The sequence below is a fragment of the Eucyclogobius newberryi genome, unplaced genomic scaffold (genome assembly GCF_026437365.1).
Source record: "Eucyclogobius newberryi isolate DKJ021-1_F unplaced genomic scaffold, fEucNew1.0.hap1 SCAF_7, whole genome shotgun sequence".
In the NCBI taxonomy this organism is placed as follows: Eukaryota; Metazoa; Chordata; class Actinopteri; order Gobiiformes; family Gobiidae; genus Eucyclogobius; species Eucyclogobius newberryi.
This window is the reverse complement of record NW_027316389.1, coordinates 6846678-6961442: the sequence shown is the minus strand read 5'-3', so window position 1 is coordinate 6961442 and position 114765 is coordinate 6846678. Positions and strand designations below refer to the sequence as shown.

The 114765-nt window shown below is 43.2% G+C and overlaps 3 protein-coding genes and 1 pseudogene across 5 annotated transcripts; all 4 read left to right on the top strand.

The window, feature by feature from the left end:
- The first annotated feature begins 2716 nt into the window (after positions 1-2716).
- On the top strand, positions 2717-15523 carry snupn (snurportin 1). The gene is made up of 9 exons (XM_072434794.1): positions 2717-2792; positions 3455-3636; positions 3722-3902; positions 7386-7490; positions 9976-10072; positions 12614-12711; positions 12824-12901; positions 13061-13141; positions 13594-15523. Exons 2-9 carry the CDS (start codon positions 3461-3463, stop codon positions 13912-13914), a joined length of 1137 nt encoding a protein of 378 aa, XP_072290895.1. The 5' UTR covers positions 2717-2792; positions 3455-3460; the 3' UTR covers positions 13915-15523.
- A 5353-nt stretch (positions 15524-20876) lies between these two features.
- On the top strand, positions 20877-70351 carry ptpn9a (protein tyrosine phosphatase non-receptor type 9a). Of its 2 annotated transcripts, none has more exons than XM_072434793.1 (13): positions 20877-21171; positions 41244-41387; positions 45991-46080; positions 50014-50138; positions 52673-52778; positions 54036-54146; positions 63144-63460; positions 64506-64593; positions 64674-64743; positions 66725-66810; positions 67907-68050; positions 68789-68996; positions 70113-70351. In XM_072434793.1, exons 1-13 carry the CDS (start codon positions 21139-21141, stop codon positions 70301-70303), a joined length of 1713 nt encoding a protein of 570 aa, XP_072290894.1. In that variant the 5' UTR covers positions 20877-21138; the 3' UTR covers positions 70304-70351. The 2 variants fall into 2 exon arrangements, with proteins under 2 accessions (XP_072290894.1, XP_072290893.1); XM_072434792.1 differs by having other exon boundaries at positions 20879-21171; positions 66725-66803; positions 67900-68050; positions 70113-70350.
- On the top strand, positions 55332-58297 carry LOC140348731 (pre-mRNA-processing factor 6 pseudogene; annotated as a pseudogene).
- Positions 70352-76514: 6163 nt separating the features above from the next.
- sin3aa (SIN3 transcription regulator family member Aa) lies at positions 76515-107395 on the top strand. Of its 2 annotated transcripts, none has more exons than XM_072434623.1 (21): positions 76515-76535; positions 82551-82770; positions 83739-83924; positions 84081-84187; positions 84733-85063; positions 86165-86428; positions 87682-87834; positions 88397-88552; positions 89501-89590; positions 91081-91199; positions 92181-92391; positions 93804-93920; positions 95387-95625; positions 97064-97247; positions 97971-98553; positions 99902-100071; positions 101694-101867; positions 102157-102249; positions 102358-102452; positions 104387-104579; positions 105843-107395. In XM_072434623.1, the coding sequence occupies exons 2-21, from the start codon at positions 82582-82584 to the stop codon at positions 106074-106076; spliced, it is 3888 nt and encodes a 1295-aa protein (XP_072290724.1). In that variant the 5' UTR covers positions 76515-76535; positions 82551-82581; the 3' UTR covers positions 106077-107395. The 2 variants fall into 2 exon arrangements, with proteins under 2 accessions (XP_072290724.1, XP_072290722.1); XM_072434621.1 differs by lacking the exon at positions 76515-76535 and adding an exon at positions 80058-80080.
- The last annotated feature ends 7370 nt before the right edge of the window (positions 107396-114765 follow it).

Below are 114765 nucleotides of genomic sequence, written 5' to 3'. Positions count from 1 at the left end.
TTAGAAGCAAAATTTAGTATTTTTAGGTCGAATTATCGTCCCAAAAAAAATAGACCTGAATAAAAATAACTTTATTATCTATAAGAGCACGGTTTTTGTATTTAACTTTGTAACTCTTAAAAAAAAAGATATATATATATATATATATATATATATATATATATATATATATTTCGACTCATTTTCAGCAATAATACACTTGATTTGTTAGTATTCTCTATCTAGACCATATTTCATCCTTTATTATGGTTGAAAATGCACTCAAAATGTCTCAGTACGCAATAATATTGTTTGACTAGTCGACTACTTAAATAAAGTCGGTTGCTGCGGACCTTCTATAGATGTTAGAAAAAATATATATATATATATATATATATATATATATATATATATATATTTTTTTTTAGTATACAAACTTCATTAACATGAACCACTCCTTAAAAGGCGCAATGGACGATTTTTTCGGCGATTTGAGAACTCAGGCGGAAGTGCACATGCGCACTCCCCCGTGCGGACTGATACAACACACACGTGCGTTTGTTTATTAGCGCGATGGATCGTATCGCTCGTCTCCCGTAGATTTCAGTCCACTTCTGCGTCAGCTCGAACTGTCTTTCTCCATCTTCATTTTGCCCCGTACACTGAGGGAACTATATTATGATAGATCCATGCGCTTAGACACGCGGAAATGTGGAACGATCCGCACGCGGCTGCAGGTGAGCAGTAGGTGCGTTTTATGATTGATACGTGGCAGGACTAATCGGCCGTCCACGCCACGAGGAAATATGACTCAGATTTATGCCAAAAAAATCGTCCATTCAACCTTTAACTGAGGTCAAATTGCCATTTTACCGCCAGATTTAGCAGAAAATGATGCTTATCCATTATGTTCTCGTCTGCATTTGACGTTGTTTGCTTTTCTGAATTTAAACTTCCTCTTAATACAAACAAAACCATGTTCTGTAAAAGTAAGAGCAAGCAAGAACATTCCTCCGGTTAATGAAGTTGTTAATGCTTTTAAATACATGTGGTGGTCATAACGGGTGATTTTAATCTCCATATTCACGACCTTGTCAAAACGTTTCGCCTTAAATCGAGTTTTTACTTCAGAATAAGTTGTCTGTTTCTCTCAATGCCGGGAAGCGACTTGTATCTGCAACGTTCCTTCCTGTGCTGGACTCCGGGGGCCTCTTATATAAGCACGCCCCGGCCCGAGCACGTTTCGGTCCCTATAATGAGCTGTAGTGCACGGAGCCACATCTGTGATCTGTACTCCCGTGTGGAATGGGCTGCTTTAGGGACTCAGGCTGTGTGCGTCTTTCACACCGACCGTCCCATGTGTCGGAACAGAGAGGACAAATGTCCTTTCAGTATCGTGCTCCAGCGACTAAAAACAGGTTTTTACTATTTTCTAATTTTGACTTTATTTGTTTTGCTGTATTTGTCTCTGTTGTACAAGTAAATTACAGTTTTACACCAATCGAGCAGGTATTTGTGGAGAAATCTTGCAAAAAATCTGTAGAAAATGACAGGAAGTGACATCACTCATGCAGAATTTAAACAAAGAAACACATTTTTTGATCCTCTAAACATGAATTCAACAAAATAAAGTCTCTCTTAGATTTTTATTTGTTGCTCATTTTCACGTCCTTCTGAAAGACCCGGAAATGCGACCTTTGACCTGTCACTGCTTCTGTTACGTGTCTGTGGTTTGTGTTGTTAAGTTTTAGACACAAACACATACTTTTATAAACACGTAGGTTTTTGAGCCCAGTTTAAGCCCAGTTAGAGCCCAGTTTAAACCCAGTTAGAGCCCAGTTTAAACCCAGTTAGAGCCCAGTTAGAGCCCAGTTTAAACCCAGTTAGAGCCCAGTTTAAACCCAGTTAGAGCCCAGTTTAAACCCAGTTAGAGCCCAGTTTAAACCCAGTTAGAGCCCAGTTTAAACCCAGTTAGAGCCCAGTTAGAGCCCAGTTTAAACCCAGTTTAAACCCAGTTAGAGCCCAGTTAGAGCCCAGTTTAAACCCAGTTAGAGCCCAGTTAGAGCCCAGTTCAAGCCCAGTTAGAGCCCAGTTTAAACCCAGTTTGAGCCCAGTTAGAGCCCACTTTGAGCCCACTTTGAGTCCAGTTTGAGCTCAGTTAGTTAGAGCCCAGTTTAAGCCCACTTTGAGCCCAGTTAGAGCCCAGTTTGAGCCCAATTTGAGCCCAGTTAGAGCCCAGTTCAAGCCCAGTTAGAACCCAGTTTTAACCCAGTTAGAGCCCAGCCAGTTTGGGCCCACTTTGAGCCCACTTTGAGCTCAGTTAGAGCCCAGTTTGAGTCCAGTAAAAGCCCAGTTTGAGCCCAGCTAGAGCCCAGTTTAAGGCCTGTTCAAGCCCAGTTAGAGCCCAGCTAGAGCCCAGTGGTGTCACATCTCTTTTAATTTTGATTTATTTGAAGATGCAGTTAATTCCCACAGAGAAAGAATGGAACGAGTGAAGATACGCACTTTTAACCTTATGAAAACTGTAACTAGCCGATCCTATCAGTAAAAGAGCCTATCAATAAAAGAGCCTATCACTAAAAGAGCCTATCACTAAAAGAGCCTATCACTAAAAGAGCCTATCACTAAAAGAGTCTGTAAACTGCTGCCAGGTTTGGTCAAATCTGTGTTTGAACTGTGCAAAGAAACGCTGCACTCAGTACCACCGCTTGTCTCCAGCAGAGGGCGCGCTGCTCTGACGTGGCTCCTCCGGCCCCGAAGAAGAGTCCAACATGGCGGCGTGACTTCTCCATCTGCGCCAGCTTCACACCACGGTCTGTCTTTTACGGCTTTTCCACCATTTGTCCCACATATTTAACACATTTTAACACGTTTAACACATTTAACACGTTGAAACGCACGCGGCCCGCTCCACGTGGCACTGTGTGAGGATCCGTGTGTCGTCATGACGTAAAGGCGACGTTGCGGATCGTAACAATGTTAAAATGCCGCCAAAAATAAAATGGAATAAATAAATACCGCGAGAGATAATGAATATAGATACGCACGTTCACAACACGCGCATGCAAAAAAGATAATATTGTGAATGAATTAGTTTTGTTAGATTTAATGTGAGCAAATGTATGTCATGGTTTAGATGTGTCTATCACGTGTATTCATGGCAGTAATAACAGTGTAAAATGTGTACAAACCCTTCTATAACTTCTAAATACCTTATTACTTATGTTTGCTGTTTTTTAGATTAATTAGCTCTATATTTTCATAGTTAAAATGCATATAATATTGGGACTTCGCAACAGACTATAAAACAAATAATAAATTGGCTTGTGGGGACCGGTAATAACTGGCCCGCGGCCCGGTTTTGGGCCCCGGCCTTGTGGTTTGGGACCCCTGGTTTAAACAACTAAAGGTCTCTCCAGCTCTAGTGACTGTTAAAGGACTAAAGGTCATTTCACAGCGGCTTGTCTCCACTCAGAGCCTCATGGACGACCTGACCCTGGCCCTGTCGGCCAGTTTCGCCTTGTCCAAAGAGCCGAACAGCACCGCGGCCCCTCACCCTCGACTGGCCCCTCACCCTCGGCTGGCACAATACAAGAGCAAGTACAGCGTGTTGGAGCAGAGTGAGCGACGCCGCCGGTTCCTGGAGCTTCAGAAAATGTATTTACACTTGTCTGTGACGTGTTTTTCAGTCGTTATGGCGTGTTTTATTGTTGATTTTGCATAAATAATCCCATAAATCCAGTAAGCGGTTGAACTACGTGAACCATGCGCGGCGTTTGGCGGACGGGGACTGGACCGGGGCCGACAGCGACGAAGAGGAGCAGAAAGACCAGCCCCAGGTCGACCCAAAGAAGGAGGACGAGGAGGACGAGGAGGACATGGAGGTGGAGAAGAGGAAACTGCCCAAACATTACGCCAACCAGGTCAGATCACGAGATGTACTGTGTCTGTGGTGTGAAAACTGTCAATAAGCTGCACAAAGGGTTGGTCAGAAACACAAATGTTCTGTAGCGGCGGGCGATGTTGGAGCTGGAGTCGCACGTCGCTGTGATTGGTTGAATCCGCCTGTCACTCACTCTGAGCCGTGAGCAGCAGGAGAAACGGGAGGGCCGGAGCGAGAGTTGGAGCAGACAAACGGCATTAGATGGAGAAACGGTGGATCATGATTATCTCCACGTCGCCGCGTAGAGAGGCTGTCAAATCCATGGCTTGCGTCTCCACAAACCTGACTCGTACTCGGGCCGGAGGAGGCTCTTCCTGCTTTTTCTCCATGTAAAAATGAAGTTCTTTTGGCTCTAATATTCCACAGTAAGAATATAAAATGTATATCTCTGTGGAGAATGTTCCGACCTGTGGTTTCAACCAGTAGTGGGCGCTCAAGTCTGCTTTCAAATATTTTTTACTTAAGTAGAAGTACAAAGTGGTGATCCAAGAAGTTCGAGTCAGAGCAAAGTATTACTCAAGTGGGAGTAACTTTTAAGAGTAACATCCCATTTATTATTTGAAGTTTATGTATGGTATTTTCCGGTCTATACTTTTTTCATAGTTTTGGCCGGGGTGCGACTTATACTCCAGAGCGACTTATACATATTATTTGTTATTTTCACACTGACAACCACAAGAGGGCGCTCTAGGCTTTAAGCGACGCAGAAGAAAAATCTGCACTTACTCTACCTCTGGAGTTTGTGGAGTTGTTTAGAAGTGACACAGAGAAAGAAGAATTCAGTGGATTTAGTGATTTGGGGTAAAACTGATGCTTTGGTAAACTTGTTAGCATGTTCTTTATGCTATAGTTATCTGAATAACTGTTCATATGTTAAGTTAACATACCAGACACTTACCACAGTTCTGTCTGTGCCTCATGTAGCTGAAGGTGTTAGCGTTAGCATACGTCATGTAGCTGAAGGTGTTAGCGTTAGCATACGTCATGTAGCTGAATGTGTTAGCGTTAGCGTACGTCATGTAGCTGAAGGTGTTAGCGTTAGCATACGTCATGTAGCTGAAGGTGTTAGCGTTAGCATACGTCATGTAGCTGAAGGTGTTAGCGTTAGCATACGTCATGTAGCTGAATGTGTTAGCGTTAGCGTACGTCATGTAGCTGAAGGTGTTAGCGTTAGCATACGTCATGTAGCTGAAGGTGTTAGCGTTAGCATACGTACACCTATTCACCATGTTCTCTCATCTGTTTATGCATTTTTTTGGCTGGTGCGACTTATACTCCGGAAAATACGGTCATTTTAAGAGTAACATCTGATTTATAATTTGAAGTTTATGTAAGTGGAGCTATAAAGCATTAAATTAAATCTGAATTAGCAGTACAAGAAACACAAATGTGCAAATCTTTTTTGACAAAGTCAATATAAAGCTTTTGTCACAGATTTATTCACAGCAAGAAGAGAAACGACACTTTTACTCAAGTTAGTTTAAACGTTTTAACTTTCTATTTCCATGGCATTATCTCCAGAAAGTCACACACTGTCACTTTAAAATATGTGAATTAGTCTTGAGCTGTGTGAATCTGGACCAGCAGTTTATCTGAGCGGTCACATGTTTGTCCAGCAGATGGCGCTGTGGTTCTTAAAATACAAGAACGTGATGCGATTTCACTGGAGAAACTGACATTAACCCCAGAACATTGTGAGAATGAATGAACTATTAATGAACTATGAGAATCAATTCTCATAGTTTAGAACAGGCATGTCCAAACTACGGCCCGGGGGCCAAATGCGGCCCTTAGACACATTTTTGTTGGCCCTCCTGTTTCCTGCTAAGTTGATCCAAACAACAAGAAGCAGTAGGTTTTACTGTAAAATTGGAAAGATTAAGCATTTTGATGTTATACCAACCTAATATTAATGTTCCAAGTCTTATAAAGGTGTGGAGGCTCATCCAAACTATGTCAAATGCAAAATTTTGAATGAATCACTTCAACAAATTTGATATTGTCAGGTTGTTTGTGGCCCTTTGCCCCTTATAAGTTTCAAAATGCGGCCCTCAGTGAAAAAAGTTTGGACACCCCTGGTTTAGAACATCGACTCTTTCACTCGCCAGCACACGATTGTAGACACGGGCAGAACATGCAAACTCCACACGGAAAAGACCCACGACATATGAAAGCTCAAGGTCACATCAGAGGTAGAGAACATGCATTTTACATTATGTTTTATGCTTGACTGGACAAATACTTGACCTCGCAGTAGTTTGTCATCTTGACTACAGATATATGACATGTGTTACCATCAGAGCTGGGTTGAATAATCGATTTTCCGATTTTTAATCGATTCACATATTAATGATCGATTCGTAAGTCCAAAGATCGTTTTTTTTTTTTTTTTTTTTTAATTTAAATTCTTTTCTATATTTCCCCCAGTGAACTTCAATCTACCTTCAAGAAAGATAATTCAGGACTCCTGGATTCTCTTTCTTGAAGGTAGATTGACCCTTAACCTTTTCATTAGTCTTCCATCAGTAACTACCAATACTTGTAAGATTTGCTGTTTTATTGATATAATACTAGTTTTAATATGTTGCTTCTCTACACAGTCATGAAGTGAAGGAATCGGTTCAAATACATTTTTCATTTTTAATAACATTAACCCCCGGATCGAATCGGAAATCAGATCGAAATCGGAGCGAATCGGATGGGATCTGAGAAATTGGAAAAAATCAATTTTGATTTTTTAAAAATCGGAATCGAATCGATTCTTGAAATTTGAATCAAAACCCAGCTCTAGTTACCATGGATACTGCAGTTTGTTGTAGCTCGTTTTGTGTTTATTTATGCTCTTTGACCTCTTTTAAAGGTCCACATGAAGGTTCTCCTGTTTTTTCTAATTATGAATTAGTTTGGTGGGATAGAAACTGTGTATTTATAAGTATTTAATCATAGTTTTACGTCTGTTAAGTTGCAGTTTGTGAAGAAATTTTGAAAAATAAAACAGAATCCCCTCTGTGATGTCATCAGCGTGCGACACAGAGACACTTTTCTGACAGTTTAAACCATCGTTGGGCTAAACAAAGGTGTTTTATGGTATTATTGTGTGTCAGATCAGAACTACTGTGTCATGTATGTGGATGTTGGCTCTTGTTTACAGTCTGGTTGCTAGGTAACAGCTGTGGAATGACCTTTACCTATGTCATGTTTGCTGCTCGTGTCCAACCAGGAAGTACAATTATAAACTTTACACGAACAGTCAAACTGGGGACAAAACGTTTAGTCAAATCTGAAATCTGAGCATGTGGACTACGTTTCAGTGACACATGTGCCCCGCCCCTGTCATGTGCCCCGCCCCCGTCATGTGCTCTTAAATCTTTGCGTCACATTCTTCTTCGTTTGGCCTCCAGGCTCTTCTCAAACCTCCTGACCACCAAAGGGTCACCACGCATTCTATTTGTGTCTCGTGCAGCTGATGCTGTCCGAGTGGCTGGTGGACGTCCCGTCAGAGCTGGCCTGTGATTGGCTGCTCGTGGTTTGTCCCGTGGGGAAAAGATCCCTCATCGTCGCCTCCAAGGTAAGACTCGTCACTTTGGCTGTTTTCATTTTACGTTTGGCAACAAGAGTCTGTTCTCTGACAGTGTAGTTTCAGCAGGGACCTGCAGGGGGAGCTCTATGGCCAGAGTTACTTAGTTCTGCCCTAAACTGTAACTTAAATCTTGCCTTATTTTTTCTATTAAAAATATACCTCTAGGCAGATGGATGCGTCTAATGTCATTCTGTGGAATATGCCAGAGGAAACAATAACATCTCCATGGAGACGACCGGGTGGCTGACCTGCGCGCAAAATTACATGCTGTACCTTTTAATAAAACATGAGACAAAAACTAAATAAAAGTAAAATACTGTAATATTCAACCTTTTTGGTGTTTTCTAGTCAACAAATGCAAATATTGTCTCAGTTAAAGGCGCTGCACCGGATTTGTACAGTTTTGTAACGTGAAAAATAGAACTAACTCATGTTAAACTCTTCACGGCTCCACACGTGTCGCTCACTAACATTACCGTATGTTTCAGACTATAAGTCGCACCAGCCAAGAAATGCATAATAGAATAAAAAAAACCTATATAAGTTGCACTGCAGTATGAAATGCTGTTGCAAGTGTGAAAATAACAAATAATATCACATGTAAGTCGCTCCGGAGTATAAGTATATAAGTATAAATATAAGTATAAGTCGCACCCCGGCCAAAACTATGAAAAAAGGTGCGACTTATAGTCCGGAAAATACGGTAATGCATTCTGAACATCCTAAATATTCACCACGATTAGTTTAAAAGTACTTTTCAGGAGCCTCCGAGTAAGTTTTGTCATCCCGGGTAAAGCTAACCAACATTAGCATGCAAACGGTGCACTTCCTGCTTCTCAGAGAATAAAACTCTTTACATTTAGACTTACAGAAAGCGTCTGTGGTCTCATTTTCACCTGGAGATATCTGTGCTGATGCCTTGTTAATATGAAAATGTGAACATCGTTGCACTTTAAAATATCGGCGTGTGCTAAAATATTGACACGTGCTAATAAATTTGCTGACACATTAATTTTGTGCGCTGTTGTATCAATACATATTTTTTGCTTGACACATTCACAGTTTTTAACAAAGAAACACTGTTGTTAAAGTGTATTTGGCTCTTAATAAGTCGTGGTTCATCAACAAATATCAGTATTGGTGTAAAATCTTGACATTTGCGATGATTCTGGACCGTCTTTTATAACGGCCGCTTTGGTTTCTGGTGTTTTTGTGTATTTTTCCAGTGTGAAATCTTGTTTTCCACACAAAAGACATAAAAAGGATTGTTCTCTAATAGCGCTGCGTGAACTGACGCCGCGCCCTCTAACAACAACTTCCTCTGTTTAGTTATTGACCCAATTCTCATCAGAAAAACACAAGCTGAGGAGAAAAAAAAACGACATTTTAAAGAGAATGAAAAAGAACCATGAGCCTCTAAAATATTATAAAATGGCACGAAAGCAAATGAATGATTAATAAACACGACGTCAACAATACATGGATTATTTTAGTGACTTTAGTTGGAACGTTGGGAAGTAAAATTGAGCCAATCACTATTATTTTGGGGGGAAAATTGCTAGATAAAAAGAAAAAGAAAAAAACATTTTGGGCAAGGTTTAAGACATTTACACACAAAAAAATTTACGCTAATGGCAATAATTTATCTGATTAATTTAAACAATGGACGGCTGTAGTAAATAGTTAATGTTTGATAATCATAACATTGGCATTATTAATAGGAATTAATACATTTTAATCAATAATACACTATTTGTAAACATTCTGTTCATAAACAAGTCTTCATTCAACATATTTCATCTTTTGTTTGGTTAAAATGTATTCAAAAAGTCAATATTTACGATAGAAATACTAAAATAATCATTAGTTTCAGCTCTATTTCAGCGAGATTCAGTCATTGATATCTTCTTTTTCATAGATTAATAATAGTAATAGATTTTTATGTTTTATTTTTAAGTAATAATGATTCTCAGTAATGATTTCAAGATCATAAACAAGTTTTAGCACAAACTAATTCAAATTTCTACCTCCAAACCACACGCTTCCACTGACGGGATTTAAAAAATAATGAAAATTAGACTTCAAACTTGATTAAAATCTGAGTAATCGCTCTGTTGATCTTATGTCAGTAAAAGCAGACTTTGGAGGAAGAAATGCAACTCATTTTAAGTACAGAATTATTAAAAATCTGTCAGAAAATGCACTCTGAAAGCCATTTTTATGTTTTTTATCAGACTAAATTAAAGCAAATCCTGACTCATTTTCTGCCGGCTTTAACGCTAAACCACTGAATAAAAGTCACATCCCACTGGTTTGTGCACTAAACGGGCGTGTCCAAACCTCGTCCGTCCAGCTCCGTCCAGCACACGTGACCGCTGCGCCGCTTGGCTCCGCCCTCGTCACGCTCGCGGCCTGTTGGAGCCCGTTAAAGAACATTGTGCATTGTTTGTTTGTGGTTTGTGCTTTTGTTCAGGGTTCGACGGCGGCTTACACCAAGAGCGGCTACTGCGTGAGCCGCTTCCCCTCGCTGCTGCCCGGTGGCAACAGGCACAACTCTGCCGTGGGGAAAGGTGCGAGTGCCGTTTTTTGTGGTTTTAACGACACTTAATTTTGCAAATATGTGAAGAATAAAGATCTCGGGACGTCAGGAAAAAAGGCCTTTTAGCGTCTTTGCTATGACTGAGGAACAAAACACGGAATATTCAAAGTCCATGTGACACGTTATACAACACTTTTCAGTAAAACAATGGTATAACCGTATTTTCCGGAGTATAAGTTAAAAAAAAGCCAAAAAATGCATAATAGAGAATAAACAAAATATATAAGTCACGCTGGAGTATGAAATGCGGTTGCAAGTGTGAAAATAACAAATAATATCACATAAGTCGCTCTGGAGTATATGAGTATAAGTAGCACCCCGGCCAAAACTATGAAAAAAGGTGCGACTTATAGTCCGGAAAATCCGGTACATTGACGATTTGACCAGACATTCTGCTTTGTTTTTCTCCAATTTGTCCATTTCTGTGATGTTTATAATTTCACCTTCTGGTTTGACACGTCCAACAAATATGACATAGGCAGAGGTCATTCCACAACTGTTACTTAGCAACCACACAGTAAACAAGGGCCAAAATGCATTTACATTGTACAGTACAGTACAGGCTAGCCCAAATTAATTGTCTGTTTGCTGTAACCCGAGTCAACATTTTTTAAGTGGGTTGGACGGTAGGCAAATTTTTTTTTTACTTTGAAGGCAAAAAAAAAAGATCCAAATTTTGTCATTTTTTGAGTCGGAGTGACCACCAGTCGGAGTGACCCCCAGGCTTCAACAGTCAATGACGGAAAACGTCTCTATCAACCCGATCGGGAGACTAAATCTCACGATTTTAAGACATTTCAATCGACCTTTTGTATGCCACTATCCTTTATTTTGGTAGCGAAGGCGAGCGGGGGAAACATGCGGGGGACTCGGGCGCCGCCATGTTTGTTGTGATGACGCTACTGGGCGTGTTTCAATCCCAGAATGCATTTGCTGTAATGTCACCCTGACAGAGGGTGACAATACTATGGACATGTCAGTGGCGCCGACAGAGGCAAACCAACTTGTAAAAGGCTATATGACGACTCCTACGCGCGGTCTGTTTTATTATAGACCCATGTGGAGGACTGAAAATGAAGACGCGCATGCGGTGCGCAGTGCATTATCAGTCCTTTGAGATGAAAGACAGGTTTCCCAGCGTGATAAAAATATTTGACACAGCGGTTAAGGAAAGACCGGTCGTTGAGTCGGCGAAATAATTGAAAAATAAAAGATTTTGACGTTTTTTCAACAAAATGCTGATATTTTTTTCCCTGTCGGCTAGTTTCATAGCGGGTCGGTCGGGTTACGGCAAACAGACATATTATTTTGCCTAGCCTTATGATTTGACAAATAATTACACCATTGTTGCAAATTTCCTCTGCGTTTTTGACGGAGCAGCGCTTTTTGATTTGAGGGATTGTGGCTCTACTTCCTATAATTTTCCACTTTTATTTGTCAAATTTCCTTCACAAACTGCGACTCGACTGATGTAAAACTATGATAATTAAATACTACAGGGACAAAACTACCAAACAATGTCATAATTGGAGAAACATGAGAACCTGTCACATGGACTTTAAATTAGATAATCTCGTGCCTTTTAATTAATTCTGAGCGCTTATGTATCGTTATTAATTTATTCCATTGTGTATGTCTAAGTGTGCGTTCATAAATAGTTTTTTGTTTCATTGTTGACGTTTTGGCTATAGATATAGATGGATCTAGATATTCCCCGTTACCGTTTGTTCCATGCGTTTGCTTTTGACACGGCGCTCGCGTAAAAGAGTTTAGCTTCGTTAGCGCTCGTGTCGTTGATCTCGTTCGCGAGTCTTCTCTTCGACTTCTGAGCCTCACAAAATAGCCACGTTTGTGACGTCAGACGCAGAGATCCGGAGGTCTGTTTTTTTAAGTCCATAAATCTGATCTTACAGCGGCGCGCTCATATTGGCATGTCGAGTCACGTCGCTTAAATGGTTATCTTTATTCTTATTTTTCCACTGTGAACTTACACCAAATCAAGAGGAAGGATTGTAGGAACTGATGCAACAATGTGTATTTTTATACTTAGGCACAAGGATGTCAAGATTATTTGGTTCATCGTGATTTTTCGGGTCACATTTTAATCATAAGAACCCAAAAAATAATAATATTGACAATTTTTGATGAAGAATTAAGTTTTTTTGTTCGATCTATTGCCCAAAAAATACATCTAAGTGTCAAAAACTTTATTTTATCTGGCTGTTTTTTTTTTCACATTTTACTTTTTGTCTTTTAGAAAGTTCAGTTTCATAAAGTCGGTCACAAACTTGAGGAACAGTCACATGTCAGAGCACGAAAACGAAAGAAAATGAAAGATTTCACTGTCGTTCGGTCACAGTCTCAATAATCGTGAATCATCGTTAAACTTGATATTGTGACATTCCTACTTGGGGCATTATTTTAAGTTCTAAACCGTGACAATGCAATGCCACAAGCGCGAGTTTAAAAGAACAGAATGAATCGTGTGTGACGTGTGGTTTCACCGTTCCAGACTACACCATCCTGGACTGCATCTACAGCGAGCTCGACCGCACTTATTACATTCTGGACGTGATGTGCTGGAGAGGACATCCCGTCTACGACTGCCCGGTAAGGTTTGAACCAGGAAGTGTCAACGTTACAATGACGAGCACATGTGCTTCACGTTGAGCCCGGTTTGGCCCGAATCGCCCAAAAGCTCCTGGTTTTCTCTCGTCCACAGACGGAGTTCAGGTTCTACTGGCTCCAGTCCAAAGTCCAGGAGACGGAGGGTCTGTCGGAGATCGCCAAACGAAACCCCGTGAGTATGAGACCCCCGCGCGAGCGAAACCCTGTGAGTATGAGACCCCCGCGCGAGCGAAACCCCGTGAGTATGATACCCCCGCGCGAGCTTAAACGAAACCCCGCGAGTAAGAGACCCCCGCGCGTCGTGTTTCATTTGGTTCTCGTCTCTCCACAGTTCCGGTTCGTGAGCCTCCAAAGCGCAGACTGCTCCGCCCAGTCCATCCACAAATCTCTAGCGGCCGACTACTGCTTCAACGTAAGAACCGTCTCTGTTTTGTTCACCGGCTTAACCTTCGGAACGATTTCGAAATGTTCTTTTTCTCTCCGTCTTCTGCTTTTTCCCGACAAACGTGTTGACCCAATTTGAACTGTGGACATCGATTTGCAATATCGGCTCATGTCAAATCGGTTGTGAAATGGGTGGATTCTGCAATATCTGCTTTTGTGACGCGTTCGAAGCAGCAGTTTAGCTTTATCGGGAAATAAAAGGTCAATAGTTCAAGCTAACGCACTCATCAGCTTAAAAAATGTTTATGTCCAGGAAATGTTTGAGTGAATTTTGGGTTTGACGCACAAAACGTAGAGCTTTTTAGCATTTTAAATACATAGTCGCTCTGGAGTATAAGTCGCACCCTGGGTCAAAACTATGTAAAAATGTGCAATTTATAATCCGGAAAATACGTTAATACAGAACGTTGCGTCTTTCAGGTGGACGGGCTCCTGTTCTACCACAAACAGACGCACTACACGCCGGGCAGCACGCCCCTGGTGGGCTGGCTGCGCCCGTACATGGTCGGCGACATCCTGGGCGTCGAGGTCCCCGAGGTCCCGCTGACGGCGAAGCCGGACTACGCCGGGCACCAGCTGCAACAGATCCTGGAGCACAAGAAGACGTCGGGCGAAGTCCGGCCCATGGCGCGCGACGGCGGCTACGAGCTGGAGCACCTGTCCACGCCCAGCCAGAACGGCACCGACGAGACCAAGTTTTTAAACCAGAGGCCGATCAAAGAGGCGCAGATGGAGGTCTAGACGCGGCGGGGAAAACGCAAAAACGTTTTTTCGACTCAAAACACGCTGTACTTGATATTTTTACCGTCTTCAAAAGCACGCAAAACGTCTCTCTCACTTTACGAGCGCATTCCTAGCGTCCGAAATGTGCGCCGCATCGAGTTTGTGCGCGCTAACGGTAACTTTAACTATCATGAAAAGTGTAAGTTGCAAATTTCCTCTGCGTTTTTTACTGAATGACGCTTTTTGATGACATCAGAGGGATTGTGGACCCGGCGCTACTTCTTGTAATTTTCCACTTTTATTTGTCGAATTTGCTTCACAAACTGCGACTCGACTGACGTACAACGGCGCGCAAAACGTCTCTCTTACTTTACGAGTGCGTTCCTAGCGTCCGAATTGCGTCGAGTTTGCGCGTGCTAACGGCGCACTTCCTAGTTTGCAGACGATCAAAACGCTTCGTAATTGGACGCGGACGAAGCGCGGCGGTCTCATTTTGACCCGAAAATCCTCTTTTCACAATATGTCCGCCTAAGAACGCAATGACGGCCGGGATATCGTGACATCGCATCGTCGGAAGTCTCGCAGTAACATCGTCGGCCGTCACAGGTACAAGCCCCCGTTGCGTGAATGCGTTGTTTTGTTGCGGCGGCTACGTAGACCATGATCCTTTGCTCCGTTTCAGTGCAGAAATAATCGCTGTCAAGCACTTTCATATCTTAGTTCTTTGGTTTGCGACGCCGATGATTCACCAAAGTCTTGCCAAAGACGTTTTAAAAGGAAAAAGTAACATTTGTACAAGTCGGTCGGCCTAATATCACAGTAAATATTGTAGCGTGAAATGAAAAATGTCGTAACACATTGTAGATAAACTGGTTAAAGCTCCTTAAAATACAAGTATCCATTTCTCTCGTGGTGTCGTCATTGGTCAAATAAAACTTCACTTTGTTAAAAAATTGTCGTGCGATTGTGTCCGACTGAAGAGAAAAGAGGCCGTTTTCAATCATTGTTTTCTCTTTTGTGGTCACTAGTCACAGCTACGTACAAAATCAAGTCTGAGGTTTAGTCGAAGCCAATCCTGACTTCATTAGATTGTTCTTTTCACGACATTTCCCGGTCGTCTCACTCGCCCGAGGTCCATCGCGAGTGTCGTGACATGGTAGAAAAGTGGTCACTGTCGAGCACGTGGAAAACTAAAAATGTACCGCGCAAACGCCGTATAAGTCGTAAAAAACACGACACAAACATGTTTTTCGAGGGTTTAAACGTTGAGAAATACGCCAGCATTTACAAGTCTGATGAAACAAACGCGTCACAGGTTCCACGATATTCTAGTTTGTTGACCTGCGTTTGTCGTCTTAATCGGCTTTTATTCATTTCTGCAAATAGTCTTTCAATCGGGCGTTTTTTTGAACACACTTTTGGTGTGTTCAACCAAATCAAAGGAATCCTCGTTCGAACAAGACAAATGTCGCTTTTATTTCACTGTCAAAAGAATAAAAACATTTGATGCAGTTATAATAATCGGGTTTTTCAGGTGGTATTTGACTCTTACTGTGGTTGTTTTGCATTGTCCACGTGTTTTTTTAAATGTATCGTGCTAATTAAAACTGTTTTTATGCCTTTTGTCCAGTAAAAACATTCTGGTGAACGTAAGAAATGTGTCTGTTTTTTCATTGACGGTCTTTATGTGTTTGTTTATTGTTTGTGGAAGAAGGAACTGGAGGATAGCTCTTTGAATGTTCAGTTAAATCTTCTGTCGCAGCGATCACATGGTTTGGACAGAGTCCTCTGTCCTTCGACCTTCTCGGCCAGGAAAAACCTCAAAACCTCTGTGGGAAAAAGTATAAACCTGGAGGAGTTCCAGAGTGAAGGAGAGATCTGACCCCTACAGACGGACGAGAGAGACAGTGGAGCTGGAGCCACTCAGGAGGAGAACCAGTTCTTCAGGAGGAGAACCAGCTCTTCAGGAGGAGAACCTTCTTTAGGAGCATCTGGGTCCACAGGTCATCGATGTGCCTGTCCTACCCCCCTGTAGGAAATGGGGAAAAGAAAAGGCAATGAACAGTTTGCAAGTGAAATTAAATATTAAATATTGTTGCTCCTTGGACAGCGCAGCTGAAACTAGGTTTATATTTCTGTTCTTAACTGGCCTGACCATGAGCCATTTCAAAGAGGAACGTTTTAAGCCTGAACTTAAATGAAGAGACTGTCGGCCTCTTTAACATGGACAGGAGCTGATTCCATCACACAGGAGCTCTACCTCCTACTCTGCTTTTAGAGACCCCTGGGACCACCACAATTATAGATATTGTATACATATATAATATACCTTTCTATTACTTATTTATTCACATTTTGGATGAGTGAACAGTCTGTAGATTTCCAGTAAAGTGTGACTGTGTGATTCTTGGTAAAAGTCGTTCACAAAAGCAGTGGAAAAACGTGATTGTTCTGTCTGTATTTGTCATGGCTCCGCCCACACGGGGAAAAGGTAACGCTTCACTTCACACTTCTGGTGCTGCGAGTCATTCTGAAATGTGTGAAGTCGGTGACAAATACACAGATCACACACGGAGACCAAACTGTTCTCAAAACACCAAGAAACGCAAAACATTTTCACATTTAGTATTAAACAGTGACATTAATGTTATGGATCGTGGTTTTACATTTAGTTTTATTGGGATCTAAAACAGATTCGTGTGCAGATCTCACATGTTTTTATTGTTGAAATTTGCGCCGTGACATTTTTAGACATGTTTGAGTGAATGCAGAGAAGTGGGCGGGGATAGGAAGTGGGCGGGGATAGGGGGGATTCAGAAATATAGATTAAATCCATGTTTTGTCATCTGAATCAACATTCACAGACATATTGAAGATAAAAGCTTAATAGCATTTTAAAAGGTGTACAGTGTAACTTTCTGTAATTTTTCTGGTGAAGTGGTCACCGTGGCGATAATGTAATACTGCGAAACAATCTGGTCATTACAGATCAGCCACCAGAACAGTTACATAATGCACCTTTAATGTTATGAGATTTCATCATTTTTCGGCTAATAACGGCTTTTATTTCTTTTTACTTTAATGTTTTTATTATTATTATTCATTTATTTTATGTATTTATATATATTTTTTATGTATTTATATTTTTAATTTATTTTTTGTATTATTTTGTATTACTTTAAAAAAAAAGTTGATTATTAGGCCCGAGTGCCACAAGCTGGCGACAGGCCTATTAATCTCGTAAGGCCGCGCGAAGCACGCCTGCGAAAGTGCGCACATAGTGCACACGAAATCGAGCGCGAAGCGCTCGCCCACTTCCAAACACTCACTAACGCACTCCTTCACTCACGCACGCCCCGTGCATACTAATTAGTAGTAGGAAAATGGAACATTACCGTTGCAAACGGGCGAAGCCCGTGCAAAAGTGCGCACTAAACGAGCACTTTACATTGGGTCGTCATCCCCATATAAAGCACTCATTTGCGCTAAGTAGCTCATGAATACGTTCCCCATCTCTTGCATGTTCCGTGCATATAAGCATGTAATGCAAAAATTGAACATTATTACTGTATAGAGGGCCAAAAACACAAAGTGGGCGGAGCCCACTCAAAATTAACGAAAGTACCCGTCAGTGACCAGGGACCCACACCATGAGGTAGGAAAGCGCGAGCGCTTTCCGAAAATGTATAGTTTATGATATTTGAAAAATGGGAAACATTGTTTTCGCATCGGAATATTATTCTTTCTTTCTTTCTTCTCGGGACCAACCCCCCTATTTTTCACCCAGTGAACATTGACGAAAAGTCACAAAAATTTGCACACCTCTAAAAATCGTGCCTCTCTACATTCTGGCTATTTCCCTTTTCTAAAATAAAAAAAAATTGGCGCGTCAGCGCCCCCAAATGTACCAAAAATGCATTGAGAAATAGGAAATGACCCAAAAAAAATCTGATCGTAGAATCATGAAATTTGGCGCAGAGGTAGATGGTGACAAGAGAAGTAAAAAATATTATTGCGGCAACGCCGTCCACCCAACCAAATGTCGGCCATATTGGTTCAAAAATGGCTAAGCATGACTCGGGAGTTTTTCCAAACGTCGTACTTTTACGAACTCCTCCCAGGGCGTTGGCCCTAAAAAGCTGAAATTTGGTGAAAATGCTACTGAGGAGTGGGACATCAAAAGTTATTCAAATTACATTGATACCTGTCACGGTCTCTGTGCGGCGAAGCCACAAACTGTAGCAAGAATTTCAGAAATCTCCCAAATTTAACATTTCTGCCGTTTGCGCAGATAAAGTCCGAATTGCGTCAAATTAGAATCAGTTGTTAAACTCTTTGCCCTAAACGTACTTGAAGTGAAATTAATTAATTTGGAGCCACAGCGCCCCCTACAGATTTTATATGGAGGTTAAATGTTTAGTTTTGCGAAATTATATGAAATTTGACACACAACTCAATTTTAGCATCCCCATCAAAAAAGTCAATGAGACCCATGTCATAATTGTTATGGCTTTGCCGTAACGATGACCGAAACCTTCCATGTTATTCCAATGGGGAAATCGCCAGAACATGTTTACACTTTAGACTTTCACAAACTCCTCCCAGGGCGTCAGCCCTATTAACCTGAAATTTGGTGAGACTCATCTTCAGGGGTGGACCATCAAAAGTTATCCACATTTTTATTCAAAGAGTCACGGTCTCTGTGCGGCAAAGCCGCACATTTTGCCAAGAATTCAAAATAAAATTGCTTTTTGATGGTAAAACAAAGGGGAGAAGATGTGACAGCGTCACAGATTCAGCAGTAGGCGTAATAAAAGGACAATTGGGGCGCGTTAGCGCCCCCTCCTCTTGCGGCGTGACGGTGGCGTGGCGAGGGCCGATCATTGCCGCTTGCGGCTATATTTTTCTTTATTTTTGTTATTTAATTTACATTTTTTGAATTTTATATTTCCTTTCTTTACTGTTTTACTTTTACTTTACTGTTTTAATTATTATTATTCATTTATTTTTATTGATTTGACTGATTGATATATATATTTTTAATGTATTTATATTTTTTATTTAATTATTTTTTTCTTTTATTTTTTCTTTATGTTTTGTATTATTTTGTATTATTATTATTTTTTAAAAATGTTATTCTTTATTTTTTTTAATTCCTTTTTTTTATTGTATTGTTAAATTCCTGCCTTCTCCAGTTAAAAGCCTTTCAGCGCTGCATAAATCAGATTGACCTGCTGTGAATAGTTCAACCATAATTCAAACCGTTACCGATGACGACGACGATAATATAAGAGCGCAAACACAAACTGTAGTATTTGGCTTTCGAGCTGAGCTGTCAGAGTTTCACAGTTTCTTTCTCGGGTGGTTTTGGTTCAGGCCGTGGTGGTTTTACTCTACAGGTTCAGGTATTAGTCAGCACCGCCGTCGCTTTCCAGGAACTAGACACGGGCCCGGCTCACGTCAGCTCTGGCCCACTTCAATCGACCTTTTACTGGAAACTGAAGAAAAGAATCTCTCGAAAACACAAATATCTGCAACGTTTACTTTGACTTTAGCCCAGACTCAACAGCGCTCCGTATAAAACGCTTAAACACACATTTGAAGTGCTCGATCGGCTGATTATTCACTGAAATCAAAATGTGAGCGATACAAATCAGAATCGACAACTTTGTTATTTTGTTTTTGTGTAATTTTGTCTGAAAAGCTGTTTGTTTTTCTTTTTTTTGGAGGGATTTGGGTTCGAAACGGAAAAAGAACGAACCACACACGAAAATCTCTTCTCTTCTTTAATAAATAAATACATTTTCTGGAGTATAAGTCGCACCAGCCAAAAAATGCATAATAGAGAAGAAAAAAAAGATATATAAGTCGCACTGGAGTATAAATATATAAGTATAAATATAAGTATAAGTCGCACCCCGGCCAAAACTATGAAAAAAGATGCAACTTATAGTCCGGAAAATACGGTACATAAGTGTGTTTGTGTTTTCACTGCGGTCAGTCCTTGGTCAGTTTGTGTTCTCGCTGCGGTCGGAAGAATGTTCCAGAATGATCCATCTGTCGTGTCCGTGGCAGGGGTTTTGAGGCCCAGATACATAGTTCTGAGATGGAGCGGGACACGTGGTAACGGTGGGTCTCCTGGCAAATAGACTTTGACATGGACATGTGACTTTAGGGTCCTCCACGGAGATGAACACATATTTTCCCGCTCTTTGTCTGCCAGATTAGAAATGCAGTTATATAATTTAGATATTATTCACCTTCAAGATGGAGGGATGATGGACAGATAGATGGATGATGTTTAGATGGATGATTTAAATAATAATAATTCTAATTCTAATAATAGCCTAATCATTTAAAACAGGAGTCAAACATTTGTATAAAATAATAATACATAAAAATAAATAATAAGTGCCTAATCATTTAAAACAGGAGTTAAACATTTGTATAAAATAATAAAAAATGTATTTAATTTAAATATATATGAATAATCATCATCATCGTAATAATAATAAGTGCCTAATGATTTAACACAGGAGTTAAACATGTGCCAACCCCACGTGACCCCCGTGGCCCCGCCCCTGTCCAAATGACTCTCAAAATGGCGCATTATTTCCTCCTGTTCCTATTTTTATGAATGAAGGCGTTGATCGCGTGCCCCGCCGCGTCCGCCCTCACCGCCAGGGGGCGCAGCGGCCCCGCGGGCGCCCTCTCACACACACACACGGACCCGACGCTGCCATTCCGCGCGCGGTCGTAACGCGGCGTGCGTGACGGAGCTCTCTGCCGCTCGCATCACGCGTTTAAAGCGTCTTCTCCGCGCTCCATCTTTCACCACGTCGTGTTTCTCCGCCGCGCCGCGACACGACACGCACGCGACACGACGTCTTCTTCTTCTTCTTTCCTCGGTTTTTGAAATTCGACACAACATCCGCACGCGCTCCGCTTCTTCTCGCCCTCTCTCACGCGCGCGCTGCCCGTTCGGATGCGGACGATTACCGGGGTGAATTCGGGCCGTTTTCGCCCGCGGTAACTTCTCGCGCTGTGGCGGACGAGTTGCGGCGTCTGCGTGAGGGAGGAAAAGCGCCGAAACGTCCCGCTTTTGCGCGAGGAACACGCAACAGAAGAAGAAGAAGAAGAGGACGCATCACAAACAAACACATTTTTTTTTCCGCTTCGCACTCGATGAAAACGACGCGTCTCTTTCTCCGCAGCGGCACGAGCTGAGTCCAGACGTGAACCATGGCAGCTACTTTGACGCTGGAGGAGGAGCAGGTAGGCCACGAGTACATTTATTATTATTAGTATAATTTTGATGTTATTTTTAATTTTGACGTTTAAATGTTCGGGACTTTTCACGCCGCCCCCGCTCCGCGTCCGGTGCGAATTGGCCGCGGAGCTGTTGCGAAATGTTGGAGGAGGAAAGAAAAAACGCGAAAACGCAAACGTTGTATCGATTTGTGGCGCATTATTGCTCCGATTGCGTCAGCTCGCTTCCTCTTCCGAATCAACAACACGAGCTCACGAACAAAACGGTTTTTTTTTTTCAATTTTTGCGCATTTTTAAAAAAATTTCCCGTCCGCAGATGTTTGGATGAATGTTGTTTGCGCAGGAAAAGTAGCTTATGGAAACTTTCCCAGCGGCCAATAAAACCGTGCACGCGTCACGAGAAGGAAATCCATGTTATTTACACGTTTGAATCCGCATTTTCAGCCACTTTTTGACCGTATATTTTGTGTAAAGAGGCTGAAAATGATCAAAATTAGCTGCAATTGGAAGAACTTTAACTGCATTTGACCCATAATTGCTCAAACAGAACAAGAAATCTCTGGCAGTTTTGGTTTTCCACGATAATACCCACTTATTGTTCAATAAATTAAAGATTAAACCATATTTTTAGGGTTTAATGTTGATCGTAACTACTTTTTTATGCACTGGCAGCAACTTTTCTCCTGCTGTGGTTTACTGTAAATATTGGAGAATGTGGGGAGGTTTGTAACTCTTTTACCTCAGTATTTGGAGCTACAACTTTCTAACATTGACACAAAATGCCTTTATTTATTGGCTACAAAATGCACCCGTTTAGATTTGGTAAAAATAATCATGAGCTGATGTTTAGTGCAAGAATTTCCTCTGTTACGACCTTGTCCACGGCGGCTCGTAACACGCTGTGAGGGTTGTAACACTTTGCCTCAGCGTTTGGAGACACAGCTTTCAAACCTTTACACAAAATGCCTAGAGCTGGGTTGATCTTTTTTTTTTTTTTTTTTTTTTTTTTTTATTAAATACATTTTAAATTATTTTCTACATTTCCCTCAGTGAACTTCAATCTACCTTCAAGAAAGATAATTCAGGACTCCTGGATTCTCTTTCTTGAAGGTAGATTGACCCTTAACCTTTTCATCAGTCTTCCAGCAGTAACTACCAATACTTGTAAGATTTGCTGTTTAATATTGATATAATACTAGTTTTAATATGTTGCTTCTCTACACAGTCATGAAGTGAAGGAAACGGTTCAAATACATTTTTAATTTTTAATAACATTAACCCCCGGATCGAATCGGAATCGGAAAACAGATCGAAATCGGAGCGAATCGGATGGAATCTGAGAAATCGGGAAAAAATCGATTTTGAAACGTAAAAATCGGAAACGAATCGATTCTTGAAATTTGAATCAAAACCCAGCTCTAAAAATGCCTTTTTTTATTGGCTACACAATGCACACGTTTAGATTTCTTGAAAATAATCATGAGCTGATGTTACATCCTTCTCCACGGCGGCTCGTAACACGCTGGGAGGGTTGTAACACCTTGCACCTCAGTATTTGGAGTTACAGCTCTCTAACGTTTACACAAAATGCCTGTATTTATTGGCTACACGGCGAGTTGTAACACTTTTTGCCTCAGCGTTTGAAAACTGTAGCTCCAAACGCTACAAAAGGCACGTCCGGTTAGAGTTTGTGAAAATAATCATGAGCTGATCCACTTGTTCCTAAGTATTTGGAGTTACAGCTCTCTAACGTTTACACAAAATGCCTGTATTTATTGGCTACAAAATGCACCCGTTTAGATTTGGTGGAAATAATCATGAGCTGATGTCGAGTGTTTCCTCTGTAACTCGCTGGGAGGTTTGTCGCCGGGAAACGAAAGGCCGTAAATAGAACATCTTTTATAATTGCGCGTTTGACTTTTCCCAGGTGCCGACACAAACCTGTCATTTAGTCTGGATGTGAAGTCCGGCCTGTTATTACTGCGGACCAATCCAAATAAACTGCACCATTTACACGTGGCCAGTGCCCCGAGAAGTACTCCACTTTGTCAGGAAAAGTTCAGATACACGTGCAAAAAATAAACGTTTTGAAGTACCTGTTAAAAAGTATTTCAGACAGATTTTGAGAACTGTTAAATGAAGCAATTTTTTTTTTTTTTTTTTTTTTTTTTTTTAATTATTATTATTTATTTTTTTTAAGAATTTTGCAGATTTTAGAATTTTCACCATAACATTTTTTAAATAGTACTGATAAAATGATATTAATAAAATAGTAATGATAAAATAATAATAATAATAAAATGGTAATAATAATTAAATAATAATAATTTTAAAAAGAGAGAAAATTATGTTTAAAAAATAATTACAAAAACAACATGATAATAAATTAAAAAAAAATAACAATAATAAAAAAAAAACCTGCACTGTAAAAACTACTTGAGTACAGTACATTTATTCATTTCAGAAAGTCCGGTTTTGATTTGACGCACATTTTAACTGTGGAAACGATTCCAAAAAGTTGAAATGTTTATGGTTGGTTCTTGCGTCAGTATTTTCAGTTCAAATGCACAGTCCACATGTTATATATGTTTTGACAACTTAAAAAGGAAGTTGAGTTTCCAGTACAAATACTTTATATTTTGTGCTACGTTTTGGTTAGAACTGTTTGAAATGGCAAAAATAAAAAAAAAGGTCACAATTGTGGGGGTTTTTTTGTCCCAATTTTGTTTTCCATCGGTCGATATTGACAAAAATGAATATCTCAATATATTTTTGCAGTATCTCGACAACAATATTCAGTCAATTCAACAGGAATGAGGATCAGATATTTGTTTTACATGTCTTTTAAATGAATCACAAATATCACTGTTTACCTTTTTAGTTTGAAAGTCTACTACAAAACTTAAGTCATTTTTATTTGTAATCGGCTCGTTTTGCAGCATTTTTAACTGTAAATAACATAATTTGACAATTCTCATAGTCTGAACTCTGCTTTAATTCACATCCTTTTTTTAAAAAAGTTTCGAATTTCAAACGACTGGACTCTATCTTTGTTCTTACCGGCAGTTTATTGGTCAGTTTGCGCTCTTGGGCTTTCATGTGGAAACAACAATCTGCTCCAAATTTGTTCCCATTCTTTCTTTTAATCCTTTTCAAAGACGTTTCCGTAAAGTGCATTTTTCTCCCACATAGACCTTAAAATAGCTCCTACAAACGCCAAACTTTACAATCTCGAACTGAGCGAGATTACTATAAGTCGCACCAGCCAAAAAATGCATAATATAGAAGAAAAAAACATATATAAGTCGCACTGAAGTATAAGTCACATTTTTGGGGGAAATGTATTTGATAAAATCCAAGACTAAGAACAGACATTTCCTCTTGAAATACAGTTTAAAATAATAACAGATGAGAGAACATGGTGAATAGGTGTACGTATGCTAACGCTAACACCTTCAGCTACATGACGTATGCTAACGCTAACACCTTCAGCTACATGACGTATGCTAACGCTAACACCTTCAGCTACATGACGTATGCTAACGCTAACACCTTCAGCTACATGACGCACAGACAGAACTGTGGTAAGTGTCTGGTATGTTAACGTAACATATGAACAGTTATTCAGATAACTATAGCATAAAGAACATGCTAACAAGTTTACCAAAGCATCAGTTTTACCCCAAATCACTAAATCCACTGAATTCTTCTTCCTCTGTGTCACTTCTAAACAACTCCACAAACTCCAGAGGAAGAGGAAGTGCAGATTCTTCTTCTGCGTCGCTTAGAGCCTAGAGCGCCCTCTTGTGGTTGTCAGTGTGAAAATAACGAATAATATCACATATAAGTCGCTCTGGAGTATAAGTCGCACCCCGGCCAAAACTATGAAAAAAGGTGCGACTTTTCAGAAAATATGGTAATTCCGAGCCTGATTTATTAATGTTTTACAGTTTAAAAAATGAGGTGAAATTTAAATTTTTGAGGCCAATCTTCAGTCGGATCGAGTTTGCTCAAAAACGTAATAAAAAAATCCACAAACCCTTCTGTGAATATTTTTATATCCAACATGTCAACAAAACTTAACCAAGAAATTTAAACCTGCTCTGTGCATTTTTCAGATTTAAACATGCAAAACGTGCAAATTTTGGTTGTTTTTACACGTAAAAAGCCTTATTTCTATATGAAAACATGACACAATGAAAAACTTGTAATACATTTCTTTCTCACATTCACGTGCGGTAACGACGGCACAAGACCGAGGAGCGATTCGCCGGCGTTTGAACCTTTACGTTCGCCGCTGCATGTGATTCGTTAAAGAGTCTAAATGTATGCGACTTCAAACGCCGGGGCCCCGAGTGAGCACGCACTTGTGAATGAAAGGCCGTTTGTCTGCGCGCGTCCGGAGCCGAGATGAAGCGGCCTCTGTGTCGCCGCCTGAAGCCTCGCGTCGGCCCGGAATGTCGCACGATCACACGGAGCGATGAGGATGATCGATACGCGCGAGGGTGACCGAAACGGGCGAGGGCGATCGATACAGGCGAGGATAATCCTGTTGTACATATAGATGATAGTTTTACATCAATCGAGCAGGTATTAGTGGAGAAAACGTAGAAAAATCTGTATAAAATGACAGGAAGTGACATCACACCAGGAACACTCATCCCAGTCAAAGTTTATGCAGAATCTACACAAAGAAACAACTTTTTTGACTCTCTAAACATTATTTAAAAAAAAATAGTTGCTCTTGCGTAGTTTTATTTGTCAAATAATACAAACTGTGACATTTAATGAGTTTTTGGGTCATTTCCAAATGTGATGTCATCGATTATAACCAGGAAGTAAAATTACAAACATAAAGAATTTGCTATTCTGGGAGAAAATTTGTATAATTTTTAGCTAAATTTCAAATATAAGTCTTTTTTTTAATTTAAAGGCGGTATGGACGATTTTTCGGCGATTTGAGAACGCAGGTGGAAGTGCGCATGTGCACTCCCCCGTGTGGACCGATACAACACACACGTGCGTTTGTTTATTAGCGCGATGGATTGCATCGTATCGCTCGTCTCCCGTAGATTTCTGTCCACTTCTGCGTCAGCTCGAACTGTCTTTCTCAGTCTTCATTTTGCCCCGTACACTGAGGGAACTATATTATGATAGATCCATGCGCTTAGGCACGCGGAAACGTGAGGACGAACCGCACGCGGCTGCAGGTGAGCGATAGGTGCGTTTTATGATTGATACGTGGCAGGACAAATGATTTATCCACGCCACGAGGAAATATGATAAAAAATTTGCTGAAAAAAATCTTCCATACCACCTTTTAAGTATATCATGTATCTACCTAAACTGCACGGGAGTTCATGTGAAAACAACTATTTATACTAAAATGTACTAGAAAACAGTGTATTTATGTATACGTTCCGATAAAACGCCGAAATCTTCTGCTAACTCATTCCATATCTTAGTTTTATTAATTGACTCATGCTTTATTGGGATTCTAAAGATGTTCCTGAGGTTTTAGGAGTGAGTTGTGAGTTTAAGCGTCTGTTTTGTACAGCTAAATACACTGTTTATTTTGTAGTTTTTACAGTTGTATGAACTCCTGATCTTGTAGTTGCACAAGATGCATGAGAATGTCTTTGGTCGACTTTAAGATCGTCTTTTCTGAATAAAGACCATTAACAAAAGCAAGCAATTTTATTATCAAACGTATTATTCTTGAGGTGAGACACTAAAGTTTTGTGTTTATTTTAAGTGTTTTCAAAAAAGGATTTGCTGATATCTACTGTACAACCAAGTTTTTTAGGCATAATTTAGATTTTTACACCAATTTTCAGTCAGATCTACCAGGAGTTTACACTAATACTAAATAATATCCATATTTTTTTGATCAAACGGTGATAATTAAGCAAGAAATTTAACCTGGCTTTTTCTTTTTATCTTTTTTTCCAGATTTATCACCAAATGTGTGAATGTTTTTTTATTTTTTATTTCTGAAAACGCTGCTCGATGAAGGTTTATTTCCCCGTTCACCTGCTGCGTCTCAGATTAGATTCAGATTGTTGTAAAATTGAGGTTAAACGATAAAACGACCACAATCTCAACGTCTGTTTTACCTCTGAACGTTTGTCCAACTCTGAGCTTCATCTGCTCCACTTCCTGTGTGAGCCGGGCCCCTCCACCGGACGAGGCCCCCAGAGGAGAAGGGGGAGAGGAGAAGGGGGAGAGGAGAAGGGGGAGAGGAGAAGGGGGAGAGGAGAGAAGGGGGAGAGGAGAGAAGGGGGAGAGGAGAAGGGGGAGAGGAGAGAAGGGGGAGAGGAGAGAAGGGGGAGAGGAGAGAAGGGGGAGAGGAGAGAAGGGGGAGAGGAGAGAAGGGGGAGAGGAGAGAAGGGGGAGAGGAGAGAAGGGGGAGAGGAGAGAAGGAGGAGAGGGAGGAGGAGAGGAGAGGGAGGAGGAGGAGGGAGAGGGAGTGGAGAAGGCGGGAGGGAGGAAAGGGAGAGGAGATGGAGCCAGAAAGGCGGAGTGGCAAGGAGGGAGGAGAGAGAGAGGGAGAGGAGCTGGGGAGGAAAGGGAAGGAGAGACGGGGGTAGGAAAGGGGTAGTGGCAAGGAAGGAGGGAGGAGAGGGAGTGGAGAGAGGGGAAGAGAAAAAAGAGGATGGTTAAAGAAGAGAGCAATGGAGGAGGAGGAGGAAGGAAAGCTGGGTGTAAAAGAGGAAGGGCTCCGCAATTAATCGAATTCTAATCGACGTCAAGATTCAGTTGTTTCTAAAGGTCAATGACCTGAGCTTTTCACACCACGTCCGACTCTAGAGAAAGAAACTTTACTACTTTCATGTGTTAAATGTCACAGATTAAAGACTTATTGTTTATTTTTAGAAAAGTAATGTTGAAAGACACAATTTATTTGGCTTTAACGAGACGAAAATGAATGAAAAATTGCGATCGATCTGTGTGTGGAAATAAAGAAAAGTGTCATTAGTTTGTCGTTTTGAGAAAATTGTGTCGTGACAATTGTATAAAGCGGTATTTCTTCGTGTTCTCTGCACCGAAATGCAGCAAAGGATCATGGTCTTTGTAGTTCCCTCTGTTTCTTTAGCTGCTGTAGTTGCGTTTGCGGCGGGCCACAGGGTTCTTCTGCATCAGCGGGAGGAGAGGGAAGTGTCCATGTGCGGCCCTCGGGAGGAGAGGGGAGTGTTCATGTGCGGCCCTCGGGAGGCGAGGGAAGTGTTCATGTGCGACCCTCGGGAGGAGAGGGGAGTGTTCATGTGCGGCCCTCGGGAGGAGAGGGGAGTGTTCATGTGCGGCCCTCGGGAGGCGAGGGAAGTGTTCATGTGCGACCCTCGGGAGGAGAGGGGAGTGTTCATGTGCGGCCCTCGGGAGGAGAGGGGAGTGTTCATGTGCGGCCCTCGGGAGGAGAGGGGAGTGTTCATGTGCGGCCCTCGGGAGGCGAGGGGAGTGTTCATGTGCGACCCTCGGGAGGAGAGGGGAGTGTTCATGTGCGGCCCTCGGGAGGCGAGGGGAGTGTTCATGTGCGACCCTCGGGAGGAGAGGGGAGTGTTCATGTGCGGCCCTCGGGAGGAGAGGGGAGTGTTCATGTGCGGCCCTCGGGAGGAGAGGGGAGTGTTCATGTGCGGCCCTCGGGAGGAGAGGGGAGTGTTCATGTGCGGCCCTCGGGAGGAGAGGGGAGTGTTCATGTGCGGCCCTCGGGAGGAGAGGGGAGTGTTCATGTGCGGCCCTCGGGAGGAGAGGGGGAGTGTTCATGTGCGGCCCTCGGGAGGAGAGGGGAGTGTTCATGTGCGGCCCTCGGGAGGAGAGGGGAGTGTTCATGTGCGGCCCTCGGGAGGAGAGGGGAGTGTTCATGTGCGGCCCTCGGGAGGAGAGGGGAGTGTTCATGTGCGACCCTCGGGAGGAGAGGGGAGTGTTCATGTGCGGCCCTCGGGAGGAGAGGGGAGTGTTCATGTGCGGCCCTCGGGAGGAGAGGGGAGTGTTCATGTGCGGCCCTCGGGAGGAGAGGGGAGTGTTCATGTGCGACCCTCGGGAGGAGAGGGGAGTGTTCATGTGCGGCCCTCGGGAGGAGAGGGGAGTGTTCATGTGCGGCCCTCGGGAGGAGAGGGGAGTGTTCATGTGCGGCCCTCGGGAGGCGAGGGGAGTGTTCATGTGCGACCCTCGGGAGGAGAGGGGAGTGTTCATGTGCGGCCCTCGGGAGGAGAGGGGAGTGTTCATGTGCGGCCCTCGGGAGGAGAGGGGAGTGTTCATGTGCGGCCCTCGGGAGGAGAGGGGAGTGTTCATGTGCGGCCCTCGGGAGGAGAGGGGAGTGTTCATGTGCGGCCCTCGGGAGGAGAGGGGAGTGTTCATGTGCGGCCCTCGGGAGGAGAGGGGGAGTGTTCATGTGCGGCCCTCGGGAGGAGAGGGGAGTGTTCATGTGCGGCCCTCGGGAGGAGAGGGGAGTGTTCATGTGCGGCCCTCGGGAGGAGAGGGGAGTGTTCATGTGCGGCCCTCGGGAGGAGAGGGGAGTGTTCATGTGCGGCCCTCGGGAGGAGAGGGGAGTGTTCATGTGCGGCCCTCGGGAGGAGAGGGGAGTGTTCATGTGCGGCCCTCGGGAGGAGAGGGGAGTGTTCATGTGCGGCCCTCGGGAGGAGAGGGGAGTGTTCATGTGCGGCCCTCGGGAGGAGAGGGGAGTGTTCATGTGCGGCCCTCGGGAGGAGAGGGGAGTGTTCATGTGCGGCCCTCGGGAGGAGAGGGGAGTGTTCATGTGCGGCCCTCGGGAGGAGAGGGGAGTGTTCATGTGCGGCCCTCGGGAGGAGAGGGGAGTGTTCATGTGCGGCCCTCGGGAGGAGAGGGGAGTGTTCATGTGCGGCCCTCGGGAGGAGAGGGGAGTGTTCATGTGCGGCCCTCGGGAGGAGAGGGGAGTGTTCATGTGCGGCCCTCGGGAGGAGAGGGGAGTGTTCATGTGCGGCCCTCGGGAGGAGAGGGGAGTGTTCATGTGCGGCCCTCGGGAGGAGAGGGGAGTGTTCATGTGCGGCCCTCGGGAGGCAGAGTAGCAGCTGTTAAAAGCCTTTCCACAGAAGAGGTCGTTTATCTGAGAGCAGAGCGTCTCAACCCGGGGGCCCTCCACCTCCGCGTACAGAAACATTCCATCTGGTTTAAAACGTGACATTTCTGGGTTTTCAGCATCACCTAATCGTTCTCGAGCGGCAATTCATTTCCTGCCGGTGGAGGAGGGCATTAGAGGACGAGGGAGGGGCCGTTAACACAGAAACACATTCAATTTACTGGAATAGAATGTCGAAGGGTTTGGCCCCGTGGACGTGGAAGGGTTTGGCCCCGTGGACGTGGAAGGGTTTGGCCCCGTCGTCTAAGGGTTTGGCCCCGTCGTCCAAGGGTTTGGCCCCGTGGACGTGGAAGGGTTTGGCCCCGTGGACGTGGAAGGGTTTGGCACCGTGGACGTGGAAGGGTTTAGGGTTTGGCCCCGTCGACGTGGAAGGGTTTGGCCCCGACGTCGGAAGAGGCAGGGTATAGCCGATGTGCCGGTGTTTTTTGTTGTCCCTCATATGTCAGATTTGTCTTTTTGAACAAACTAATGAGTAAAAATACAAATGGAAAATAAATTGGGCATAAATATACATATATATGGTGGATTTTATGTCCAAGATCCCAGATATTTTGTTATTTTTACTAAATCAAAAGGTTAATCGAAATCCAAATTTTGGCGTCAGCAAATACAGGTTTTCTCATGAAACAGCTTTTTCTATTGATCACTTGTTTTTCCATGAGTTTAGGTTAAAGTAGAAAATGACAGGAACTGACATCACTCATGCAGAATTTACACACATTTTTACCCCTAAACAATAATTCAACGTAATGAAGATACTCTCGTATATTTTTATTCGTCAAATATTTAAAAAAAAACATACGTTTTGGCCCAGTGTTTTTCAAGCACATTTTTGCCAAATTTTAGATATATTTATCTTGACTCCAGTTTAGTTTAACGAGTAATCCAACCTGTCAGAGGCACTTTAAATGTTTTGGTTCAAATTCCAATCCAGCCTTTAAAACGCAACCTTCAAATGTGTTATGTCGTTATGGTTACGCCGTTGACCAACAGATTATTTATTCATCCGGGTGACGTTAACGTGAAGTGAAATTCTGCAGCTTCTAGAGACGTGTCAATCGCATTGTTCCTGAAGTGGATCGTTTGAAATTTTTTTTATAAATGTAGTTAAAAAGTGAGATTTAATTTCAAAACGCAAACAAATTAATAAATATTCCTCATGAAAAACATAAACACAAATTATTATAAAGTGCAAGAGCATTTATAATGGGGAGGGGCATTTAAAGTGCCCCCTACAGGTCGGACGACTCATTGAACTAAAATGCAGTTTGAATTTTGCTGAAAGTTTAATTACAGAATAGCCATTTTTTTAGCTTTATAATTTCACTTCCTGTTTGTTATTGATGACATCACACTAGGAAATTACCCAGCAAACACTGGGCCATTTTTTTAATTTGACAAAACAAAATATATGAAAGCAACTTTATTTTGTTGAATTATCGTTAGGGTCAAAAAGGTTGTTTGTTTGTGTAAATTATGCATATAATCTGGAATAAGTGTGAAGTCACTTTCTGCCATTTTCTACAGATTTTTCAACATTTTCTCCACAAATCGGGAATAAATGAAGTAAATTCAGAGCGAATCCAATCCTCTCTTGCATGTTTTTAATCGATCGATCCACAGAAAAGCAGCGTTTGGAGCAGAGTTTGGACGATTTGAACAATTAAATTGGGCTATTTTTTGTGTCAAATTGCACATATTAACAGTCTCTCAAAATCAATACTGAAAGACTTTTATAATTTGTTTTTGGCGAGACAAAATACAAACGAGATCGCTCAATTGAAGGAAAAAAATCGACCGTAATTTACTTTCTTGCCATTTCTCGCCCTGCCTTTCATTTATAATCTACGTCTTCTAACTCAATATGTAGATTTCATCAACTGGAATTCATTGCTGTCGGGCGTTAAAAGGCGTGAAAAGGTTCTCGACTTCCTGTGTCTTGTGGTCATCGACTCGCGCCAACAAAACCCAACCGCCGCCCGTCTCAGCTCTCGTAAACTGATTAGACAAAGTGTTGATCGAACGCCTGAATCACGACTCTCCGTAGAAGCGACTGGGAGCATGACGGTGCAGGTCCGCCTCCTCTGCTTCCCATAAAACCCTTGTGGCAGCAGCTCCGCCCTCCCGGCAGAGACGATAATAGCCTCCGAGATGACTCCCCCCTGGCAGGAATGTGGCCCCTGGCATGTCCGAGTGGCGTTGCCGTGGCTAATTCTGGGAAGAGACGACAACTCCCCAGCGACGGCGGAAACGAACGAGGCGGCGCGAGCTCCCGGCAGCCGATCGTAAACGCGGGCATGATGTCGTTATTGACGGCAAATGCATTTGTCGGCGAAAGTGCTTCCAGGCAAAGCGGCGTTTCCCAAGTTTTTTTTTTTGTGTCTGTAGTTGAAGGGGAACGTTTGCGAGCGTTAAGGTGATGGGAGGGTGTAACGGTTCACGATTAATCAACGAATCAATCAAACAATAATCATAGTTGGAGCATTTTGAGCGTCTATCTGAAACACAAGCCGAAAAAGTGTTTTATTTTACAACGACGACAGTGTTGCTAATCAAAATGTGGAATAAATGATTACAAATGCACTTTATTTGTATGTATTTTCAGCTTTCAATCACAATATTTCAACCATTTAATTGGTGAAAATATATTGTAAAAGTCTCAACGTACAGTAGAAATAATTGTTTGAGTAGACTAATAAAAAACATAAAATAATCACTGTTTAATTGACTTAAAATAATCTGTAGTTGCAGCAGCTTTACAACAACATGGTTTGGATCTGTACTTAAAGGACAAATATTATGCGTTATGTCTACAAGTACAAGCCTTTAAACATGCTCTTGACTACCTTTTAGATTGCCCTCTTATGTTTTAGAACAAAAAAAACAAGGTTTAAAAACAAAAGACTTCTAATGTCTCTGACCCGAGGGCTACATCTACTGGCAGCAGAGGGAATTACACATCCGAGAGCAAACGTATCGGAGGCAATCTTAAATGTGGCAATGCTCTCTGTTGTGTCCCTTTTTTAAATTAACTACTACTAATAAAATTATAATAACGTGAACAGAAAATGGTTAAAAGTTTTTGATCTGAATGTCACGAGAACATTCGAATTTCTTTCACAACCTGGGAAAAAACGTATTCCTCTTTTTGCTGTCCATAAAAATGCTATATTTCGCAGACTTGTCGTGTTGGTTTAGCCACATCCGCCGAGCTGGAATCCGAGGTCGAAGTTTGTTTTCGCGATCGTTCCCCGGAGATTCATTTGACCCAACGGACAGCCATAAATATTTACCTGACCCGGTCCAGGCTCTAAAACGGGACTCTGGTTTTCCCTCCAAAACTGTTTATTATTTACAAGCTATAGTTACAAACCGCGTTACAAAACGGGTCTGATTTTAAAACGGGGGGGAAGGAGTAATAAAATGATACGTTTTACAGCGGTTACAGATTAGTAGCTAGTTTACAACAATTTACAATTGAAAGAAAAGTGCTTAAATGTATGCAGAAAGTTCTCACCAGGTTTTTGTGACGGATTAGCTGACTTTAGTCGCGTTTACTTGAGTCACATTTGAATAAACCTGTTCCAGTCGTTTGCAGACGTCATGTTTTTACTGCTTGAGTTGAGTAATGATATATTCCGCAGAACATAACTTGAGTAAATGTTTGGCCACATTCTCCGCGCTGAGTTAAAGTGATAAAAGCTTCACGTTGACTTAGAGGTGGCAGAAATAATATGAAAAATGTATAGTAATTAGTAATAATGATAATACTGTTGCAATGTGGCTCGTTTCTGTTGATGTAAAATTACGGAGCTCCACTTCCCGTTCAACTCCTTCTTATGGGGAATTAGCCGAGTCTGCGTAGAATAAATCAATAATTAATGAAGACAAAGCGGAGCGAGAGTTCCAGAGTGATAATTCCAGTCACATGTTCAGACCTTTTTATGTGTCATGGAGACGTCTGTGTGTTTATAAAAGTAACCGCTTTAGTCGCTAAGCTAATGCTAACACACAATAAATGTAATCTATAATGTTAACCTGTTTACAAAAACACTCCACTTTGCATTCTATTCACTTTCATCAAGTTTGTGCATTTTAAATTTAAGTTGATGTATGCTAGCATGTACGTTAGCATTAGCTTTGAGACAAAAACACTTCTATAAACACAGAGGTTTCCCCCGGTGACATATTTACATCATCTGTAAAAGTCTGAACCTGCTGCAGTGATTAATCCTTCTGGAACTCGCTCTGTGTCTCTTTATTTGACTTTATTTGAGAAAGAATGAACAGAACGAGAAGTGAAGGTCTGCACTTTTACGACAATCGGAACTAGCGCCTACGATGAGATGGGCCCATCGTTGTTCTGGAGAAAAGCAAAATGTATTAAAACCGTTAATAATAAGTCGATTTAAAGTGATATTTCTGCACTTTTGTTGCTAAATTTATGGTCCATTCACGTTTTTTGTACGAAACTTTAACCTCAACCAAGACGTTCACATTTCCATATCTGACATTTGGCTTGTCGTTACTGAGATGATACAAAACATTTTTTTTCAATTTCGCCCGCTGCTCGTAAAAGTTTTTCTTCTCACTGCGAGTAAATCTGCAAGTGAAAAAACACATGTCGACAATCAATGGATTTAGTGATTTGGGGTAAAACTGATGCTTTGGTAAACTTGTTAGCATGTTCTTTATGCTATAGTTATCTGAATAACTGTTCATATGTTACGTTAACATACCAGACACTTACCACAGTTCTGTCTGTGCCTCATGTAGCTGAAGGTGTTAGCGTTAGCATACGTCATGTAGCTGAAGGTGTTAGCGTTAGCATACGTCATGTAGCTGAAGGTGTTAGTGTTAGCATATGTCATGTAGCTGAAGGTGTTAGCGTTAGCATACGTACACCTATTCACCATGTTCTCTCATCTGTTATTATTTTAAACTGCATTTCAAGATGAAATGTCTGTTCTTGGTCTTGGATTTGATCAAATACATTTCCCCCAAAAATGTGACTTATATTCCAGTGCCACTTATACTCATGTTTTTTTCTCTATTATGCATTTTTTTGCTGGTGCGATTCATACTCACGTTTTTTGTCACGTCCTTTTCTTGTCACTAACGCTCCTAAAAAGCTGCTCTTTCACTCTTTACTTGATGAATTTCTCCGTCATCAACTTCGTTCTTCTTTTTTGAGTTCAATTATTTTGAATTTATTCTTTAATCTGATGTCATTTTTTTTGCTTTTCGCCGCCGCTCCCGTCGTTTTCCGTCCCTCGTCGTCAAAGTGGCCTCTCGTAGATTTAGAAAACTGGTTTACTTTCCCTCTTTTTCTTTTTAAAACCATTCTCGCGTCGCGTTGGAAGCGCTCGCAGCCGCTCGCTCAGGTGCAGGCCACCGTCTCACTCGTCCTGAATGTTAAACGCTTTCGCAAAGACGCCGTTTGGACTCGGACAGTGGCGTCTTCTGTCTCGTCATTTTTGTATTCCGCCCCCGGAGACTCTGGACTTCCTGCGGCTGCGATCACTGCCTCCTCTGTGGGGGGCCGCGGGCTTCGGGGGAGACGCCGGCGGCAAAAAGACAGACGTGTGCGGCAAGCAGGGCGCTAATCGACGCTAAAGTTAGCATATAAAGCATTATGTGCGCGGCACTCGTTGCAAATAAAGCATTATGTGCGCGGCAAGCAGGGCGGTCAAAAACGTTGAACAAATCTGATGCTAATTGACGCTAAAGCTAGCATCGAAACTTGATTCATTCAATGCAGAAAAAATGTCAAAACGGTTATAAAAAAAGTCACATTTTGGCCCGTTTATTGGAATGAACTTGAGCTTCATCAGAACAAGAATAAGACTGATGTTTAATAAAGAAGCTGCTGTAATTTAGCCTTGAAAACAAAGCAACAAATGGAAAAAGTGACAATCAAACTTAAATTGTAAATAGACAAATTTGAACAACTCTGGACCAAATGGGACTTTTTAAAAATGTTTATTTAAGTTTGTAGTTGATGTCTATTTGTGTTATTATTTTCAATTTTGCTCTCTGGTAATGTTCTGTTTGGTTTTGTGTTGGACTGAAATTTTCTTATCTTTTTCTATTTGTCCAAAACTTCTACCTAAAAATAGCATTTTTGATTATGATTGTGGTTTTGAGAATCGAGTTTATTCCTTTAGTATCGAAAAATCTAGTTGTTTAGTATCGGTAAGTGGCGGGTCAAATGTTTAGTTATGGCAGTGGCGCAGTGTTAAGAGACATATATATGAGATTAAATGTTCTAACTACAAGCGGGAGAGGTATCGAAAAATGTCTAATATCGCACTTGTTGTTGGAAAATTTAGACTTTAGAGTTTATCGTCTGTGATAAAAGCGACGGAAACGTGTAGTGTAATCTCCCCAACAAGTAGTAACAAGGGTATAAAGCGTATAAAACTGTGCACATTTCTGAGTCATTTTAAGGTCATCCAATACATGTACTGGCACATTCTAGCACTTTCCTGATGCGTTTAATACGAAAATATCATCATCATCTGAATATTGTTATTGAGATTTTCATTTTTGTCTCTATCGCTCAGTCGTAGTTATAACATCGTTCCCATTATCGAAAACAGCTGGAGTTGTTTTTTTTTTAGCTTCTTTCACAATTATATAATTCATCCTGTTTGCGAGGTCCTCTCCCTCTGAGCCTCAGAAAACACTCTTTGTTTTTGTGTTTGTGTTGTTGTGTCAAGATAAATAAATGAATACATAATACCAAAAATAATGAATACATAATTAATACCTAAAATAATTCAATAATAAATACTAAAAACTATATAAAATATGTAAATACAAATGAATTAAATAATCAAATTGAATAATACAATACAACATTAAAACAATAACGCAAAATGATAATAATAAAAAAACTATAAAATAAATAAATACAAGATATACATTAATTAATATATATATATATATAATAATAAATAAATACCAAATTAAAAAAATGTATATAAAATAAATACAATCTGAGCCAAATTTGCACTTACAAGACCACAACCGCACTGTAGTTCATGCAAAAACAGCTATTTACATTGTTAGTACTTTGGTATATTTGTAAAAAAGACTAAACTCTTCTCTTCAGCTATAGCTCACTTTTCTTCTGTTTCCCACAAAAACGATCGAACTAAATCACTAAATGTCCAAAACTTGACAGCTCGAGAAACGATTATAACATGCCTAAAAAAAAAATCTAAAATCGTGCATGAAAAGTCACATTTGTACGTGATTAAAGTTCAGTACTCATGCTGGTATTTTAAGATCTTTATTTATAACTCGACCCGGGGGGAGGATCGTTGCATTTGGCACACGTTTCTGTCCCAAGTCGAAACCGTTGACGTCCGCGGTCGACAACATTCCTGAAAAGTTGGGAAAAAGAATCCGGCGTCGGCGATGACGAGCGGGGCTGAAGTGCGCGGGTCACGGACACTGGCCGCGCTCCAACACAGACTTCCAGGAAAAGAACTGCGAACGCGCTCGAAAAGGAAACTGGAGTCCGTCGTATTGTTCTGTGGAAAAGGCCGAAGAGAATGATGTGTTTTCAAGCTACAAGTGAGATGAGCTGCGGCGTTGCTCATAAGTTAGACCCTTGTTTACCAAAACAAAGTACTTGGGTTTTAAGATTTTAAAAGAAGGTGGAATGTAATCATTTATTGCATTTTAGGATGATTTTTAATCTCAATAACTTTAAAAGAAGGCATTAAAATGGTGTAAATTGACAATATTGACCTTCAGCTATCGATTCATTTGAGACAAAAAAATGTTGGGAACAATCGGGTCGGCGTCTGCTTTATTGTCCTCGTCGGAAAGTGTGTCCTCTACGTTTGACCCAGTGTTGAGCTCCGTCGTCGTCTCGGGCTCTGGCGCCGCCCTCCGTGTGGCGACAGAGAGGTGCATCGTGGGTTCTGACCAATCGGCGCTAGAGCGGAGGTTTAGGCTAATGCTAACTGAAGCGTTTGAGCATTTAAAACGTGAAAAGTACAGCAGGTTCATGGGAAAATAGTGAGGAATCCCTTCAAAATCCAGTCATTGTTGTAGTTGTAAGTGCTTTTATGGGAGACCAAAGCCATATTTTTATAGTACCGTATTTTCCGGACTGTAAGTCGCACCTTTTTTCACAGTTTTGGCCGGGGTGCGACTTCTATTTATACTTATACTCCGGAGCGACTTGTATGTGATATTATTTGTTGTTTTCACACTTGCAACCACATTTCATACTCCAGTGCGACTTATATACGTTTTTTTTTCTTCTCTATTATGCATTTTTTGGCTGGTGCGACTTATACTCTGGAGTTATCTGGACTATACAGACTCTAAAACTCATAACCCTAACCCTTTTTAAAATAGTCACGTTTATTAGTTTTTGGTTTAGTTTAGTATTGATTAACTGAATCATCTTTACATCCATATCTACAAAGTGTACACGTTATTTAAAACTACTTTTTTTGAGTCTTTTGGCCACGTTACAGCCGTATTTTCAATTGATTCATTTACGCTGGAGAATTCCTGCTTTGTCCTGGATTTGAGGCTCGGGTCCTCAGAAAATTGCCGTTTTCAGCTACCACCTGTCTTTGTCCATAGCTTTGAACTGCAATTGTTCAAAAATAGGCTTAAAATTGTCACATAGGAAGTTTTATCTCAATATTGATGTTTAAAATGAACAAAATGTAAAATAATGAAGTACGACTTTCTTGTCTCCATAGAGATGTTGTTGCTGCTTTGCATGGAATATTCCACAGTATGGCATTGATTGTATACATTTGGGCATCAATTACAAGTGTTTTTTGAGTTAAAAAGACATTTTAAAATCAGTTGAAATGAGGAATGGAAGTCTTTCTAGGAGAGATTTGTATTGTTTTACCAAGAACTGTTGCTATATACTGTGGAATGTCATTTTCTTGCAAGCTGTTGTGCAAGAGATTTACAGAGAATCGACTCATTTAAACGTCACTTTGGCTTTTGATTAACAATTATTTATGACTGGCTCCAGCTTATTTTCCACAGACTAAAACGAGCCCCAATTCAAACTGAAGCTGCTCCTGAACATTTAGTTTTGGCTGTTTTTTGGCTGCATTCTGACACAAAAAACACAGATTTCCTTAGTTAAATATATGAGGTTTGGACTCTAGTTTGGGCATGTTTTGTGTTTTGACAATTCCTCTTTAAAAGCTGAAGCCAATTTAACTAAAAATGTGTTTTGGTGACTTGTAATAAAGTCCAGGTGGAATCCATATAAAGGTCTATTTAAATCAGGCCCGTTCAACATCAGGCCCGCGGGCCAAATCATGCCCTCCAAGCAATTTAATCCGGCCCACTACTCAAATATTGAAAAAATAAAAATCTTGTTAACTGGTTTAATTTTTGTTTGCATTGGTTTTGACCTGGTTTGGTCTTGTTTAGTCCTAGTTTAATTCTACTTTAGACCTGTTTTGATTCTGGGTCAGTCCTGGGTCAGCCCTGGCTCCTGGGTTTTGTTTTGTTCACATGAATATCTGCTGTAAATACTAGTTTTTGTGTCGATAAAGATTTATTTACGCAAGAATTATCCAAACAAAATTTGAATCTGCACAATTGGCAAAGGCTGCTGTCATTTCCTCAACAAAAAACATCTTACTTTGCAAATAAAACAAAATAAAAAATGCCGACTCTGCAGTTTAGATCTGTACAAAACGACTTCATATTTCAGTGTTTTGGTCAACGCTGCGCGAACTTTGAACAGAATCTGATTTAGTAAAATGCGAATCGCAAATCCTATCACAGGAAAAGGGTATTGATACTTTTGACGAGTTTTTAGTTTTAGTTCCTCGTCTTCTGTCGCTCGTACATTTCACACAGAGTTCAGCCAGTTCAGATGTCGTTTCCTTCCCTCATTCGTGACCTTTCCAAAAAGAGCGTAACGTGTGCAACTTGAGCGCCATTCACAGTTTTTGGAAAGAAATGTGAGAAATTCCACACGTGTCGTAATAATGGGAGCGGGCGACAAAGACAATTGAATGTTTTTTGAGTTTGTTGCAACATAAATGTGTCAAAATGTGTCTTTAAACGTGAAGGTTGAGGTTTGATTATGAGACGAAAGTGAAAAGTCTGTCAATGAAATATCACCTTAAACCTGGAACTGGGCAATGCAGTATGTCGGAATTTAGATATGATCGTGAATGTCGGTTTGAAGAAAAAAAAATGCTACTGATTTTGAAAATAGAAATCAAGAAAGAAGAAGAGTAATATTCCTGAACTTTTGTGATAAATTTACACACATTTCACGTTTGATAATTAAAAAGCTCCACTATTGCGTTTAAAGACATGTTTTAACACGTTTCTGTTGATTTACTTAAAAAGAACGTAGGTCATTTATTGTCCTCGTAAGCAAATTGGTTTGTGGTATGTGTAGAATTATACAGAAATCAAATTTTGTTGTTAATTTTAACGCAATCTTACAATTATTGTTATTATGATATTTATTTAAAAACCTTAAACAATGAAAACAAACAAGACAAGAGAGAGAATAAATAGGGAATAAATAAAAGAATAAATAAAAAGAGGCGTAATAATGTTACAAAAACATATTTTGTAAACTGGACTGTCACTGGTGAAATAAAAAAAATTGAGAAAAAAAGAGTGAACTTGCTGTTAAAGTTTTGCCCAATGGTGTTCCTGCACAGAAAAAAATAAACATAAAACATTAGGAAGAGGAGGCATCCAGAGAAAATAATGTTAAAGCCGCAAAAAGTCCCATTTTGTAATTTTTTTGAAAAATGTGTCAAATTTTCAAATTCCGTCCAAAGGTGATTTCTTTTTTTCGTACGGTATTTATGGTCTGTCCAGTCCTTAAACCTTTGCATTCCTAATGTCTCTTCGCTCTAACTCTAGTCCTAACTTTTCTAATGTAGTTGAACCTCTATTTTAATGTGTAAATGTTCGGCTCTTTTTTCTCAGGCGACGAGGCAGTTTTTGGAGGAAATCAACAAGTGGACGAGTCAACATGGCGTGTCCCCGCTGTCCAAGGATCTGGCCGTCAAGTTCCTCATGGCGCGGAAGTTCGACGTGCTGCGAGCGATCGAGCTTTTCCACAGCTACCGGGTAAGCGGCGCTACGAGTGCTACTCTACCACGTTTCTGATGCTGCTCAATCGATCGTCAATAACGGCCTGACACATGTAGGACGCTGTGTGGACATGACGAGTCCCGCTGCTGTCTCAGACCACGAGTCGGAAAGTGGGAGGAGCCACGTGCTGTAAAATTAGCGCCACAGATACAGACTTCCGAGGTCAATAGCTCCTAAACGCAAAAGTCTTTGCAGATCATTCACAGGCCAAAATATTAATATTTACACTGCCAAGTGACACAACCTCGTTTTTAACAATCAGATGCGTATTTTGGGCGCAGCGAATTACACGGCTCCGAATGTGCAGCCGGAGCCGAGACGAGTGCTTAGGGACCGTCATCAAATGTGCAGCCGGAGCAGAAACGAGAGTACTTAGGGACTGTCATCAAATAGCAAAACGAAAAATGGAATGGAATGTCAAATAGAGCTGTACAATTTGAATAACACATAAAATACACCATGATAGACGCCACAGCAACCTTTATTTTTCCATCAGAAGCTTAATACATATTTTTTGTGAGTGTAAAGACAATTAATATGTAAATGAGACTCCTGCAAATAGTCATCTGATTGATGATGATATGGAAGAAAGTTGTAAATAAGGCCATCTGACATTGTGTTGATTAATTTGTTCAACAACTAATTTTATTTGCAAGTTTTCTGTTTTACTAGAAAAAAAAGTTTAAAAAGTGTTTAAAAGTTAATTTGTTAAGAGTATTTTTTTAAATAGAATGTTTACAAATACATTTTAAATAAATAATCGTGTTATCAATGGAGAATATTGATTGTTAGTCACTTTCATGTTTTGCTATGCAATCATCAAATTGCTATACAAATTTGAAAAAATTAACGGATTGTTTAGCAGCACCGCTATACAAGTGAAAATCCTTAATCTGAGCCCTGCATATATCTTTTTTTCTTCTCTATTATGCATTTTTTGGCTGGTGCGACTTATAGTCCGGAAAATACAGTAATAAGAAAGACTACGCCAATACTTAAAGTCCATACGAAACGTTAGACTACACTTTATAAAACAAAGTGATTATATTTAAGATTTTACCAAACATTTTGCTTGTTTTCCCCCAATTTGTCCATTTTTGTGACGTTTATAACATCACTTCCTGGTTTGAAATGTCCAAATATGACATTGGCATAACTGTTACTTAGCAACCAGATTGTAAAGAAGAGCCAAACTCCATTTAAATCACACAATATTTATGATTTGACAAATAATTACACCTGAAAACACCTTTATTTTGTCATAAAAAGGTGTAAGTCGCGCGCAAATCTCCTCTACATTTTGATGGAACGGCGCTTTTTGATGACATCACAGAGGGATCGTGAACTCTGCTCTACTTCCTGTCATTTTCAACTGTTACCCGTCAAATTTTCTTCACAAACTGCAACTCGACTGACGTAAAACTATGATAATTATTTACCACGGGGACAAACAACGTCTTAATTAGAAAAACATGAGAACCCGTCACTGGAGCTTTAATTTTTGTCCCACTTCTTAATTTCCTCTCCAGCTCTTGAAGCGGATTAACGGCAAAAAATTCTCCGTTAAAACCTGAGCGACGCGTGTTTAGTTTGGCGTTTCCGTTCCTTCCTGTTGGTTTGATGTTCGTCAGCGCTTCCTCTGGGACTTCTGGGGATTCTGGGGCTTTTTTTTTACAGCTGAACTCGAGAAACTAAAAAGTCGTTTGAGCCCTAAAGATCTGCGGCTCATGTCAATACCAGATGTCAACCGTGATTATTTTAACAGTCAAGGGCCGATTAATGGCACGGATCGATATCGAGACCAAGTAAATGTATCAAAGCGACACCGCGGTTCTACATCTGAAAACAAATCAAACAAATCTACTGTTAGTTTGTTTTTTAATAAAAATGTGTGCGTTATTTATTTTTATTTTTTTAAATGTGTGCTTTATTCATTTATTATTTTTTTAATACATTTTTTGGGCAAGTTTTATTATTTAGATTTTCTTGAATATTCAATCTATTTAATTTTGGGTTTTTATCAATGTTTTAAGCTTTTGTTTTGACGATCTGGATAATAAATTAAAGCATGCATATTTAAGTCTCAAGGTTAACTTTTAAAATAACTTTAAATGTTATGGTTTTATATTTTGAAAAAACGCAGTAATTAACAGCCGTTTCACAACATTTTCTATATCTTCTTCCCTATTTTCTAGATATTATGTACAGTATTCTTTTATTAAATCAAAATATCTATAAAAAAAGAAAAGAAAAAATGAAACGTGTATCGATATAAAACCTATAATTTTAGTCTTTATTTAACATTTATTGGCGGTTTTTGAATGAGAAGGACGAACAATAGGAATTTAAGCTCAAATTTAAGTGTTGCAATGGATTTAAAGACTTTTTCTTTGGGATTTAAAGGTTTATTGCGTCGCTTTTCTGACCAATGTCCACGGCGTTAATATTGCGTTGCCCGAAATGTCTGAAATGTTTTTATTTAATATCAGGTGTTTTTATTGCTCTAAAGTACCTTAAATACATCCACACTCGCTGAATCCTTTTTACCAGGTCCTTTATAATATTTTTGCAGTCATTCAATTACATATTATGCACATTTAGTCTTGATGTGAACTAAGATTCTTAGTTTGCGGCTGTAAAATGTGTAAAAGCAGAAGTGAAAGTGGGTAATGTACTGTTGTGGGTTCAGCGCTTCAAAGAGGAATAGAAACTTCTCTGTATTTCAGTGGTCAAATTCAGAGCGTCACAAACTGCAGATAATGGTCTTTGTGAAGGATTTGGGCACGTTTCCATTCTCCTCCTGCCGTTTGCTGAAAATTCCCCCCAAATAAAGCTTCTCTGACTGCAACGATTCATCAATTTTCAATCTGTCACTGGCAAGAGATGTCAAGATGATCCGTTTAATCGATAGTCATGATTATTTAGGTGAGAATATAATCGTAAAGACAAAAAAATTATAGTTGTGACATTTTTTTAAATTAAATTGATGTTTTTTTAATTAAATTCTGTTTTTTTAGTTTTTTTTTTTAGTTAAATTAAATGAAATGTGACAATTTTAGAAGCAAAATGAAGTCCGTTCTGCTCAGCCTTTCCTCAGAAAAGTAAAGCTAAATATAAAGTGATTTTTTTATCTTGCCGTTTATGTCAAATTCATCATTCAGAAAGTTTAATTTCATATAAATTGTGATGTATTAAGGAGCAGCAACTTGTTAAGAAAACATGAATTAAAGAAAATGTAGGATTTTATTACCGTTTTGATCGTGATGTCAATAATCGCAAACAATCGTTAAATCAGCACGAAGTAACTTTGGCGAAAGAGATCCCCCTGCAGCTCACTTGTGAAAACACATGGTCTGAAAATAGTTATGAAAGCTTTTGTTGTTTCTTTGTCTTAAACCGTATAATCACACACAAACATTTCACATTGACAAACATACAAAGGAGTCAGGGTTCCTCAGAGGAGTCTTCCTGTCGATATCAGAAAATGTTATAAGGAACGTCAAACGCCCTGAAAATACATATTTAACCGTCACAGGGGCTTATAAGGACGTCCAATAAGGGCAAAATGTTTATTAGCACTGCTTTAAATTGCAACGTTTAATTTATTTTTGATCATTGACCCTCGTCTCTCTGCGTTAGGGCACATTCTGTAACGTCGTGAAGGACTCACCCGCACAGGCTTTTCACACTCCTGTCCTCCAGGGGGCATTGCAGGAGCCTCCCAGCTGGAACCACTAACAGACGGGACTGAATTTGTACTTTATTGCACTTCATATCGTGTCAAACTGTCTCATAACCTCCTGTTTATGTAAATATTTATCTCGTACTTGCTTCTTTGCACTTCTGGTTTTGCTTAACTGGATTATGATCATTGAAATCATTATCTGGACCAAACGGACTCTAAAAAGATCTATTATAACAAAGGCCGTGGCATTATTAGATCAAAATGTTGACAATAAGAATAAAGAAAGCATTTTATTGATACAATTGAGACGTTATTTGTTTAAAAATGATCCATCCAGAGACCTTTTTATGTGATTAAAAATACTTAAAATGTTCAAAAGAAATACATTTCCCCAGTCGACTGCTAAAATAATCATTTGTTTATCTTTGTAACAAGCTCTTGGTTACGGCTGGCGTTATTTAAAAGACGGGGCACCAGCTATTTTAAATATATAAAGTATATTTTTGTAAAAGCAGCAGATTTCAGGATCTACTTCCTCCTTTCGCGGTTAGAAAATCGGGCAAAAAGTAATAATAAGTTTATAATGTTACAGTTTATACTTTATCCAGGACACTCCAAGACGCTTCACAAAACAAAACAGAACGCACTCTTCTACAGCCATTCACAAACGTTTATTTACCTTTTAACCTTTGGCATTTAAACATTATCTTTTGTGGATTAATCTCAAAGTTAGAACCGCTCTGTTTAGTTATAATCTCCAGTTCTGTCCTGAGTCTACAAACCTGAAAACGCTGTGGAATAAATCTGCAGAAACGACCGGAGTGATGGCGTTTTGTGCGTGTTGTTGTTGTTGTGGTTGTTGTTGTTGACTTGACCTGCTGTTCTCCGTTCCAGGAAACGCGCCTCAAAGAAGGAATTGTGCGACTGCAGCCACACGAGGAGCCGCTGAGGTCGGAGCTGCTCAGCGGAAAGTTCACCGTGCTGGTGAGAACGAGCTTTATCCTCCGTTCTAAGACGATCCCAGATGTTCCTCGTGTTGTGATCGAGTGAACGGGTGACAACGTTGACTCATTGCTTTAGTGTAATAAAGATTGAATAACTCGTCAAAGCAGCCAAGAGTCCTAGTCAGGTCTGTTATAACAAAGAGAAAGTGTTAGCGGTCACCTCCAGTCTCGCTCTAAAACCTACAAATCAGGTCGAAATCTGGAGGTAATAATGGACTCAGACTTAAACTTTAACAGCCACGTCACATCAATAACATCAGCAGATTTTTACTATCAAAATATTCTCAAAATCAAAGGTCTAGTGTCTGAAACTCAATTCTTATCAAAAAGAATCCCTCTTTAAACAGAAATGGAGGTTTAAGTTTCAAGATGTCAGATGTCAATCCGGTACACATCAGTGATGAGGAGCTGCAGCCGCTAACACTTCTATGGCCCATTACAGGTTGTTATGGTAACAAATAAGATTGTTTCATGGGAAATTTGAAGCAGGACAGGCTATTATCCGGATAGTGGGCGGGGCTTTGGATAAGTATCAGCGTTATAAAGACTTGAGAATGACTGTCCAGATGATGGCAACTGAATATTTTTCTACATCTATATAATTTGGATATTATTCCCCTTGAAAGTTGTGATTCATAAGCTTTGATGAACATGTCAGTCAGAGGGTTATAATGACTCATAAAATACCTAATAAACGTTGTGTTTCTCCAAGTCAAAGGATTCTTTCAACATCTCAAAGCTTTTCATGTGCTTCCCTTTTACAATCTGGTGAAACCTTTTATACTTTTCTTTCTCCAGACCTTGTATCTCTGGTCAAAAGTGTCTTCTCGTGACATTTCCCCCCGACACATTAGAATTCCCCGTAGTTTTAATCCGGCCCTCGCTCTCTCCCGCTGACGTGCTCCCGACGCTGTACATCCTCCTGCTCTGACGTCGGAGACTCCGCTCACATCCTGTGCGGGTATTTTTAGCACGGAGACGCACACGAAGACGACCGAGGTTACCAACAACGTCTCTTCTTTCTGTAGCTTTTCTTTCGTTGTTTTGTAGAGCAATACCAGGGACGTCGGAACAAATCGATTCGCTGTGAGGCCAGTGACGACGATCGATAGTCTGATACCGGTGAATCGATTTCAGTTGGTTTGGGTGTTGACGGTGGGCCAAAGAGAGTAGAAGGCCCTCGGAAAGTCAGAAAAACATTTGTCGGAGTTGAAAAATGCACATGAAGCTCACACAAGTCGGGAAAACTACTCTGGAACTTTAAAAAAAAAGCTGGTGCTCGACTTAAATATGTGAGAGCTTTGACTAAACGTTAGATTCTTGGCTTTACTCTCTGTCGTTCATACATAAGAGCAACATATTTATGCGAAAAGGCCCGACACTACTGTTTAATTAAGATGTAACGTTAGCTGCTAGCTAAAGTAAAGAATAGTAGGATGAATTCCACAACAAACGACTTGCTTAAAGAGACGCACAACACAAGTTTCTAATTTGGGCTTTATTTGTTGTATTTATACGTGTTGTACATATATATTATAGTTTTACAACAATCGAGCAGGCATTTGTGGAGAAAAAGTTGAAAGATCTGTAGAAAATGACAGGAAGTGACATCACACCAGGGACACTCATTCCAGTCAAAGTTTATGCAGAATTTACACAAAGAAAAAAACTTTTTTGACTCTTTAAACATAAATTCAACAAAATAAAGTCGCTCTCATATATTTTTATTTGTCAAATAAAATCTGTGACATTGGATGAGTTTTTTCCCAGTGTTTGCTGGGTAATTTCCTATTATGATGTCATCGATTACAAACAGGAAGTGAAATGATAACCCGGAAAAATGTGCTATTCTGGGATACATTTTTAATGCAAAATTCAAAATATATTTATCTCTGCATTTTACTGCATTTTAGTTCAATGAGTCGTCCGACCTGTAGGGGGCGCTTTAAGACCCGCTTAGATAAACCCAACAACAACAAACTTGCTGCTTATCTCCTTTAAATGCTGTGATCTATTACTGGTCCTATAAAAAATAAAAACCCTGACTTTCCGAGATAAAAAGCTTCTCGTTTCAGAATCCCGAGTTTCCGAGGAGCTCATGAACGCAGCGATAAGAGGGAGCGATTCGGGATTTATCGCCTTTGTTACCGAGCTACCAGCGCTTCCTCTCGAGAGTCGTTCGTGAACACCCGCCTCGAGTGCCTTCCACGACTCATCCGAACGGACAAACTAATTGAATTGTTTTAATGAGCGGAAGGCTTTCACGGTCGGTCGTAAAGTCAAATAAAAACGGCCATAAACCGCGCGGCGGCGGGGAAATCGGGTATTCTACTGTAGCATTCGGGTTGTGGTGCGTATCATGTCGCCAGAGCTGAGGCGACGCCCACACGCCCCTGAGCATTACTTGAGTAAAACTTTCACCGACGACCCGCGGGAAGGCCTAGAACCAGGCGGCGTGCGACTTCTGAAAACCCGGCGTCGACGAGGAGCCGGAGAGAGACATTGCAAGTCCAACCTCGAACAGGAAAAGAGAAAAAGCCGGCGCTCTCCTCCCGAAAACTCGCCTTGAGCACGTTTTAAACTATTGTAAACGACCGGGGTCAAAGCGTGGGTCTTCCGGGGGCCATGCGTGGGTCTTCCGGGTCCAAAGCGTGGGTCTTCCGGGGTCCAAAGCGTGGGTCTTCCAGGCTCCAAGCGTGGGTCTTCCAGGCTCCAAGCGTGGGTCTTCCGGGGTCCAAAGCGTGGGTCTTCCAGGCTCCAAGCGTGGGTCTTCCGGGGTCCAAAGCGTGGGTCTTCCAGGGTCCAAAGCAGGGTCTTCCAGGGTCCAAAGCATGGTCTTCTGGGTCCAAAGCGTGGGTCTTCCGGGTCCAAAGCGTGGGTCTTCCGGGGTCCAAAGCGTGGGTCTTCCAGGCTCCAAGCGTGGGTCTTCCAGGCTCCAAAGCGTGGGTCTTCCGGGGTCCAAAGCGTGGGTCTTCCGGGGTCCTAGCGTGGGTCTTCCGGGGTCCAAAGCGTGGTCTTCCGGGGTCCAAAGCGTGGTCTTCCGGGGTCCTAGCGTGGGTCTTCCGGGGTCCTAGCGTGGGTCTTCCGGGGTCCAAGCGTGGGTCTTCCGGGGTCCTAGCGTGGGTCTTCCGGGGTCCAAGCGTGGGTCTTCCGGGGTCCAAAGCATGGTCTTCCGGGGTCCTAGCGTGGGTCTTCCGGGGTCCAAGCGTGGGTCTTCCAGTGTCCAAAGCATGGTCTTCCGGGGTCCTAGCGTGGGTCTTCCGGGGTCCAAGCGTGGGTCTTCCAGGTCCTGAGGCTATGAACAGGGTGTTAAATGGTGCTTCAGAGGCAGCGTCAGACGTGAGACTGGGTGAACTCTGCTGCCCCCTTGTGGTCAACACTCCGCCACCTTTTTATTTAGGTTTTTGGATTACAACGTCAAAAGTAAATATTAAAAACAAGGCAATACTAGAAGAGTGATTATTGTTTACGGAGTCTGTAGCTAATGATCAATCAAATGCACTGATGGTTATGGATACACTGTAAAAAACACACACAATAAAACATATCTGTTTTATTAATATTGACTCAAGTTTGTTTGTACATTTTATCATTAAAAATAAAACAACAAATATGTTAAGTTACACACATACATACATACATACATACATACATACATACATACATACATACATACATTTAAAAATATAACAATAATTATAATTTGTGTTAATTTATTTGAACTGGGAAAATGCACATTATTAAAAAGTTCTGTAAATGTGCCAATATTATCTATAGTTACGCTCCCAGGCAAGGCATAAAAGCATTATATAAAACAAACATTTACATTATAAACAGTGCAGTTAGGTTTAGTTAAATGTGTATATATATATAGGTGAGATTGTGGACTGAAACGTTGACTTCTCTGTTGCAGAATGCTCGGGATCCTTCGGGAGCGTCCATCGCCTTGTACACGGCCAAACTCCACCATCCCAACAAAACGGGGAACCACGTGGTTCTCCAGGCCCTGTTCTACCTCCTGGACCGTGCCGTCGAGAGGTTCCTGCTCTTTAATGCTTCTGAGCCTGTCTTTTCATAGAAGAATCTTGTAGTTTAGACTCTGCAAACTTGTTCTGAAATGCCTGGGATTCCTGTTTTAGTTTAGCAGTTCATATTTCAGTCTTCTCTCAAATGTTAAAGCTTTTTAAACACAGAATCCTACTTTTTAGACTGCAAATGTAATCGCAATGGCAATACTTATCTAAGTTAGGCTTTATATTGTGAGAAATATATTGTATTTACCCATTTATTTTTAGTTTTTTTGGAGCTCAATGTTTATATTTATTTTAGTTTTATTTTATTTATTTTTGAGTAATAATTCTATGGCACAACAAACTAGTGAATTAAGTGTTTAATTCTGCTATTTATTTTATTTTTGTTTTATTTGTTTATTGTAACTCAAGTTTTATTTTAAATACTATGTTTTGTTGATATGTTGCTTCTCTGTCATGTATTGTGATGTTTTCTGTACTTCACACTTTTAATTGTGTTAACGTGACGGGCTTAATCATGCTCACTCTTCAGCTCCATCTGCCTTCTTCTGTCGTACTCACACGCAATAATGTCACATTCATACCACAGGCTCCTTAGGTCCTGCGCAGATGAACTGTGTGGAGTTATGGAGCATGTCTTCAACATGAGCCTGAAGCTGAGGGTGGTACCACAGGTCTGGAAGACCTCCTGTCTGGTACCTGTGCCTAAGACACCGCGCCCCAAAGACCTCAACAGCTTCAGGCCAGTGGCTCTCACGTCCCACCTGATGAAGACACTGGAGCGGCTGGTCCTGGACCACCTCCGCTCCACCGTGAGCTCAGCCATGGACCCGCTGCAGTTTGCATATCGGTCTGGCATCGGAGTGGAGGACGCCGTCATCTCCCTGCTGCACCGCTCTCTCTCTCACCTGGAAAAGCCTGGCAGCTCTGTGAGGATCCTGTTCTTCGATCTCTCCAGCGCCTTCAACCATCCAGCCGCTGCTCCTGAGGGACAAGCTGGAGACGGCTGGTGTGGAGTATGACCTGGCAGAGTGGATCCTGGACTACCTCACAGACCGACCCCAGTTTGTGAGAGCCCGGAACTGTGTGTCTGACACTCGGACCTGCAGTGTGGGGGCGCCCCAGGGCACTGTCCTCGCACCCTTTCTCTTCACCCTTTTACACTGTAGACTTCAGACACGACACGGACAGCTGTGTCCTGCAGAAGTTCTCTGATGACTCTGCCATCATCGGACTCATCACGGACGACGATGACGAGGAGTACAGAGGACTGGAGCAGGACTTTGTGGACTGGTGTCAGCGGAACCACCTCCTCATCAACGCGGGGAAGACCAAGGAGATGGTGGTGGATTTCCGCAGACGCCACCCCACTGCCCCCTCACCAGTGAACATCCAGGGACGGGACATTGAGAGAGTGGACTCATACAAGTACCTGGGTGTTCATCTGAACCACAAACTGGACTGGACTCATAACACAGACGCACTGTACAGGAAGAGCCAGAGTCGGCTCTACCTCCTGAGGAGACTCAGGTCTTTTGGAGTGACAGGGCCACTCCTGAAGACCTTCTACGACTCTGTGGTGGCATCAGCTCCTGTAGGTGTGGCCTGCTGGAGCAGCAGCATCACAGAGAGGGAGAGGAAGAGGCTGGACAGAGTCATCAAGAAGTCCAGCTCCGTCCTGGGCTGCGCTCTGGACTCGGTGCAGGAGGTGGGGGACAGGAGGGTCCTGGCTAGATTCACATCTATGCTGGACCATGAGTGTCGCCCCCTGCAGGACACTCTCTCCGCTCTGGAGAGCAGCTTCAGTGAGAGACTGATCCACCCTCGCTGTGTGAAGGAAAGGTTCCGTAGGTCTTTCCTTCCTGCTGCTGTCAGACTTTATAACAAAAACTGTTAGTACTGAACACTCGCAATACTGACCTAACCTAATACTGATGTGCAATTCTGTCGTATGTGCAATTGCTGTTGGAATTCATGTGCAATTCATGTGCAATTACTGTGAAATTCATGTGCAATCTATGTGCTGTCGTGACACATATTCATGTGCAATTACTGTCGTGATCACATGCAATGGTATTTATTTATTTGTCTATGGGAGTTTTTATTTATAGGAGATCTTCTACTGAAAGTGTTTTTCAGACTTCCTATAAGTGATCTGTTCTTCTGTATCTACCTCTGTATCTTCCTGCGTTGCACCAATGAAATTTCCCCATGTGGGACAATAAAGGAATATCTTATCTTCATGTGCATATAACTGATGTAAATGGTGTTTATTTTACCATTATTATTTTGTCTTACGCTAGCTGTTTTTATTTTATCTTATCTTTATTTTTCCCCTCCATTCCTTATTAAGAAATGAGGAGTTTATAGGAGTTTTTAAGAGTTTTGTTTAAAAGAGTTTTTCTATTAAGAGTGTTTGTTAAACTTCCTTTAAGTTATCCGTCCTTTTCCTCTGTATCTACCTGCATTGCAACAATGAAATTTCCCCACGTGTGGACAATAAAGGAATATCTTATCTTATCATATCTTCTTCTCTCTCAGTTTTGAAACGCAGAGGAACGGCCTGGTGTTCATTTACGACATGGCGGGCTCCAACTACACCAACTTTGAGCTGGACCTCAGCAAGAAAATACTCAACTTATTAAAGGTAAACGTGACTTTTAGTGACGGGAAAGTAAAGGCACAACATTACTCATTACCTTTGCTGTTGTTACAGATTAGTTGATTTGACACAAAGTAAAATGTCTTCTGATTGTAGCTCACGTTGTACTTAAAGTGACGTATGAAAGGTCTTTATGATCTTCTCAATTTGACTTTATTTGGTGTATTTATACCTGTTGTACATATAAATTAAAGTTTTACACCAATCGAGCAGGTATTTGTGGAGAAAAACGTTGAAAAATCTGTGTAAAATGTGACAGGAAGTGACATCACACCAGGGACACTCATTCCAGTCAGTTTATGCAGAATTTACACAAAAAAACTTTTTTCTCTCTCCAAACATTAATTCAACAAAATAAAGTCAATCTCATATATTTTTATTTGTCAAATTAAAAAAGTGTGACAGATGAGTTTTGGCCCAGTGTTTGCTGGGTAATTTCCTAGTGTGATGTCATCAGTTACAAACAGGAAGTGAAATTATAAATCTATTCTGGGATGAAATGTGTATAGTTTTTAGCAACATTTTAAATATATTTATCTTAACTATATTTTAGTTCAATGAGTCGTCCGACCTGTAGGGGGCAGAACTGCATCGCCCTGCATCTGAAATTATTATTTTTTAATATCTATAAAGTGACATTTCACTTTTTAGTCGCTGAATGTTCTAAATGCTTTATAAGTTTATGGTTAAAACGGGAATGGGACGAGATCAATTTGCCGTAAGATTGTGCACAAAATGAGGAAAATGATCTTTAGATCTCATTTTCCCCTAGTGCGTTTACATTTGGCTTGAATTCAGTTAAAAGCAGTGTAACCATGACTACAAAAATCATAAAAACATTGTGAACTGGATAGCGCAGATTGTTCATGTCAAACTCTCGTCTTGTTGAAATCGCGCCTCGAGTTAAAATGGACGAATGTGAATTTGTGTGGATGTCTTTCACCGTTGCCATAGCAATTAACAATTCCCTACTAAATATTATTCCATCTTTTGAATGTGCAAAAGTCCTCAATGTATCGCCGATAATCAGGAAGTTGAAACCCACAAATCTTTACGTCTTTATAAATAAAACAGTTTTCGTCATTACGTTGAAGACGCTGTAGAATTTTGTATTTATCTTTATTTTACTTTTTCAAATATATTATGATAAATGATATTCTCATTTTGTTGTTTATGGAGGGACAAGTCATGAGCGTTTGTCATCCAGTGTGGACTAAACTGTAGTTCCTGTACGTCCACCAGGGGGCGTTCCCTGCCAGGCTGAAGAAGGTGCTGATCGTCGGGGCTCCGGTTTGGTTCCGAGTGCCGTACAATCTACTCAGCCTGCTGCTCAAGGAGAAGCTCAGGGAGAGGGTAAACCTGCTTATTTATACATCTTATTGATTTGTGAAGCTTTTAGGATTTAATCTGATCATTACTAATCGCTATAATCCAAACTGTTGTGTTTTGAAACGATAAAACCACGTGATGTCACAAAGTCACGTTATGTCATAAAGTCATGTGATGTCACAGTCACATTATGTCACGAAGTCACGTGATGTCATGAAGTCGTGTGGCGATATAAAGCAGTGTGAAAAGAGTGCGCGTACATAAAACACCAAAGAAGAAGAAATAGAAGTTCCGTTCCTTTCCGCTTTGAACTCATGTGCTTTGAAGGCGTTGAAACTTAAACTTCGGCTGCCAATTGCCATAAAACGCCAAAGAAGAAGACAAAGAAGCGAGGGCCTTCGCCCGCATGAGGATTGGCCATACTGGACTCAATTGGTCACTGAGTAGGATAGGCAAACATCCGACCGGTCTGTGTGGTCACTGTCGGGTGCCAGAGACTGTCGAGCATGTGCTGATTTGCTGTGAGGCTTATGATAGAGAAAGGGCCGGGTTGGCCTTGTGGTTTCGGAATAATGGGCGGGAGTTCAATCTGCGGAACGTTCTGGCGATCCAGTCACAGGGTTTGTGTCAGGCTGTGGTTGCTTACTTATGTAGCACAGGGCTGGGTAAACGTTTATAGAGGTGGGGGGTGTTGGAGACTGAGCCGAGGATGAGGAGCAAGAGGATGTTCTAACGCGCTTGGACTTCATGGGCCTAGAAACACCAAAGTGATGGAAGAAGGACTTCTAAAGGATACAACGACAAAGACGTCCCATGACCTCATGGGCTTTGTAAAACAACAAAGACGTCCCATGACCTCATGGGCTTTGTACTTCCAAAGCAATGGAATAAGAATTTTTAAGGACTGCGACAAAGTCTGAGGGGAGGAAGAACTTCTATAGGATACAATGACAAAGGCATCTCATGACCTCTTGGGCTTTGTCAAAGCACTGGAGGTCAAAGCACTGGAAGAACAACTTTTAGGACTACGACAAAGTCTGGGGAATAACGTCTGGCGGTAATGCAACACTCGGATGCCAACCGCCATAAAACAACAACAACAACAACAACAAAGAAGCGACACAACAACAACCAAGTATGAGTCAGCACAGAAAGCAGTCTGTGTGTGACGGCCGTGCACCCGCAATTGTAAAAGTGGTCCACAGTGGCTCTGCAGGGGCCACCGGGGCGGCAGGGGCCCCTCCGGCGATGCCCCTGGCCTCGCCTCTCATGGGGAAAAAGAAGAAGCCGTTCCTGGGACTGGCTGCACCGCTCGGATACGTCCCCGGTTTGGGCAGAGGTGCTACTGGCTTCACCACCCGGTCTGATATCGGTCCCGCTCGCGATGCCAACGATCCCGTTGATGATCGACACGCTCCGCCGGGAAAGAGGACGGTGGGGGACCAAATGAAGAAAAACCAAGTGGAGGACGAAGAAGATCTCAATGATTCCAACTATGACGAGTTCAACGGGTATTCAGGCAGCTTGTTCTCCAGTGGACCCTACGAGAAAGATGATGAAGAAGCAGACATTATATATGCCGCTCTGGACAGAAGGATGGATGAAAGGCGGAAAGAAAGAAGGGAACTGAGAGAAAAAGAAGAAATTGAAAAATATCGTATGGAGCGTCCCAAAATCCAGCAGCAATTTTCCGATTTGAAGAGGAAGTTGGCAGAGGTGTCGGAGGAGGAGTGGTTGAGTATCCCTGAAGTAGGAGATGCCAGAAACAAGCGTCAGAGAAACCCTCGCCATGAGAAACTCACCCCCGTCCCAGACAGCTTCTTCTCCAAACACCTGCAGTCTGGAGAGAAGCACACATCTGTGGACCCTCTGCAGGGGCTCGGAGGACTGAACACACCGTATCCCGGGAGTATGACTGCAGGACTGATGACCCCCATGTCTGGTGATATGGACATGAGGAAGATTGGTCAGGCCAGAAATACTCTGATGGACATGAGGCTAAGCCAGGTGTCCGACTCTGTCAGTGGACAAACTGTCGTGGATCCAAAGGGTTACCTGACGGACTTGAACTCTATGATCCCGACACAAGGAGGAGACATCAGTGATATCAAAAAAGCCAGACTTCTTCTCAAATCTGTGAGAGAGACCAACCCACATCACCCTCCAGCGTGGATCGCATCTGCCCGTCTCGAGGAGGTAACGGGTAAACTTCAAGTGGCCAGAAACCTGATCATGAAGGGCACAGAGATGTGTCCAAAGAGCGTGGACGTGTGGCTGGAGGCTGCCAGGCTGCAGCCAGGCGACACGGCCAAGGCTGTGGTGGCCCAAGCTGTTCGCCATCTTCCGCAGTCAGTTCAAATCTACATCAGAGCCGCTGAGCTGGAGACGGATGTCAGAGCCAAGAAAAGAGTTCTTAGAAAAGCTCTGGAAAATATGTCCAAATCAGTGCGACTGTGGGAGACGGCTGTGGAGCTTGAGGAGCCAGAAGACGCCAGAATCATGCTTAGTCGAGCTGTGGAGTGCTGTCCTACAAGTGTGGAGCTTTGGCTCGCCCTTGCTCGGTTAGAGACGTACGAAAACGCTCGCCGTGTTCTGAACAAAGCTCGCGAGAACATCCCCACTGACCGCCACATCTGGATCACTGCCGCAAAGCTAGAGGAGGCATATGGCAACACTAAGATGGTCGAGAAGATCATTGACCGAGGGATCACCTCTCTACGAGCCAACAGGGTAGAGATCAACAGAGAACAATGGATTCAGGATGCAGAGGAGTGCGATAAAGCGGGCAGTGTGGTCACGTGCCAGGCGGTGATGAGGGCCGTCATTGGGATTGGCATTGAAGAAGAAGATTGTAAACACACCTGGATGGAGGAAGCAGACAGTTGTGTTGCCCACGGCGCGTTGGACTGTGCCAGAGCCATCTATGCTCACGCTCTGCAAGTTTTCCCCAGTAAAAAAAGTGTTTGGCTCAGAGCTGCGTACTTTGAGAAAAACCATGGCACAAGAGACTCTTTGGAGGCTCTACTGCAAGGTGCTGTTGCCCACTGTCCCAAAGCCGAGGTGTTGTGGCTGATGGGAGCCAAGTCCAAATGGCTGGCCGGAGACGTGCCGGCTGCCAGAAGTATTTTGGCTTTGGCTTTTCAGGCCAACCCCAACAGTGAAGAGATCTGGTTGGCTGCGGTCAAGCTGGAGTCGGAAAACGGCGAGTATGAACGAGCACGTCGACTGTTGGCCAGGGCCCGAAGCAATGCCCCTACAGCTCGGGTCTTCATGAAGTCGGTGAAATTAGAATGGGTTCTCGGAAAAGTTGAAGCTGCCCGTGACTTGTGCGCTGAAGCTCTCAAACACTACGAGGACTTCCCCAAACTGTGGATGATGAGAGGCCAGATAGAAGAGCAGTGCGAGGACATGGACCAGGCCAGAGAGGCGTACAACCAGGGGCTTAAAAAGTGTCCCAAGTCGATGCCGCTGTGGTCGCTGTGGTCTCGTCTCGAAGAAAGAGCGGGTCAGCTGACCAGAGCCAGGGCAATTCTTGAAAAGGCTCGTCTCAAAAACCCTCAGAGCCCCGAGCTTTGGCTGGAGTCGGTTAGACTAGAATGTCGGGGCGGATTGAAAAACATTGCAAACACAATGATGGCAAAAGCCCTGCAAGAGTGTCCAAACTCTGGTATCCTGTGGGCGGATGCTGTGTTTTTGGAGGCCCGACCGCAGAGGAAGACGAAGAGCGCCGACGCTTTGAAGAAGTGCGAGCATGACCCTCGCGTATTGCTAGCCGTGGCCAAATTGCTCTGGAGCTTGCGCAAACTCGCCAAAGCCAGAGAATGGTTCCTGAAAACGGTGAAGATTGAACCAGATCTGGGAGATGCCTGGGCTCTGTTTTACAAGTTTGAAACGCAGCACGGCACCGAGGAGCAGCAGCAGGAGGTGTGCAAGCGCTGCGAGAACGCCGAGCCTCGTCACGGGGAGCTGTGGTGCGCAGAGTCCAAACATGTCCTGAACTGGCAGAAAAACACCGGAGAGATACTTGCTCTGGTCGCCGACAAAATCAAGAACCCTTTCTGAGTAATGGATTCAAAATGGATTCACAGATCGGATGGACGACTGTTGGCAGGACCAACTTTAAAACTTCAACCAGATTACCACGTAACTACATTTTTAATTCAGTTTTGTGCCCTGGATAAAGAGGCAAAATAGTTTAGTCATCCACACATGCCCATATTTGAGTGTTTATATTACAGAAACAGCTTTAGATTTTGTCTGAATTACAAAAAAATGAAATTTGGTTTGTATAAAATGAATGAATGAATAAATCAATCAATCAATGTCCTTGTTGTTGTTTTAATTCTACATCGTTAATGTTCTTTGTCTAAAGCCATGGAATGAATAAAGTCTCAGTCAGGGCAGCAAAGTGAAAAAACAACCTTTATACTTTTATTTGCGCCGTCTTTCCCCCGCTGTGATGACCGTTTAAACTAATAAAAACATGGCTGTTCCTCGTCCGTGTTGCCTGTATCTGCTTTTGTTTAGAAGTTTTCGCTTTTATTTTGGTGACTTCCTGTGTGGCCGGAAGTCGCAGTGAAACGAAAAGCTACTAGAGTCAAAGAAGTATAGTAAGCTACGGTTAACGGTGAAAACATAAGACAAAACATGGTCTACAGTCGTCAGGGTAACAAGGAAAACAGTGTATTGAGCTAGTAACAGGACCAAATGGTTATTATTCTTTATTTGTTCTTGCCCAACTCTGACCTTGGTTGAATGACACGGAATGGAAACGAAAAAAACTCATTTAAGTTCTGCCCTTCTCAATTCGACCGGACGCTTCGCTCCGCTTTTAGAATCTAACTTCTGAACGTGGCTGCTACTGACCGGTCATGTGACCACGTAAGGTCATGTGACTACGTAAAGTCATGTGACCACGTAAAGCAGATGTGAAAAGTGTGCGCGCTTTCCATTCCGTTCCGCTTTGTTCTCATGGGCTTTGAAGACGTTGAAACTCGGGCTCTCTCTCTTTGTCTTTCTCTTTTTTCTTTACGGTAAAGCGTAAAGCGTAAAACTCGTACTCTGAAGACTAACAACTACAGTCGGTGACGGTAAATGCACCTTTTCAGTTAGCTGCCAACCGCCATTAAAAGTGACATTTCCCCCCCCCCCTCTTTTTTTTTAAATATATATATATTTTTCACGGTACAGCGTAAGACACGTACTTTGAAGATGTACAACTACAATAAGTGGCGGTAATATAACACTATGGACACAAACCTCCATAAAACACTGAAGAAGAAGATTAAGAAGACGACAAAGAAGCGCCACAACAACGAGGAGGTACGAGTCGGCTCCGCGCAAAAGCAGTCTGTGTGTGGCCCCGCAGTGGTAAAAGTGATCCACAGTGGGGCGGCAGGGGCCCCTCCAAAGAACACAGTTAATGTTCTTTGTCCAAAGCCAGGGCACCAAAGAGAAGGAAAAAAAAGAAGTTGTCGAAAAAGATTCAGTTGGAACGCTCCTGGATGAATGAGGGATTACGCCGACAAAAAACGGAAGAAAAGAAAGTGATCCACAGTGACAGAAATGACGCAAGAGTCGTCTCCTTTAAACGCCGTCTTTACAGCAGTGAAGCACCAACTCTGCGCCGCCCCCCAGAGGCTGTGGGGGGCCCCAGAGGCTGTGGGGGGCCCCAGAAAACCTTTGAGAAGCTCTGATCTAAACAAAGACCTTGTTTTTTACGACAATTTCAGTAAAATCTTGACTCTACTTGATCATTACGTTTTGTTGTTGCCTAGCCTTTCCCCAGATGCTAAACGCTTAACATGTGTCCAGGTTCAGATGCTAAACGCAGACGCTAAACATGTGTCCAGGTTCAGATGCTAAACGCAGACGCTAAACATGTGTCCAGGTTCAGATGCTAAACGCTAAACATGTGTCCAGGTTCAGATGCTAAATGCACACGCTAAACATGTGTCCAGGTTCAGATGCTAAACGCTAAACATGTGTCCAGGTTCAGATGCTAAATGCACACGCTAAACATGTGTCCAGGTTCAGAGGCTAAATGCAGACGCTAAACATGTGTCCAGGTTCAGATGCTAAACGCTAAACATGTGTCCAGGTTCAGATGCTAAATGCACACGCTAAACGTGTGTCCAGGTTCAGAGGCTAAACGCAGACGCTAAACATGTGTCCAGGTTCAGAGGCTAAACGCAGACGCTAAACATGTGTCCAGGTTCAGATGCTAAACGCAGACGCTAAACATGTGTCCAGGTTCAGATGCTGAACGCAGACGCTAAGCATGTGTCCAGGTTCAGAGGCTAAACGCAGACGCTAAACATGTGTCCAGGTTCAGATGCTAAACGCAGACGCTAAACATGTGTCCAGGTTCAGAGGCTAAACGCAGACGCTAAACATGTGTCCAGGTTCAGATGCTAAACGCTAAACATGTGTCCAGGTTCAGATGCTAAATGCAGACGCTAAACATGTGTCCAGGTTCAGATGCTAAACGCTAAACATGTGTCCAGGTTCAGATGCTAAATGCACACGCTAAACGTGTGTCCAGGTTCAGAGGCTAAACGCAGACGCTAAACATGTGTCCAGGTTCAGAGGCTAAACGCAGACGCTAAACATGTGTCCAGGTTCAGATGCTAAACGCTAAACATGTGTCCAGGTTCAGATGCTAAACGCTAAACATGTGTCCAGGTTCAGATGCTAAATGCACACGCTAAACGCAGACGCTAAACATGTGTCCAGGTTCAGAGGCTAAACGCAGACGCTAAACATGTGTCCAGGTTCAGAGGCTAAACGCAGACGCTAAACATGTGTCCAGGTTCAGATGCTAAACGCAGACGCTAAACATGTGTCCAGGTTCAGATGCTAAACGCAGACGCTAAACATGTGTCCAGGTTCAGAGGCTAAACGCAGACGCTAAACATGTGTCCAGGTTCAGAGGCTAAACGCTAAACATGTGTCCAGGTTCAGATGCTAAATGCAGACGCTAAACATGTGTCCAGGTTCAGATGCTAAACGCTAAACATGTGTCCAGGTTCAGATGCTAAATGCACACGCTAAACGTGTGTCCAGGTTCAGAGGCTAAACGCAGACGCTAAACATGTGTCCAGGTTCAGATGCTAAACGCTAAACATGTGTCCAGGTTCAGATGCTAAATGCACACGCTAAACGCAGACGCTAAACATGTGTCCAGGTTCAGAGGCTAAACTCAGACGCTAAACATGTGTCCAGGTTCAGAGGCTAAACGCAGACGCTAAACATGTGTTCAGGTTCAGATGCTAAACGCAGACGCTAAACATGTATCCAGGTTCAGATGCTAAACGCAGACGCTAAACATGTGTCCAGGTTCAGAGGCTAAACGCAGACGCTAAACATGTGTCCAGGTTCAGAGGCTAAACGCTAAACATGTGTCCAGGTTCAGATGCTAAATGCAGACGCTAAACATGTGTCCAGGTTCAGATGCACACGCTAAACGTGTGTCCAGGTTCAGAGGCTAAACGCACACGCTAAACGTGTGTCCAGGTTCAGAGGCTAAACGCAGACGCTAAACATGTGTCCAGGTTCAGAGGCTAAACGCAGACGCTAAACATGTGTCCAGGTTCAGATGCTAAACGCAGACGCTAAACATGTGTCCAGTTTCAGATGCTAAACGCAGACGTTAAACATGTGTCCAGGTTCAGAGGCTAAACGCAGACGCTAAACATGTGTTCAGGTTCAGATGCTAAACGCAGACGCTAAACATGTGTTCAGGTTCAGATGCTAAACGCAGACGCTAAACATGTATCCAGGTTCAGATGCTAAACGCAGACGCTAAACATGTGTCCAGGTTCAGAGGCTAAACGCAGACGCTAAACATGTGTCCAGGTTCAGAGGCTAAACGCTAAACATGTGTCCAGGTTCAGATGCTAAATGCAGACGCTAAACATGTGTCCAGGTTCAGATGCACACGCTAAACGTGTGTCCAGGTTCAGAGGCTAAACGCACACGCTAAACGTGTGTCCAGGTTCAGAGGCTAAACGCAGACGCTAAACATGTGTCCAGGTTCAGAGGCTAAACGCAGACGCTAAACATGTGTCCAGGTTCAGAGGCTAAACGCAGACGCTAAACATGTGTCCAGGTTCAGATGCTAAACGCAGACGCTAAACATGTGTCCAGTTTCAGATGCTAAACGCAGACGTTAAACATGTGTCCAGGTTCAGAGGCTAAACGCAGACGCTAAACATGTGTCCAGGTTCAGAGGCTAAACGCAGACGCTAAACATGTGTCCAGGTTCAGAGGCTAAACGCAGACGCTAAACATGTGTCCAGGTTCAGATGCTAAACGCTAAACATGTGTCCAGGTTCAGATGCTAAACGCACACGCTAAACGTGTGTCCAGGTTCAGAGGCTAAATGCAGACGCTAAACATGTGTCCAGGTTCAGAGGCTAAATGCAGACGCTAAACATGTGTCCAGGTTCAGAGGCTAAACGCAGACGCTAAACATGTGTCCAGGTTCAGATGCTAAACGCTAAACATGTGTCCAGGTTCAGATGCTAAACGCACACGCTAAACGTGTGTCCAGGTTCAGAGGCTAAACGCAGACGCTAAACATGTGTCCAGGTTCAGAGGCTAAACGCAGACGCTAAACATGTGTCCAGGTTCAGATGCTAAACGCTAAACATGTGTCCAGGTTCAGATGCTAAACGTGTGTCCAGGTTCAGATGCTAAACGCTAAACGTGTGTCCAGGTTCAGAGGCTAAACGCAGACGCTAAACGTGTGTCCAGGTTCAGAGGCTAAACGCAGACGCTAAACGTGTGTCCAGGTTCAGAGGCTAAACGCAGACGCTAAACGTGTGTCCAGGTTCAGAGGCTAAACGCAGATGCTAAAATGTGTCCAGGTTCAGATGCTAAACGCAGACGCTAAACATGTGTCCAGGTTCAGATGCTAAACGCAGATGCTAAAATGTGTCCAGGTTCAGATGCTAAACGCAGACGCTAAACATGTGTCCAGGTTCAGATGCTAAACGCAGACGCTTAACATGTGTCCAGGTTCAGATGGTGAAGACGGCCGAGCTGAAGCAGCACCTGCCCCGGGACTGCCTGCCGCAGCACCTGGGCGGTCTGCTGCCCCTCGACGCCCACGCCATGAACCAGCAGCTGCTCTCGGGGCAGAACGGGAGGGTGGACCCGGTGGACGAGCTGGTGGCCATCCCCGTGGAGGAGGCGTCGGCGCACGTCCCGGGCCCCGAGTCCATGCGGCCCCAGGAGCTGATGACGCACCTGGGCCGGCTGCAGCGCTCGGGGATCCACCAGGAGTACGACGAGCTGAGGAAGGAGCCGCCGCCCGGAACCTTCCACCACTCGCAGTCAGTGCTCACGACATGTACTCGTGTTTTTCATGGCGCTGATAGTTTAGAATCTAGAGGAACAGTTTGGATTATTTGAAATGATCACAGTTGCAATTATTGTCTATAAAGTGTAAAAAAGACTGTTACTTCTAACTAAGGGAACATTTTGTGCAGTGACCTCTTTGCACCAAAGTGTTAAAATTAAGATTTTTATGTCTTTCCTTTTAACTAGTTGGTCAGAACAAATAATATATGTTGGAGAATTAAAGCCAATAGAGATATACAAGGACAATATTTGTACTTTTTATTGTCTAATACACGATGTACGTCAGAGGTTCTTTAAAGTCCCTCTGAAGGTTCTCCTGTTCTTCTAATTCTGACTTAGTTTGGTAGTGTAGAACCTGTGGTAAATATTTATCATAGTTTTACTTCCGTCAAGTTGCCGTTTGTGAAGACATTTTAAAAAATAATACCTAAAATGGACAAGATGTAGAGCGGAGTTCCAAAACTGAATCCCTCTGTGATGACATCAATGTGCGACGTGCTTAAAACACATACTTTGAAGACGTACAGCTCCAGTAGGTGGCGGTAAACGCACCTTTTCAAAGCAAAACGGTAACACAACATGTTTTGTGGGGGTTTTCGTGTTTAAATGTTCATTTCAACAAAATAAAGGTGTCATTAGGTCATATTTATTGTCAAATCAGGACTGTTTAATTTGTAATTTATATAGATTTTAGCTCTTGTTTACGGTCTGGTTGCTAGGTAACAGCAGTGGTACCAAGTGGAATGACCTCTGCCTATGTCATATGTGTTGCTTGTGTTGTCCAACCAGGAAGTCCAATTATAAACTTGGCAAAAATGGTCAAACTGGGGACAAATGGGCAAAATGTTTAGTCAAATCTGAAACGTAATTGTGTTTAGTACGTTTTAGTGAAGTGTGTAGTTAAACCTGTCGTATGGACTCCAAGTTTGTTCCTTTGGAGTAACTTTATGCTTAACAATAATTAACAAAACTATAACACTTTGAATGATGTGAACTGCGTCTCCCGTTTGTGTTCAGAGCCGCGTACAACCAGGACAAGAACCGCTACGGAGACGTCCTGTGCCTCGACCAGACCCGGGTCAAATTAAAACTGCGGCGGAACGAGGTTAAACACTCACGCACGGCTTCGTTTGTCCACGAGAAATGTTGAATGTCCTCTAAAAGCGCGATCGAATGTGTCCACAGAGGTCCGACTACATCAACGCGAGCTACATGGACGGCTACAAACAGAAGAACGCGTACATCGGAACACAAGGTGTGCTTTATAGAGTTTGTGTTTGTTTCATCGCCGGCGGTATTGGACATTATTTACGGCAACGGCGAGAACTCGACTAAGACCGGGGATTTTGAGCTACTCGCGGTTTAAAAATGTGTTTCGAGAACAGTTTTGGCCAGATGTTAGACGTACTTCTGGCGCTCGCGTCGCTTTTCTCCATTTGGGATCGGGGCTTTTTTAACTGTTCACAAAAAATATAATAAATTGCCAAAATGTGAGCTGTATTTTGTGTAGAAATCAATGTTGACGCCAAAATCCAATAATGGTCCCAATAATAGTAATTTTGTGTTGAACGTGACATTCTATTCTATCTAAAACGTGTGGTATAAAATGGCCACAGAATATCAGGTATTTTCATTAGATTCGAAATCCAGTTGGAAATGTTAAAGCGCCCCCTACAGGCCGGACGACTCGTTGAACTAAAATGCAGTTCAAATAAACATTTAGAATTTTGCTAAAAATGATATCGCAGAATAGCACATTTTTTAGGTTTATATAACCTAAAAAATGCTGTTTTTAGTTGATGACATCACACTAGGAAATTACCCAGCAAACACTGGGCCAAAACTCATCTAATGTCACAATTATTTTAATTTTACAAATAAAACTATATGAGAGCGACTTTACTTTGTTGACTCCAAAAAGTTGTTTCTTTGTGTAAATTCTGCATAAACTTTGACTGTCATTTTCTACACAAATACCTGCTCGATTGTTGTAAAACTATAATATGTTTGTACAAATACAAGTACAAATACACCAATTAAAGTCAAAAATAGAAAATTGTAAAAACCTGTCGTACGTACTTTGCGTATCATTTAGAAGTAAAATGAAAAACCCAAGTAAATACAGATGCGATTAATGGGGAAGCAAACCGAAACGCACCAAAAAGATCATTTGTTGTGTGTTTGTGTGTGTTTGTTTGTGTGTGTGCGTGCTTGTTTGCGTGTGTTTGCGTGCGTGTTTGCGTGCGTGTTTGCGTGCGTGTTTGCGTGCGTGTTGGCGTGCGTGTGTGTTTGCGTGTGCGTTTGCGTGCGTGTTTGCGTGCGTGTGTGTTTGCGTGTGTGTGTGTTTGCGTGTGTGTGTGTTTGTGCGTGTGTGTTTGTGCGTGTGTGTTTGCTTGTTTGTGTGTGTGTTTGTGCGTTTGCGTGTGTGTGCGTTTGCGTGCGTGTTTGCGTGCGTGTGTGTGTGTTTGTGCGTGTGTGTTTGTGCGTGTGTGTTTGCTTGTTTGTGTGTGTGTTTGTGCGTTTGCGTGTGTGTGTGTTTGCGTGCGTATTTGCGTGCGTGTGTTTGCGTGCGTGTGTATTTGCGGGTGTATTTGCGTGCGTGTGTGTTTGCGTGTGTTTGTGCGTGTGTGTTTGTGCGTGTGTGTTTGCGTGCGTGTGTGTTTGTGCGTGTGTGTTTGTGCGTGTGTGTTTGCGTGCGTGTGTGTTTGTGCGTGCGTGTGTGTTTGCGTGTGTGTGTGTGTGTGTTTGTGCGTGCGTGTGTGTTTGTGCGTGCGTGTGTGTTTGTGTGCGTGTTTGTGCGTGTGTGTTTGTGTGTGTGTTTGTGCGTGCGTGTTTGTGCGTGCGTGCGTGTTTGTGTGTGTGTGTGTGTTTGTGTGTGTGTGTGTGTTTGTGTGTGCGTGTGTGTGTGCGTGTGTGTTTGTGCGTGCGTGTTTGTGTGTGTGTTTGCGTGTGTGTGTGTTTGTGCGTGCGTGTGTGTTTGTGCGTGCGTGTTTGTGTTTGTGTGTGTGTTTGCGTGTGTGTTTGTGCGTGTTTGTGTTTGTGTGTGTGTTTGCGTGTGTGTGTGTTTGTGCGTGCGTGTGTTTGTGCGTGTTTGTGTGTGTGTTTGCGTGTGTGTTTCCGTGTGTGTTTGCGTGTGTGTTTGCGTGTGTGTTTGCGTGTGTGTTTGCGTGTGTGTTTGCGTGTGTGTTTGCGTGCTTGCGTCCCCGTCCCATTGACTTCTGCTCGCGTGCGTTCAGGGCCGCTGGAGCGAACGTACGGAGACTTCTGGAGAATGGTCTGGGAACAGAACGTCCTGGTGATTGTCATGACGACCAGGCAAGTGGTTTGTGTTGGGTTTTTTTTTTGTTTTTTTTTACGCAATGATTTTGTTTGGCAGTAAAAGCTTTGTCAGAGCGATACTGCTGCTGCTGATTTAACAATATCAAATACACTGAGCGTTTCTGTCTCTTTATGAGGTCTTTCATTATTATTATTATTATTATTTTACATATATTTTTAAAAATAAATAAAACAAAGGGAACAAACGGAGAAAAAAAAACAGAGAGCACAATTAGGACAGAGGAAAAACACGTCCAGAATGCTCTGTCAGCCTTTGGGCGCCCGGCGTGGGCTCTTAACAACGTGAGGGGGGCCTAAAAGCAGGATAAAAGAGAAAAAGGAAGGAATAGAGTATTTCCCTTATGTCTCTGGACTGTAGAAAAACTACAAAGGATTTTTTTTAGACACTATGAAATCCCCGTTTACACCTTTTAAGACAACAAACGGGTTCATCCCATAACAAATCAACTGTTCAACTGTTCAATTAGAACAAAATCAAACTTTCAGTCCCTCGGGAATTTTTTTTTTTTTTTTTTTGCTTCCTCGCGAGCCGACATTTGTTTTAATGCGGACGGACCAGGCCTGTCCCTGATTGGCTAATCCACTCGTCAATCAATCGCGCCTCCTGAACTCGCGGCGATGAAAACCGTGACTGATATTTATCTATTTATCCAGGCATCATTATGTAGTATCTACTTAAAACATAAATAAAATGGTGTGTCCAAACTAGGCTCGTCGAGATTATTCAGGTTAATTAATCGATAATCGTGATTATTCAGGTCAAAATGTAATCTTAAGAACCAAAACGTAATAATCGTGACAATTTTACAAGCAAAATTAAGTCTGTTTTGTTCAATTGACAGCACAAAATTACACTTTATCAGGCTGTTTTTGTGACGTTTAACGAAAGAAAAATCACAGTTTTTTGTTCAGTCTCAATAACCGTGAATAATCGTTAAATCGTGACGTTTTTTCCCCCAATAATCGTAACATTTGATATCTCTATTGTGCGTAAACTCGACTCGCATCGTTTTACTGTCGGCGAACTTTACGAACGAGTAATAATGGCTCTTGTACCCTGTGGTGTTTGCAGGACGGAGGAGGGCAGCCGGAGGAAGTGCGGACAGTACTGGCCCCTGGACGAAGGCGGGCAGGAGGTCTACGGTCACATCGCCGTCGTGAGCCAGAGAGTGGACCGCCACCCGCACTACAACCACACCACGCTCGAGCTCCACAACACGGAGGTACGACGCGGCGCGCTCTGAACCAAACGCTGCTCGAGCCAACGTGAGCATTAGCACATGATGCATTAGCATCAAGACAAAATTACCTTTACAAACAGATTTGTAAGACCATAATACATTTTCAATTATTAACTGACTTCAGATCTAAATACTAATGCTTTTAGTCAGTGGCGAGCAGTGATTGACAAATAAAATATAACTATTTCAAAAACTATATATTTGTGGGAAATATATCCAAATTGGCCCGTTTCCCCCCTCACTTCTGCTGCTGAAGCCTCTACAGGCCGCTGAGCAGTACTGCAGGAAGCTTGGTTCTTCTTCTCCTGCAGCTGCTCAGTCTGGGCATGCTCGCCTCTGAACACGCCCAGAGGATGTGCAGAGAAGTGAAGCCCTAACTGAGCATGTGCAGAGTAATTGACGCAACAGCAGCGCCAAGTTTCAACAGACATAAAAACTATAGTTTAGAGACAAGTCTTTGTAGTATTTCAATAACACAGAGCGCTGGTTTGTGTAATGACTTGACTGGTGACGTGAGATCCTGTAGATCCTGGTCTAAAATGCCCTCTCTGCTTCCTCGGTGCCTCCTCTCTGCTTCCTCTCTGCTTCCGCTTTGCTTCCTCTCCGCTTCCTCCCTGCTTCCGCTTTGCTTCCTCTCTGCTTCCGCTTTGCTTCCTCTCTGCTTCCGCTTTGCTTCCTCTCTTCTTCCTCTCTGCTTCCTCTCTGCTTCCTCTCTGTCAGACCTGTGAGCAGAGGCAGGTGAGTCACTTCCAGTACGTGAGCTGGCCCGACTACGGCGTCCCGACCTCAGCCGTGACGCTCATCGACTTCCTGAGCGCCGTGAAGAAGCAGCAGAGGAAAACGGTGAAGGCTCTGGGGCCGCAGTGGACGGGACACGCCCTCGGACCCCCCATGGTGGTCCACTGCAGCGCCGGCATCGGGAGGACAGGTCAGCAATACTCGATCGCACCTGTACATGTTGTGTTTTGACGCGGGTTCATTTACCGCCCGATGTAGCGTCCGATGTAGCGCGCCCGATGTAGCGCGCCTGATGTAGCGCCCGGTTTGCTAATGCAGATTAGCTTCAGCAAACGCAACACTACTTCCTGTGTCGTCTATTGTCAGTTTAGCAAAATATTTTTCTGATCCACGTTTTACGAAACAATAACACAGGTTTGTGTCTAAACTGATCGTTTTTCAAAGCCGCTCTGAACAGGAAATGGCTGGTGCGCTAGCTTTTGTTAGCTCACAACCTTAAGCTCTGTACTCTGCGATAAGCTAGGGTGACCAGACGCCCCCATTGACCCGGGACAGTCCTAGACGAGACCACGCGCTTTGAAAACACTTTACAAAGACGTCGTTGGTCTGGAATCATGTCCAAAGGGGCGTGAAAGACGGGCGGATTAACCAATCAGAGAGACGCGTGGTCCGTTCGTGTCTAAACCAATATGGCGGCTTAAAAATGAAAATAACACAGAGAACTGAGAAACGGCGCAGATTTCTGCAACCGATGCACTAAACTCTGTAAATCTGAGTGAAATTTAAGTTTTTTATGTTTTGTCCTGAATGTTACGAGGACATTAGAGAGACACGTGACACAAATTGGCGGCGGTGGTTGGACCGGCCCAAGTTAGGAGAGCTTTTTATGGTCCACGCCCCCTTGTGGTCTGACCCCAGACCCTCCTGCATTTGAACAGAATGGAGGAGGGACTGGCTGGTCAGGCAACTGTGTCCCATGTCCCAGCAGATGTGTCCAAAACCAATGATTTGTCCCAGTTTGTCCCTGTTTTCGACTACTTTGAGACGGTAAAGAGGGGGATATAGTGTTGTTTCCTTAGCCAAACTAGAGGACATCTGGCTCTAGAATAACCAGAACACAAAAAATACATGCATACAATTCTCTTAAAGTCTTTTGTCTCTCATTTAAGAATAGTTTAAGACACTTGCATCCTTTATCGTGTGAAAGTATTACCGCCAGATCTAATCCGGTCCATTTAAACTAGGACAAAACCAAAAGAGGACGGAACTTTGTGACGATGTGCGTGTTGTGTCCTCGTCTTCGCAGGGACCTTCTGCGCCCTGGACATCTGCCTGTCCCAGTTGCAGGACGTGGGCTCGCTGAACGTGCACCAGACGGTCAAGCGGATGAGGACGCAGCGGGCCTTCAGCATCCAGACGCCGGACCAGTACTACTTCTGCTACAACGCCGTCCTGGAGCACGCCCAGAGGCAAGGGCTGCTGCCGGCCAACCAGTGAGAGGACGCCGGAGCGGACGCCAACGGGACGCTTGAGCGGACGGGGGAAGAACCACTGTGGAGTCGGGACGTACGCTGGGGGGGGGGGGGACTCTTTAAGCCGCGGAGATGGCCGCTCCTCTATGACAAAACGCAAATAAATAAGCCAAGAAAAAAAAAAAAACAGCCCCAAGTGTCTACGTAGTGTCTTTGCTGCGATAAAACGATGTACTGCGCAGAAGTAAAGGCGCACTAGGGAACTTTCCCGAGAGAAGCTCCGCCACTTGCTTCGTTTTTTCTTATCGCTTTGCCTGGAATGAGTCGCAGTACGGCCTTAAAGTGGAAGGAATTATGCAAACTCGACTTCTAAGGGCCTTTTTTTTCCCTAAGAGTTACAATCGTTCGCTCGTTTGGCTTCTCGGACAAAGATTAAACGTGTGTGTCGTCTGCCAAAATGTGAATATTTAACGTGAAACGATGCGCACTTTGGTCGTACGTTGCTTCTTTCCTACTGCCCTTGTGCTCTTAGTGGAAGTATTGACTCTTTCGCACAGATTTGGACTGATTAAAGCGTCAAACGTAGAGATCTTGATAAAGAATTGTGCCGTTTTATGTTCGTAAGAAGCGTTACCTTTAACTTATCTCGTCATTTTGATGTCCAATCCTTCAGGCAGGATGTCGCCGAAGCCATTTACGCCGTCTCAAACCCGACGGGAAAAGCGCGTTACTCCGAATAACAACGATAGTTTTGAACACATTTTGTTACGTTGTTCTCAGGTCGTAAGTCTGGTCCGGTTATTTTAACGTTCCTGGTTTAATTAAGCGCGTTAATGACTCGAGCACGACTGTTTTTTTTATCATTTTATCTCATTTTCTGAGCTGTTTCTGACGTCGAAGAAGAGCAAAAACGGTCTTTCGTGTCGACGGGTGACGCTTTACAAAGTCCTTGCCAGAGATAAGGAAAAGTGCTCTGTTGTGTCTTTATCCGGTTATCGCGTGAGCTGAGGAGCAAACGCAGCTCCGGAAATTCTTTTTTGAACGATTCCGTATGTCGTTTCCAAGTTCGATAAGTCGTAATCTGGAGAAGAATCCGGAGCGACTATGAGAAAATAGTACTTTTTTATTGTAACGGAACGTGGCTTTCCTTTTTATGAATCTGTCTTTCTTTCTTAAGTGCTTGAGGTTTCCATCTTTTGCCCAGAGCTGCCAAATTACGACAAAAACAAAACCCTAGTGAAAGTGTATTGAGCAAATTCACGACGGTAAAAGTGAAAGGAAAGCTGTGACAAATCTGCTTTCCAGAACTGGAAAAAGAACAGTTAAATGCTTTGTCATTACACTTTTTGAGTCCAAGATCGTGACATCAAAATGTGCAGCTGATTTGGCTTTTTTCCCCTCCAGTTTCTCCATGTATCAGGCTTGTGTGCCACGCCCCCTTGTGGCTGGATCCATCTCTACAAAAACATCGATTACTAAAAGATTAAAATCCTAACTTTCCCTTTTACATTTCAACGCACAACCAGATGTCTCTTTCTTTTAACCTTTTGTCAACTCTTCCCAGTGTGAATCGCAGTTAGAAAATCCCATTTGACGACCCTCTAACCCGTGTTTTGACCTGGTTCACGGGTCTCGTCTCTGTTTCCGGGCCGATCCACATGAAACGAAAACTGGCACAAAAATCGGCGTCTTCTCTGTCGGCGCAAATGAACAAAAGTGTAATGTGTTTTTCAACGACCGCTTCGGAAAGTTGTGCCATTCGCAGAGTTGTACGAATAAGAATCTCTCGGACCGTGCGCATCGTTTCATTGACCGAAAAAAGGGGCGCGGCGCTGACAAAACCTCTCGAAAATTATTCAAATCTTCCCGAAAACTGCGTCTTCGTGAGCAGGTGAAACCGCTCGGTCGCTCCTCGCTTTCTCCGCTCGGCTGTTGCGCTTCATACAATACAAAACGTAATAAATAGTCGACCGATGAAAGAACACGACTGATTAATCGACTGGAACGGCTCTTTATTCTTCATCGATCGATCCCCGAAGGGGCAATCGCTGTTGGTCGAACGAGTGTCGCGCCGATCGATTCGTTCGCGGAGGCAAACTCTTGACAAGTGACGACGAGGTTCAACACTTAGTCGTGAATTCTAATAATTTGTTTAAAAACTCAAAACGTTTTGGCGGTCGTTCAGGCGCTCGCCCTTCGTCTGAACTACGGCGTGTCGTCTCGTCCTAGTTCACGACATCACGAAAAGTGCAATATTTTTCTAGTTTTTCTTCATTTTTTTGTAGTCGTTTCTTTGTTTTTACACAAGTGATTTCTTTGCACTTTTGCAGATTGCCTTCCACGTGCTCAGAGAGATTAAATACAACACAAGTGCAGTTTAAAAAAAGCTACAAGTCCAAGCGCAGTGTGTCAAATGTCTACGTGTTTTTTTATCGGTGAAGCGTATAATGTTGTGCTTTTCGTGCCTTGTACAATGCTGTGCGGTGGTAAAGTGTGTCGACGGTTAAAAATGTGCAAAACGCAACAAATAACTGGAGCTTAAGGTGTAAGAACTCGTACTTTATGCTTTGTGTCAAACGGTTGGTTAAGAATGCGCTTTTGCTGTAAAGAATAACCACATTTTGATCATCTTAACGGTCGTCCTGACAACACAAGACTTAAACAGATATTTTTAGCACAAAGAAAGTGACATTATTCAATGAGTATGTCCCAAAAGAACCAACAATTTCTCATTTTCATCGATAGATCCGTCAAATATTCTCCGTAAAAGCCTTCAGTCGCCGTAGTTCAACCGTTATTTGGTCGATAATGGATTCAAAAGGTCTAAACGTACAGTAGAAATGATCGTTTGACGACAGCCGACGACTCAAATAATCACTAGTTGCGGCTCTACGTTTAGGTTTATACTTTTTAATCGAAATTACTTAATGTTTCTGCTAAAAATGTCAGTTTTTACTTTTTACGACTTTTTTGTGGCATGAACAATCACAATTACGGATCAGTCTAACGCTCTTTGACATCTGCGCCATACGGAGTTCTTGCTTTGCCCGTAGGTTCCGCAGTAGAGCGTTCAAAATAATAATCCACAGTATCTCCATGGAAACGGGACGAGTCAAAGTGTCGGAATCGCGTCGGTGACGAACGCTCGAACAGAAAACACGCGAATTGAACTGAATAACCCGATACGTCTAGCGTTCTGTGGCAAAGTGACTGCTGTGATCGCCATGGAGACGAGCAGGTGGCGGAAAGTTACGCGATGCATCTTTACAGCGTCGGCGATCCGTAAATGCCGTTTTAATTCGTCAAAACTCGGATCGCGTTAAAATGACGGCGTGTTTTTGGGCGAAAATGGCGCCGATCCTCGCTCCCTTTAACGGCGGTTTTCCACGCCGGGCTTATACCTTCTGCGCTGTGTTGTTTTTCCTGAATAAACGTCGGTAAAAGTGGCGTTAAATCCCGTCGTCTGTACGTAACGCGTCCGGTGTCTTCGCCTCGTGTTCTGTCGCCGAGTGAGAAAATTCTCCACTACAAAATTCATATTGAATTTGCCGTTAGTGAAGCGTTAGCGAGTCTGCCGCGGAATAACCTTATTTTGTCCGTCCGACGATGGACGCGACGCCCTATTTTTATTTTTCTATTCCGAGTTTCTTAAATTTACAAGCTTATACAGTTATTTACATTCATTTTATATGTTTTGGTATAACCTATTGTTTTAGTCACGATGTTCAATCAAGTTATACTCTATTAAATACAAACTTTGTGAAGGTGAACTGTTGTCCGTGTGCTTTTTATCATGGCAGAAAAACACATTGTATTGTCCGTAAAAAAATTTAAAAATCACTAAACGAACCTTTGCTTCAGCCTCAGGTCCGGCGTTATGTAAAATAAATAAAATTCATTATAAACTATGATTAAAATAAAGGCAACAACTAAAAAACATTTAGCCTGTACTTTTATTTCAGAGTTGACCCTTTATTTGTTCCAGAATGTGGAAAGTTTTGAAAAAAATTAACGTTTATTTTATTTTTCAGCTCGTCAAACTAAACTCTGATCTTACATTGACTTATTATTAACTTGTAACGGTTCTTTATGTGCACATCATCAGAAAAACGTCATATATTTGGACATGACGTTTCAAAAAACCCTTTTCATTCAGGCTAGTTTTCTCTTCGTAGCATGAGTGTCGTTCTTCCTTTGCATCGGGTTTACTCTGGTTATAAGTGGTAAAAAAAAAACATGAAATTAAGTTTTAAGATGAGATAAAATAAGATAATCCTTTATTGTCCACACATGGGGGAATTTCATTGTTGCAACGCAGTTAGAGACAGAGGAACTTGTACGAAGTTTAAAAAAAGTTTGAAAAACACTCTCAATAGAAGAACTCTTATAAACAAAAACTCCTATAGACAAAACCTCCCATTTCCCAACAAGGGATGGAGAGGAAAAATCTAAATAAAATATAATATATAAAATAAAATAAAAACGGCGTAAGACAAGTTTTTTGTGTAAATGGAAGCAGGAGTGAAGCTGCAGTTGGAGGTTTGGACCGACAGTGGATTGAAAAAGGAGTTGCTCAAATCTGAAAATAATTAAACAAAAAAAAAAATCATGTATTCAGGGCCTTAAAGTAGCCTAAAATAAACTAAATGTAGTTTAAGTGGAATGAGTATACGCGACATATCGCTGCGATTCAGACGACGTCACGACATTCTATATTTATTTATACATTTAATACAGATGTGGGGCGGCTGAGGTTAATGTTCAAATTTAATAAAACAAAGTGAATTCAGTCTATTTCATGGCAAAGTAAAATGTGATCAACAGGATAAGTATAAGGGTTATTAGAAAAAGCTTCAGTTGTAGTCATCTGGACTCAGTTAGAAAAAATAGACGTTTCGACTCTCATCCAAGAGTCATTGTCAATAAAAGAATTTAGATCGAGAACTCCGATATTAATACTGTTCTGTGGTAAGACCCGCCCATTGGGAGGAGCCTTCCTGAAGTAGAAAGAGTTGTTTGTTTCAACAGAAACTCCCCCCTTGTATCTACCGAGCCTATTCAGAATCTTAATGGGCTATTAGAAACCTCTTTGTCTTTGTGAGACCCTGGCTCAACCACCCTGAGTACCTGATTAGCATCTAAATGTCCTGGTCCTGGTCCTCTACCTTTCCAGGGGTTCAGTATTCCATTATAGATACCAGGAAGATTGAATCTTAGCCCTCCATTTCTGTTTAAAGAAGGTCTTTCTTTTTTAACAAAAATAGCTTCCTTGACTCCTCTTTCAAACCATCTTTTCTCCTGCTTAAAACCTTCAACTCTTTCTACTTCAGGAAGGCTCCTCCCAATGGGCGGGTCTTACCACAGAACAGCATTAATATCGGAGTTCTCGATCTAAATTCTTTTATTGACAATGACTCTTGGATGAGAGTCGAAACGTCTATTTTTTCAAACTGAGTCCAGATGACTACAACTGAAGCTTTTTCTACTATGGAACACGCCTGGACGAATGAGGGATTACACCGACAAAGGGTTATTGTATTTATTTCTATTATATGCATATCTGTAGGGTACTTTTGTATTTGTTGATTTGTTTAATTTGACTGAAAATAAATCTGTTGCAGCTTTTTTAATAAATATTTTTACATTCTCAGGAGATTGATGGTCATTTTTTTTAATCAGGTGACCCTCAAAATGATGTCCAGTGTTGGAATGTCTGTAAAAGGGGCTAAAGTGTGGAGTGCCAGTGGGGGGCGCTGCAGAGGCTGAAGAGAAGAAATAAGTTTAAGAGAAGTTTAGCGCTAAAACTTAAACGGCCCCAAACAAGGAAATATCACTTTATATTCTTATACTAGACGTTTATCGCTTTCTGATGTGAATTTTTATAGTTTCAAATTGTAGACAACACTCAATATTTTATTTTTTCATATCTCCAAAATGTGTAACATTGTCCATTTTTTCGACGTACATCCCACCGCTGCTTTGACCCGCTGAGGCCCCCCCGCGGTTACGGCCCTGTCTTAAGCATAAACCACTTTAATCTTCATAAATCGTGACTTTCCACATCTTCAGAACACAAATCCTGCCTCAAACACGCTCGTCTCTCACCTTTGACCCGCGCTTGTCCTCCGCGATTTTCCCGCGTTACATTCAAAGTAACGTGACGCGTCCCGCAGCGCGCGCCAATGCCCGCGGAGGGGGGCGTCTCCCAACTATTTTGTTACAAACACGAATCCCGGAGTAAAGGAGTCTTTTCCCCGGTACGTGACAGCTCTTTTCAACTCTATAACCGCCGCGTTCCCAGCGCGCGCCGCGTCTCCCGTTGACTTCGGCGCCGCTCGCGAACTGACGGAGGCGTTTTCCGCGTCGTCAACAGCGCGAGCTCCGACGCGTGAAGGGGGCTCCGCGCTGCGTGTTGCGTGCGGGGCGGCAAACCGGGGGTCTTTTGTCGGTAACATTTCGCGTCGTGGAGCGCGGAGCGTTTCGTTGCCGTGTGCCGCGTTGCGCTTGTTTTGAGCGCGGGGCCGTGTAAACGCGGCGTGGCGGCGGGATGAAGGGGGAGGGATCGTTGTTGTGCTCCGGGGGGCGGACGTGTCGGGACAGACATTTTACCCCCGCGTCAGAACGGGGTAAACAAAGAATGCGCGTCCCCCCCCCCCGCCGCGGTGCGTTCGCGTTTTGCGGTTGCGTGTTGTCGCTCGGTCGCGGCTTGGCGTGGGCTTCCGCGGCGCGCGCACTCGCCTCCGGTTCCCCGTCCCCGTTTGACTTTGGCATTGTTTGTTAAGGGCAAACCGGGACCCCGCGCGCTCCGCTCCGCCGCACGGACAGAAGCGTTATGATCGCGTTATGTCGGTGTTACGGAGGTGGGAGCGGCGCGGGCTCCTTCCTGCCCCGCACTGCGATGTCTCGTGATTTTTGGTTTAATTATATATATTTCTTTTGCGATGTAACGACGCTCGAAAGCGGTCGGGACACTGCTCGTGCGCGGGACAAGGCGGTGTGTTCACGGAGCAAACATGGTCGCTCGGAGAGAAGGGGAAAGCCGCGGGGGAACGCGGCTCGGGAGCGGCTCTGGAGCGGGGTCCGTGCCCGCGGCTCTGAGGCGGAATCCCGGGCTCTGCCGCTGGTCCGGCTCCGCCTCTCGTGGGCGGGCCTTTAGCGCGGAAGCTCCGCCTTTTCTGGGTTTGGAATAAAGACTTGGGCGAGTGATTGGTCGCTGCGTGTTGAAGGGGGCGTGGAGAAAGGTGATGTGTCACGTGTCCAGGAAGTAGCAGCAGCGTGGAGATGTTTTTATTTTTTTTATTGACACAAGGATGTTTTACAGAAACATATGTCAATCAAAATGCCTGCGAATAATTTAGCGTAATACAGCAAAAAGAAAAGACAACAACGAAACACAGAAACGAGTTATAATTATTAATAATAATAATAATGATAATAAAACACTTATGGATACAGCAGTTTGCCAGTAAAAGAAAGTTAGTCCTAAACCTGGACTAGAACAGGACTAAACCTGGACTAGACCTGGACTAAACCTGGACTAGATCAGGACTAAACCTGGACTAGACCTGGACTAAACCTGGACTAGATCAGGACTAAACCTGGACTAGACCTGGACTAAACCTGAACTAGATCAGGACTAAACTAGATCAGGACTAAACCTGGACTAGACCTGGACTAGATCAGGACTAAACCTGGACTAGATCAGGACTAAACTAGATCAGGACTAAACCTGGACTAGACCTGGACTAGATCAGGACTAAACCTGGACTAGACCTGGACTAGATCAGGACTAAACCTGGACTAGACCTGGACTAAACCTGGACTAGATCAGGACTAAACCTGGACTAGACCTGGACTAAACCTGAACTAGATCAGGACTAAACTAGATCAGGACTAAACCTGGACTAGACCTGGACTAGATCAGGACTAAACCTGGACTAGATCAGGACTAAACCTGGACTAGATCAGGACTAAACTAGATCAGGACTAAACCTGGACTAGACCTGGACTAGATCAGGACTAAACCTGGACTAGACCTGGACTAGATCAGGACTAAACCTGGACTAGACCTGGACTAGATCAGGACTAAACCTGGACTAGACCTGGACTAGACCTGGACTAGATCAGGACTAAACCTGGACTAGATCAGGACTAAACCTGGACTAGATCAGGACTAAACCTGGACTAAACCTGGACTAGATCAGGACTAAACCTGGACTAGATCAGGACTAAACCTGGACTAAACCTGGACTAGATCAGGACTAAACCTGGACTAGATCAGGACTAAACCTGGACTAAACCTGGACTAGATCAGGACTAAACCTGGACTAGATCAGGACTAAACTAGATCAGGACTAAACCTGGACTAGAACAAGACTAAACCAGGACTAGAACAGGATCAAACCAAGTCAGCACTAAAATGGACAAAAATGTGTGCATTTGAAAGTCTGTAACGAGCTCAGCAGAAATGAAGTCTGAATTATCTGTAAACGAGGACGTTTGTTGTGTTGTAACGGCAGAACACAGACTCTGAATCAAACACTTTTCGTTTATGAAAGCGGACACTCACTGGCCAGTCAAAAGCGGATGAATAATCAGATAACCCGCGTGCAGAAGAGAAATCTGATTAGCTAAAACGCCCGGCGACATGTGTCTTTTAGAGTTACTGTATTTAAGAAGACAAAGTACAGTGATTAACATTTTGATTTGTTTAATTTTTTGCCCTGTTTTGCATAACGCCAAAACCTGCACAGAAAGAAATCAGATTACCCATATCATCGCATCAGACGTGTCAAATCTGATTATTATATGATTTTTGGTCCGTTAAATATTATTTGAATGACATGTAAACGGCACAATCTGATATAAGATAAGATAATCCTTTGTAAATACAGAAGGGCAAAGATCAGGAAGAAATCCGATGTTTTTGCTGTTTACGTGTCATTTTAATAATCTTATAACCCCAAAAATGTGATTGAGTGTAACCGCGGCCAGTGGCTATATGTTTACGTCCACCCCAAAATCTGACTATGATCTGATTTCTTGACCTTTAAGATTATTTAAATTACATGCAAATTTCCGAATGGGATCAGAGAGACATTGATCAGGAGGAAAACATATTTAATCGCATCAGATTGAGCTGTTTACACGTCATTTTAATAATCTTATAACCCCAAAAATGTGATTGCGTGCACATGTAACCGCGGCCAGTGGCTTTACGTTTACGTGCGCACCAAAATCTGACTATGATCTGATTTCTGGACCTTTTAATCGCATCAGATTTAGCTCTTTTACGTAATTTTAATCATCTTCCAACTCAACTATCAACTCAACCATAATCAGATTCGAGTTGCGATGGTAACCGCGGCCGCTGTTTACGTGACATTTCAATAACCCGACAACGCCAGAAATCGGATAACGATGAGACTTTGGGTGACCCGCGGTCCGCGCTCCAACTCAAAATGGGTGTGCGGGACTTCAGTGGGATTACGCCGCGTGATTGACAGCTCCAACCACCAATCCCGCGCCGTCGAACTCAAACCGTCCAATGAGCGGCGGGCGCGGGCGGGCTCGCGCAGAGGCCACGCCCCTCACGGCTAACCGTACGGGGAGATTGTTTTCCTCCCGTGTCCGAAGCAGCTCGCGCTTCCTACGGCGTTCAAATGTCGGCGTAAACTCATCACCTCCGCCGCGCGAAACGTCTTGCAACCGACGCGTCCGGTTCCGCTCCCCCAGGGACTGTTACCGACGCCGCGGACCTCGATCGTCGGTGTGTTCGCGCTCCGTTCCGCGGGAGAGAGGGGTGAGTTCACGGGGGGAGATTTCATTCAGCAACACCGAACACGGAGCCGCTCGCGCTGACCGATCGGGACGCCGCGTTGTGCCGAACACGTCGCCCGTAACGTGCCCCGAGCGCGCGCCGTGTGCGTGTTTTCGGTCCGGCGGCGGAGCGTGCGGGAATCGCGAGCGTTAGCCTTTAGCTGCATGTGCTTCGAGGCTAATCGCGGACAGCGGCGAGGGCGTGATAATAACGCTAGAGACGTCACCGGAGCGCTGTTGCCGTGGTGACAGCGGCGGCCATTTTGTAATTGTAAGCGGCGGGATTCTAGTAGGAAATTATGTATAAACAGCGCCGGATTGACACGTAAAAGTGCATTTGTGGTGTCAGTAATGTATCTAATAAATGTATATAACATGTAATATGGCTGTCGTTGAGTTACAATCATGTATATTCATCTTTTTCACGTAATTAATCATGAGAAATTGTGCTGCAGCTCCAATAATCTATTTGATAAAAGTTGTAATAAATGTGCTAATGTGTAAATTAAAGTGTCAAATGTACGTTTACTTTACGTCCATATGTCACTGTACCATATGGACTATTCGTGGGCTTCAGAATGAGAATTTAGCACTGTTGTCATAGCGATTGACATTTAAAACTAAGTACTTCGTATTCTGAATGGGACAAAGTAGTTTCCAAACTGTTTTCACCCATGAATTGATAATATTTACTCGGTTTACTTACCATAAAAAGGACCTCGATATATACATTTCTTAAAGTTTCCACATGTGCATTGGATAAAGTAGTACTATACAACGTGTATTTATTAAAGTATTGAATGGGAAAACGACAATAACACTGAGTCTCCATGGCGACGGTGCCTCTAGCGTTCTTTTGCGCATCAGCGGCTGTTGTTTACATTAGCTTGCGCCGCGCGAGCGTCAAAACAACAGCGCAAAACCCTTTAAAAGCCTTTTGCACACGCGCGTTTGTGAAAGTATCAGCGTCCCGCAAATACAAAACGCAAGTCTTGTAAAACTGTTGCGTGAATAAAACGTTAGACGCGGGTTTCTGACGCGTTCGCCGCACGTTAAATGGCGGGCGGGCTGAGGCTCGCTCTCGAACCGCTACGTGAAATCGAGGCCGCGGCTTTCGCGAGGCCTCAGAGCAACATTTAGCCGCTGAAACGAGCTAAAAACGTCTCGTGCGCGGGTTTATTAGCGCAGACGCGGCTTAAAACACGCTCAAAGTGCGTTTCGACAGGGGTGAAGTTGGGTTTATGCGGGTTTATGTCGCTGGTTTGCGGCGGTTTGGCAGCGAGCGTTTAGCTTCGCCGTCGGGAAGCTAAACGCGGGCTAAACACGTCGGGATTTCGGGGTCGATTCCCAGTGACGGCACGCGACGCGATGCTTTTCACGCGCCGTCCCTCCGTTATTGTTTTGTTTTTGTGGCATGGTTTGAAGTGACGGGAGTTCGCGGCTGGCGTCGTGGGGAAGTTGTGAATGGCGAAGCTCTCTCCGCACGTAACCCACGCACGTAAAACTCACGCGCGGCACCTGTTTGCGTCGAGGCGGTGACGTAACGCGCCGCGGAGTGTCTGATTGGCGGAAAAGTCCCACGGCCCGGCCCCCTTTTCTGTCAGCTGGGTTTGAGTTTCCAACGAGGAAAACAAAGACGCGCGGACCGTGTTTTTTTATAGATTAAAAGTCTGTAAAATAAAATAAATACATAAATAACATTCTAAATGGAAGAATGGTGCGATTTCAGTGCGGAAAGTGGGGATTAGCCGCAGAATATCGGGAACGATGACAAATCTACGCGGGTTTTGCAAATGTAAAGTAGTGGGACGCACGTGAGTGACGTCAGAGCCCGGTTTAAAGACACTTACGTTTGTATTTTTACTTTATTTGTTTATTTGATTGGGGATTATGAGAGTCAATTAGCATTTTACATCTACTAGCTAAATGATTACAGAAATGTTGACCCCCACAATATTTTTTATATAATTTGATTTATTTACTTCCACAATTTATACTATTTTTATTAAACTCAAATCAATATTTTAGGCAAGAATATATACATTTTTCCATCCTTTTACAGAGTTTACCTTGCTTGAATTAATCTTTTAAGTTTATTATTTTATTCATGCAAAACAAACCATTAAACAAGCTGTATATTTTGATTTGCTTTATTTTGATTTGAGATTTGTTATGTTTGTCACACTTTTTATACTTATTTAAACAACAATATTAACTACATCATTATGCATACTCAAATGTAATGTAAAATAATCCATTGCTTGATGAATTATATCAATAAAGTAAAGTGTTTTTAAGTCTTCTATCACCAATTCCCTGTGTTTTTGTTGTTGGGTTGTTTGTTTTTTGCCGTATACTCCTGTAGACTTTTCTTTTAATTCTCTTTCAAATATGACGTCGTGTTCCAACTATTGAACCGATCACATGACTAAAGCACATTTCGTCCGCCGCAGGTCTGACCGTTCTCACGAGCATGAGTTCACGATGAAGCGGCGGTTGGAGGATCAGGAAACGGTTTTTGCGTCTCAGCAGAGGCGCCTCGCTGGAAACGCAGAGGCCTTCCAGCACCGCGCCCTCGCCCCGGCCCCGCCCGCCCCGGCCGTCTATGAAGCGCTGTCCGAAAACATGCAGCCCACCGCCGGAGTGCAGTACTCCGTCCCCCAGGGATACCAGGTAACCGCGGCGCCGGCGTGTGTGAAGAATAAAGCGTTCGGATTTAGGTTTAGTTCATTAATGCTGAATATTTACATAGTCACATCACAAAAACGTCAAATTCAAGCAGAAGTCTTGGTCCAGTCGTGATACTTGAAAATTAATCTTTTAAAGTCCCTCTGAAGTTTCTCCTGTTTTTCTAATTCTGACTTAGTTTGGTGGTGTAGAACCTGTGGTAAATATTTGTCATAGTTTTACTTCAGTTAAGCTGCAGTTTGTGAAGAAAATTAGAAAAATAAAAGTTTAAAATGACAGGAAGTTGAGCTGAATCCCTCTGTGATGTCATCAGTGTGTGACACAGAGACACTTTACACAGAAACACTTTTCTGACAGTTTAAACCATCGTTCGACAAAATAAAGGTGTTTTATGGTATTATTGTGCATCAGATCAGAACTGTTGTGTCATTTATGTGGATTGTGGCTCTTGTTTACAGTCTGGTTGCTAGGTAACAGCTGTGGAATCACCTCTACCTCTGTCATATTTGTGTCCAACCAAGAAGTACAATTATAAACTTCACACAAACGGGCAAAACATTTAGTCAAATCTGAAACATAATTGCTAAAGTGTTGTATTTCCGCTGATGCTAACTTATGTGGAGCGAAACGAGGCTAGCGCTCGTTAGCAACAGCTGTTTCCTGTTTATCGACGCAAAGTGTCAAGACCGAAAGTATGACAGTGTTAATGCATCAAACATCAGCCAAAAAGTAAGATTTACTCAGGAAAAAGATGAGGATGAACCAGCAATAGCAACACAATAATCTTTTGGCGAATCGCTGAGCTCGCTTTATGATTACAAAGTCTTAATTTAGACGCAGTTAAAGACTTCATGCATTAAGAAAACATTAGTTAAGTTTGGGGCGACGTCAGCTGCACGACCTCCACCCGTTCGACACTTTTCCCCGCCCCCCTAATCTCGCTCTCGCCGCAGGTCCCCGCGGCGGCCCAGAACAGTGGCGGACACGGCCACGCCCCGAGTCCCGCCGTGCACAGTGTGTCCCACCACCACGGCCCCGCGGTCCAGCCCCACGGCCCCGCCCTGATCTCGGGCCACAGCCACCTGGCCGCGCCCCCCCAGGCCTCGGTGCAGGGCCAGCAGCAGTTTCAGAGGCTCAAGGTCAGTCTGAGGCGCGGCGTGAGCAGATGGCGCCCTCCACAGCACGTTTATACTTTCAAATGACATAGATGTGTGATTCTTGTAAAGGATGAAAAGGAACATGCTCACGGGAGGATTCTGAAGTTTAATTTGTGTGTTTTGCTTTCTCTGCTGAAGGTGGAAGATGCTTTGTCCTACTTGGACCAAGTGAAGCTGCAGTTTGGAAACCAGCCCCAGGTCTACAACGACTTCCTGGACATCATGAAAGAGTTCAAGTCTCAAAGGTGCGAAAGACCGTTACAGCTCTCTGGACTTTTGACACGTTAAAGTCAAATATGTACCGTATTTTCCGGAGAATAAGTTGCACCAGCCAAAAAATGCATAATAGAGAAGAAAATAAACATATAAGTTGCACTGGAGGATGAAATACGTTTGCAAGTGTGAAAATAACAAATCATATCACGTATAAGTCGCTCTAGAGTATAAGTATATAAGTATAAGTCGCACCCCGGCCAAAACTATGAAAAAACTGTATTTTTACTCAAGTAAATTGATTTTTTTCCGTGCTTTTGAAGGTCAAGAGAGTTCACGGCTCGATGTCTGGACCTATAAACACTTCTTTTATCAAACAACATCGCGATTATGACACAATAACTACACACAGTCTTTATTTGGAGGTCTTTTTAATAGAATAGAAGTTAAAAGTCACATTGTAGTGGCTTTTACCTGGTTAAGCAGTCATAAAACGTGTTGTACTTATTATATATTTGGCTCGTTGATGAATACTGTGGCGTCCTTCACTCACCGTTACCGTTTGTCGCCGCCGCAGCATCGACACCCCGGGGGTCATCAGCCGAGTGTCGCAGCTGTTCAAGGGTCACCCCGACCTCATCATGGGCTTCAACACGTTCCTGCCGCCCGGCTACAAGATCGAAGTCCAGACCAACGACCTGGTGAACGTGACCACGCCGGGGCAGATCCATCACATCACGCCGCACGGGATCTCGGTCCAGAACATCCCCATAGTGGGCGCCGTGGCAACGCAGCAGCCGGCCCCGCCCCCGGCCACCTCCGCCGCCGCCACAGCTGTCCCCACCTCCGCCGCCCTCGCTACAGCAGCGCCCGTCCTGAGCCAGCCCGTGCCCGCCAAGATCGGCAAGGTACAGGTTTATGACACAATTTAAACGATGAGAAGTGGGTTAAGATGAATTAATTAAAATAAATGAATAAATATGAATTTTGAAAAAAAACATTAAAATAAAAACAAAATAATAAGAAAAAATAAATTAATTAAATAAAATGGTAAGATAAAATAAATAAAATATTAATTACAAAAAATAAAAATAAATAGATAATAAATAGATAATAAATAAAATAAGATAAAATAAAACAATGAAAACAAATTAATTAAATAAAATTAAAAAATTAAAAATTATAATAATAAAAAATAAAATAAATAAAATAGTTCAAAGACTTTATAGCGGCGGTGCTGATTTCAGCCCGCTCCTTAAGGTTACGTTAAACCAAAAAGTAAAGTAGGGCTGGACGAAATGACCAAAAAAAACTTTGTCTGTCCCTCCAAACTCTGGTCCAAACCACAGCGGGTCGACTCTGCTAATCGGACCCTCGACGGACTGATGCGCGTCGAGTTCTGCACGTTGATCGATCTGGAAACGTTCTCGCTCCAAAGTGACGGGGAAGTTCAAACGAACGTGTCGCGCCGGTCAAAGGCGTCACAGCAGCGGAACACGCCGTAACAACAAATCAAACAGTTAAAAGCGGCGACATCTTTCACGTTCACAGATTCACCGCCGTCTGCGTTCCTGCTAAAATCTCCTGTTGACACATGTTTGTTTGGTTCTTTCAAGCGTAGGAGGTAAAGATGATCAGGTTAATCGATAATAATTTATAAGAATAAGAAGCAAACATGTATAATCTTGACCATTTTAGAAGCAAAATTATGTATTTTTGTTCAATATACAGCCCAAAAAACAGACCTAAATGTAAAGAACTTTATTCAATCCATCTCTTTTTGTCACATTACCTTTATTTTGTCTGTCAGAAAGTAGATTTTTATAAAACCGCTGACAGAGCGCGAGAATGAAAGAAAATTAAGGATTTCACTTTTGTTTAGTCACAGTTCCAATAATCGTGAATAATTGTTAACCGTGATGTTTTTTCTCTCAATAATCGTAACACTAACATTTGATATCGTGACTTCCCTATTCGGGTGCTTCACCTTTGACCTCTGCCCGTTTCAGCCCCTTCAGCCTCCAGCGCTGACCCCGAGCGGTCAGAGTAATCCGTCCATCCCGGCGTACAGCTCGCCCCGCTCGCCGCCCATGCAGCTGCACTCTGCCCTGAGCGGGACCCCGCCCACCGGCCCGCCCACCGGCCCGCCCCTGCAGAACAACCAGCCCGTGGAGTTCAACCACGCCATCAACTACGTCAACAAGATCAAGAACCGCTTCCAGGGACAGCCCGACATTTACAAGGCCTTCCTGGAGATCCTGCACACGTACCAGGTGAGCGCACACTTACCAGCGCACATGTACCAGGTGAGCGCGCACGTACCAGGTGAGCGCGCACGTACCAGGTGAGCGCGCACGTACCAGGTGAGCGCGCACGTACCAGGTGAGCGCGCACGTACCAGCACGCACGTACCAGGTGAACGCACACGTACCAAGTGAACGCGCACGTACCAGCGCACATGCTCCAGGGGAACGCGCACGCTGCAGGTGAACGCGCACGCTGCAGGTGAACGCGCACGCTGCAGGTGAACGCGCACGCTGCAGGTGAACGCGCACGCTGCAGGTGAACGCGCACGCTGCAGGTGAACGCGCACGCTGCAGGTGAACGCGCACGCTGCAGGTGAACGCGCACGCCGCGCACGCTGCAGGTGAACGCGCACGCCGCGCACGCACCAGGTGAATGCGCACGCACCAGGTGAATGCGCACGCACCAGGTGAATGCGCACGCACCAGGTGAATGCGCACGCACCAGGTGAATGCGCACGCACCAGGTGAATGCGCACGCACCAGGTGAATGCGCACGCACCAGGTGAACGCGCACACCGCGCACGCTGCAGGTGAACGCGCACACCGCGCACGCTGCAGGTGAACGCGCACGCACCAGGTGAACGCGCACGTACCAGGTGAACGCACACGCTGCAGGTGAACGCGCACGTACCAGGTGAACGCACACGCTGCAGGTGAACGCGCACGTACCAGCGCACAGGCTCCGACTTTTGAAAATATACTTATCCTACTCAGAGTAAGCCTCGCCCACCGGGCGGGGCCTCCATATGAACAAGTAGGATAAGTGTCCGAGGTCTCAGACTAGGTCCACAGATTGAGAATGACTCTTAGATGAGTCAAAACGTCCAGATTAAAATCTATTTATTATAAGTTATAATTATCTGGACTTAACGGGCTCAACGACACAAAGAAAGCAGCATTATTAAATAAAGAGATAACATCAATAATAGACTTAATTCTCTATCCAGAAGTCTTCAGTCGGTTTATTTGAACCTTTTAGTGTTCAAAATGTATCAAAGAAATCTCATTGTATAAAAATAATCCTTTGGAAAAAAAATGCTGACTTAAAAATAATAATCAGTTGCAGCACTATAATCGGCCTATTTATAAGTCAAATTCATTTTGAAGTTTGCAGTGCCCTAAATGTGAAGTAATCTACATATATGCTGCTTTATGACTAAATACTTCACCTTTATCTCTTCAGAGGCCACATGCAGTATTACAATCTTTTGTCTCCACAGAAGGAGCAGCGGAACGCCAAGGAGGCCGGCGGGAACTACACCCCAGCGCTGACCGAGCAGGAGGTCTACGCTCAGGTGGCCCGGCTCTTTAAAAACCAGGAGGATCTGCTCTCGGAGTTCGGACAGTTCCTCCCCGACGCCAACAGCTCCGTGGTAAGGCCAACGTACCGACGTAGACTTTTAAATGTGACTTATGGCGGGTTTTGACGATTTTATTTGGTGTGTTTATACGTGTTGTACATATAAATTAAAGTTTTACACCGATCGAGCAGGTATTTGTGGAGAAAATGTTGAAAAAAACTGTAGAAAGGACGTGACAGGAAGTGACATCACACCAGGGACACTCACTCAGTCAAAGTTTATGCAGAAATTACACACACGTTTTTTTGTTTGACATTAATTCAACAAAATAAAGTCGCTGTCATATATTATTATTTGTCAAATAAAAAAAAAAACTGACATTAGATGAGTTTTGGCCCAGTGTTTGCTGGGTAATTTCCTAGTGCGATGTCATCAATTACAAACGGGAAGTGAAATTTATAAACTAAAAAAATGTGCTATTCTGTGATAACATTTTTATAATTTTTAGCAACATTCAAAATATCTTAACTGCATTTTAGTTCAATGAGTCGTCCGTCCTGCAGGGGGCGCTTTAACGATGGAGGTTTTTCTACAGATACCACAGTAATTGTCCGTGTCTTCTCTGTCTGAACAGCTGTTGAGTAAAACCTCGGCAGAGAAGGCCGACTCCGTCCGTAACGACCACGGCGGAACCGCCAAGAAACTGCTGCTCAACAACAAGCAGCGGCCCAACCAGAACGGCTGCCAGATCCGGCGCCATCCGTCCGCCGGCGCCACTCCCCCCGTCAAGGTCTGGCCTCGCCGCTCGTGCCACGGACGCGTAGATTTACTTTTACTTGAGTCAGTCAGTCCGAGTAACAGTAACGCTCTCTTACTTGAGTCACGTCAATACAACTGTGTGCTGAGACCTTGTGTGCATCTTAAACTGTTGAGTGGTGGCGCCATCTACTGGCTGCGAGGGGGAATTACAGTTTGCAGCGTTGGAAATGGGCAGAGATCCAAATGTCTTCTTTTCTTTTTTAGTTCTAAAACATGCCAAACTTAAGGTGCTCAAGAGCAAGTTTAAGGACTGATAACAGTAGAAAAACAACATCATATTTACCTTTTAATTTTAACCATTTTAACAGTTTAACTTAAATCCTCCCCTTATTGCATCATATTTACCCTTTAATTTTAACCATTTTAACAGTTTAACTTAAATCCCCCCTTATTGCATCATATTTCTCCTTTTATTTTAACCATTTTAACAGTTTAACTTAAATCCTCTCCTTATTGCATCATATTTACCTTTTAATTTTAACCATTTTAACTGTTCTTAACTCAAATCCTCTCCTTTTTATTGTGGAATAATTGTCAAAAATAAACTATTGCCAAGTCAATTTTATAAAGGAACAAAATGCAGAACTTTCATGGTTCTGTTCCTACACACTTTCCTCCGCCCACGTCCTCCTATTGGTCAGTATTTGTCGCGCTCCGAGTGAGTGACAGCTGGGTTAAACCAATCACAGTGAAGAAGCAGATGATTTTGTTAAAGACGATACAAAGTGTAGATGAATCCCGATCACATTTCCATCGCGAGCCTCGGAAACACTTATTGGAATTAAACTTGTATGACAATTAGCTCGAAAACACGATGCGATAAACGCCATGTTTTTGTACGAAGTTAGCGCAGAGTGTCCGTTTGTCTAACCGCCGTGCCTTTTGTGTCTGTCCCGGTGATGTTTCTGTGACGCTGCAGAAGAAGCCGAAGTTGCTGTCTCTAAAAGAAACCCCGGCGGGAGACGCGGGAAAACACGGCGTCGGCACCGAGTCGCTGTTCTTCGAGAAGGTGCGGATTAAATCGGGCACACAACGCACATCGTACATACGTCAAGGCGACATAATATTATGAATTAAATACAAAAATACTGTAATAAATGTAACAGTTCCATGATATTAATTATTTTCCTGCAATTTCTGGACTATAAGTCGCACCTTTTTTCATAGTTTTGGCCCGGGGTGTGACTTATACTTATATTTATACTTATATTATACTCCGGAGCGACTTATATGTGATATTATTTGTTATTTTCACACTTGCAACCGCATTTCATACTCCAGTGCGACTTATATATGTTAATGACGACATAAACAGAACTGGCCAAATTGGAGAAAAACCTGACAAAATGTTTGGTAAAATTTAAAACATTATCATATTCTCTTTGTTTTACTGAAAAGTGTCGTCTATTGTGTCACGTGGACTTTAAACGCTGCTGCAACACGACACGTTTTTGCCAAATATCAACATTTAAATCTATAACGCGACAGTTGAAAGAGCGACACCTGCGATAAAACGTGTCACAAACTACAACACGACGACGCTTACCGTATTTTCCTGATTATAAGTCGCACCTGCCAAACATGCATAATAGAGAAGAAAAAACATATATAAGTCGCACTGGAGTATAAGTCACATTTTTTGGGGAAATGTATTTGATAAAATCCAAGACCAAGAACAGACATTTCATCTTGAAATGCAGTTTAAAATAATAACAGATGAGAGAACATGGTGAATAGGTGTACGTATGCTAACGCTAACACCTTCAGCTACATGACGTATGCTAACGCTAACACCTTCAGCTACATGACGTATGCTAACGCTAACACCTTCAGCTACATGACGTATGCTAACGCTAACACCTTCAGCTACATGACGTATGCTAACGCTAACACCTTCAGCTACATGACGTATGCTAACGCTAACACCTTCAGCTACATGACGTATGCTAACGCTAACACCTTCAGCTACATGACGTATGCTAACGCTAACACCTTCAGCTACATGACGTATGCTAACGCTAACACCTTCAGCTACATGAGGCACAGACAGAACTGTGGTAAGTGTCTGGTATGTTAACGTAACATATGAACAGTTCTTCAGATAACTATAGCATAAAGAACATGCTAACAAGTTTAGCAAAGCATCAGTTTTACCCCAAATCACTAAATCCATTGAATTCTTCTTCCTCTGTGTCACTTCTAAACAACTCCACAAACTCCAGAGGAAGAGGAAGTGACGATTCTTCTTCTGCGTCGCTTAGAGCCTAGAGCGCCATCTTGTGGTGGTCAGTGTGAAAATAATGAATAATATCACATATAAGTCGCTCTGGAGTATAAGTCGCACCCCGGCCAAAACTATGAAAAAAGGTGCAACTTATAGTCCGGAAAATACGACACACTTTCTTTCCAACACCGCGCACGACTTTTCTGATACGTTTTTGAGCTGTTAACGTCTGACTTTCTGCTCGTTTCATGTTTGTTTCTGGCCGTTGTGTTCAGGTGCGTAAAGCCTTGCGGAGCGCCGAGGCCTACGACAACTTCCTGCGCTGTCTTCTCATTTTCAACCAGGAGGTGATTTCCAGAGCCGAGCTGGTGCAACTGGTGCTGCCGTTTTTAGGGTGAGCGTTTGAGCGTGTTCAGTGTTGTTGTTGTTGTTTGTGTGGCGCGTTTCAGTCCCGCGCACGACGACGGAAAAACAAAAAAACACTCGTCATTTTGAACGTCGAACCAATAGAATCAATCTGAACAATAAAATAATTATAAGCAATAATTTAGGTGAATGAAATCAAATAAATGGAAAAGTCCAAAGAAGAATAAAAATAGAAAAATAATAATAAAATGTAGTTGATAAAAGACAATACTCAAGACACAAGTTTACAAGACGCATTACAAGAATAAATATTTGTACATAATATATAATATAAAGCAGTACATATTTAGTTTTTTATTATATTTCTCTAAACACATATGTAATTGAAAATAACTTGAGTAAAAGTATTGGCTGCACATACATCACATTTATGCAAAAAGTTTATGTCAAACTCTAGATATTAGGGAAAATACTTGCTATTTGATACTGATATTGATACCGCAGTGGTAATAACATCTTAACTAAAATAACTATATATTTTTTGATGATGTATTATAATTTTCAACACAAAATACTAGTACTTTCTTGCAGTTTTGAAGTAGTTCTGATACTGTTCACGCTCAGTGTAAAACTGTTCAGGAAAGGTCAAATATTGTGTTTTTTAGTATTGATACTTGATCCTACAAATTAATATTTAATTTTGTTACTACCGTATTATCTGGAGTATAAGTCGCACCAGCCAAAAAATGCATAATAGAGAAGAAAAAAACATAAATGAGTTGCTCTGGAGTATAGGTATAAGTATAAATATAAGTATAAGTCGCACCCCGGGCCAAAACTATGAAAAAAGATGCGACCTATAGTCCGGAAAATACGGTAGTTTTAGTATCTAATTTTCAATACTTTCGACAACCAAAACGTAACGTAAAATCGGTCGAAATTTGTTGCCGAAAATGTGTGTTGTATTTTTGTTAACTCTCGTCCTTATTTTCCTTTTTGTGTTTTTTAGTAAATTCCCGGAGCTGTTCAACTGGTTCAAGAACTTCCTGGGCTACAGAGAGACGTCCCACATCGAGGCGTACCCCAAGGAGCGGGCCACGGAGGGCATCGCCATGGAGATAGACTACGCCTCCTGCAAGCGGCTGGGCTCCAGTTACAGGGCACTTCCCAAGAGTTACACGCAGCCCAAGTGCACAGGCCGCACCCCCCTGTGCAAAGAGGTGAGGAGCGTTGCCCCCGGATACAGGGTCCCCCCCCCTCAGACACTCGTAAACAACTCAGTTTGACATTTTCCCAGACTCGTGGAAATAGATCACAGACACACTTTCTGCATTATTTTGTTCTTATTGGCCTCTAAACAGGAGAACGTTTACTGTGGCAACTGGTGTTTCAGAACGGACTCGGTTCCATCTACTGGCAGCAGAGGGAATTACACATGTGAGAGTGATTTGAGGCGATGGACTGAAATGTCTCGGAGCCACGACACAGAGGGACAGACGTGTTTTTGACGCTCAGATCGGAGAGAACTTTCTAAACAGGATTCTTCAAACGAGTATAACTGAAGCTAAATGTTGCTCCGGGTGTGATTTTGACGAGGAACGACGTTAGAACAGGGTTAAAAGTGCAGAAAAAGTTATATTTTATGTAGTATGTGTCCTTTTTAGGAACATTTCTGCAGTCTAACACGTTCTACAACTGCATACTTATATCAGCATGGCGGCTAACTTGCTAATTTAGCTTTTTAAAATGTATTTTAAATTTTCTTTTTAATTCCCGCTGTTGCCAGTAGATGGCCCCCTAACACAGTATCCAGAAGAAGGAACACAGACTAATGCATGATTTGTATTTTCTAAATGTTGGAATTCTAAAACCATGAACGTGAAATGGATAAACAAATCTTGTATTCCAACTTTTTAATTAAAACCCACCATAAAATCACCATTCTCCACTGGATTTAGTTTTTAACATCTTTATTGTTACCGAACCAAAGAGAGAAGTGTTAATTACCCACTAGCTTTAGCTTTGGTGGGAAGACTTATTTTTCTTTTTAGTTTTTAGTTTGAAGTTGTAATGCAAAAAAGTAAACAAAAATTAGCATCGTTGGAATTTAGCCTTGGTGATTTTCATAAACTGTTCTAATACTGTTTTCCCCCATTTTTTGACAAAACCAGAGCGATGTCGTCTGCATCGAATAATAAAGTATTTTGAGGGACGTAAGCGTGAAATGAAGTTGTTCGAAAGCTTCAAAAATTGAAATTTGTGATTAATAACGAGGTGCTGGAGGAGATTTAACACTTACCGTATTTTCCGGACTATAAGTGGCACCGGTGTATAAGGGAAAAAAATGCATGATAGAGAAGAAAAAACATATACAAGTCGCACTGGAGTATAAGTGTGAAAATAACAAATAAAATCACTTATATTTATACTTAAATAAGTCGCACCCCAGCCAAAATTATGAAAAAAGGTGCGACTTATACTCCGGAAAATACGGTACTTCCTTTATTTTGAGTATTTCTTTAGTTCTATTTACCTCTCTGCTCACCATCTTTTACGTCCTGTAGCTAAAGTCGGATGAAGTGTATTATCATTTCTTTTGTCTTGATGTTGATGCTCTTTCTGCTTGCTCCAGGTCCTGAACGACACGTGGGTTTCTTTCCCGTCCTGGTCCGAAGACTCCACGTTTGTCACGTCCAAGAAGACGCAGTACGAGGAGCACATTTATCGATGCGAGGACGAGCGCTTTGAGGTCAGTGCGCGTCCGTTTGTGTCAAGAGGTCGTTCGGTCAGTCGGACGGTCGCGGGCGATTCGGGCGAGAACGTGATTGTGGCGGCTGCAAAAGGACAATCGGCACAATAATCGGCACAGTAATCGCCGGAGTAATCGCCATTTCAGTTCTATGCGTTCTCCAAGAAAGTCAAACTACATGTGAAGTACTTATTTATTCTGCAGTTTATGGGACAATATTGTTACTTTTTTATTTGTAAGTGTTTTTTTTTAAGTGTTTTTGACGCTCAGATTGAAGTATAAATGAAGCTAAATGTTGCTCCGGGTGTGATTTTGACGAGGAACAACTTTAGAACAGGGTTAAACGTGAAGAAAAAGTGATATTTTATGTTGTATGTGTCCTTTTTAGAAACATTTCTGGAGTCTAACACGTTATACAGCTGCATATTTATATTAGCATGCCGGCTAACTTGCTAAAATAGCTTCTTTTTCTTCTTTTGATTTTTAAATTCCCTGTGTAATTCCCGCTGTTGCCAGTAGATGGCACCCTGACACCGTATCCAGAAGAAGGAACACAGACTAATGCAATTTGATGTGTATTTTCTAAATGTTGGAATTTTAAAACATGAGCCTAATAATAACAATAATGTGTATTTTTTTGTTTTTTGTTTCACAAAGCTTTCAATCGCGTTTGGTCGGAATAATCGTAAAATCGCGACGTTTCTTGACTTAAAGTTGATATTGTGACATCTTTACTCTGCGTGGGTTTAATGGAAAATAAAACACGCCAAATGTTTCACAAAAAATATGTTAAAATAGCATTTATATTTCACTGTGATGTTGTCTCAAATTCCGTGGAGAACAAACTTGGACTTGGACACGACTGCAATTAATGAATGGAATGATTCATGATTTAACTCTCACTTTAGCCCTTTATAATTCTGCAATATCTATCCCTAAATTTCTACCTTTTGAAATTTTATAGACTATGACTAAAAAGATTATTTAGATTTTCTTTCACATTGAATTTGGATTTATTTATTTATTTAATCCACAGTATTTGATATTGAGTAAGTTATCAATTTAGGAACCAACCAAAAAAATACAACTACAAAAAAGATAAATAATGACAATTTTAAAAAATAGAAAAAAATGTTTATAAGCTTCATAAGTTTGACAAAAAAAACTAAAAAAAATTCGAGCTGGACATAGGGGTAATATACTGTATTTAAAATAATATCAAGAAGACAATTCATAAAATAAGATATATTTATTAAAGTTGGTCTGTTTAATGTAAATAAAATCAGAAACTTGCTGTGTTTTTATTTTTTTTTTGAACACAGAACAACAAAAACAACAGAGCAACAACAACATAAATATAAATAAATAAAAACGCAAAGGTTTTTTTAATGTTTTAAATGTAACGTCTTTGTATTTTTTCAATACTTAAACCTTGACTGTTCCCCCCTGGTTCCCCCCTCGTGCAGCTGGACGTGGTGCTGGAGACGAACCTGGCGACCGTGCGCGTCCTTGAGGCGGTGCAGAGGAAGCTGTCGAGGATGTCGGCCGAGGAGCAGGCCAAGTTCAGGCTGGACAACACTCTGGGCGGCTCATCCGAGGTCGTCCACCGGAAGGCCATCCAGAGGATATACGGGGACAAGACGCCGGACATCATCGACGGACTCAAGAAGAACCCGGCGGCGTCCGTGCCCATCGTGTTGAAGAGGTGCGGCTTTAATTCACGGTTTATTACCTCAACGCTCTATACATTTTATAAACCAGACCAGAACTTAGAGCTGCAGGTTTTTCACGATTCCTCTAGTTCTGTTGCGTTCGCTTTGGGAAATGACCTTTGTCTGGCTAAAATGAAAGCGCCCCCTACAGGTCGGACGACTCATTGAACTAAAATGCAGTTAAGATACATTAACTTTAAATTTTATCACAGAAAAGCACATTTTTTAGGTTTATAATTTCACTTCCTGTTTGTACTTGATGACATCACACTAGGAAATTACCCAGTAAACACTGGGCCAAAACTCGTCTACTGTAGCAATTTGTTTTATTTGACAAATAAATATTAGAGTGACTTTATTTTGTTGAATTAGTAGTAAATTCTGCATAAACTTTGTCTGGAATGAGTGTCCCTGGTGTGATGTCACTTCCTGTCACTTTCGACAGGCTTTTTAAAATTTTCTCCACAAATACCTGCTCGATTGGTGTAAAACTATCATTTGAATGCACAACAGGTATAAACACACTAAATAAAGTCAAAATTAGAAAATAGTAAAAACCTGTCATACGTCACTTTAATCAATATTCTAAGATGCTGTACCTGATTTTAACCTGATTTTACGTCTTAAAACGTAATAAGCAGAAAATTTTGCAGTGGTTCTAACTTATCACTCACTTTCCCAACTCAATTCAAGCATCTTAATTATTTTGACTCTTAAATTTGTTTCACCACGGCACAGATGTACTGTTAAAGCAGAACTAAGTCACTTTTCAGAACAGAGCTCCCCCTGCAGGTCCCTCGTGAAAATACACCGTCAGGAAATAGACTTTTTCCAAACTTTCTTGATCATAATAAGACGGTATAATCACACACAAAAACATTCCACGTCGCCAAATATATATATTCTCTTGTCGATGTGCTTTTCCTCCCAGAGACACCAGGGGGCGACATTTGACACTTCAAACGCCCCAAAAATACATATCCATCCACCACACGGCCTGACGGAGACGTTCAAGAAGTGACTTATTTCTGCTTTAACTTAATTACATGGAGAAAATGTGGGTGCAGCGGGCGCCGAGTCACTGGGAGAAAACGCTCCAAAGGTTTTCAACGTTTCCATGTCCGTTTCGTTCACATTAATGCCTCTGAAGCTTTTCCCTTTGCGTTTATCAAAAGTGGCGTTTCTGTCTCTTCACATAATATTCACCCAAATTTAACTGAAATATAACTTACCATTGAATGTTTTTCATTACGTTATTTATTTTACATTTTGAGTTGCATTCAATACACCTACTTAAGTATATAAGTATAAACATAAGTCGCACCCTGGCCAAAACTATGAAAAAAGTTGTGATTTATAGTCTGGAAAATACAGTATTTGAATATGCAGCCCGTGATTGTCCGTGTGTAACTCGTTGACTTTCTTCCTCAGGTTAAAGACGAAGGAGGAGGAGTGGCGGGAAGCGCAGCGGGGCTTCAATAAGATCTGGCGGGAGCAGAACGAGAAGTATTACCTCAAGTCTCTGGACCACCAAGGCATCAACTTCAAACAGAACGACACCAAAGTGCTGCGCTCCAAGTCTCTGCTCAACGAGATCGAGAGCATCTACGACGAGGTGGGTTCCCTCGGCGACGGCTCGTGTTCAACGGCAAATATCGACCTCATTACAATCATTATACAAACTGTACAATAATAAAGGTTATTATTAAGATCCCCACTAGCTCCTGCAAACCAGTTGCTATTCCTCCTGGGGTCTCCTCAAATTCATTACATACATTTCTTTATATACCACACACACACACACACACACACACACACACGCACACTCACACACACTCACAAAAGCCCAAGGTATTATATATATTTACCTACATATATACATACACACATACACACATACACACACACACACACACACACACACACACAGAGTAAAAAAGAAAACAGCAGTAAATAGCTCATTCACTCAAACTAAAACAAAAAAACCAAGAAAAATAACAATGACATAATATTATTAGTTATACTGCCACTATCATTACCATAATTAGTAATCAAATCTTAATTCCATCCCTGAAGCGCATTATTGTGTAAAAAGGAAAAGCTTTAACTTTTTTTGAAATAACTTTTTGTTTTGAGGCCGTGATTATGAAAATAATGATTTCAAGCTTCTTTCTTTCTTCTTGAGATGATGTTCTGTAGTCACAATATCAGAGATGATTAAATGAAGTCATGACACATGTTCAGGATCAGATTGTATGATGTCCTTGTTTCCATGTGACTGTTTTATCTATTCAAAGGTCAGATTGTCTGTTTCTAAATTGCGTCTTCATCTTTCCAGCGACAGGAACAGGCCTCGGAGGAGAACACGTCTCCGCCTTCGGGACCCCACATGACGTTGTCCTACGACGACCACCAAATCCTGGAGGACGCCGCCTCGTTAATCATCCACCACGTCAAGCGGCAAACGGGCATCAACAAGGAGGACAAGTACAAGATCAAGCAGGTCATCCACCACTTCATCCCCGACGTGCTGTTCGCTCAGCGCGGCGAGCTCTCCGACGCCGAGGAGGAGGACGAGGAGGACGAGGAGGAGCTGGAGGACGGGTCCAAGAAGCAGAACGGCGTCCCCGGAGGCGGAAGCCCGTCCAAGTCCAAGCTGCTCTTCGGCAACGCGGCGGCGCAGAAGCCGAAGGGCGACGAGGACGAAGACGACGCCTACAACCTCTTCTACGTCAACAACAACTGGTACATCTTCCTGCGGCTGCACCAGACGCTCTGCTCGCGGCTGCTGCGCCTGTACGTCCAGGCCGAGCGGCAGATCGAGGAGGAGGTGCGCGAGCGCGACTGGGAGAGGGACGTCCTGGGGCTGAGGAGGGAGAAGAACGACAACCCGGCCGTCCAGCTGCGCCTGAAGGAGCCCAGTGAGTGTACGGGTGGAGGACGGGTGGAGGACGGGTGGGAAGCGGTGGGAAGAGGTGGGCAAGGGTGGACACGGGTAGAAAAGTGATGGACAGCGGGTGAACAACGGGTGAACAGCGGGTGAATAGCGGGTGAACAGCGGGTGAACAACGGGTGAACAACGGGTGAACATCGGGTGAACATCGGGTGAACAGCGGGTGAACAGCGGGTGAACAACGGGTGAACAGCGGGTGAACAGCGGGTGAACAGCGGGTGAACAGCGGGTGAACAGCGGGTGAACAGCGGGTGAACAACGGGTGAACAGCGGGTGAACAACGGGTGAACAACGGGTGAACAGCGGGTGAACAGCGGGTGAACAGCGGGTGAACAGCGGGTGAACAACGGGTGAACAGCGGGTGAACAGCGGGTGAACAACGGGTGAACAACGGGTGGAAATGGGTGGACAACGGGTGGACACGGGTGGACAAGCGTGGACAAGCGGGACGCGAGGACTTCAGAGCGTGAGATCCGTCATATGTCGTGTACGGCTGCAGTGTTGGGAATTATCGCAAAAAGTATCGATATCGCACCGTTCTGCTGTTTAAACGTCCTTTTAGTTTTGAATGCAGTACATTTCTGTCAGATGTTATTCCAATATTTATTTCGTTTATTTCGTTATATTTTGTTGCAATATCAATTACCGTTTTTTCCGCACTACAGGACTCACTGGATTATAAGGCGCATTAAGCGAAACAAACGCGTACCATAGAAAATCACTGGAGGTCATTAAGCACAACCAGAATGAATCCATACAAGACGCACTGGATTATAAGTCGTTTTTTGAGAACATTTAAAGGCTTTTAAGTGTGTCTTATAGTGCGGAAAATACTGTACTTACTTAAAATACTTTTGTGATTTATTTTGCTGCCCTAAACACGATATGAGTAAATAAATATACAAGTAAAACACACATACTTAATTGAAAAGTTCAAAGAAAATGTCTGTAAAACGTACAAATAATATGTAAATACTGTGTGAGGAAAAGTAAAACGCAGAGCTGAAGACGTTTGTATTTGCTTCTGTCAAATGCATTGCTTTGTACATCGTTTACTGCGTGTACTTTTAACTATGACGTACACGCAGTACAAAGCTACACACAAAATGTAGAAAAAAAACTGACGAAAAATATTGACTAAATTCAGTTAGAAATAATTTTATTATGAAATACGTTGAATGGAAGATTACTTTGTTTAGTTCATGTTCTTTCAGTTCTTTTTGATGCTTTACTACAATACTATATTACACTACTACTTTAACTGCGATATAACCTTTAGTACAATAAGTCTGAAGTGGTGTTGTTCCCTCTCGCAGTGGACATCGAGGTGGAGGACTATTACTCGGCGTTCCTGGAGATGGTGCGGAACCTTCTGGATGGAAACATGGACGCGTCTCAGTACGAAGACTCTCTGAGGGAAATGTTCACCATCCACGCCTTCACCGCCTTCACCATGGACAAACTCATCCAGAGCATCGTACGCCAGGTAAAGTGTGTAAAGTATCAAGCGCACGTAAAGCGTCCTGTGCGCGTAAAGGGGGTCACAGACCGCGGCGTCCAAAGTGTCCAGTTTACATTCAAAGTCTATGTAAACCTGCGTCCTGCGTTTTCGGACGCTTTGGGCGCGTGTACGAGGCGTCCAAAGCGGCCGGCGCGACATCTTCAGCTTTGTCCAACTTTCTGCAGCAGATGCGCCGCCGCAGCCAATCAGAGATGACGTGCTACGCACGACCCGGAAAAAGACCCAAAACAAACCCCGCAAGATAAAAAAAAACCTTTAGACGCAGCTCTTGGAGCAAATAAATAATGACTAAACTCTGCTCAGCTCTGAAGTATATGCGGGTCCCAGACGGGCCCCGGGGCCCATCACCTCCGCTTTTGGACTTTGTAAAGTTAATAAACCAAAGCCATGGTCCAACATTAAACTCCATTTACACCACGAGAAAAGCGTCCGGCACGTGTAAAGTAAAATAACCAGCGTGTAAAGTATTCAAAGAGATATCTCTCCCGGGGCATGAGTAAAAGTACGTCTGATATCTTGTGATCAAAGCTACCGTATTTTCCGCACAATAAGCGCATTCAGCGAAACTAAACATGTACCACACAAAAGTGCTGAAGTGAAGCAACGGACATTTATTTACAGACAAAAGAGGATCAAAGGGTCAAATTCACTACATTTATCAATTTTTTGCATCCTTTTTGTGAAATAGCGGAGTCTTAAAACGTCTATTTTCATCTCATGGCATGTTTTGAAACTCTTTAACCATTTAATCTGATTACTTAATTAGCTGAGAATTCAGCTTGAGAGTTCAATAATTTATTAGTTAAGATTTTTACAGTTTTGAAACATTAAAAACCGAATGAGCTCATGTTAAACTCTTCACAGCTCCACACGTGTCGCTCACTTTCCTGATTTCATCCTGAGCATCCTAAATATTTACCGAGTTTATAGCACTTTTCACAAGTCTCTGAGACCAGCTAAAGCTAACAACATTAGCATGCTAACGGTGCACTTCCTGTTTCTCCAAGAATAAAACAATTTTATTTTTTACAATTTAACTTCAGAATGTTCTGGTCTCATTTTCTCCTGAACTGATGCTTTAAAACAAATCTGTGCTGGGGAAAAACTGATTTGATTTTATTATGTGTAAAACTTGAGCTAGTTCTGTTTTCCATGTTTGCAAACAGTGAAAAATAATAAAAAACTAATACATTTTGGAACAGATTTGACATATTTTTTTGTTTCCTCGTGAAAGCCATAATTATGTCGAGAGAAAAAACAGACCAAAAAATGGGGAAAAGTCATTTTTCTAGTAGTTTTTTACTCTGCACTTTACACCCTTGAACTGGACTGTTGAAACGCCATCGGGCCTGACTCCTGGTCCCTGACTCCTGGTCCCTGACTCCTGGTCCCTGACTCCTGGTCCCTGACTCCTGGTCCCTGACTCCTGGTCCCTGACTCCTGGTCCCTGACTCCCGGTCCCTGACTCCCGGTCCCTGACTCCCGGTCCCTGACTCCCGGTCCCTGACTCCCGGTCCCTGACTCCCGGTCCCTGACTCCCGGTCCCTGACTCCCGGTCCCTGACTCTTGGCTCTGTCCCTTCGCAGCTGCAGCACATCGTGAGCGACGAGATCTGCGTCCAGGTGACGGACCTGTACCTGTCGGAGGGTTCCAACGCGGCGACGGGAGGCGGCCTGTCCACGCAGGCGTCCCGGAGCACGGCCGAGTCCCTTTACCAGCGGCGGGCCGAGCAGGTCATGTCCGACGAGAACTGCTTCAAGGTACGACGAGAAAATCCGCTCTTTTTGTGATATTAGCCTCCTATTGTGTCACCGTGATGCGTCTTTATGCGCTTTTCACGACTTTGAAACGTTACCAGTTTGTGTTTCAGTCATCGTCGGGTGTATTAATGTGAAACGGAATTGAAAAACGCAAAAAAATCTGCTCTTTTTGTGATTCTAGCCTCGCATTTCGTTACCGCGATGCGTCTTTTAGCGCTTTTCCACGACTTCCAGAGACCAGAGCGGAGTTTTGCCTTTTCTTTTTGACGAGCGTGCGTTTTCCCTCCAGGTGATGTTTGTGAGGAGCAGAGGTCACGTGCAGCTCACGGTGGAGCTTCTGGACACGGACGAGGAGGCGTTGGACGAGCCCATGGAGGCCGAGGTGAGTTTACCCAACTAACCGCCATCAACGGTCCGGTCGCGCTAACGATGGCGCGCGTGTGTTTTTCGTTCCGCCCGCGTGAACGATGGCGTGTGTTTGGTTTGGCAGCGCTGGTCCGATTACATTGGTCGCTACCTGAACCCGGACTCCACCACTCCGGAGCTGAGGGAGCACCTCGCGCAGAAGCCGGTGTTTTTGCCCAGGTCAGTCTTAAACTCGAGCTCTTTGAACTTTTATTATCGTTTCATTGCGTTTGAATGATCGACGTCAAAAAGAGACTAAAAACTAGCACTGGAACGAGACACTGATGTAAATAAGAGTGTTTGTCTTACCATTATTATTAGTATTATTTGTCTTATGCCAGCTATTTTTATTATTATTATTTTATCTTTATTTTTTATTTCTTCCCTCCGAGATGAGAGGACCTGTTTACAGGAGTTTTGTTAATAAGAGTTTTTGTTTTTGTTCATAAGAGTTCTTCTATTAAGAGTGTTTCTTTAAACTTCCTATAAGTTATCTGTCCTTTCCCCTGTATCTACTGCGTTGCAACACCAAAATTTCCCCATGTGTGGACAATAAAGGATTATCTTCTCTTAGACACACGGTCAACAGCTGCAGCTATCAATTATTTTAGTAATCGAGTAATCTATTGATTCTTTCTTAAATTTTTTGTACATTCCGTAAACCCTTTAAAAGCATATTAAATCATTTTTTAAATAAACTCGATAGTTCATTGTAATAAACAAATAACAAATTGAGTTTCTTCTTTAAAAAAAACTAATTTTCTTCTTAATTTCACATGAGTTTGTTTCAAAACGGCAACATTTCACTCCAGTCCAAAGTGTTCTGTTTGTATTTAAAGAATATATAAAAAGGACTAATTAACTTTGATCAGCTGCTCTACATTTTGCATCTAGTCATTTTGTGGCGTTGGCTCCGTGTTATGACTTATGACTTTCTGTTTCACATCAAAATATTGAAAAATGTAGGAGTAATAACACTTCGACCTCCAAAGACGTAAACTGCCACGTCAAAAACATTCTGATTCTCCTCATGATCATGACCTTTTCTCCTTCCGTGAGAATCATCTGCTATTTGTATCTCCATAAATCCTCTCCAGGCTCGTACTGTTCCCATCACCATCACCAGGAGGTCAGAGGTCAGCTCCAAATATGTTTCAAGGGCTCTTTAATTGTGTGCAGTTCCCTCTGCAGCCAGTAGATGGCGCCAACACTCTACCGGGGGGGAACAGTAGAGGTCCAAATGTACTTGTGTTTGTTATAAAGGTTTTAAAAGGTTATTGTAAGTGAATAAAACTAGTTATGGATCATAAAATACATATTCCTGTTGTGTGTCTGTTATGGATGTCACGATGTCTCATGTTAGTGTTATAGTTGAAAGTTTATCCACGATTAATGACTCCACGACAAAACTACAGTGAAATCTATATTTTTCTCTTTTAAATTGTCTAATAAATCACGTTTCATCTTTAGTTTGTGACAATCTTTATGACATCAAACTTTCTGAAGGAGAAATTAAAGTTAAACACCAGATGAAAACTCTTTTTACTTTCAAATGTACGTTTTAGAAAAGAAGATTGAATTGATATGACTAAACTTTGTCTCTAAAATGGTCACAGTTAAGATAAGATATTCCTTTGATGTCCACACATGGGGAAATTTCATTGTTACAACGCAGTAGATGCAGGAGGAAAAGGACAGATTAGTTATTATTTGTTCTTATGATTTATATTGTGTCCTGAATAAACAGTTGTTGGCGATTATTAGCATCACAAAACAATAAAATCCTACATTTTCTTTCCTTAATTTTATGTTTTTGTGTCAAGGCTGAGCAGAAAGGACTTAATTTTGCTTCTAAAATCTTCAAAAAAAATAAATTCAATTGCACTACAAAGACCTAAGTTAGTTTGAAAATTGTCACTTTTCTATGATTATTTTTATTCTTTTATTTAATTTCTCTTCTAAAAATGTCACGATTATCTTTTTTTTTTGTCTTCAGTTTTTACACATCTACTGTGACCTAAACAATCACAACTGTCGATGATCCGAATACTCTGGCCATCCCTGTGCCCGTTATGCTCCTCCCCTTAATGTGTGTTTCCTGTTGTGGTGGTCAGAAACCTGCGGCGGATCAGGAAGTACCAGCGCGGCCGCGAGCAGCTGGACAAGGAGGCGACGGATGCGGCCAAGAAGTGTCTGGACAAGGAGAAGATGGAGTGCATGTTCAAGCTCAACTCCTACAAGATGGTCTACGTCTTCAAGTCCGAGGATTACATGTACCGCCGCACCGCGCTGCAGAGGGCTCACCAGGTAAACCGGGCGGCGACCTGGGCGGGGACCGGGGAGGCGATCGGGGACCTGGGGCGGCGACCGGGGACCTGGGGGCGGCGACCGGGGACCGGGGGCGGCGACCGGGGACCGGGGGCGGCGACCGGGGACCTGGGGCGGCGACCGGGGACCTGGGGCGGGGACCGGGGACCTGGGGTGGGGACCGGGGACCTGGGGTGGGGACCGGGGACCTGGGGTGGGGACCGGGGACCTGGGGTGGGGACCGGGGACCTGGGGTGGGGACCGGGGACCTGGGATGGGGACCGGGGCGGCGACCTGGGGGCGGCGACCTGAAACATTTACTAAATACTAAACATTTGTGTAAAGTTTATCATTGTACTTCCTGGTTGGACATGAGCAACAGGGTTAGAGGTCATTCCACAGCTGTTACCATAGCAACCAGACTGTAAACAAGAGCCAAACTCCACATAAACGACACAACAGTTCAGAGCTGACACAATAATACCATAAAACAGGGTTTAGTCTGTCTGTGTCGCACGCTGATGACATCACAGAGGGATTCAGATCGTCTTTGTAATTTTTTTAAATCTTTATTTTTTGCAATTTCTTCACAAACTGCAAGGGAAGTAAAACTAAGATAAATATTTACAACAGGTTCTACACCAACAAACTAAGTCAGAACTAGAAAAACAAGAGAACCTTCAGAGGGGCTTTAAAGCGCCCCCTACAGGGCAAACTACTCATTGAACTAAAATGCAGTTGAGATGAATATATTTTAAATTTAGTACAAAATATATACAAATTCTATCCCAAAATAGCAATTTCTTTTTAGGTTTATAATTTCACTTCTTGTTTGTAATTGATGACATCCCACTAGGATATTACCCAGCAAACACTGGGCCAAAACTCATCTAATGTCACTATTTTATTCGTCAAAACAAAACAAAAATAAATTATATATGAAAGCATCTTTAGTTTGCTGAATTTATGTTTAAGAGTCAGAAAAGTTGTTTATTTTTCAGTAATTTCTGCATAAACTTTGACTGGAATGTCCCTGGTGTGATGTCACTTCCTGTCATTTTCAGCAGCTTTTTTACACTTATTCAATTGGTCTAAAACTATAATTGACATGTACAGCAGATATAAATACACCAAATAAAGTCACAATTAGAAGCTCATATAAACATAAACCCGTCATGGGCCCTTTAAGTTGCTCGTGTCGACTTCCTGTAGCCGTGTGACTCCGCCCACACCGTGACTAACCTCCCCGTCCCGCCCCCGCAGTCGCACGAGCGGGTGAGCACGCGGCTGCACACGCGCTTCCAGGCCCGGGTGGACGCGTGGGCGAAGGAGCACGTGTCGCGGGACCAGAGCGCCGACACCAACAAGTGGCTGATGGGCGAGGGGCGGGACGGGCTCCTCCCCTGCACCACGGCGCGCCAGCCCGAAGTCCTCCACTACAGGAACATCAACAAGTACCGGGTCAAGTACCACAACTCCCCCAGCAAGACGCCATAGCAGCGCCGCCCGGAGACGCCACAACGGACTCTTGAACGCACTCTTAAAGCCGCACACAGCGTTGCACTTCGGGGCGGCAGGATTATACGTTTTTTTTACCAGCGTTTTTTGCTGGGCCCGTCGTATCCGCGGCGCCAAAACGTAGGAAATCGGCCGCAAAAAAAAAAAACGGAACTCGAGCTCAGGCGCTCGTTGTATTTTAAAGCCATCCGGGTTTCGTCACGGAACACGGCGGCGGAAAAAGGAAGACAAGTGCACTTATTCAGCCGGATGTTTTATTATTGTCGACAGATAAACGAGGCAGCTCAACTCGAAAGGCCGGAACTCGAAAGGCCGGAGCTCGAGCGGTTTTAACTGGGGGGGGGGGCGTGTTCCTGCGTCGAGGCCGAATCAGTCCGGGGGGTGGGGGGAAGGGGGTCACGCGCATTTTCCCGAAACGACAAGGCGGCGTTTTTCCACTGTTAGACCTGTGCCTGAACTGTCCAGTGTTGTCCGAAAACGATCAACGAACGCGCGACCGACCGACGACTTGTCTCATTGTACAATGAACGTCGAGGACTTTTTGAGGCGTATCCAGTTCAAAGTGTTGTGTACATATTATATATATATTATTATTATGACCATCCTGTCCGCCCCGCCCTGGAGCGCAACCTTTTTAACGTTCCACACACACACAAAAGAAGAACCGCACACCAGCTTTTCACCCAAGCGTTTTACACTCTCCGCACGGCCGCGGCGAGCCCCCCGGTGGACAGTCCGGCTCACTGCGCGGCTGCGGCGAAGGCGACGGCGGCTGTAAATAGATGAATGTAAATACGGTCCGGAGACTTTTTACGGCGACGTGGTTGTGCTAGTGTCATACTTCCCCGCGCTCGTGTACATAAGACGTGGTTTAATACAGTTTTTACCAAAGGGGCGGCGACGGTCGAGCGTTTGGCCCTTTGCGTGTTCCCGTCGTCCTTTTTTTAATTTCCGTAGTGAGAACGGCGCGGGTCGAATTACATCCAGGTTTTTATTTTAATGTGTTTTTTTTTGTTTTTGTGTTTTTTTTTTACGTAAATATCGTTTATTGTGTGAAAATGTGTCGTATAAATGCACTGCCCCATTTCTGGATTCAAAAGAAGTTACAACGGTTTCACCTTGTAGCCCGAGCTGCCTCACAAATATGAATAATAATAATCATAATAATAAATATGAATAAACCTGGATGTATTTCTGTTTCCACCAACACCATATTTTTGATAACGGACACACGCGCATGTCTTTAGACCCTTTATTTAGATATTATTTAAAGTGATAATAAAATGACATTTGTAGCCGATGTTTGTGTTTGTGTTTGTTTTTAAAATATGAATTATGTTGAGTTTTGTTTGTGGAGCACAGTTTGTACAAAGTAACTCCACATGTTTTACAAGAAGATGCGTTACCATGGCAACGCGAAGAAATAAACACGTAAATAATGCTGAAAATTATTTATTTTTAATTCAGGTTTTTATTCAATAAATAAATACGTAACTTACATTAATTAATAAATGGAAACAAAATTCCCAAATACTGAAGGAAGAACTCAAGAAATGTAACTTTAATAGTATCACCTAAAAAATATCTTCTGAAGTAAAAGTATCAATGCAAACAGTTGATAAATGTACTTTTCGAGTTCAGAAGTAAAAGTACTTCACAGGTTTAGAGAACTGCGCCAGACGTGGAGGTTTTGGTTTAATATTGTGCAGATCTTAGACTCCAAATCAGAACGTCGTCATGGTGATTTCAGAAAAGTGCTTAAGTGTTATAAGAAGAAGTGACAGGAAATCAAGATAAAAACATCAATATTCAATAAATTAACGAATACATAAACAAATACAATATGTCATTTTTAAAAGTGCCTTAAATTTATAGAATGGCTAAAAGAGAATCCAATTTAAATAATAATCAACCATAAATAATCATAATTACTTCACAGTGGAGTTGTCAAAAGTCAGAAACCAATCGATATTTAGATCTAGTATCGAACTTAGATACTCACTTGAGCGAGTATCGATACTAAACAAATGACTTAGTGAACGGTTCACACAGTTACTTCAGTAAGTACGTGCGTTTCACTCCTAGTTGAGTAATAATAATATTTTAAAGTTATTTTAAAGTTACTCGAGGACACGTTAGTCTTCTTTAGAGGTAATACTCACTGTGGCCTGCAGAGGGAGCTCTCAAACAGTCACGCAATCATGTTTGAACTCTACTTCATATCATCATAAATAATCAAAGGGAAACATTATAAACAGCTGCATAATAAAGTCATCGACATTTAATAAAACAAGGATCGAAACAGACAAGTATCGATACTAAAGAAGAAGAAGAAAGGACAAACGTGACCTTTGCTGAACAGTTTTAGATCGATCTCGAGCTTCATCTGATCGACTTTAAGACCACGACGTTTAAGAAAGAACTGTTATGTTCCAGAGAGATCCAGATGTTTGTAGATCTACTGCATCACGTGATCTGTCAATGTGTTTGGATCTTTCTGTCGACCTGAATCCTCCTTTCATCTATCACAGTACTTTCATGTCCAAGTCTTCTGTGTCCCCTGTGTCTTCTGTTTCTCCTGTGTCTCCTGTGTCTTTTGTGTCCTCTGTTTCTCCTGTGTCCCCTGTGTCTTCTGTTTCTCCTGTGTCTCCTGTGTCCTCTGTGTCTCTTGTGTTCTCTGTGTCTCCTGTGTCCTCTGTGTCTCCTGTTTCTTCTGTGTCTCTTGTGTCCTCTGTGTCTTCTGTTTCTCCTGTGTCCTCTGTGTCTCCTGTTTCTCCTTTGTCTTCTGTGTCCTCTGTGTCTCTTGTGTCCTCTGTTTCACCTGTGTCTTCTGTTTCTCCTGTGTCCTCTGTGTCTCCTGTGTCTTCTGTCTCCTGTGTCTTCTGTTTCTTCTGTTTCTCCTGTGTCCTCTGTGTCTCCTGTTTCTCCTTTGTCTTCTGTGTCCTCTGTGTCTCTTGTGTCCTCTGTTTCACCTGTGTCTTCTGTTTCTCCTGTGTCCTCTGTTTCTCCTGTGTCTTCTGTGTCCTCTGTTTCGCCTGTGTCCCGTTTCTCCTGTGTCCTCTGTGTCTTCTGTTTCTCCTGTGTCCTCTGTGTGTCCTGTGTCTTCTGTTTCTTCTGTGTCTCCTGTGTCCTCTGTTTCTCCTTTGTCTTCTGTGTCCTCTGTGTCTCTTGTGTCCTCTGTTTCACCTGTGTCTTCTGTTTCTCCTGTGTCCTCTGTGTCTCCTGTGTCCTCTGTGTCTCCTATGTCCTCTGTCTCCTGTTTCTTCTCTGTCTCCTGTGTCCTCTGTTTCTCCTTTGTCTTCTGTGTCCTCTGTGTCTCTTGTGTCCTCTGTTTAACCTGTGTCTTCTGTTTCTCCTGTGTCCTCTGTGTCTCCTGTGTCCTCTGTCTCCTGTGTCTTCTGTTTCTTCTGTGTCTCCTGTGTCCTCTGTTTCTCCTTTGTCTTCTGTGTCCTCTGTGTCTCTTGTGTCCTCTGTTTCGCCTGTGTCTTCTGTTTCTCCTGTGTCCTCTGTTTCTCCTGTGTCTCCTGTGTCCTCTGTGTCTTCTGTGTCCTCTGTTTCGCCTGTGTCCCGTTTCTCCTGTGTCCTCTGTGTCTTCTCTGTCTCCTGTGTCCTCTGTTTCTCCTTTGTCTTCTGTGTCCTCTGTGTCTCTTGTGTCCTCTGTTTAACCTGTGTCTTCTGTTTCTCCTGTGTCCTCTGTGTCTCCTGTGTCCTCTGTCTCCTGTGTCTTCTGTTTCTTCTGTGTCTCCTGTGTCCTCTGTTTCTCCTTTGTCTTCTGTGTCCCTTGTGTCCTCTGTTTCGCCTGTGTCTTCTGTTTCTCCTGTGTCCTCTGTTTCTCCTGTGTCTCCTGTGTCCTCTGTGTCTTCTGTGTCCTCTGTTTCGCCTGTGTCCCGTTTCTCCTGTGTCCTCTGTGTCTCCTGTGTCTTCTGTTTCTCCTGTGTCCTCTGTGTCTCCTGTGTCCTCTGTCTCCTGTGTCTTCTGTTTCTTCTGTGTCTCCTGTGTCCTCTGTTTCTCCTTTGTCTTCTGTGTCCTCTGTGTCTCTTGTGTCCTCTGTTTCACCTGTGTCTTCTGTTTCTCCTGTGTCCTCTGTGTCTCCTATGTCCTCTGTCTCCTGTTTCTTCTCTGTCTCCTGTGTCCTCTGTTTCTCCTTTGTCTTCTGTGTCCTCTGTGTCTCTTGTGTCCTCTGTTTAACCTGTGTCTTCTGTTTCTCCTGTGTCCTCTGTGTCTCCTGTGTCCACTGTCTCCTGTGTCTTCTGTTTCTTCTGTGTCTCCTGTGTCCTCTGTTTCTCCTTTGTCTTCTGTGTCCTCTGTGTCTCTTGTGTCCTCTGTTTCGCCTGTGTCTTATGTTTCTCCTGTGTCCTCTGTTTCTCCTGTGTCTCCTGTGTCCTCTGTGTCTTCTGTGTCCTCTGTTTCGCCTGTGTCCCGTTTCTCCTGTGTCCTCTGTGTCTTCTGTGTCTCCTGTGTCTTCTGTTTCTCCTGTGTCCTCTGTGTCTCCTGTGTCATCTGTCTCCTGTGTCCTCTGTTTCTCCTTTGTCTTCTGTGTCCTCTGTGTCTCTTGTGTCCTCTGTTTCGCCTGTGTCTTCTGTTTCTCCTGTGTCCTCTGTTTCTCCTGTGTCTCCTGTGTCCTCTGTGTCTTCTGTGTCCTCTGTTTCGCCTGTGTCCCGTTTCTCCTGTGTCCTCTGTGTCTCCTGTGTCTTCTGTGTCCTCTGTGTCCTCTGGTTCTCCTGTGTCCTCTGTGTCTCCTGTGTCTTCTGTGTCCTCTGTTTCTCCTGTGTCCTCTGTGTCTCCTGTGTCTTCTGTGTCCTCTCTGTCCTCTGTTTCTCCTGTGTCCTCTGTGTCTCCTGTGTCTTCTGTGTCCTCTGTTTCTCCTGTGTCCTCTGTGTCTCCTGTGTCCTCTGTGTCCTCTGTTTCTCCTGTGTCCTCTGTGTCTCCTGTGTCTTCTGTGTCCTCTGTGTCCTCTGTGTCCTGCATTTGGACGCTCGTGTCTGTCCAGAGTCGACTGAAATGAGCTTTTTCAACCATAAAAACTGGACACATTTGTTGTTATGTAATTCTGAGTCTGATTTATTCGAGTTTTAACTCCAAAATGAGGCAAAATCATAGCTTTTCCGTCACATCTCAGTTTTATTTACTTCAGAGGCTAAAGACAATGTCCAAAAGTCCCTCTGTGTCTAACGTGTCCAATGACAAATGAAGCGAGACATTTAAAGCCGGTTCTGTCCGTTCTTTAGATGTCCACGTGCTGCAGTCGCCAGGGTCGTCTCTAAAGGACGAGGAGCTCCTGCCAAAGCAAACGAACCAAACAGTCTCGTTCAAGTCTCGTTCACGTCTCGTTAAAGTCTCGTTCAAGTCCCGTTCACGTCCCGTTCAAGTCTCGTTCGCGTCTCGTTCACGTCCCGTTCAAGTCTCGTTCACGTCCCGTTCAAGTCCCGTTTACGTCTCGTTCACGTCTCGTCCACATCCCGTTCAAGTCTCGTTCAAGTCTCGTCCATGTCTCGTTAACGTCTCGTTCAAGTCTCGTCCACGTCTCGTTAACGTCTCGTTCAAATCTCAATCACGTCTCGTTCAAGTCCCGTTCACGTCCCGTTCAAGTCTCGTTCAAGTCCCGTTCACGTCTCGTTCGAGTCCCGTTCACGTCTCGTTCAAGTCCCGTTCAAGTCTCGTTCACGTCTCGTTCAAGTCTCGTTCAAGTCTCGTTCAAGTCCTGTTCACGTCCCGTTCAAGTCCCGTTCAAGTCTCGTTCAAGTCTCGTTCAAGTCCCGTTCAAGTCTCGTTCAAGTCTCGTTCACGTCTCGTTCAAGTCTCGTTCAAGTCTCGTTCAAGTCCCGTTCACGTCTCGTTCACGTCTCGTTCAAGTCTCGTTCACGTCCCGTTCACGTCTCGTTCAAGTCTCGTTCAAGTCCTGTTCAAGTCCCGTTCAAGTCTCGCTCAAGTCTCGTTCAAGTCTCGTTCACGTCTCGTTCACGTCTCGTTCAAGTCTCGTTCAAGTCTCGTTCAAGTCCCGCTCACGTCTCGTTCAAGTCTCGTTCACGTCCCGTTCACGTCCCGTTCAAGTCTCGTTCACGTCCCGTTCAAGTCTCGTTCGCGTCTCGTTCGCGTCTCGTTCAAGTCCTGTTCAAGTCTCGTTCACGTCTCGTTCAAGTCTCGTTCAAGTCTCGTTCAAGTCCCGTTCAAGTCTCGTTCGCGTCTCGTTCACGTCCCGTTCAAGTCTCGTTCAAGTATCGTTCACGTCTCGTTCAAGTCTCGTTAAAGTCTCGTTCACGTCTCGTTCACGTCTCGTCCACGTCCCATTCAAGTCTCGTTCAAGTCTCGTTCACGTCTCGTCCACGTCCCGTTCAAGTCTCGTTCAAGTCTCGTCCATGTCTCGTTAACGTCTCGTTCAAGTCCCGTTCATGTCCCGTTCAAGTCTCGTTCAAGTCTCGTTCAAGTCCTGTTCACGTCTCGTTCACGTCCCGTTCACGTCTCGTTCAAGTCCCGTTCAAGTCTCGTTCAAGTCTCGTTCAAGTCCTGTTCACGTCTCGTTCACGTCCCGTTCACGTCTCGTTCAAGTCCCGTTCAAGTCTCTTTCAAGTCTCGTTCAAGTCTCGTTCAAGGCTCTTTCAAGTCCCGTTCACGTCTCGTTCAAGTCCCGTTCAAGTCCCGTTCACGTCTCGTTCAAGTCTCGTTCAAGTCCCGTTCACGTCCCGTTCAAGTCTCGTTCGCGTCTCGTTCACGTCCCGTTCAAGTCTCGTTCACGTCCCGTTCAAGTCCCGTTTACGTCTCGTTCACGTCTCGTCCACGTCCCGTTCAAGTCTCGTTCAAGTCTCGTCCATGTCTCGTTCAAGTCTCGTCCACGTCTCGTTAACGTCTCGTTCAAATCTCAATCACGTCTCGTTCAAGTCCCGTTCACGTCCCGTTCAAGTCTCGTTCAAGTCCCGTTCACGTCTCGTTCACGTCCCGTTCACGTCTCGTTCAAGTCCCGTTCAAGTCTCGTTCACGTCTCGTTAAAGTCCCGTTCAAGTCTCGTTCAAGTCTCGTTCAAGTCTCGTTCAAGGCTCTTTCAAGTCCCGTTCACGTCTCGTTCAAGTCCCGTTCACGTCTCGTTCAAGTCTCGTTCAAGTCCCGTTCACGTCCCGTTCAAGTCTCGTTCGCGTCTCGTTCACGTCCCGTTCAAGTCTCGTTCACGTCCCGTTCAAGTCTCGTTCGCGTCTCGTTCGCGTCTCGTTCAAGTCCTGTTCAAGTCTCGTTCAAGTCCCGTTCACGTCCCGTTCACGTCTCGTTCACGTCCCGTTCAAGTCCCGTTCAAGTCTCGTTCGCGTCTCGTTCAAGTCCTGTTCAAGTCTCGTTCACGTCTCGTTCAAGTCTCGTTCAAGTCTCGTTCACGTCCCGTTCAAGTCCCGTTCAAGTCTCGTTCGCGTCTCGTTCACGTCCCGTTCAAGTCTCGTTCAAGTATCGTTCACGTCTTGTTCAAGTCCTGTTCAAGTCTCGTTCACGTCTCGTTCAAGTCTCGTTCAAGTCTCGTTCACGTCCCGTTCAAGTCCCGTTCAAGTCTCGTTCGCGTCTCGTTCACGTCCCGTTCAAGTCTCGTTCAAGTATCGTTCACGTCTCGTTCAAGTCTCGTTAAAGTCTCGTTCACGTCTCGTTCACGTCTCGTCCACGTCCCATTCAAGTCTCGTTCAAGTCTCGTTCACGTCTCGTCCACGTCCCGTTCAAGTCTCGTTCAAGTCTCGTCCATGTCTCGTTAACGTCTCGTTCAAGTCCCGTTCATGTCCCGTTCAAGTCTCGTTCAAGTCCTGTTCACGTCTCGTTCAAGTCCCGTTCAAGTCTCGTTCACGTCTCGTTCAAGTCTCGTTCAAGTCTCGTTCAAGTCCCGTTCAAGTCCCGTTCACGTCCCGTTCAAGTCCCGTTCAAGTCCCGTTCAAGTCTCGTTCAAGTCCCGTTCAAGTCCCGTTCAAGTCTCGTTCAAGTCTCGTTCAAGTCTCGTTCAAGTCTCGTTCAAGTCCCGTTCAAGTCCCGTTCACGTCTCGTTCACGTCTCGTTCACGTCTCGTTCAAGTCTCGTTCAAGTCTCGTTCAAGTCTCGTTCGAGTCCCGTTCACGTCTCGTTCACGTCTCGTTCAAGTCTCGTTCACGTCCCGTTCACATCTCGTTCAAGTCTCGTTCAAGTCCCGTTCAAGTCCCGTTCAAGTCTCGCTCAAGTCTCGTTCAAGTCTCGTTCACGTCTCGTTCACGTCTCGTTCACGTCTCGTTCAAGTCTCGTTCACGTCCCGTTCACGTCCCGTTCACGTCTCGTTCAAGTCCCGTTCAAGTCTCGTTCGCGTCTCGTTCAAGTCCTGTTCAAGTCTCGTTCACGTCTCGTTCAAGTCTCGTTCAAGTCTCGTTCACGTCCCGTTCAAGTCCCGTTCAAGTCTCGTTCGCGTCTCGTTCACGTCCCGTTCAAGTCTCGTTCAAGTATCGTTCACGTCTTGTTCAAGTCCTGTTCAAGTCTCGTTCACGTCTCGTTCAAGTCTCGTTCAAGTCTCGTTCACGTCCCGTTCAAGTCCCGTTCAAGTCTCGTTCGCGTCTCGTTCACGTCCCGTTCAAGTCTCGTTCAAGTATCGTTCACGTCTCGTTCAAGTCTCGTTAAAGTCTCGTTCACGTCTCGTTCACGTCTCGTCCACGTCCCATTCAAGTCTCGTTCAAGTCTCGTTCAC

Bases quoted from the DNA above. Each gene is read 5' to 3' on its own strand.
- snupn (XM_072434794.1), top strand. From the start codon at position 3,461: ATGGACGACCTGACCCTGGCCCTGTCGGCCAGTTTCGCCTTGTCCAAA. The intron at 3,637-3,721 runs GTATTTACACTT...CCATAAATCCAG, and splicing joins TTCCTGGAGCTTCAGAAAAT to TAAGCGGTTGAACTACGTGA. The intron at 13,142-13,593 runs GTAAGAACCGTC...TGCGTCTTTCAG, and splicing joins CGGCCGACTACTGCTTCAAC to GTGGACGGGCTCCTGTTCTA.
- ptpn9a (XM_072434793.1), top strand. From the start codon at position 21,139: ATGGCAGCTACTTTGACGCTGGAGGAGGAGCAG. The intron at 63,461-64,505 runs GTCAGTGCTCAC...GTTTGTGTTCAG, and splicing joins GGAACCTTCCACCACTCGCA to AGCCGCGTACAACCAGGACA. The intron at 64,594-64,673 runs GTTAAACACTCA...ATGTGTCCACAG, and splicing joins TAAAACTGCGGCGGAACGAG to AGGTCCGACTACATCAACGC.
- sin3aa (XM_072434623.1), top strand. From the start codon at position 82,582: ATGAAGCGGCGGTTGGAGGATCAGGAAACGGTTTTTGCGTCTCAGCAG. The intron at 89,591-91,080 runs GTGCGGATTAAA...CGTTGTGTTCAG, and splicing joins AGTCGCTGTTCTTCGAGAAG to GTGCGTAAAGCCTTGCGGAG. The intron at 102,250-102,357 runs GTGAGTTTACCC...TTGGTTTGGCAG, and splicing joins ACGAGCCCATGGAGGCCGAG to CGCTGGTCCGATTACATTGG.